We start from the raw sequence: 123,975 nt of genomic DNA on the forward strand, positions 1-123,975 counted from the left end.
TGGGGGAAAGAGGGAGGGGGGATAGCGGGGAGTGAGGAGGGGAGGGAGAAGGGGGGGCAGGAAAAGGGAATAAGGGCAGGAGGGGTAGAGGGAGGTACAAGATGGGACCCCCAGGCTCCCGTTCCTCACCTGGGCCCCTCCGGAGGAGCCCGGTCCGGCCGCTGCCCCCCGCACCGAGCGCTGAACGGGCACAGGAGGCCGGGGCGGCTCCCGGGGTTTAAATCCCCCGGTCCCGCCCCGCGCACCTGAGCGGGCCGGGCCCGGCCCATTTGGAGCCGCTCGCCGCCCCGGGATGCGGCGGGAATCGCCTTGTCCTGGTCCGGCACCAGCTCTCCGTGCCTGCAGGGAGATGGGAACGGCAGCGAGAGTCTCCCATCCCCATGGATGCCCCTCTCCCTGAAAGCTCTCGCACTGACCCAGCGTGTTTTCCACCTCCCTTGTCCCAGACAGGGAAACACTGGCTGCTCTCTGCTCCTCCTCACAGGAGCAAGGGAAAGGCTCCTGTGCTATTCCCAAAAACAGAACCCCTGGAAGTGCCCTGGGAGCCCAGTCTGGTCCTTCCAGTGGCTGGGGGTCACCCAGAGGGTCTTTACCAGCATAAAGTGAAAATGACATCCTGGTCCAGTGCATTTCCAGCAGGATTGGGCACTCCTGGCCATGGTGACCAGTCCATGGAAGTTGGACCGGTGACAATCCAGGGGGATTTGAAGTTGGATTCTTGCAGATTTCATTGTGCAGAAGCTCCAATTCTTTTTGGCACCTCTTGTTTAAATGTTTTCCTGCTGGAAGAGGTCAATTAGTCTTTTGAATGGCCAGATTGCCAAAGGCAGTTGGGAAAACCAAGCAGCATTCCCTGCACATCTCCATCACTTCCACTTCCACCTGCAGGGAGTGGCTGAAGGACAGGAGCCAGCCCAGGACAGGCTCAGAGATGAGGCTTCTAGCCCAAACCATTCCAGGATGATTCCACCATCTCTCCCTGCATTAATTTTGTGTTGTTTCCTCTCAAATTTAGACGATTTGTTAAAGGAAAATAAAATCTAAAATTATTGCAGGAATAAAAAGGGGAGTTGTAAAACATACAAGAATCACTCCCATGTCCATCAAATAATTTTTAAATTGGAAGCTTACTCCCTCATCTCCGTGCTTGTTTTGCTTTCCTGGAAATCCTTATGATCCTACAGTTTCTAGGTGTATTTCCCTCCCCAAAAAGGGATGGAAACATCCTGATGCATTAGGGAGAGGATTTTTTTGTTATTCCAAGGAACGACAAGCAGAGAGATGGCCTTGGACACTAGGGATGAACACCCTCAGCATTCCCTCTCTCCAAACCCTGCGCAGATGGGGCTGGGAATGCCGGAAGGAGCCGGGTGTGCCTCTAATTGCAGAGTGTGCCTTTAATCCCGGCCTAAGCCAGCTCAGCCTGTGAGCCTGTCCCAGCATGGGGACAGGCCAGGACAGGTCTGTGCACATCCCAGCACCCGGGTGCCTCAGTCCCCAGCCTGCCCCACACCCTCCAGGCCGCTGTCCGGTCACTCCAGACCATTGCAGCAGGGTCTCTCCCTCCTCTCCCACTGCCAGCAGTGACGGGGTCCCGTGGCTCATCGGAGCTGAGCAGCTCCCTGCAGGTGGCGGCGAGATGTGACCTACTTGTCACTGGAATCACGCCCCTGCTCAGAGAGCCCTGAGCTCTTCTGACAGCTGGAGCCAGCTGACCCTGGCCGTGTCCTGGGAGAGAGCAGAACCAGGGAAGCTGAGGCAGGTCTGGCATCCCAGAGCAGCGGCAGGGAGAAGGGAGCTGGGTGGGAAGCACTGGGTAAGGGGCAGGAGGAAGGTGTGTCCTTTCCACTTGGCCCTGGTGCTATTCCCTTGGGAGTTTTTAACTTCCAGAGTTGGGTTTCTGTTTGCCTGTGCACCTGGGAATCGCAGGTGAGGGCTCTGGTGTGTGGGCAGGGCTTCGTGTGGGTTCCAGGGCTGTGGATGGAGAGAGGGACACGGTAACCCTTCTCCTGCCTGAGCTAAGCATGGAGAGAGAGAGGATCAGCAGGAATAGGGACAGCACTGAGATGACTCCAGCTCTGGGCTGTGTCACTCCTTTTTCCTTGCTCTGCTGCGATTTCATCACAAGATACCTTTTTTCTGCCCTTCTTTTTCTCGAGCAAATAACACCAAGTGCAGCATTCTGTGGATTAATGGATCCCTCAGGCTCCAAGCCTGTCCTTTGGGGAGGCAGGTCCAGCTTTGGAGCCCTGTCCTGTGCCACAAGCAGTGTGACAGCAGCCTGCGGCCCCATTCCCTGGGGAGTGTCCTGCCTCCTGCCTGTGTGACCCCTGGCTGTGCCTGTGGCAGGTGCAGGAAGCAGGGTCTGCCTGCCTGGGCAGCATTTGGCGAGGGCAAAGGGCCTGCGAGTGGTGCTGCTGCATTAGCCAGGGCCTGCCTGCTGTGCAAAGCCTTATTAGAGAGCAAAAAGGGCTTTATTTCAGGCTGGAAGTCATCGAGCCTGTTCAGGCAGATGTTTATTTCCTCTGCTCCCTGGAATGATGTCATTGTGGCCAGTAAAGTTCTGTGCTTCCCCAAAGCTGGGCAAACTGCTCTGGTACTTTCTCAGGCTCCCCGGGCAGCACTCTATAAAATACAGGCAGTGTACAACTGGTTTCACAAGGAATTTCTGTTTAGCCTACTCATTAAAGTGCTCCAAAGGGAATCTGAGGTGTTTGTATTCCATGATTCTTGAGAACCAGTCCCTGTTTATGCTGGCAGGTTTCCAAATAAGGAGAAAAAAAAAAGGATACTTCTGGGTCAAATTCTTGCTCTTAAGCTTTTATACTCCTTACCTCTTGGATGAGTCCTGTGCTCTGACATCAATCCTCCCAGAGAGCACCAACCAGAGCCCTTCTGGCCTCTGGGATCTGAGGTGACATGGAAGGATCACCTGTTTATTTTTTTAATACCTCTGACCTAAGAGTTACTTTAACCCTCACCGTTTTTCCTGCTGCAGGGAAGAATGCTGGAATTAGGGGTTTCTTGGACACTACATTTGCTGCTTTCTGCTGGAAAGCAGGTAATCTTATTCCAGCTAGGGAAACATGCAAGTTAAACTTTTTAACTTCACAAAAATGTCTGAGCCTAAGAAGGGGAAATGAATGGCTCTGTATCCCTAAAATTAGATTTATGTACACCAAAACCAATTTAAGATGCTTCAATTGCAACAGCCTTTTCCTCTTTAAATCCTTTTTTCCTACTGTTAGAGGAACAGAACAAATAACAGCACCTGTGTATTTTAAAATTATGTTGTTAATAAAATCCTGGTACATTTACATAAATGACAACATTAATGTACAATTAAACAAAGCATTGTAATATTACAGCAACAAAAGAGGACCTACATATTTGTACAGATAGCTGGAGCAGCTACTTGAAAATACTTTCCAAAATAAAGCCTTCTGTGGCATTTCTCAGTGATAATTTTGACCCCCCTGTATGGCTTTCTGTAATAAATAGGGTTATTGGAGCTGGTGATGTTCAGCAGATGTGTACCTAAAGCACAAAGGGAGTGTGCCCTGACCAACCTGTCAGCTGACTAAAAATCCTTATCCATGCATGCAATTTGCCTCTGTGTAAATCCTTTAGGAACAAGGCCATGTCAGATTTTGATGGATTTGCTGGGAGATGCTGGTGGTTCCTTCTCCTTCCCTTTATCTAAACTGTGTCTGTGCTGGGCTTTGGAGCCTGGGTCCAGCTGAGCCTCCTCCTTCCACTGTGTTTAGATACAATGGGAATAAATTGTTGAATTTCTAATGAGGAATAAATAGTTCTCCACTGAAAACTTGGTCTCCTCTTGTTCACCCGTCTACAACAAATGGAAGTGTCCTGGCAAATGATTTTTGGTGGGTGCTTAGCACAGCTCAGTGGGAATAGCTAGAGGTCTTTCCTCAATCCCAACCAGCTCCAGAGAGAGAGCAAACCACTGAGCTGGATGTTCTTTGGAGGCCAGGGGAGGCTTTTATTGCTTTTATTGCAACTGGGCAGTTTTTCAGCCTATTGCCAGCTCCTGCTACACCTGAGCCTTCTACAAAGTGTCTTTTGTGAGGTCAGGTCTCACAGGCAATGTTCAGAAACAGGTTTTTAAGGTGAAAAACGTGACTGACACTATCAGACCTTGACAGCAAAAGGGTAGACAGTCTTTTTCTTTCTCCTCAAAACAGATCCAGATTAACCACTGGCACAGTGAAACTGTATTTCAAAACACTCAAACCCCCAACTCTCCCCTCCCCTCCCTGCCCCAGCTCAGCTTCTCATAGTAGGCTTAAAGAGTGAGTAATTTCAGTGTTAGTATTAGTTTCTACTCAGCTTTGAACATAAAACCTCTCTCTCAAGGTGCAAACAGTTTTGGGGAAGTTTCTGTCGGTCTGTTGTGATGCACAGACGCTGGTACTACTGAGGGCAAGTATTTGTGTGCAGACAGATGGCTCGTGGGATGGGCTTTAGGATCAGGAAACTCCTTCTAGGCAGCCTTTTTACAGGGAAAACATCTGTGTGGATGAACCTAAGCCCATGTATTAGTGCTGGGCTTAGCTCAATTGCCTCCTTCTCCACAGCCCGGCGCCGTGCTCGTGGAAAGGGCAGCGCCCATGGCTGGGGCTCTCCCTGCACCCCAGCTGGTGTCTGGGCCGTGGCAGTGTGGTTGGTGTGACAGTGTTGTTCCTGTGGCAGCAGCAGCAGCAGCACAGAGAAGGCAGCTGCCCTCCCTGGGCACAGGGGGTGCCCGTTCAGGCTCCAGGGCACTCTCAGGAAGGTGCAGAGGGCAGCCAGCCCCAGGGCAGCGCGGTTTGCCAGCGGGACTGGGGCTGCCTCACACCCTGGAGGTGACGTACACCGAGTGCAGGCGCCCGGCCAGCGCTGCCTGCAGGTCCCTCAGAGGGTCCAGGCCCTGCACTTTGCTGTTCCTGCTGTAGATGAGCTGCTTGAACGAGTCCTGCTCCAGCAGGGAGCTCATGTGCTTGAGGAAGAAGCCCTCGCAGAAAGAGGCCAGTTCTGGTGCATTGTGAATCTGAGAAAGACAGCAGCATTATTAACCCCTTCTGTACATCACAGACCTAAATGACATCCCTGAGCCTCTCATTCCTAATGCTCTTCTCCTTTTTGTCTCTTGGAAAATTAAAAGACAGGAGTAACAGTGGAAAAGCACTGAAGGCAGGACTTTGATCATTTCTCTTGGTGCTTTTTGCAGGGGGGCATCCAGGCTTTTTTAATTCCTTCCCCTGCTGGCCTGCTGTTGGCAGAGCTGCTGGCCTGCACTCCAGCCCCTTCCCTTCCTGCAGCAGAGCAGCTGGCTGATGAGGTGGCCAAGGTACCTGTTTGGCTGAGCCACAGCACACAACAACGCTGCTGTGCTGGCAGATGGCGAGCAGGGCTCGGGGCAATCAGGACACGGGTCACAGGACGGGAGCCTCATCCCTCCAAGGAGGGGCTGAACACAGGAGAACAGGGATGCTGCACTCCTGAACCACCACGAGGTGATTTCTGCCTGGGATCTGGCTCCTTTTGCTTCAGGATCAGTAACAAGAACAATGAAACTCAAATTCAATATTAAGAAGCTCTGTGCACACACAGCCTCTTCCTGGGAATTCTGTGCAAATAATAATTTAAGGAAAAGTACACAATGGCCAGTAGGGAATGCTGTTTCCCCTTTTTACCACTGCACACTGTTAAATTTTAGGTCTGAAAGAAACCAGCCCAATGTGAGAGAAATTGAAAAGCATCAATGGGACACTACACACAGAGTGGGAAAAAAATCATTACCAGCCCTCTGTGCAGTTTTCTCCTTGTCTTTAAGGGATCTGATCCCGCAAAATTCCAGGAAGAGCAGAGCATTTCTCTGATTTATGTTATTTGCTACAGAGGTGTGTATCTGTCACACAACAGACTTTATGTTCCTTTTGGAGCTGAAAAGAATATTCTCTAGCAGCAGGGGTGCCAGGAAAGGGTTCACTCTGTAGTTGCTGTGGTGTGATCAATTGCCCCTGCTGCTCTCAGGATTTGAATCCCTCGGGATTTGCTGATGTTGCTGTATCAGCCTGTTAAGACAGCTTTCCCCTGCTCTGCAGGGATCCCCCATCCATTTCATCCATGATTGCTCCAGACAAGAAAACACACCGGGGCTGTGCAGGACTTTCCAGCCTGGAGCTGGGAACCATCTCCCTCGTGTTGTGGCTGGGAGGGGTCACCTGCAGGGAGGGTGCCCACCTGGGGTTTTTAGTTACCACCAGCAGCACACAGGCTGCTCACTGGGGTTCTCAAACCAGGGGGGTTGGATCTACCTTTGCATATTTATAGATGTTGACAGAGTTGTCCATGCTGATGGTCTGGGCACAGAGGATTTCACAGTGTCTCTGGAGGCCGTCCAGCTGGAACAGGCTGGCAGCCGACAGCAGCTACGGGGACAAGAGAGAGGCTATTTGAGATCATGAGGCTTGAAAGGCCTGGGGAAGGCAAACAGGACGGGTGATTTCCTCTCTGAAGAGTCTCTGACTCGCTGTTTTAATGGCCAAGTCCTCATCAAACAGCAAAAAGGCCGCTCCATGCTGAAGTGTCAGACTGACACGTTTCCCCTCTTAGCAAAAGCTCCTCCCACAAGCATATTTGCTCTCCTTTCTGTCAGCACTACACAGAAACACCAAGCAGCGATGTTTTGAAACTTTAAAGCTCATTTCCAAGCATTGAATATGCTCCTGGACTGAATGGGAGCCTGCTGTTAGCTCCTGGATTTTGCCTTTCAACTCTGTTTTATGCCCCAGCGCACTTGGCAAGACTTGGAAGAAAAAGCTCTCTCACCTCTAAGATATCAGTGGTGGGAATTTCCATGGATTCTGTCCCTCCATAGTATAAATACTGCATCAGCATCTGGAATGGGAAGAAGGCCAGGCATGAAGTTATCAGGGCAGTCACAAGGGGCTGTTGATGGCTGTGGTCCCCTTCCTGAGCAGACGGGAATCGTGTCCTGTGCCGGCTCTCACCTCCACTGGTGGCTTTTTTCTCACTCTGTAGCGTAGCAAATCTGCCACTTTCTAACAGTCCTTTTTTCTCTTGGGCCCTGAAAAGGGCCCTGCTGGGGACTTTGGGCTGAGGGTGACAGTGTGTCTCTGAGCAACACTGCCGTCCTTGTCTGGGATCCAGGCTGCCGAAGCCGGGCAGGCCGGTCACGCGCCGAGTGCCAGTGGGCCCAGCGTGAGCATCCCGGGGACCTCCCAGCCACTCACCTCCCCTGCTGGGCTTCTAATCAGCTTCCAGCCCCTCTCCGGGCCTGGAGGAAAAGGCATTAATTGTCTGCAGGGAGAGCAAGAGGCAGCTCCTGCTCTTTGATCTGCATGTGCCACCCCCAGCCCAGGCAGTGTCAGGGGAGGGAATGGATCTGGTGTTGGATCACAGAAGTGTCCTGGGTGCTGTGTGGGGCTTGCAAGCTCTGCTTGCCATTCCTAACAGGGCTGGGAACTAAACAAGGCTGCTCCTTGTGAGATTGCCTTATTTGTTTAACAGAGTTACATGCAGAGCCCTGAGCAGGACCCACATCTCTGGTGGCTCAGCATCCTCCACCCTACCTGAACCCGCCTCTCCTTAACCCCTCTGACTGTATTTGCCATCAAATTGTCAAATACTGCACTGTTTCAATTCTTTCTGATTTGTCTCTCTCCCTCCACTGAAGCACAAGTTTATCTTTAGAAACCTTTTGATGTACAAATGCTGTTAAGGAAGCTTGTTTCAATACTCAGTTACATTTTCTTCTCTGTTGTGGCTTGAAGCTGCAAAATTTGGATGTCACCTGTCCAACACAAAACTTGTACAGCCCCTTACAAGCAGAACAAAGATGTTCTCATGGTCAACTTATTTCCCTCTAGTGAGATAACAGCACTGCTGACCAACAGACCAGGCCTGTTTGCTTATAAAAAGAGAAAAAAAAAAGCCTCAACCCTTTAGTGAAACAGCTACATGACTTATTCTGCACTTCACATCTCCCTGTTCCTCCACTAAATATGGAAATGTCATAAAAGCAAAGCAAAATTCTCAGTTCTGAGCTTTCTTAACAGGGACACCACTGATTTCTTATAATCTGATTTGAATTAATATGAAGCCTGGCAACACACCTGCTGTAAATAAGTTACTTTTTGCTTAGCAAAGCATAAAAATGGTGGTGTAAAAAGTATGATAATGGTGTGTTAAAAGTATAGAACTACTTTTCAGTAGAAGATTAGTTTCTCCTGCTTTATGGAGGAGTCAGCTGCCTAGGAATACAATAAGAATATAGACTGGAAGAGTCTGTTTTAAGGCTGGAACTTTGGAAAAAGGGTATTTCAGAAAACTCCTTAAATTCAGATCTGCTCAAAGGTACTCCATTTCCACGTGTAATATTATCTAATTATGGCATTACTTATTATCTACTTATGATATTACTACTTGAGTTTGTCTTACCTTCCAAGTAGTTGAGAAGATGAAAAAGAATAAAGAAAGAGTTGGATTAAGTCCCATACCTTGAAAATGTTGTATTTCATATCACTGATTTCTACAGTCTTGCTGCCATGGCCGTCGTGCTCTGTTTTATTGGTCATTAGTGTCTTGAACCTGGGAATGGTTTTAAACAGATTTAATTGAGAAGATCTGATTTAACTGTATTAGTGTGCCACACACTCATCACAAACAGCAAGGGCAAAACAAAGATCCCTCCTTGTTCTTTGCAAGCTGAAAATCAGAACATTTCCTTTAATTTAATGATGATTAGTTCAGGGACAATTTAAAACTGTAAATTGCCTGGATCTGATCTAATCCCACCTTATGACAGGTGGAAAACCCTGTTTCTATGCCAAGAACAGAGAAAGAAACTGCAAACTGAAAGTGCACCAGGCCAGCGTGAGATTCCAGGAAAGCTGGAGCAAGTGCAGCTCTCCCTGCAAACTCCGGGAGAAGGAATGGGAAGGCAGGGAATGGCTGGATATGTGCACTCCATCTACCATACATGATTTCAGGGATAATCATGGCTGGATTCATTATGTCCCTGGTTAGTGACTCACCTGTTAGATGCAGTAACCAGCAGGACTTTGTGTGCATAAAAGAGCTTTCCTTCCACTAAGAAAGTTACATCAGACATTTCTTTATTGTTCAGAAAGTGAGGATCTGTTGGGCAAAGCGACAAAAAAAAAAGGTGACACTTTTTTTTTATACTGTGCATGCTTTTCAGAAAAGAAATCCAAACAAACAAATAAAAAAGCCCCAAGCCAGCAGCAATCACAAGAAGCTCACTGCTGAGATGAGCACCTTACCCAGCCGAGCTGGCAGAGTCTTCCGGATCTCGGGAATGCTGGGAATGGGGCTGCTGCCATAGCAGTGGGTGAAGATGGATGCCAGCTGCTGGTTGATGGACTCATTCTGTGAGGAGGATGGAACAGGGATCAGCAGGGTCCAAATGTAAGGGCTCACCTGGGGCTTGCAGCAACTGCACCCTACAGGAGTTACCTCCCCACAGCTTTAAATTAAGGCAGAATTGCAATATCTATGGAGTTATGGAGGTACAAAGAGCTGCAGAGCTTCCCCCAGGTGTGCGTTTGAGGACTGTCTGGGGGCTGTTTATGAATTGAGATAAATGCTTCCAGGGCCATTTCCATGCCATAACTCCAAGGGACTTTGCCCAGCCATTCCCCTGTGCCTGTTGTGGCCAACAATGACGAAACCCCAGAACACTCAGCTCTGGTAGTCATAAAGCTCTGACTTACTTTGCTGGTTTTGAGGATGTCAAACATGAGCTGCAGCCCCTCAGTGACCAGCTCCTCGTTGTAGTCCTCCTCTTTGATGGTGACAAACTCCCTCAGCAGGGTCTGCACCACGGAGTAGCGGGACTGGGAGAAGGTTGTCCGTAGGGACTCGATCCACACATGGAGCTTCCAGGGCACTCCTGCAGCCACAGGAAAAAGGGACAGTGAAAAATGATTTCCTGAAGTGCCTGTGAGGAGATTATCCTGCTCCTATTACTAACACTTGGCAGCACTGAAGTAGCTCTATCTACATCCTAACAGCAGATAGATTTTTATCTTGATATTAAAGGTGACTGAACTGGGTCACTGACAGATTAAGTGACAAAGGATTGGTACCAGGATCATAAATTGGAAATTTCTGCTGATTTTTAAGGATCAGAGACTCCCTGTTTTGTTCTGAGCTTCATGGTTAGTCAGAACCACAGGACAAATTTGAAGTGAAGTTTTAAGAATACATAATGCCACACAACTGTGGTGTGAGGTCTTTTCTCCCAGTTACACACAAGCTTCAAAGCTTTTCTCTCTCCTACCTTGAGATCAGTTTTGTTCCTTCACCTTAAACCATTGATAAAGAGTGAATTTTAGACATAAGTATCTGACAGGGAGAGATGCCCCTTCCTTGATACATGTGAACACAGGATTCAGCCAAGGGTGAGGGACATCCCAGAGCAGCAGGAATTTGAAAAAAAACCCCACTTATGAGGAGCCTTAAACACTTTTAAAATTTAGATTAAACAGCTTTGCAGTTGTTGCTCTTCTAAGTGAGAGGGGCAGAAAAGGAAGGTTTTTATGCCTCATGTGCACAATGCTGAGAAGGAAGGGCTCACCCAGGGCCCTGAGCTCCATGGTGATGTCCACGTAGCCGTGCTCGGCGCTGTAGTACATGGCCTCCTGCAGGGCCTTCATCCGCGTCTTGCACAGCCGCACCTGCCCCTCGCTGGAGCTGCCCTGGCTGGAGGTGTCACTCTCCACCCCCTCAGCCAGGATCTCCTCCAGGGACAGCACATCCCCCTTGGCCTGCTGGGGCTGGCTCAGGAGCTTGCGCAGGACGTTCCTGAGCAGGGACGAGAGGTTTCGCTTACCGACAAAGGAAATTTCAACAACTCAGACAGGACCGTGGGGATTTGGGATTAGGGATCCGGCTCAGTAATTTCCTTCCCAAAGACAGCTGGCACTGTGGAGCAGCATGGAAACCACTTGTCCTTCCCTACCCCACATGCTAGAAACTGGTGCCCCTCAGCAAAGGCAGAAACATGGCCTGCACTCCTCACATGGGGGGTTTGTTTGGAATTTCACACGGCAGTTGCAAGAAACAGACTTTCTTGTTTGTGTCTTGTTTGGGGAGTTTGCATCATGGGTGTCCCTCAGCCAGCTGGGGACAGCTGCTCCAGACATTCCCCAGCCCAGCAGGGCCACCCAGCACTCCCTGTGCTGCTGCACTGCCACCAGCCTCTGCTCCCCCTGCACCCACACCACTCCCTGGGGCTAAATCCAGCTTATTTAAGGACACAGCTTTAGCATCACCCCATCCTATCCTATGGCAGAACAAGCCTTGGATCTCACTGATGTTTTTTCTGGGAACACAGAGGTTTCTGGAGGATCTTGCAAGTAATGTCTTATTTCTGAACAACCACCCTGAAAACAGGGTTGGAGAGCCCAGGCTGGCTGGTTTAATGATTCACCTCTTGGCTGGCCACCCAAAAACCAGAGATGCAGACACCCAGGCTCTGCTGTAAGTTCTTCTTGCCACCTCAACCTGATTAGATTCCATCTCAGAACATGAACCAGGATCTCACAACCCTGATCTCATAACCTATCCTTAGGTGGGACTTGGTCTGCTGATGTGGGGCTTAAAACCAGCTCACTCTCAGTGCTGCAGAGCCAGACCAGCAAGTGTAAGGACAAGAAACAGGACAAGATCTTTGCTCTTTGTTGTCAGGAGAGTATTAACCCCGCCTGCTGAACTGCACAGGCAGGGGTTTGGGTCACAAAGTCACACAGGACACACAGCAACACCTAGAGTGCAAAAAAGCCGTGTTGTGAGCAGGAGCAGAGCACTACCTGTGGCCGTGTGCCGCCGAGTGGCTGAAGCAGTTCATGTCCTCGTGGAGTGACGATGACATCCCATTGACCTCCAGCATGCTCAGCAGTGGGTCAGCACCCCTGCTGAGCAGCAGGCTGACCAGTTCATAATTCCCTGGGGAAAAAGGACAGGAACATCAGCATGGTCCCTGTGTGGAAGTACAAAACACTGGGAGGACTGGCCACAGGCAGGACTCCCTGGCTCCATTCCCATTAGAGGGAGTAAGGAGTGGTGGCAGGACATCCAGCACTGGGTGTCACTGGGAGAGGAAGAGGCCTTTTTTATCCTTTCCATAAAGCTTGGAACAGAACAAGCCAGCCACTCCTCTTCATAAAAGCACAAAGATAACAGAGAAAGAAACAAAAGGAAAAAAACTAAAACCACTTTGAGGTGAGAAGTGTTGACAAACAAGGCCAGCACAGACTCGTTCTCAGAATGCTCAGCTCCTGACAGCCCACTAGAAGAAATGCAGAATTTTTACCTGCATTTAATAAACTAATAAACCAAATTTCTTTATATAACAGTCATTTTTCCCCAGGCTGAATGGAAACTTGTTAATTTTTCACATCTGGGTGTTGCTTAGGCCCACAGACATGCCCAGACTAGACAGCTTATGTTCCTTGACAGTGCTCTGTGAAGGAGTTGGTGCCATCAGCTCTGCTGTGGGGGCTCTGGGGAGGAGTCAATGAATGGGACAAGTTGGAAAACAGATACTTGGGGCCCATCAGGCTGGTGGCAGGGAGAGATGGAGAGTGCTGAGGCCACAGGGAGCTCACCTGCAGCTGAGGCCAGCTGGAGCGGGGTCTCAGCATAGTTGTCCTCCCCAGTATTCACGGCAGAGCCCTCCACGTGGGCACCAGCATCCAGGAGCAGCTGCAAGGGCACAGGAAAGACAGGGAGTTGGGAAAAGGGCAATTCAGGAGGACCAAGCAGCCAGGGCTGGGTGTCAGAAAGGAGAACCACTGGGTTCAGAGTGAGGAGGGCCCGTCTGGAGAGCACCGCCTCCTTTTTAATCTCCTTTATGGTCGTGGCTGTGCAATTGGAATCTCCAGCTCCAAAGGGCTCTGCAATCAGAGCAGGAAGTCCATCCTAGCTCCATGCTGTGCACAGGAAGCAGGGTTCCCCCAGGGAATTACCAGGCTGGTCATACCTCTGGAGCCTGTGTAGGGAGGCCAGGCAGCTGCAGGGACTGTCACACAGAACCTGCTTTCACTGAGCTGCTGTGAGGGAAAGAGCCCCCTCCCAGGTGAAGGGGAGAAGGTGCCAGGGTGATGGGGATGTTTTATGGCCAGGTGGGGCTGGCAGAAGGCTCTGGAGCACCCAGAGCAGGGCTGGCAGGGAGGATCAGCCCTGTGTGTGTGTATCCATCAGGATATTCCATGCTTCCATGATTGTGGGCACTGCAGTACACAACAGGAGCTTTGATTCACTTGGCTTCATCTCCTGGGAGAATCAAACTCATATCTCACACATAAATTAAGGCTGTCCAACCTCTGGAATACCAAAGGCTGCCTGGGCAGTTTGCCAGGTGGAATCTAATCTTTATAATTATGTACAAATGTACACAAACAAAAGATGAGTGTGTGCAGCCTCCATTTACTTACATCTTTTTTTTTTTTTTTATTTTATTCCTTCCCTTTGAGCAGAAGGTAAATTAAATTCAACAGCAATTGATTGTCTGCTGTGATCAGTTTTTCATTCCCCTGGAAGTCTGGGTAGCATTTCTGGGGCTCCATCCCATCCTGCTGCCCCCTGTGATAATTCCACAGAGAAAGGAGCAGGGAGGATGCCACAGGCTCAAATCCCCCAACAGCTCAAGTCTTGTTCATGCAGTTCTCAAGGATTATGAAAGAAGTTACAGATGATTTGCTGCCATTAGAGCAGACATCAGCATACACTGGATTTTTGCATGTAAATTTATAAACCAATTAATATCTACTGTTATAAAGCTCCTGATCAAACAGCCAACCTGCAACCACTCCACGTGAAGCACTAGTTTATTTAAAACTAAAGAAATTTTGTGCAGCATTGTTTTGGGAGCAGTGAGCTTTGGAGCAACACTGAAACCAAAGAAAAATACAGAAACATGCTGTGCTTTGTTATCAAGGCCTTGCTAGGAATTATGTCACCAATATTCATTCTCCTTGTTTTAAAGAGCAGCAGGTTTTTTCACTGGTGTTTAGGAGGCTCAGGAAGGCTGGGAGCAAGGCATTTCAGTGCCCTGTGCCTGCTGGAAGGATTGCAGGCTGGAATCTTACCTGCACCACGGAGATGTGCTCGTGCAGCACGGCGAAGGTGAGCGCAGTCCAGTGCCGGCTGTCGGGATGCACCGAGGGGTATCGTGGAGAGGCACTGGGCACCTGGAGCAGGGAAGCAGCACTCATTACCCACTGCAGCCTGCCTGCCTTCCTCCCCTGCCTTCTACACAACCAGCCTCTTCCTCTGTGAGTGACTGGCCCAGGTAACGGGGACTTGGGCCACTTAGAGAACACTGTGACCACCACTCGCTCTGCCCCATCCCCTGGGACCTTTCATGGGCTCACTGGTTTTTCCCTGTGGCAGCTCCTTCCCTCGCCCTCCCCTGCCCATTAGACTTGCCAGTGCCAATCCTAACTGGAGCCACTGAGTGCTCCAAGAGGTCTGGAAGGTTTTCTCCCCCCTCCCAAATCCCTGAAGTGACGGTTTCTGGGAGAAATGCCTTGCTTGAAGCTTCCAGGACTGAAGCCTTCAGTTGCTAGGAGAGATTTCAGAACTCCTGTTAGTTTACAGCTGGATAGTTATGGGGAGAGGGTTACTCACTGGTATATCTAAATTTGCTCCAGCATCTATAAGCATTTGGACCATGGCTTCATCTCCAGCAGCACAGGCGTACATGAGGGGGGTCATACCCTTCAGAAAGGAAACAAAAAATAACAACAAAAACAAAGTTATCTTTCTATCCCTACCAACAGTGACACTGTCATGGACACAGCCAGTTTGAATCTTAACCTACAGAGTCTGTGTAGGGACAGCATTCATGTATTTATAAAGCATTTCTGATTTCTGTGCAGAGTGGGTACAACTGATACTGGAAAATGACCTGGACAAAACATCACTGGACAAGGCTGAAAGAACACAAAAAGGATCACTGAAAATTCTAGCCCTGTATTGTCCACAACCCTCCAGCTTTCCCAAGGCTGCCAACAAAAAAATCCCATTTCTTGGCTCATTTGTAGCCAAATTAACTGAAGGCAGAAAGCAACACAAAAATACAGACGATGAATTTATTTGGCAACTTCTCCCCATTGCTAAAATCCTATTTGCCTCAATATTTCAGCATTTCAATCCCATAAATCTCCCTCCCTCTACTTAACCAGCAAACCATGACGGCTCAGAGATGAATGATGAGAAAAATGAGCCTTACTTATGGAGCTCATTCCTGAAGTAGCCAAGGACAGAAAGGAAATGGCCTGGTAAAATCCATTCCTGCTCACATCTCACAGCTTTCCTGCCCCCTCCTCTTAATTATTGCAGGCATTTGAATTTTTTACAGGCAGCATCTCTGCAGCTCAGTGTGCAATAACAGAGCTTCATCCTTAATGGGAGCTGCACTGTAAAATGGAATTACATCTCTCACACAGGAGCTCTCCTCTTGACTCTGCAAAGGTTTCTTTTCAAAGCAGCCACAACTCCCAGTTTCCTGCTTTGGGGCACTTCCATTGGTGAGGATATTTCTGGGTGAGATATTCTGGCTTTCGTGGGGCTTGGGAGGCTCCATGCTCATTATAGACAAATAAACTGAGAATTCAAAATGCAGGTCTGCAGGCACAAACCCAAGTTAGGGCTCTAAAACTTGTATAGACTTAACACTGTCCTTTTTAATTTTTAATGTTAGTTTTGCACTTCCTGCTTGCTCCTTGCAAAGGGAAGAAGAGATTGTTCTCCTAAACATCTCCAATCCCTTGAAATCAGAGTGCTTGGTCCCCATCAGAACTGAATACAGGGTCCTGCTCCAAACTCACATTTCTGAGGGGATGTTCTGAGTTCTTTTCCACAGATTTCCATGTACACAGATGGGCAAGTGGGTCTGAACATCCTGGACACGCTCACACCCTGGGAGTGGTCCAAATCCCAACCTGGATCTAAAACCTTTGTATTAAATTATCCCGCAGCTCTGTCATACCCAAGTCAGTTTTCCCAAGTTTGGGCATCTGGCTTTGTCTTACTCTTTTCCAAAAGGAGCAAAACAAGCTGGTGGCAAAGTCCAGCTTTGGTTTCCTGTTCCAGCTATGGCAGAGCTCATTCCCTGAACTTGGATTTAACTCTGCCTGGGGTGGGCAATGCCGTGCAGGCACTTGCTTGGACACAAAGCTGAGTTGCTCCAGAGTCAAGTGGAGAATTTCCAAGCAACAATGTCTCCAGAGGGGGCCTATCCTGCCCTTTTTGTTGGTGTCAAAACACTCTCTGAGGGCCAAAGACGACAGAGCTGCCCCTCTCACAGCAAGGCTGGCAAGAGGATCCCACCCACAGGATGAGACATCAGTGAGTGACAGCAGAAACTCCTCAGACTTCCCAAGGAGCTGCACACAGGAGTCTCTGTGCTGACAAAAGCCAGACAGCTCCCAGTTTGCTGTCTGTGTCAGAGGTAGGGGACATCCTGCAGCAAGAAGTGACAGTCCTGGCACCAGTGTCTGAGGTGTTGGAGCACAGTGGCTCACAATCCAAATCACAAAATAATCTTTGAGAGATTGAGTGGCCTCTGGGCTACAGGAACTGCAAAAGCTTATTTAAAAAAAAAAAAAAGGAGGTGGGAAACCTTTACAATATAAATCTGCCACCTCAGTCACTTTACTGAAGTGAGTATCTATGATGAGATACCCACCCCAGTGACCACAAAGCTCCTGGTACTGGATTTGTAAATAAGGCAACTACACACCCAGATATGTCCAGATATGAATTGTGTATACATTCACACTTCCCTTAAAACTGCAGGAAGGTGGGAAGTGCTATGGAAGATGTGCCAGGTTCAGAGCTGGGTCTGAAATGTTACTGCAGTAAAATGCTGGCAGTGAGAAAACCTCTCTACCTGAACATAAACCCTTCCCACTGCTCAATATCCTCTTGTTCCAGAGATGTGACAGCTCATTCTCCTCGCTGTGACAGCTGTAACGAGTGTTTATTTAGGAGAGGTGGCTTTTTCCCCCCTTTTTTTAAATTAAAAGCTAATTCCATGCATTGAATGATATCCCAGAGGACAGACTCTGCTGTTACTTGATGGGACTGACAGCATGAGCAGAAGCAGCCAGAGACTCCCAGGACTATCAAATCCCTGTGGTTCAGTGTAGCTGAGCAGGGAACAGTTAAAAATGGATAAACAGACACATCAGCACGATGGACTATGAGCAAATCTAACACTGACTGACACCAGGCCACTGGGGTGGGGTTCTCAGCGCTGTGTGTTGTATTCCAAACTGCTCTGAGCTCGAAAGCCATGAGACAAAAACACCTTTTGGTCACTCCTCACTAACCCAGCCGGGATTTGGGCTGCTGAGCCAGAGGAGAGTGTCACTGGAAAAGAAACCACTTTGCTTTGACATCCTCTCAGCACGGATCAGACTTTCCATTCACTGCCCCTGTGTTAACCTGCCTGCCATCAGTGCCTGAGACAGCCCATCCAAAGAAGAACAGACATTCCAGCTGATAAACAATCCACTCCAGGCTCTAATGGTTTTTTTTTTTTTTTTTTTTTTGTGGAGGGGTGGCATGAGGGTGGGGTGGGGAAGTATTTTTCTGTGTTTTAAGGGATGCATTTTCAGTCTAAACCACAAGCCAAAATTAGAAAACCCTGGGAGAGGCAACAAACACGACCTGGTATTGATTTGCCATGTGGAAAGGAAGGAGGGAGCTGCTGATGCAGGGGGTTCTGGGGGGGTGAGGGTTTGTTCTGTGGCACACCTGATCATCCATGGTGTTCACCCCGTCGGGGCCCAGTGCATCAATGGCCTGGTTGATCAGATCCGTCCTCCCACAGTTCAGCATGCGGAAGCCCAGATCCTGCTGGAATTTCTCAGTAGCAGCTTTAGCATCCAGTCTCCTGAAGGAGCTGAAGCAGCATTCAGGTCTGTGAAAGACAAAAGAATTCCTGGATAGTGCCCACACCATTAAAAAATATATGGATCCTTAGTCTTTTCTGGGCAAAAGAAAACCAAAAATTTTTTAAAGTATGAAATCAAAATCCAGTTTAGGCAGGGGAACACCCTCAATGCTTTTCCAGCAACTCAACTGAAGGAAGTGCTTTAACATTTCTGTGAGGATCTACTAAATCCTTATCCTTTAGATGACTATCAGGACAACTTTTATGTCATCTGGAAGGAGCCCAGGGATTACTGTAAATCCTCTGACTGTCTGCTCAGACTCTTCTGAATTCCAGACCTGGAAGTGTGTCTCCTTCACTGAAGGATCACTTCCCAACTGGAGGCTGGCACTGGGAGCTCAGCCCTTTGATGTTATTTCGGGGTGAATGCCTTCCACAGTGCCCTCCTGGTTTCCAGCACAGGCTCTTGAGCAAACTCTCAGTGAGTGAGATATAAGCCTGCCAAGTTCCTCTGATAAATGAGATGCTTTCAGCACAGCCATCCTCCTCTGGAGAGCCTGGACAGCCTGCCAGAGGAACAGGCCACTCATAATCTCACACAGAAGATTCAGGATGAATCTCTCATAAAATCCTACCATAATCTTGTTCTAACTGGTATCACAGTCTACCATGTTACCCAGAATAAGATGTAATTACTTTATATAATAGTAAGAAGAAAGACAAAAAAAAGAACTACGTAAAAAAAAAAGTGAAATAAAATGACTCCACTTGAACTCCAGTGAACTTCAGAAAAACAAAGGTTTTTGAAGGGATGGAACTTGCCTTTGCACATTGTTCCTATCCCACAGCAAGTCGGGAATAAATAAATAAATAAATAAACAAACAAACAAATAAATAAATAAATAAATAAATAAATAAGCAATTAAACAAACAAACCAGTTTCAAGACCTTCTTTCCCCCTGAACATGCTGGATACAAAATGACTGCTTTAAAGGATCAAATAATGCAATCTGGAATTAAGTTTGGGGTTTTTTTGCTAGTTTAGATCTTTCATTCAAGCTATCTTATAAAGCAAAGAATAATCTTGTCATTAAGTCTGAGGCACAGAAAAACCCTGAACCCAAATACTTGCATTTCGTATTTAATTTTCAGAAAGACAAAAGAATCTTTCAGCCCCAGCTGCATAGTTTGGCCAAAGTTCCTTCATCTTGGGAAGTCCCAAAAGGTTAAATGCGTATCGCCTGTGCAGCACAGAGAGATCTGGCTTCTGGGAAACATAGTGGAAGCATGACCCTGAGATCAGCTCCGTGGTTAGAGCATGGTGCTAATTCTTAAGAGTTGGACTTGATGATCCTTGTGGGTCCCTTCCAGCCAGGAATATTCTGTGCCTGAGCACTGGCAGCTCCCACCTGTGTGCACCTGGGGCTGCAGCATTTCCAGCACTGGAGGGACTGATAAGAGACTAAGTGAGCTGAGCTACAGCCCACAGAGGGGGCTTTATGAGTTTGTCACCTCTTCTGGAGCAGCAAGAGGTTTTGTTGTTTAATATTGTCCATTTTTGTGCTGGTGATTGGCCAGCACTGAACCCACCACACTAACTGGAGCGTTGGCCGGGAAATCTCAAAATGGCGAGCCAAAACCACTACAGGAAAGTTTTAAGAAGCTCCAAGGACCAGAGGAGCTTCCCAAAGTTCAGCCCACGTACTTGAGCTGGCGTGGCTCGCAGTCCAGCCCCGGGAGGAGCAGCCTGGCCGTCTGCCTGATGTCGTCGCTGTCCACGGTCAGGCTGCGGCGGTGCTCGGCGTAGGTGATGGCCACGCGCATCCACTCCATCAGCGGCGGCAGCAGCATGAAGGGGCTGTGAAGGGAGGGCAGAAATCCATGAGGGAACAAGGGCTGGGGCTGCAGGACACTTTGTGGGTTCCTGGGTGTGCAAGGAGGAGCCTGGCACGGATAAATCCCACCTGAGGAAGGAAACTGGACTGGAGGTCATGGCTGTAGGAATGAGCCGCTCAGCCTCGGTCACCTGAGCAGTTCATGTAATAGCTGTGTCTGTTATTCTAAATAATCCATAGGCACAGGATTATTTATTATTTTACACTCCTCCGCTAGGAACACTACAAATATCCTTGACTGTTTGCAACTTCAAATCTTGCTAAATTCAGTCCTGTCTCCATTAATCTTTACATTACCTCTATCCCTGCGGCTTTCTGCATTATGCCTTTCTTATGCAGAGCTCAGTTATGCCCACCTGACCCTCAGTTTTACCCCCTTGAGCCTCCAGACCACAGAACTGGTGGAACAATGAGGTTTTACTCAATATGAAGGGCTACAAGGCAATAAAGGAATATAAATAAGATAATAACAGCAGCATCAGCTTGTGATTAGCCCCCTTTACTCCTGCTGTAAGAATGAACACAGCACTGAGGTCATACATTAATGTATATTAACCATAATGCTCTCATACACAACACATCTCATCTACCCTCTCAATATACAGCCAGACTGATCTATTTTGCTTGATTTTTTTCCCCAAGGATACCTGCCACCCCAGTGGAAGGCTTGGAACTGCCAGCTATAATGAAAACACCTCTCCCATTCCCAGAAACGACTTCATTAACGCTGTGGAAAAAGAAGGGAAAAAAAAAAGTCTGTTCCATTTAACCATTCAAAAGAAAAGAACTGAGGAGAGAAAGGATCAATTCCTTTACAACGTTCAGAGACAAAAATATATATATGAGGCAATATGAACTGATTGGGCATTAATGAAAGCAGCTGAAGCCATGAAAGGCATTTTCAAAGCTGTGCCTGTGTACATGTGTGAGGGCAGGAAGAGGGAGCTGCACCAATCCCGTTAGAAACCATTTATTCATAATGGGATTTACAAGCACAACTCCCTTTATCGCGACTTTGAACACCCTCCAGGCTGGAATAACTCCACTCGGTAAAAATGTGCTGTTCCCATTATTCCCAGTTGCAAGGTGCACCCTGAAACGCTGCCACTATCACACCCACTATTTTTCACTCTTCTGCTCCTCTTCCTTTTCTTCTAAGTTGTGAAACAGCTTCTACAAAATCAGAGCTGTTTTAAGCACCGGATCCTGGATTGCCCAGGGCCAGGGTGTTTCTAACAGGACATGGACGTTCTCCTGTTATCAGTTTCACTTTTCTGCCAAAGAATCAGAATATCACAGTTGCTGATGTTGCTACAATCACCACTTTGAAAATCACTCATCAGCTCATCCTTCCCAAGACTTTCTGAAAGGGATGGGATGAATCATTCCAGCTCATCCAATTCAGAGCTGATTGACCTCCTCAAGGGAAGAGCAGGAAGTGTCCACAGGCATTTGGGAGATGCCTTTAAGCGAATTCTCTGCTCCAGAGAATTTCAACTCTTATCCGGCCTGGAAAAGAGCTATTCACACTTTTTGAATGCAGGTACTTAAGAGAGGAGCCAAAATAATTATTTATCTTTTCTATGTATTCTGCAGAGCCTCTAGCATGGAATTCAAAGTCCACAGAGGTGGTGAGGGCAGAGAGGTAGGCCAGGGAGGCTAAAAGCACCAAAACTAAATACAGAATTAAATTATATTTAGATTGGGAACGCTCAGGAGCACTGGAAAAGCTCATCTTACAGGAGATTCCATCTGCCACCTTTTGTGGTAAACAAAGATTTAGGCCATATCCAGCTTCCCTGACACTCCCATGGTGGGAACACTGCTGGGCAGGAACCCTGATCAAACCCTGGTGACTGACTCAAGGCCCTGGGCAGCCAGAACCTGTGGTCAGCCAGCAGCAAATGCCACGGAGTCTGCACCAGAAATAACACCTATCCTGAAGGAATTTCCACTCTGCAAAAAATCCACATGTGCCAGGGTTATAAATGGCTTCCACACAAGCAGACCTTGGATGTGGAAAACTTGCTTTAGGAGGAATAGCAAGAAGAAAGATTTTTTTTTTCCCCTTCTGTTTCTTTTTTTAATCTCAACAGATTTTTTTCCAAAGGCTTTAAAAGTGACAGCTCAGACTGCCTGGTTCTCCTTGTGTCCAAAGGGGAGCAGACACTGGAATGCAAAAAGCAGTGTCAGGAAGGATGTTCTCATCCTGCTGTCCTGATTTTCCAAACCCCACTGCTGGCATTGCTGTGCAAATTGGATAAATCATTCTTTATTATTCATTATTCTATCGAGGGTCACTATAATGGCTTCAATTTTGCTGAAAAAACTTTGTTTCTCTGCAAAATTTCTAGCTTGAGGATGGGCTTCTTACTCTTTCCCCCTGCTTTTATCCAATTATTTCCTTTCTCCCAACTTGGCCACGCTCTGGGAACAGCTTTATCTTCCTTTGCTCACTGACACTCCACCAGATAAGAAGCATTATCCCAGGATTGAAGCAGAAAGAAGAGGTGCAGTTCAGCTGAAGGAAACACCAACACTGGCTCACGTCGCACTAAGAAAATAAATGAAATTACTCATTTCCTAGAAAATAAAATGCTGTTCTCAACCCTGTGGCCCTTAACCTGGGCATCCATCTGCCCCCAAGGAATCACTGATCATTTCACAGTCTGCAGCAGGGGAAGGGGGGAAACCTTAGTGGAAAATTAACTGGGAGATGCTGCAAGCTAAAGAATTAATTTCTGTCTCTGCGCTCCTGCCTGTGCCATGCTCTGCCTGGTGCCATTTTCCTCTGGTCTTCCTGACATTTAGAAGCATTTGGCAGCTCATTAAATTCCACACATGAAGTGATCCAGCCTTGGGAAGCTGTCATATTCCAGCAGCAGCTCCCTGGGGACGCAGACCCTCAGTTTTCTTAGAAGCACAATGCCACCATGGCTTCTTCCAGTTTTTTTTGCCATGAAATTGTTTTGGAGTGATGCCAGTGTGAACTGGGACTGTGCACAGGATTGGGAAGTGGAATAGGAACTTCTCCTCTTCTGTACACCTTGTGAAGGATCACACTGATGCCTGATACTGCCATGGGCTGTCAATATTCACACTCATAAGTTCTCTGAAATTCTCTCCATCTGGAATTGGACAGCCACTCCCGAGGGGATCACCTTGGAGCTGGGTGAGAGCGCTCTGAGAAAGAACAGATTTTATTATGGGCTTTCCCCCTTCCTTTGAGCTAAACCACATTGTTTTATTTAGACATAGCTGAGGAGGCCAAGCAGCATTTGGCAGAGAATTTACAGCAAGTTTTAGGATAACTTTTTCCTGGAAAAGGTACTTTCATTAGAATGGCTCTGGACATGACTGGCATGTGGAGAGCACATGCAGCAGCATCTCCAGGAGAAGCTGTGGGATCACAGACTTTCAGGGATACCCATCACAAAGAAATCTTTCCCAAAGTGGGCTCTTCTGGGGATTTCTAGGAGCACTGGGATCAAGATATTTTGGCAAAGGGAAGTTAATCGTATGCAAAAAGGAGAGCACTCCAGAGGAGTTAGAAAATCACAGCATCTTTCCTGTGCTTTGAGCACCTGCTAACTCAGGTGAAGACAGTGGGGTTTCCCACAAAAACAGCCATTCTATCACATTCCTTCCCCCTGGCTGTGCCCCCAGGAGGACCCAGTGACAAGACTGCTGAAAAATCAGAATGGTTTGGGGTGAAAAAACTCATCTTGTTCCAAGCCCCCTGCCATGGGCAGAGACACCTTCCACTAGCCCAGGCTGCTCAGAGCCCCTTCCAACCTGGAGGGAAAAAGGAGGAATAAAATATTTTCCCTGCTGCCCCACCTCTTCTCTGCCATTTTTCATTGCCTTCTGCTCTGCTACAGCAAAACAAAGCAGGAGCCAACAGTGACAGCAACAGCAAAAAAGAAAAACCTTGTTCTTCTAAACAAGGCTCTCCTTCTTCTAAAGTGGGAAAGAAAGTCCTGTCCTAAAGGAAGCAGGTGGGAATGGCAAAATTCACCTCCCTCCTGGCAGCCTGAGCAGGGCCTGAGCCACACAGGCACAGTCTCCATCCTGCCTGTGTCCAGGCCTTCTAAATGGTCTGAGTGAACTAAAGCACGTGGAAATCTCACAGTATTTATGGTCAGAGTGGGTAGCCCATGGTAACCCCCCATATTTGACTTACAGGGACTATACAGAGGCTCCCGTGGAGAAGAATCCCAAATCTTTAAAGATCTGTGTGGGGTTTTGCAAGGGACTAAAAAATAAAAAGGAAAGGTTTTCAGTGCAGTGAGCTAATGTTTGAATTTATTGCTGGAATCTAATTCTATGGCTCAAAGTCACTCAGATGGAAAAATCCCAAGGATGGCAACAGAGTCAAAAAGAAATTAGAGTGAAGTCTCATTACTTGGAGAAGGGAAAAGATTCTGAGGCAAGACAGAGTATCCAAAACTCAAACCATGGCACACTGATGTGGAAAATAGTGGCATATTTACAATTTGGATTCTCAAACACTAAAACCCCTCTTCAAGCAGCAGGGAGGAAAAAAATCTATCTTAGAGTATGTAATTATATGTGAATAAAATAACAGAGATGTTGATTTAGAAGAAACACAAAATTGTTGCTCCAAAATACAACCAGCTTCAGACAGGAGCTATTCCTCATAGATTCAAAAGTATTTTACAAAATTTCAAGAGCTTCCCACATTTACAGGAGAAAAAAACAGGAATTACCATGCTGGGCCCTATTCAAGCATCATCTCAACATGTGCAAGATCTTTCAAGCCACACAGTCCAGGATCCTTACAGAAAAGGAAGAAGAAATTTAACCACATCCAAATGACCCCAAAAAGTGTTCTTCTGACTTCCCTTAAAACAATGACTGGCTCACATCTCAGAAGATAAGAGTTCTCAAATTTTAGTGGATCATTATCAAGTTACTAAGGCCTTGGCTTGGCTATGCCATGAGTTTAGAGAGTTATCCTGCAGTCAGACACTAATGGAATGAAAGCCATCTGGTTACTATTATATTTATTGGGATCCTTTCTCCACTGAATCTGCCTTCAGAGTTTCCTCTTTATATAGAGAATATAAAATGGTACAAGAGTAGTTTAAATCTAGAACTGGCAGCTCTGATCCTTCTTCCCACAGACAGATATAAGACGTTTTCCATCCTTTGCAAACCACACTCAAAAATAAGGTGCAGCATCAGACAGGTTTTACTTCATGTTGCTACAAATCAAAGGAAAAATTAAATTTGAGTTCACTAAAAAAAATAACATGAAGTAATCATTGGGAACTCACTATGAAACTTAAAAAGAGCTCTCAAGTCTATGGTTTATTTATTGTAATCACATTTTACAAACTTTACTTTACCAACAGGGAAAAGATTTCATTTTCAGGCTGGAAACAAGCACTGGTGCTGCTCTGGAATGTGCCATGTGTCTCATTAGAAAAACATATTTGCAACATCTGCAAAGCTGAGGCAGGAGGAAGGTTTCTAGAGAGGCAGAAAATAATGAAAACCAACTTCAAATGTACACAGTTGTTGTTAAGAGGCAGATAAATATACATGATAGTTTAACCATGACAATATGGTCACAGTTATGGGGTCAAGATGTGACAGATTTCCATCTGTCCCCCAGCCCCACACAGAGCTGTTGGAGCCCTAATGGACACGGAGGAAACGCAGAGGAAGGAAAACCACCAATCCTGCTCCTGCTGCTGCTCCCAACTCCTCAGTGCCCTAAAGCTCTTCATTAGGTGAAAACTACAGCAAACAATTTGGGGGATGAACTATTCTTCCATGTGTCTGGACCTAATTGCAGTCCTGACCTCAGTTAACATGGAGTGAGTCCAGTGGAGGCCATGGAGACGCTCCAAGGTCTGGAACACCCCATCTCTGCAGCCATCCTGGGAGGGCTGGCATTGCTCAGCCTGGATGAGAGAAGGCTCCAGGGAGACCTCAGGGAGCACCTAAAGGGGCTCCTGGAGACCTGGAGAGGGACTTGGGACCTGACAGGACAAGAGGGCCTGGACTGACAGGACAAGAGGGAATGGCTTTCCACTGCCAGAGGGCAGGGACAGATGGGATATGGGGAAGGAATTCTTCCCTGTGAGGGTGGGGAGGCCCTGGAAGAGATTCCCAGAGAAGCTGTGGCTGTCCCATCCCTGGAGGTGTCAGAGGCCAGGTTGGACAGGGCTTGGAGCAACCTGGGATAGTGGGAGGTGTCCCTGCCCACGGCAGTGAGGTGGGACAAGATCACTTTTAAGGCCCCTTTTAACCCAAACCATCCCATTATCCTGATTCCATGATTATTCCAACAGGGGCTCTGGCCAGGCCATCTACATCAGACCCAAGCCTTTCCCAACTCTTACAAAAAAGTGTCTGCCCTGGTTTGCAAGCACAAAACACTTTCCAGACAAGATCCAACCAGTGCAACACGTGGAGTCCTGGTGGCCAGGACCCACCCTGAGGAATCTGACCCAGGAAAACCTTGCCATGCCCAACAATTCCAGCAGCAAAGGAAAAAACTGGTACATTTTGGAGCAGGACAGGAGCACAATTTACATGCATTAAAGGAATGAGCCTGTAGCAGCACGTTAGGTGATAGTCAGAGATAAACACAGGCAGAGAGCCAGAGTGGGGTGTCTGCTATTCTTGGATCAGCCTTGATCCTGTGGGCAGAAACACCAAGCAGTAACTCCTACGGTGCATTCCAGCAGCTACACTGGCAAACTAACAAAAACAAAACAAAACCAAACCAAAAACAAAACAAAAAAATATCCCATGCTATCTGCAAGCATATTTACCAGGGGTCAGCTGGTTCTTCACTACCCACAGCCCAGACTCCTCCTTCCCCAATTTTTTTTTTGCCCATTACACATAATTCCCAACAGCAGGAGCAGGATTGAGACAGCAGCCCTTTTAGTTATGACTTCAATCTGATTTGCCAGTGTGCATATGTTAAAAGCATATGCTGGCTCTGGAGCCAAACCCAGTGTGCCAGATTCAATCACTGAACTGGTTTTCAGGGCCCACTTGTAAAATCCTGACACGGAGCGTTGCCACGCTCATGAAAACTGCCCGGAGCTCCCCAGTTAAAGCTGGGAGAGCAAAGAGCCAGGAAGAGAAATGGTTTTTTTCTGCAGTTCTGGAATACTGAGAGCTGTTCAATTAATTATAGCTGGAAAAGTTTGTTCCATTAAACAAAGACAATTCTTACCGAAGCAAAGGGGTTTTCACAATAAACAGGAAAAGCTTTCCCATTTACATCCCAGCACAAGCCAAAACCTAATTAGTGTTTCAAATAAGACATTTTAAAACAGAGAATATTGGTATCTAGAGGCAAAACATTTCAAGGTTAAAAAGATGATTCTAAGATGTTTCTTTCCCTTTCTAAGGACTAAGAAAAAGTTGATGAAACTCCTGTTTTTCTATAGACTTGACTGATGTGGCACTCCTGTGCCATGTCACACTCCTGTGAGCAGGGACACTGTGTGTCATCAGTCACCCCACTGCTGATGTCAGTGCTTTCTTAATGAAAATCCAAGAAATCTTTTGCCTTTTCACTTTCCTAGAATCTGAGATGTTCCAGGAATTAATTTAGCATGAAGGCACTAAGAACACCCTGACACATGCAAGTTTGCAGCTCTCTTAGGTGAAATAATGCAATGTGTGCTCTAAAATCAGGTATCCACTCCACCCAATAATGTAATTTAAGAGTCCATTTGCTTAAATAAAGGGTATTCAAAGCCCAGGGGGTGTAGCATTTGTGAATGAATGGACAGCACTTTTCTAATAGTGCCATGTAAGACACAAAATCTGCCATTAATCAAAGTTCAGAAGGAGAAGTAACATCACTGATCAAATAGATGCTAGTGTGGCATTTTGGAAACATTTTAATTATTATTTTTCAGGAAGACATCACTCTGCCCTAATGGCAAACTGCTCAATGAACACATTTCACCTAAATCTTGAAGGAGCTTCTGCTCTGCTCCACAGTTCTTGTCTTAAAACACTGAAGAGTTACTGTGCAGAATGAAGAGAAAATTTCAGTGGTGAATGAATTTGTTTCTGCTTTTTACTGGAAAGCATAGAGTTCCATGTTTGCATTTTGCCTTAAAAACCTAAATAAATAGTGCCATGTAAAGTTACAGATATGAGAAATGCAAGCAACAGAAGTGTCCTGAATTTAAAGAAAACAACTGTTGCAACGAAGTCTTTCTATGCCAGAGAAGAAATCATCTCGTTCTCCCATTTTGTGTTTAAGACTGTGAAATCTCCTAATTTCAAACTCTTTTTATGGTTCTACCTCTGGGATTTTTATGATCCTATCAATGGGCATCATCACTGAACCTAAACAGCACTGGGAATGGCAGACACAACAGCTTAACTCTGGGATTCTGGTAGGTGGACTTAATTGGCCAAGCTCAAATTCTTTCAGTTTTCAAATATCCTAAATTTAGAGCATGCATGCACTACATTTCAACATTTGGAGCTTCTCAGCAGATGCCACAAATTCCAGCTATTAAGTCTGCTTTTAGTGCCAGCAGTGCTGCTGAGCAGCCTCTTGCTTTGCCTGCTATAGTGTATGAACTTCTACTGAATCTCAAATGAGAGTAGTTAAAATTATTCAAACCTCAATATATGGATGCAGGAGATCTTTCAACAGGTCACAGCTTGGCCTAACCAAGAGCAATGCTGACAGGACACATGGAAAAAAAGCTCTTACCCTGACACTGTCTGGATGCTGTGGCCAAATACTAGCACAAACAGGAGGTCAGAGGCATAACCAATGCCCTCCCACAAAGCAACTTGTCAAGTTACCAGAGTTTTATATCTATTTCTCATGGACTGTGAACTACAGAGTTGCAGATTTTATGCCCAGATGGCAAATGCCTGAGTAAGACACCAGCAATATTTGTTTACACCCCGACACCTGCAGCATAGGGAGATGAAAAAACCCAATTGTCACTCAAGTCTCCGTATCGAGTTATCAGCTACCCCCTCTCTCTCTCTCTAAAAAGCCACATTTAAATAGTCTCATATTAATAGATTAGATAAACATTCTATTAGGGATGAAATAATGAAGTTTTTTTATGCTCAGATAAAACCTGTTCTTGCAACAGGCCCAGCCTGGTTCATGCTGACCATGGCAGAGGGAGCAGCTCTGGGCTTCCTACAGGAACACAGAGGAATTTCAAGCTCCAGCTGCTCTCTCAGCTAATGATCAGCATAAAAAACCAATAATTTTTGTTTCTAATGCCAAATTGCAAGAGTTTTTTTTCCTTTTCAGCCCCATTAAAATGCTGCTGCCAAAAAGCAAACCTCAAACCACAGAAGCACCAATGACTGATATGATAAAAATGACAAAGCTGAACATGAGCCTATTCGGGCACCATTGCACTCAACGTGCACAATTATTCTTTTTCAGCTTGTTGAGGAAAATATCAGCATTCTAAAATTCTGCTCTACACTTGAGTACCTGTTGCTTTAATAAACTGTCCTCTCAGCATCCAATGCTCTGCATTTCAAGCACAAAGAAAGAGTAATCAATGAAATGTTTACAACACATGGCACACACCTTTCTTCCCAGGGTTTCTACCTCAAAAGAACCATGAAGGAGCAAAATTATTTGAGAAACAAACTGGCTTTCATTCTATTTTCTTTGCAGCAGGTACCTCTGAGCCCTGACTGTGAATGAAGCTGTACAGAGCCCAAATTTTGTCACTATGCTGGGACAAACTGTGCTCTCAGATAAAGCCACTTATCTTTAGGTATCTTGAGTGTCTGAGCACAGACAGTTTAGCAGCCCAAAAGTAGCCCCAAAGTGTGTTAATTAAACTATTGTAACTTCTTGTACAAGGAAGAATGGGATGCCCAGATGGAAAGTCACTTAAAGCACATATGTTTCTGTGATATTCCACTGCACCAGCTCTTCAGAGAGATCCTTCCTGAAGAATTTGGCAGCCCCAACAGGGAACTGAGCACTGGCTACCTGGCACAGTGCAGGGCTGACAGAGGGAACTCTTAATCACCCAGTCTGGCTGCTGGGAGCAGGATAATTACAAGCAGCTAAGTTCTGAGCAGGTTATGTTAGCCCTGTTATAATTCCATGCTAACATGCTCCTATTCCTCTCAGACCATCTTCTGGAGCTGCATCACAAACAACTCATCCTTTCCCACTGAAAATGTCCCCAGTTCTGCAGCACCTGTCCAAGAAGAGCCCCCTGTTTCTCCAGAAGGATCTTTTCCATTTCTGAACAAAGCCAAAGGGGTGAGGAATTGTTAACTGAATTCCTTCCAGCAGCAGCAGAGAGTTTTCCAGCAAGCCTAGGAATAAAACCTTCCAGCTTGTGCCTGCCTCTTCTGTTCTCTAGACATTATGGTAGACTTTCCAATCCCTGGAAGGGAGACCTGCAGGTAACAAACTCTCCAGTGGAACTCGAGTTGCCAGTGGTTTGACTCCAGGCTGGAAATGCCCCTTCCAGCAGCATCACCAGCAAAGCACAGCTTGGTCCCTCCTCTCTCAGCAAACATGTTAGACCAGCACCCATGGGATCAACACCAGGTGCTTCAGCCCCAGAAGAGTCTAAACCCAGGGCTGAATCAGCTCAGACATGCAGCTCATTTGAATAGGATTTGTCTTGCAGAGCAGAGGTGCTTTTTGAAACATTCACTTCAGCAGCTGCTGTAAAAACCATGTGATTAAAATGGTGCAGGGCAGCACAGGGATGGGATGGGGAAGTGCAAACTGCCTTGGAAAAGGAAAGCCAGCAGAGACTCACCAACCTAGGTTACCCCAGGGAAAGCTTAGGTCTAATCTCCATAAGGTCAAACAGAGAACGATAGCTGCTATTATCACAAATTACACCCAGAAATATTTATTCTGCAGCGGAGCTTGGCTCTTAGCAATGTGTTACAAAGATGTCAGGAACAATAACAGCAAAACCCCCAACAACCTGCCAGCCCTGGCTGCTGCACAGCAAAGGCTCAGGATTGTATTTATTTAGTGTGGCCTTTGTTAAAAAGCACCAGATAAGTCCTTCCTCAGGAAACAGGCAAGTTCTGCAAGGGAAGGGCTGCAATTTAGTCCAATAGGAAACAATATTAACTTCAATTGGCAACAGCAATTACTGAAAAAGGAGAAACTTGTTGGCTTGTTACCATCACCGCTCTTTGCAACGTGCACAGAACTTTTCATCCCCAGAATTACTGATGTTTCATTGTATTAGTTACAAGAGCACTGTGCTGCTGTCAGGAGGCTGTCCTTAAGGAAAGACGGACACAGGAAAGACAGAAACCTGCAAGGGTCAAGCAGAGAGGTGCAGACTCTCAGTCAGTCCTCTATTATTCCCATAGGCACTATCTAAAAGGTGGGAAAAGAAGCCAGAAGACCTTGCCTCATTCCTGTGTTTCTGTAATGCTCTAACAGCTTTGTTTTAGGTCTCCCTGGATTATTTTCCTTTCACTCTTGATGCTGGTTTGCTGCTCATCACAAGGAGCAAACAACAAACAATGCACAACCCAGGCTGCCCACAGGCACTGGAGATTCCTGGGTGCACCAGCCCCAAGATTCCAGGCAGCTGAGTTGCCAGGCTCTCATCTTCTTACACCTTCTTTTTTATCTGAGCAGATGGGAACTCGAGAGCAGGAGCCAAGAGCTCAACGTGGGCATCTCTGCCTTAGTTACAGTAATTACTGGAGCTGTAATTGCAGGGTGGTAACACACACAAACACACACACACACACACACAGTGCCTCTTGTCTCTTCACTGCTGAACAGCACAGCCAGAGATCATCTCTCCACTTCTCAACGCTTTTACATCAGGGACTTTCACCAGAAGTGGCCTTGCTCAGTGACGGCCTTTGTGGGGATTTCCACCCAGCACTGGGGTAAAACCACTGGAAGAGCAGAAAATTGTGGTTTTCAAACAAAGATTGTGTAACTGACAGGACAAAGATGTCAGACACCTCCAGGCAGGTGGTGAGGATCAACCACTGCCTGCTGAAGAACCAGTTCCAGGGAACAAGGTATTGATTCCTGTTAAGTGGGAAATCACCAAGTGAAGCGATGTTAAACAGCTCTGAGGGCAAACACCAAAATTAGAACTACAGCAGCACAGGACAGCTGGGGTTGGAGGCACTTCTGGAGTACATTCAGTCCAAAGCCCTTGCTCAAAACCAGGATCAGCTGAGCACACTGCCCAGGACCACATGAAACGGGTGATTTTTCAGGTGTCCTGTCCCATCTGTACCATGACATTTGAGATTTCTCAAAACATGAAAAACAGCAGCCAGCCAAGTCTCAAGACAGCCCAAAAACCTGACCTTTCCCCCACAGCTTCACACAAGGCCTTTATCATCAAACTTCTGTTTCACTGTACTCTCTTTTGTACCTGTAATATTTCCCCTGTCTCTCCATGCAGTCTGCTCTGTGCTGCTCCAGTTCATACACAGGGAGAGTCTCCTCCTCCCACTTTTGCAGAGAAATTAAATAATCTGTGTTTGTATCACACCCCTGCTCTGAAACAGAAAGATCAGAAGATGCAGGGGCTCCTTTGGAAGCACTACAATAACACTCCAAACTGCTCACAGCCAGCAACGTGAAAGAAAGGCTGGTCTGTCCCAGGTGTGAGATATGTAGAGGTGGAAAAAAACCCCAAAAACTGAGCAGTGCATGTTTATACAAACAACATAAAAGAGAGGGGGTAAAGTATCTAATTGAGAGTAGAGTGCACTGCCAGCTTCAGCAGTTGCACTTGAATGGATTCGATCCTCAGGCTTTGCAATTAATTCCCTTCACCACTGCCAAGGTCATCTCTCACATTCCAGTTCTGCAATCTTTGAACTATAAAGAAATGAACAATTTTTTTAAAAGACAGCTCAAAATACCTCAATAGCTTAAAAATACAGCTTAAAAATACCTCAATAGGTGATGCCAGGCACAGGCAGGAATATTCCAGGAATGGAAGCATAACTGGGGTCTGTCACCTACTGACTTTAGCCAGACTTGTTTTAATTCCTTTCCATTTAATATTCCATAAACACTTCATCCTGTGTCTCTCTGCAGCCTTTCAGTTAAAATACCAGGAGCACATATGCAGGAGTCCCACTTCCTTGGGCTCTGACTCTGTCAAAATGTCATTTTTTTTTTATTTTGATCTAGAAGTTACTGCTGAATATGTGCTGAGATGTCTCATAAACAGCAGGAAAGTGAAAATTGTGCAATATATTCAATGTTTTGAACTATTTAGTGTGGACTCAGCAAACAAATGATCCAGCCTAAGGTCAGGAACAGCACTGCCACTGAACAGTTAATTTCAGTCAATAGATACATGTGGGTTGCAGCTTACTGGCCTCTGAAATAGGGTTATTCATGTCATCTCCTTGTGAATGAGCACCTCAAAATCACAATTAAGGCTGACATTAACGGGTCAAAGTCTGAAAAATGCATGGTAGCAACCTCTCTCCCTGTGTTGGTGAAGGAAGTTGATCTTATCTGTTTATAACCTTTTTATTCTACTAATAAATCTAGCAGACTAAGCTTTCATGGATAGCAAATAGCTTTTTTTTTCCCTTTAAAGAGGAGGCACATTTATATGTGCCCTTTGCACAAGCAATGCCCTAATGACACAGTTCACTGTAAGGCTTCCTTCTCTTTCCCTATATTTAATCACTATATTCCTATCGAAACAGCTCTGGGGGAAAGAATAAAATCAATGGACTGTGGCATGGGGATGGGACTGGAATGTGTGGACACATCTTTCTGTTGACTTCAGGGATACTCTGAGTGGATTTAAGTACTGTCAAATTCTGCAGGATCACAGCATTTTGCTCTCTCAAGGCAAATGACTGGATCAGGGTCTGCTTTTATTATTCCTGTCCACCTATCTTTGAGTAGTGAGGCAGCTGCAGACAGAATGGAAAGATACTCAGAGCTCTCAGACAAGAGACCCCAGAACTTGTTTTATTGCAGACCTTTTCAAAGGAACTAAGTGTATCAAGTTCTGCTCCTGATACTGCATGGAAACAATAGGGTATGGCTGTAAAATAAAAGAATTCAGACATAAATACATTAAAGTGGAATTAGGAAAGACTAGGCCACAGATAAATCTAAAAGACAGGCAATGATGTAGCTATGGCACTTAATAAAATTCCATAAACCTGCAGTTAAAAGGAGCAGAGGGGGAAAAAGCCTCATGACAGATCAGTGAGAGTCTGGAAAGATCCATCTGGAGAAGAGATTTGTCCTGCAAAGCCTCAACCAGCTCTGAAAGCAGGGATTCCTCCCGGTGATGTTGAGGATGCAGCTCAAGCAAACCCAGGTCTCAGCAGCAGGCTCTGCAGGTTATTCCTGATTTTCCTTCCTTTCCTGCCAGCTGGATGCCCATGCTATGCCAAGCAAGACTTTTTGGAGACAATTCCCACTAATAACTGGGCTATTAATATTCTCTTTAATCTGAATGAGAATCTTTGCATAAATGTGATCCATGTGACCGAATCACTCCTGTCTCAAGCAATTCCAGAAGGAACATTTAGTCGTGGCAGGCATTTTTTGAACACAGGAAAAGAACCCAGTGAGCCATGAGGGAAGGAGCTGCAGGCTCTAATTACTTCTAATGAGGCACCTAGAAATCATTGGGTAAAAAGGAACTAGGTAAGATCAAAGTCATATGTTTTTAAAACATGGAATTTAGGAAATATGATGAGACCTAGGATCACTAGGGATTAAAAGCCAGCCATGCCATAGGGGCTCTTTATTTGCATTGGCCCCTGCAAAATCAATCAATCAGTCAATCAATCAATCAGTCAATCAATCAATCCTGCTTGGGCAGGATTTTGACACTCTACCAGGAAGAATTAATTTAGACCCAACTCTGGTTTCTGTTCTAGCCAAAGTATGTCTAGATCACACACATGACAAAAACTATCAAGTGTTCCAGCCAATGATGATTTAAATCAATAGTTCAGATGTTGGAAAAATAGAGTATTTAAGCAAAGAGCACTGAAAACCAGCATGAAAGGGCTGCAATCTTTGCTTTTGTAGCATTGATTCATCTTCCTTCAGAATCAGATGCAATTTTCACCCTTTCCCAATAAATAACTTTGCTGGGAATACTCCACAGAGAAATCCCAAGAAGGCAGCTCAGCTCCTTCCTCCAGCAGCCTTCCTGAAGGACTTTCTGTGACAAGGGAGAAACTGAGTGAGGCCAGGTTTGTTTGCAAGCAGCAAATCTGGAGCCTGCACATGGCAAACACCACAGAGCTTTCTCTTTTCTTAAGAGGTGGCCCCTGGGCTTCTTCCAGTTTTCCAGCTTAAGAGCTGTGAATTTCCTTTAAATTGACAAGCCCCAAAATTTCACTGCTGGCAGCTGACAAATCCTCCATCGGCTCTGGAATTTCCCCGGCGTTTTGCTGGATTTCCACTGACAAGCTCAAGATGGGTACAGTCTGTGGGCTTCTGCAGATGTAAATTGTTTTATACTCCCTGATGTCTGGGATAAAATAATGCACCAGCAAACTCAGACAACATGTAAAACTTGGCACTGCTGCAGCATGGACAGCTTGGAAAGGTCTGACACGGCTGGATCAACAGGCACTGATGGACAAGCCTGGAATGAGCTCCACAGTGTTCTACAGACCAACAGTACCAACAACAGACAAAAATGTAGAGGGTTTTTTTAATAGGGCAGCTGGAAGGGGAAGCAGCCCAGCCTACCCAAACCCACAGATAATCAGCTACACAAGGAAGCAGGATCCAACTTTTTTTGCCTGTTCTTAGGTATTAGATCATGCTGACTTTCCAACAATAAGTGCTGCAGGCAGATGATAACCAAAAAGAGACAGGATGAGGGCAGTCAGTGGTGTCTATTCCCAACTTTAAGGTTGGACCACTATGCTGGCCAAGTAATTAGCCCAGGGCAGAGCAGTCCATTCAGCAGTAAAATGAGCCTAAATATTGACCTCGGTTTGGGCTCTGTGGGAGCTGACAAATACTCCCCAAGATAAGCATCACTGCGAGAGCATTCCTGCCTTGACACACCATTAAAAATAAAACAAAAGCTTTATATCCCACTTGGGGAAAAGTGAAAAAGGAGAAAGGAACTTCGTTTACCTTTGAATGGCTCTTCTCAAGTCACAGTATCCCAAACAATCCCAGCAAACATGCTCAGGGACATGAGCTCACACTGCAAGAGTGCTCCCAAGCTCAGTCTGCCTGACATAAGCAATGGGAGAAATCCCAGAGCAGGAACAGAGTTGAAGAAAGCAGAAATGCCACGTGCCTGGTCCAAAACCACATAGTTTGACCCCTAACACAACACAGACTAGGATCTCAGAGAAAATAAAAGTACCTTATTGCCCAGCAGAGGCCTTTTTTGCAGCAGCAGCACAGACAGAACTCTGCTGACACGGAAAAGCTCCGAGCCTCCGGGCACTCAGGTGTATCCTCACTGAGCTAGTGCTCACCTCAGGGTCTAATTCCCTTGCCAAAATATTGCACAAGTGGCACTCTGTGTTTGCAAAACACTTCCTCAGGTGTCCTGTTCGACCCCAAACAGCAGATGGTTTACTGTCTGTGCAGCAAACGAGGTCATTCTGGGGTTCTAAGTAGGCCATGGCTTGGTTGCACAGTGAGCAGCTGCATTCAGTTTGGAAATGCTTCATGTTTTGCCCGAGATACTTGAGTGCTTTCTAATTCTGCCTCCTCTTCTCCTCCTGCTTCAACACCTTCACCTGAAGGTGCCAGAAGCAAACATCCCCAACCCACAAACTCTGCAGAGTTTCAGCCTATTGGGTATCCCAAAGCAGCCACATACTCCAGAGCTGTATAGGTGACTCCATCCACCACACTGCTGCAGCCCTCTCCACCTTCCTCACCTCAGGTCTTTCGCCAAGGTGTTTAGCATGGATAAAAACCCACTTGTGTGGGTTGAAACTGGCTCTGTTCACCAGGGTGCCTCAAATCTGCAAGTGTGTCTGTTTTCATACCCTCTGCAGTTTGCTGCAGGGTAAGTGCAGAAGCTCAGCCAGGCTTTTAAAAGCCCTTCACTGCACGTGACAGCCTCCATTAGGCATGGTTTCAGAACTGAATCCTAGACTTGCCTTCATGCTGCAGTGAAGATCTTCCAGATCCTACAGTGTTATGATTTTCACAGCATTCTGCATGGCAGTGTGACACACAGAAAGCCAAACTGCACAGCGGACTGTCAGGTCTGTGGATGAGCTACTGCAGCTCCTTCCACTGAATCACCGTGTCTCATGGATCTTCCCCAAAACCAGGCCTTACCAAGCCTGCAGGTCTAACAGCCACCCCTCTCTGCTGAATTTCAGATCAATAGATGCACAGATTTAGGCAGGAGTGTGGGGACTGAAGCACAAGCAAAGACAGAACAGGTCAGCGTTACTCTCCCTGCTCGTGACCGGGATTTTTCCAGCAGAAAGCGAGCTGGGGCTGCAGAGCACAGGCCACGTGTGTTCCACAAAGTGTATTCCAGAAATTGAGCACACACACACACACAAAAGAGCAGTGCCCAGTTTGCAGCTGATTTAGCACAGCTCAGGGAAGAATAAAAGAACTGGGCTGCACAGCCTTGCCAAGTCACATTAGGTGAATCAGTGCCCTCGTCTCTCACGCCACGAGTCCGGCACCTCGCACGCAGCCTCGGCTGCCTCTCTCCTCCTCAGCCAGGAGAGAGCAAAGCACCTCCTCTGCAAAGTGCTGCCAGCAGGATTCACCCCCTGCCTCTGCTAGATATGTGCCCAGAGCTCAGGACAGCGAGACACAAACACATCCTGCAGCAAACTGAACGTAGGGTTGGATGGGCAGTATTAATTTCATTTCCAGCTTCCATAAATTTTCAAAGCCAGTACTTTAAGAGCCCAGGTTGTTTTCTTTTTTTTTCTTCATGTCAGTTTTTGCTCTATTTTAATATATCCTCTTTAATTTCCTTTACAGCTAAGTACTGGTCAGAAAAAATGGCAGAAATTTCCCTTACCCCAGCTGTTATAGGATCTAGTGCGGATTTCAAAACAGAACAGAGCTGCAGCCTCCAGAAAAACGCCGGTGAACCATGTGAAGAGCATTGTTTGGGAGCAATTGGAGAGATAACTGCTCTCCTGATTTAACTCATATATTATCCCCAGTGTACAAAACAAGTAGCTACAGTAACATCATTGCACTGAGAGCACTGAAAAGAATACAAACCAGAAAGCCTAATCTACATTTCTGATACGAGCTGTTCAGCAGCCTCAGCTGTACCACTGTGGGAACCAGTGGCACAACTTGACACAATCTGGCCTCATGAAAACTTTTTTTTTGCACAGTGTGCAAAATAAACGGCCTTGCACTATGTAGGGGTAACCTAGATTAAGGTTAGTGAGCACAAAAAACTGAACCAGCAGCCGGCTGAGGTGTGCAGCCATGCTTCTCTCTACTCCTATTTTATTCAACTTAATTCCTCCTGATTCTTCATATCTGTACATCTCTTCCTTCTCTTTGTAGAGTTCTGCTCTTTTTGAAAAGATTTCAGGGGAGGATCAAACAGAAAGGCAACCTTTTTTTACTTCTGTAATTAATTATTTGTGTGTTACTAGGATTTCATACAGATTTCAGAAGCTGGGCTGAGTACAGTAAAGCCCAAGGTGGGAAGAAGAAACCATGTTATTTACAAAACTGCAGAGATGTTCTCCTCTCCCTGCTCACCTGTCCAAGAAGCATTTTGCTTTTCTGTTTTATGAGTATGGCCTCAGCACATCAATACACTGGGAAACTTCCCAATCACAGGCTGCTTTTGGGAAGGGCCAGGATAGAGCCTTCCCTCAGCCTGATGTCCAGCAGGCCAAAAAGACATCTAAAAAGCAAGCTAGAATAAATAATGGATAACCAAAAAACAGAACTTCCCATTTAAGATTTCTGAAATGAACAGAAACTTGGATGTGCATTTGGAAGTGGGGAAACAAGTCTGGAGTGGCCTGGCTGTCCCTACAGAATGCAACTGGGGAGCAGGAGCTGCCTGACCTGTCCAGGAACTCAGCTCTGAGGGCTCCTCAGCTCTCCTGTGCCACCAGCCTGTCAGGCAGCCTGCCAAGGGGCTGTGCAGGAAGGAAACCAGGGAGGCTTCCAAGAGCAAAAACATCCCGCTGGAAAATTTCTGACTGCTCTAATAATGGCCCTACTTTGAGAGTTGGTCATGGAGCTGGCAGAAGGCAGGGAGACCCACTGCCTTCCCTGGTTAGCTCCTGGCTTCCTGCAGAAATTTCTTTCTACTCCAGACACACAGCACCAACTGAAGTAACCCTCAAGTAGGATGTTCATAAATCCCCTGTTCATAAATCCCCTGAACCCTCCCCACAGCAAACGCCGTGGCTTTTCCCCAGAACGATGACAATTGTTAATTGGCATCATTCAGGAGGTAACATTTTCTTTGGGAAGGCCTCTCCTGCTTTAGGCAACCACATGTACTTTTGGCAAGGTCTCCAGACAAGCCCTGTTGGCAGCACACTGCCTTGTGCCTCGCTCGGAAAGACCGCACGAAAAACCAGCTCACTTTCCAGCTCCCATTCCAAGGCTTCACAAACTTGGCAGGGCTGACAAGCTAATGTGGCCTGGCTGCAGGAATAAGTGATGCCTCCTAGGTAGCATCCCACAAACCTGCCCTGGAAATTCAGCAGAAGGAGCCCTTTCAGCCTGCTCCGTGCCCGCTCCCAGCTCACCGACCTACCGCTCATTGCTCAGCGTCATCCTCGGAGGGTCCAGGTTGGGATTCTCCATGGACTCCATCTGGGGGCAGCGTAGGAAGTAGTAGAGGGTGTGGAGGGCATCAGGGGACCAGGAGATGGGCTGCTGCTGCCGGGTTTGCCTCACAGGGCTCATGCCGGGCCGGATGGTGTTCAGGCACTGCATGTGGTGCATGGCTCGCGAGACCAAATCGCCTGCGCGCACACACAGGGAGAAAACACAAAATCATTTCTTTATTAGGCACCCACAGTGCTTTTAATCATGCTTCTTGAACAAATCAAAGCTCTCACAGCTCAGAGGAATGTTTGCTGTGTGCACAGAACCTCCTCCATGAAGGCAGAGGGTGTCCTGTCCTTCAGGCTGCCGCATTTCTTTCAAATACCAAGTTATCAGTTAGAAAACATGAAGTGCAACACCTCTCAGTTAGCACACATTCTTTACAGTGAGTTGGCTGGTTTACTGCTGGTGTTCTCCTCTTTCCACCCCCAAATAGCAAAATTTTTTGCCAGCCTACAAAAACTACTGATGTCTTTGTAAAATGCTCTCTGCCCAACCTGGCAGTGACAGTCTCACAAGGCAAAGTCAGTAGCACCAATACTTCACTCTCCTTTTTTTAGGAAGTTGCTCCCATTTCTTCCAACTGGGTCATGCTGTTCTACCCTCCTGTCCAGGCACTTGAGACAAATTAGTGACATTATGTTCAAAACAGAAACCCCTTTTTGAGGGGTCTGCTGCTCCCATTCTCACCCCAGCTGCAGGTTTCTCCAGAACAGCCAGGACCTGACTCTCTTAATAAAAAGCCAATCTTTATCATGCTGGCTGTCTCAAGCTGTGCCAGAAATCTATCCCTCAGCATTATAAGAAATTCAGTCCAGAGGTCTCTGGGCTTCTCATTCCTCTTGGTTTTTGAACTAGAGCCAACTGCCTCTGTGTCGGAGCACGGTGGACCTGAGGAGGCCTCGACTAAGGTGATCTGGATCATACAGTTGCACTCAGAATTTTAGGACTGCAGGTTTTTAAAAAGCTCCCAGAGCAATGACCCCAAAGTTGGTCTTTTTGCAATAAGCTTGCTTTAGGCACAACCCTGTTTAATCTCCTTGTGTTGTGGTACATTACAAACTCCAAAAAGCTTTAAAAGCTTCATCTTTGAGTAGTGTGACTACCAAACAGTGAGCTGAATTATTACTATACTTAGCTAGGATCTGTTTTTTCCTTGGGAGAATCTCTGCTGCTTTATGCTTCACAGTCCCCTCAAACTCTCACAGGAAACATTGCTCTATTGTGTCCAAAAGTTACAATACTGGGAAAGGATGGAACCAAAATAGTCACCCCATCACAAAGCTGGCTCCTGGGAAAGCAACCTGAGTTTAGTGTTGCCACATATGCATTAGCAACACCTCCCTCTGAAATTCTTAGGAAGTTATTATTTGTTCATTTATATCTAAAAGCAATACACTAAATTTGTTAGTCAGAAGCCCTGGGGTTCTACTGTTATACAGGAGAAAGCCCACAAAGCTACTGTACGTCTAAACACGACATTTTTAGTGGTTCAGACCAACGGGGTATTAAAAATCTCAGCTTGTAGTCTAAAGCCCTGCCACTCCTTTGTTGTACAGCACATTCAGCTTTAAGGACCCACTTCAGAATAATAAAAAAATCCTTCTAACAACTCTGCCTTTCCACTTCAGTAGCTCCAGGATCCGCACGTTTTACGAGAGCATCACGGATCCTCCAGCACTGGTGCTAACACAGAAGTCTGCACAGTTTATAGCAGAAATGCATCTGGAATTCAAATTTTCAGCTCAGAATAACGTTCCTTCTCCTTTGCACACTCACTCTATTTTTCTGGCAATGGGCAGCAACGTTTTTTAAAAAAAAAAGGCAACTGTATCAGGGGAGCCATTCACTGGATGTACTGACCAAGTTGGCCAGGCAGGGATGGGGGAAGAGGGAAAGAGGAAGCTGTATTCAATCCCACCCCCTTGCTACAAATGTTCTCTTGTGTTCCAGGATAAATAGAGGTGTGTTGAAGGAATTTGAAAACCTCAAACTAAGGCAGGTTGCAAAATAAATGGTGAAACACACAAACTCCTTACTGGCCCTGGCATTCATTAGCATTCAGATGGTGCAGGCTAAGAAAGTGATGCCAGCAGAAACGTTGCAAGGGGGAAAGTAGACCAGGAAAACACAAATCATTTTTGTTTACTTTAAAGGGGCTTTGTGAGTACTCTAGGAATGGAACATTTCATTTGGTCAGCTTTAAAAAAAAAAAAGGGGATTGAACAAGTTTTTGTTACCAGAGTGCTCTCAGATTTTCTTTTTCCTAAGCTTTTTGGTTTTTAAGTAACCAAAAACTTTTCCTTGAATATCCCAGACATGTCCACTGCAGAAACACTAACCAAGAGAACCCTCTTTGCTGTCTTTGGGAGGTTTGCTGTGCTTCACAAATGCACAGGAGAGCCTCCAGAGGCATCTGGGAAAGAGCATCCAATTTCAGCTGGCAGTAACATCTCTACCAAAAAAAAAAGAAGCACATCTCACACCTCTCCAGGTGAATGAGACATTAAACAGACTAATGAAACCAGCTGATTTTCATAAACAGCACCACCAGACGATTACATCTCACCCAATGCTGCTCACGCTGCCAACAGTGGCACTGCTCCTGCTGCCCCTCAGCAGTGGAGGAGGAGGGATGGGCTCTTGTGCCCTGCTGCAAGAGCCCCACGGTGGATTAGAGGATTCCATCCCAGACTTACTCAGTTCCGAGATGCTCCCAACGCAGGTGGCCAGCAGGGACTGCTCCAGGGTCCGCAGCTCCAGCTGCGCGTAGGCGTCGGCCCGGCCGTCGCTGCACACCGAGCCGTCGTGGTAGGGGCTGAAGTAGGCAGGGAGGGACAGCACACCTGGGACAGAGCACACAGCACACCTCTTACAAATCAGCCCACACTTCGTGTGGAAAAGCAAATCCCTCCAGGAGGGATACAGAACTCACACCTTTCTCCGGGAATTTTTGAACGGTTCAAAGGAAATCAAACAGCGCTGTGAACATTGCTGGAATGGCTGAAACGGGCTCCAGGGAGTAAGGCTGGATGTTTCTACAGCCTTTAAGAGCTGGAAACAAATTGCAGTCGAGATAAAACTACATGAAAAGCTTTGGTTAAGTCTCTACTCTTGTTTATACAACAACAGGGCCGCGCACACACGGCTTGCTGCTGAACAGCTGTATGCAGATCCCCAGATAGAAAGGCCTGATCTGGAGAGATGTGGAATATAGCCTGAAGTCCACCTCATCCCTGCAACCCTGCAAACAAAACCAGGGGCTGTGCCAGCCCTTTGAACCTGCCATGCAGTTTCAGGTGCTCAGACTGTGGTTTCTGCATGTGCACGCCTCTGGATGTGCCCAGCAGTTCTGAGGCTGCCTGAATTTTCGTCTCTGTAAATGACCCCATGCGAGAGAGAGAGAGAGAGAGAGAGAGAGATTAGGAAGGTAATTACACTGCACACACGTGTTTACCACACACATCTCCTCTCCATCAAATGCACAGGAACTGATTGGCACAGAGAAAAGGGGGAATGTGACCTCTGGAGTGGATGTGAGGCAGGGAGCGTGACAGGCTGGGCTCGGAGAGTGACCTGCCCTGTCAAGGGGCACCCTGGGGTAGATCTGGTGCCACTGCATCCACAGGGCAGGTGGACTCCAAAAAGCCACCTGCAGTCACTCAGCCATTGTTCCTGTGTCCTCCCTACTGCCCCATTTTTAATTACAGATCCATCCCACAATTCCAGCAGCACCTCCTGGCCCATATTTTCCCGGATTCCAGACAAGGGCACTCAGAGCAGCCACGACTGCCTGTGCTCTTAGCCTGCTGCATCCTGTATTTCTGCTTTTTAACTTTGATCCCTAGCAATAGAGTTCAGCTTGGACCCACGTTTCCTTCCGCCCTCACCTCCCGACCCTGGCTCAGGCTGGGATGTGGAGATCCTTTACTCCTGTGGCAGTGACCTCCTGTCACATAGGTGCTGGGTATTGTTGCCCAACAAAACCCTGCAACTCATTGTGCAAGACCTTTTGTTTCTTTGTCTCGATGTTCTCTTTTGAGATTTTATGCTGGATTGATCTCTCCTACCCTTTTCACATCCTCTTTGCATCCTGCTTTGTGGCAAAGCCAAGGGCTGTATCAAAAACTTCCTGGACATGATGAGAATAAGGGAATGATTTATCCTGTTGTGCTTCTTCACTGTACATCACTGTTGGTTAATGGAGAATGCTCTGCCAATGCCCTCTTAACCTGAATAATTAGGAAGTTAAGGCTTTAAGAGCTACCAGAAGCCATGCATGCAAACTAGGAGAGCTTTGCTTTAAATACACTATACAGAGCCTAAGCCACTTCCTTTTCCATGCCAAAGCTATGAAAGGATGTTTGAGAGACATATGGATTGAATTTATGGCAGAGGGAGAATGAAAACAGCCTGGTTTGTCAAAACTTTCAAATAGAGGCACATAATTCGACAGAGGCAAAAACAGAAACTGGCAGCTCCACTGCTGAGCCCGGCAGAGGGAAAGGAGTGGGGCACATCTCTGCCAGCCCCTTTCAGTTGGTTGTGTTTTCTAACAAGGAATTAAAGATTTGCAGAACGCTTTGGCTCGCAAAAGGCAACAACATTTTCTCAGTTTTTCAGTTCACAGTTTGCCAGGTGATGCTTGGAAACAGGGAGGATTTATTTACCTTTGGAAAAATGACTCATCCAAGATAGCTATGGACAAGATTAATGCTGTCACCTGCCTTGGCACAGCTGAGGAACATCCTTTAGGCACCAGAGAGGAATGAGGAACTCACCAAGACTTTGGCCATGTGCCAAAGCCCAGTGATGCCACCCTGGGATCGGAGAGGGGGATGAATGACACACAGATTCCCAAGGCTCCCCCCATCTGGCAGGTCTCCGCAGGTACAAGCAGGCCTGGGAATGAGGACACTGCTCCCAACACTGATTTTGGGACAGTGGGAAGCAAACAGAAATGTACCGCACAACTATTCTATCTTGCAGCACCCTAACCCTGGGTTTCCCCTCTGATCCACTCCCAGTAACTCTGTAGAGCTGGAAAAGCATCATTGCTGCTCTTCAGATCAGAAATTCAGGCACAAGGACATCTGCAGTCAAGCTTTGCCTAGTGATGTTTTAAGTAGGAACAGGACTTAATCTTTAATACCAATTAAAAACCCCATTTTTTGATAACAGGCAAGTACCTTGTGCTGATTATTTGTATCCCAAACTATGGTTCTTGCTCTCCTACTTCCCAAATAATGGAATTTTCAGTCAACAGGTGTTAATATGGTATAAACCATGGGCAGTTTCTGTCTGGCATTCACATTGCTGCATTTTCATATTAGTGGCAACACTGGTTTTAATAATGACTAGCAAGATAAGCAAAACTGCAACTGAAATAAATCAATCTATGTCAGAACACTCTCAGTTTGATATTCACCTTTATTTCCTGACTTTCCAAACTGTGTTTTTCCCACAAAACAATGCAGAACAATACATAATTACTGCGCAGGAATGAACCACTTGGGCAGCATGTTTAATTAAGATTTTAAGTACAGGATCCAGGCCCTGGTGGAGCTAAGGAGAGACTAAATTCTAAGTGTGAGTAAGCCACACTAAGTGTGGCTTAGCTCAAACCTCAGGAGCAGCAAGAGCTCACAAGTCACCTCTGGAATGGCCTGATTCTCAATTAAAGCATGGCTGGCTAACAATTTTTTCCTGATCTTTCCACAGCTTTTGAAACAGCAGCTGGAAATAAAGCCATATTTATTCTGCCTCAGTTAAATATGAGACCTGTTCACAAGCACTTGCTGCCAACGCTCTTAAAAGGCAGTCACGACTGGGTGAAATTCCAGTTAAGCAGTTCCTTAAACTCAAATTATTCTGCTTGCCTAAAGAGTTTGAAATTGTTGTCCGTAATCTGATGCTTTTTAATAGCAACTGAAAATGTTTCCAGTCTGAGCAAGATCCAGGGAAAAGTCTGTTCACACTCCTGGACATCTTTCTGCTTTAAGAGGTGCAGCAGCTCTGCGGAGAGCTTTGGCTGCAACGTGAGGGCTCCCCCGAGCAGGGCTGGGCAAAGCTCTTGTGTGGTTTCCAGCACGTGCTGGAACACCTCTGCTTTGGAGACAGGCTGGGAGAGTTGGGAATGTTCAACCTGGAGAGGTGAAGGGTCCAGGGAGGACCTAGGGGATGCAAGAGAGCTGGAGAGGGGTTTTGGACAAGGGCATGGAGCGACAGCATAAAGGGGAATGGCTTTGAACTGAAGAAGGGTGCGTTTAGAGGGGATGTCGGGAAGGAATTTTTTGCTATAAGGGTGGGAAGGCCCTGGCACAGTTTCCCAGAGAAACTGTGGCTGTCCCACCCCCGGGAATGTTCAAAGCCAGGTTTGACAGGATTTGGAGCAACCTGGTCTAAGGCAAGGTGTTCCGGCCCATGGCAAGGGGCTTGGAACTATTTGGAACTAAATTATCTCTAAAAGTGCTTTCTAAGCCAAACCACTGCCTGATTCTATGACTCCCCAGGCTGGGCAGTCAATCCAGTTCCTCAAGCAGGACAATTCTTGTAAGGAACCCCAGGTCCATCTCTGAATGTCCTCATAATTCAGAGGCTGGCATCAAATTCTGTTCTTTTGCTCTCAAGATACAGGCAAATGCAGACCTTTCCCTGAATTTTGCTCTGAGATTGGAATGTTTGACTTTTCAGCTACCCACGGCCCCTTCACAGCTCAAACCATTTGTACGCCACGGTTATGCTAAGGGACTTGCCATCATTTTTACCTTGTTGTAATGGTTTTCTCTGGGCTTTCTCCAGTCTGGACCCTTGATGTTGGCAGACAGCTTCCTAGAGATTAACTCATCAGCCATTTGATGGCTTTCAAACACTTCTATGATGTCTAGAGGTTAAGATGGGGCCACTCACAAGTGGCAAAGGGCCAAGGAGTCTTGGCTGGAAAGCACTTGAATTCTGCTGTCTGGGATTCCTCATGGAAATTGCCCAGGGTACTGATTTCCTTATTTCAGAAATGCACTGGCTCTGCTCATGACAGATTAGGCAAAGGATCAGGAATATAATTAGGACAGGGATATACACCACAAACTACTGACACGGAAAAACTGCTTTTTTTAAAAATAAACCTAGCAAAATGCATTGGACAATACAATGTGCTATTTATACCTAAACACTTCCATAAAACAAATCAGAACAGTAGGAAAAAAAGCACCTATTTGGCCAAACCAACCAGAAAGCCCTTGGAAAATTCAAAATCATCTCTATACATTATAAATTGCTGCTAAAAGTCCCATGTGTGAAACAAGGAGTGCTGTGAGTATGCCTGAAAAATGCACTAGGAAATCGAGCAGGAATCCCTACAGCAGCGTGCTTTTGCAATGTTTGGCTTGGGATAAATTCTGCAAGAAACATTCCGGGGGGTGGGAATGATGGCTGATCCCTGTGAAGTGAAATTCTGGAAGGCCCAAGTTTTGAAGGCGGACAGTGATGACCTCACTGTGCTGGAGTTGCCAAATCCCACCGATTCCAAGGGAGCCTGGGGAAAGCTCAGCCAAGTGCAAGTGCAGTTCCCACGTTGGAACGTGGCCATGACATCGGGACGGCTGTCACCTTGCACAAAGTCCTGCCATTCCTCATGGCCAGGAGCATTCAAGGCTCTCCTTGTTCTCCCTTCCTCGTTCTCCCACACCACACAATGCCCTGCAGTTCCCTCTTGCCAATCAGTTCCCAGTGTGGAGCACCAGCAGGAATTAATGCCAGTTCCTGGAGTTCTGTTTTCTCCTTGCTGACCTACCGCGGCTAGCAAAGCTCAACCCCTCTTTATTTTATGAAATGAGTTGGGATCATTTTGACAGAACATAAACAAATCCCTCCACAAAACAGCAACCAAAGTGTTCCTGATGGAGCTCCCTCAACATCTAAACACATCAGGCTCTATAATCAGCTGCAGCCATGTTATAGATGGTGAGAGAGGCTTGTGATCAGGGAACAATGCACCTAATTGCTCATATATAGGAAAAGAGTGTGGCTTCTGCTAGAAAGCAGGCAGGCATCTCTCCCAGTTTGTCAGCAGTAAGAAAAATCAAACACAGTTTCCTATATCTGCATCCACATTAAACAGTAATTCTGTAATTGGAAACAGGAGGAGAAGCAGAGGAGGGAGAAGCTGCAAGTGGAGGAGATTTTAAAATTTTCTGCACGTGCTACGCTGGATCTCTCCATCAAAGAGCTGATGTCCTAAGGGGACACTTCTGGACATCTCAGAGTCACACAGCCCTCAGTCTTGGTCCTACTGCTCAAATAGACAACATTCTCTCCAAATTAACAAAAAACAGTTTTCCTGGACTTCAGGAATGTTATCAGAGAATGAGTTGCCTTCGTGCTCACAGTCTTCCTATAGCTCAGTGTCTACAGGCATTGCTCAAGTAAAGTACCAAAATAACCCAGGAGAGACTTATAAAGCACTCTCAAAATTCACCACTCTTTCCTCCTGGGGTGCAGGTCACTGCAGAACTGGAAGTCTAAAAAGCAGGGAAACCCACAGAGCATACAGCCAGGGAAGGGGCAGGAGCCTGTGGACCATCACTAAAAATGCCTCCCTAGTCCTGGGAAACTCCCTGTGCCTGTCTTCATCCCACACATTTTGCTAGGAACATGGTGGAATTGGACAAAGGTAGGAAGGATCTGTATTCCATTTGAATCCAGCTGTGATATATGGGCTTGCAAATGACTATAAAAGTAGGAGAAAGGCCTTGGTTTAATACCGAGTCAGAATTTACTGAGTCACTAATCCCACTTCCATATCCCTGTGGTCTTCTGGACAACCACTAACCTGGCCTGGCCCCAAGCACTTAATTGAACATAAGCACAAGGGAACATACCCTGGGCTTGCATTGTCATAACTGCCAAAAAACAGCACAATGACTGTCCTCATTCCCATTTCTGAGACGGAGAAACGCGGGCAAAAGGAAGAGAAGCAACCGCAAAACTCCTGCACCAGAACCAGCACTTGGCAAAGCCCAAACCTCCCAGTTCAAATTCTCAGTGTGACAAACTGGGCAGCACAGAGCCATTGCTCCCTGTTCAAAATTCCCAGTTCAAATTCTCAGTGTGACAAACTGGGCAGCACAGAGCCATTGCTCCCTGTTCAAAATTCCCAGTTCAAATTCTCAGTGTGACAAACTGGCCAGCACAGAGCCCTTGCTCCCACAACCCGGATGCAGAGTCTGGAAATAAATGGAATAACTATGTGGCTTTAAGTCTAGGTTTGTAGAATTATGCTTCCTGTTTTATATGTCCTAATAAAAGGCCTTTGGGGATATAATCTGTAAATATAAACTGTAAATGCTTCCTACTATTATTACTTCCTACAACTACTTCTGAAGAGGAGTATGTGTGCCCAGATGTCAACAAGTACATCCCTAAAACTCGGTTGATCCTTTTGGAATTTTGTACATGTTATTTTCCAGTCATTGGCTCTTCTATGCAGGGCCCAAGGGCAGGCAAAGACCTGCACTAAACTGTAATATCAGTATTAAAAAAATACACCAGTTATCAATAAATCCGTGTTTCCATGGATTCTTATTTTCAGGGTCCAATAAGGCACACTAAAGAGGAAATCCCATACTGGGTTAGAAATATCAATGAAAAAACAAAGTTTTATGAGGAGTGGTATAAATAGATTATGAACACTGTGAAAGAAATAGAAAACCAGAATCCTGTGCCAAAAAATTACTGTGGTCCAAGAAGCTGAAGTCTTAGAATTCCCTGCTTGTGTAAACCCCGACCAGTTTGAATAATCTCAGAGTCTCAGTCTGCTTATCTGGAAAATGAGGATATTGCTTCATTCCTGGTAAGGGTGGCGTGACAGCAGCAGTGTTCTTGCTTCATTTCTCATCCTCAACTTACTCCTTCACGCTGCTCAACATTTAGCAGTGTCCCCATTTCCCATATGTGTCAGTAGCACATTTTTTGCCCCTTACCAACAAGCCCTTTTTTCATTTACAAAGCCCTTTTTACCTTCAATAAGGCTCCCCAAGATGCAGCTACTTCTGAGATGAAAGTACAGATATTATGACAATATTTAATTGCACCTCAGTGGAGCTTATGACATCAGAAGAGAAGCTTTACCCAACTCTGAGAGGGTTAAGGAAAGCAAAATTATTTTAGCCCTGTAGAGATGTGAATGTGGACACAATACTGGACATTTGTTCTGACAAACAGAACAGATGTACCATAAGAAATTATAAAGAAACAACATATATATATATATATATATATATATATATATAGTTATGCAAGCTAAAAACAATAAGCTTTGTTTTTGAAACGGAGAGAGGTATGACTGGTAAGCAGTGGTAAGAGTCCTTTAGTGGCACTGCTGTGGGGATCAGAAGGCTTAGGAAGAAGAGGGTTCTGTCTCCATTCCCCTGGAATTCTTCAGAAGTCTCCAATTTAGGTGCTTTTACAGTAAAACCAGCTTCATTTGGTGTAAGCAGTGGGACTGCAGCAACTGCAGGCACCAGCTCGAGCCCTCATACCCTCCACAATACCCTCTTCTAATCCATTCCTTATTGTTCACTGTCCTTCCTGTAATCTGGCCTTTGAATCATGCCCAGTTCCCCAGATGTGCTCTGAGTAAGCTCTTTGTACATCCCATAATGACCTCTCTTTACTTGCCTTCAATTCTTCTATTTATACATCCCATGATCTGTATGCTTGCCAAACAAAGAGGATAGTAAATTTATATCCTCAGCCACTCCCAGTTCCTTTTCTTAGGGAATGTCATGACAGAGACTCTGACCAGGGAAGTACTCCAGAATAATCCAGTGCAATCCCTTCTAACGTATTCCAGAGCAATTTTTGGGAAGAAATTACCCCTGCATGGCTGCTTCTTCATACAGGTGAGTCCTTGGCCTGATAAAATCTACCCTCCTTAGCCTCTCCTGGCTGTTGCAAGCCATTAAAATCAGATTTCAGAAACCATGGTCACTTAATAATAAACATCAAGACTACAATTACATCAGTTAATGACCTAAAATATCAGAGTGTCGTAAGAGCTGATTACTCTCAGTTTATTTTTAAAAAGCCACGAGGAAATAGGAGCTCAGAAGTAACCAACTCACTGCTCCTAAAGGAATTTTTTAGGCAACTCAGGGCCTGTCTCCTTCAGCTGTCAGTAACAGCAGCTTAGGTTTTGTCTGGGTGAAATATGCATCTGTCACTCAATATGAAATTGAAATTTTATCTAAGAGAAACACAGTGCAGCGCCGAGCCCGTGAAGTCTGACCTCAGGAGGGCAAGGCTTGGAGGCTCCCCAGGATGAGCACATTCCCACCCTGCCTGCAGACAAAAATGATTCAGCTTTGGAGTCACCGGCCAGACGGCACAAAACCTGGGGCGGGTGCATGGTGAGCAGTTCAGGAGAAAAGAGCCAGCACCACTGTAGATTCGATACCTCCAGTTTAACCTTCAGTATTATTTCAGCACAGCAGCGTTTACGTGCATGAGTAATTCATGAAGCACAAGCTTTGTCATTTTTTACCCCAGCTCTGGCCGCAGCCCATATAAGTGCAAGCTTTTGGGACGAGACAAACACGAAAAGCTTCACCATCCTGATAACAATGTTTGTGTTTGACAAGCAGCATTAGGCAGGGTTTGCTCTCCAAGAGTATTTTGATAGCACTAAAGACCAGCAGCAATTCTAGCCCAGGACAGAAGCTATGCCTCTCGTAATTTTCATTTCCTCAAACAAACACTTGGAAGTATTTGGCAGTTCCCCCCTCAATACAGCTGATTAGTCTCTTACTAATGACAGTATTTTGCAACTTTCTGCTTCCTCACATCAAAGCATCCTGGAGATCTTGTCAACAATGACCAATTGTTTAGACACTCAGAAGTGAAGCTGAGGAATTCCACTTACTCACCAACTGCTCAGCTTTACCCTCAATCTGAAAGATCTGCAATGCTCGAGCCCATTTCTCGCATCGTGTGTGGCACTCAAGGACCATCTCATACCATCCACATTCATGCCTGGCCTCCTTCCATGACGTCTTGCTCTGGTTTCAGCACCTATTTTACTCCCTGCTTCTGCATCTGAATTCCTCTTTCTTGTCCCTCATCACCTCTTCATTGTCATCACACTTGCATTCAGGCTCCAACCTTTTCAAGGCTCCACACCCGTCCCAAAGGAGAGCAGATCCAACATCTATTTTTGAAAGTGCCCTTCAGGGGTGGCAACACTGTAAGAATTTGGCAATATTTGTAAAGCTGGCAGGCAAAAGAAAAAAAAACCAACCAAATCCAACTGTACTACAAGGCTCTGGCCTGTCTCACTATTGCACAAGTGCCAAGTGCATTTCAAAATCTAAGTCTCTTGGTTGTAGCCATTTATAGTTTGTATAAAAAGCATAACTTGTACACTTCCATTAGAGCCCTAAATATAACTGCCCTGAGCAAGTACTCGCTGCTCAAACAGGACCTCTTTGAATTTTGTTTCCAAAAGAATGTTGCTGCCACTATATTATTTACAGACATTTACATTAAGATCTGAATACTTGGTCAGGAAACCACTCTGATTAATGGATCTCCAACATTGTTTTATAACTGAAGAAAACCAGTATTTTTATTTTAAAACAGCAAATTTTTTTGCATAAGCGTAAAAAGCAGCAGTTCTCAGGATGGCCACAGTTCTTTGAAGAATTTGGAAACACAACCACATGTTCTGGATTTTTAACACAACATGTGTGTAGGGGAAAATTAGAATCCTAATCTTGTATTTTATGTTAAAAAATACACTTTGATATCTCTATCACAGCCGTGCAGCAGATCCATAATGGATTCAAGCATTCAGCCCAATTGATTTTGACAGCCTGCTGCTGTCTCAGGGCTTTCCTGCACAGGACTTCCAGTTACCCCATTTCATAGCATGCAATTATTGTCCTGACACTTGGAACACTGTTATTTGTAGAGGTGAAATGAAGGAAAAAAAAAAACAAAACATTTTTCATCATTTCAGGAAAATTATGGAAAAACAAGGAAAATTGCCTCACAGCAGAAGAAAGTGAAACGTAAATGAAAGAACTTTTTAGAGCAAGCTCCTTTAACTGACAAAAACTAAACAGCTGGAAAAAACTTCTTTATTTTAATGAACAATCACAGTGTCACCTTTGTCCATAAAACTTCTATAGTCATTAAGGTACAAAATAAAACCTCTATTTTCTATTTTGTGGGTTCTCTGTTGTTTTAAATTATGATTTTCTCTCTGAGGGCAATGTGGAGCATCTCCACTGCTGCAAGGCAGAGATGCACAGCATGGAAGGACTTGAAAAGCAAAGGTCCATCCCACACAAATAACCCCATCCCACAGAAGTAATCATTTTTTGGATCCAGCTGTTTGTCTGCAACTACTATATCCCAGCAATAGTAATAGCTTTGATTATTGCCAAGGGAAAAAACGTCTTAGAAGGCTTTTTAGATTTGTCATGGAATAAAGCAAAAGGCAGAACCATGGCAGAGGCTCATTTGGGGAGGCTCAGCTGTCTAAGAATGCTTTTTTTGGTTCTTTTCACCAAATTATTGAAGTGACAGCTCAAATAAGAGACTGTTCTGTTAAAAAAGGACAAGCTGGTAAAGGCTAAAACTGGGCTGCCCTGCAGCTCCACTTCTGGGTGGGAACAGACTGGAATAGGAGATAGGGAACATCACTTGGAACTGACACAGAAACTTATTTGGAGTTCAAACTGTACTTCAGAACAATCTTTTCCCCCAAAAGTAATACAATAATAATAACAGGGATGGTAAAGGAGCACACAGAAGACTCAGAGAGGCTGGAAATAGATATATGGAAGAAGGACGGTGAAAAAGTAACAGGAAAAAAACCGCAAACCCTAAACATTCCCTGATGGAAGAAATTAGTGAAAGAATGGGAAACAGTCCTATAAATAAGGCAACATTGGAAATATTTTATTTTTCCTCAAAAATCTTGAGGAACGTGTGACACTCTCTATCCTTTAACCCCCAGGATCATTTCTCTCCCTTTCCCTCATCCCATTCCTTAAGAAGTGGCACAACAAACAAAGGGTGATTGAGCAGAGCTGGACATGCCTTGGCCCTGTGCTGATGGAACTTGATACCCACTGTAGCTGTGTGGGCAAAGTCATCCAGCTTCCAGTACCCCTTCCCTGGCTAATTTCAAGATCACCATAATAAGATAAAAAAAATAAATGTCTCAATTTTTTAACACCCTGCTTTGAAACCTGAAGTTACTTGGGTTTGATTTGGGGTTTTTTGCTGTTTTATAGTTCTTCAGGGGAGAATAATCAGACAAACAGAAAAATGTAACAGTCTCCTCACTACCTATTTTCAAGATGATCTTCACCTTCCTGCCCTGTTCTTTCTAATAAATCACTGATTTACTGTTAGGGCCCTGCAGGCTCGACCATTGCTTCTTCATCTCAGTGGGAGCCAAATGATGATTGAGATGCCAATATATTAGGCTGGCCAGATTCAAAGCAGGGTAAGGAACAAAGCATTTGTGGAGAGTGAAGATAAATGAATATAAATCAAGTGCTAAGCCATTTTCTGTGATGGATTAGCACCTTTCTTTGACCCAATAATGTCAAGGGGTCTCCATGCTGACAGGAACTAATGTGGAAATCTGTGCTGTGCAAAGCCAGGAGGAATCCTGATCTGCAGCTGCACTGCTCCTCTGTTTGCATTTTGCTCTCACTCAGGTGTGAGCAATCCATCTCCTCCATCTCCCCTTGGGAAATGTCACCACAGTGCCCACTAAAACTATCTCTAGAGTATAAAAGATTTCTTCTATTCTGACTTTCTGCCTGTAATCCCATTCTTATCAGTAAACCAGCAGGTCACAGATGGTACCTAGGCAAGGACTGGATGGAAAAGTTTTCTCAGTATCTCACAGAATGGTCTGGGTTGGAAGGAATCATCTCAAGGAATCATCTCATTCCAACCCCCTCCTGTGATCATCTTCCACTGTCCCAGCTTGCTCCAAGCCCTGTCCAATATGACCTGGAAAGATTCCAGGGATGGGGCAGCCACAGCTTCTCTGGGAACCTGTGCCAGGGCCTCAGCACCCTCACAGGGAAGAATTTCTTCCCAGTATCTCATCTAACCCTGTCTTCTGTCAGTGTGAATCCATTCCCCCCTGTCCTGTCACTTTAAGCCCTTGTCTAAAGTCTCTCTCCTTTCTTGTAGCTCCCTCCAGGTACTGGAAGCTGCAATTAGGTCACCCCAAGCCTTCTCCCTGGTATCTGGTGATGTTGCCAAAGTACAAAACTATACAGAGCCAGCAGCAAAAAACACACATTTGGATCAAATCTGGCAACTGCAATTTTGCCAAAAACAGATGTGAGGGAAAAAACATTATTGTACACAGAGAAAACTTCAGTGGGAGTCGAGGCCAAACCTCTCAGTTCTGGCCGTGTGCAGTAGCTGGAGCTGTACTGTATTATATTAAAGAGTGGTTAAAATGCACTGCATCACTGGCTGGTGGCAAAGCTGGAGGGTTTGAGAGCAGGAAACACATCCAAGCCCTGCAGCTATTGCAGCTCCCACCACTGGCATTTTCCAGATGCAAAAGTCGTGTATGACTTGTCCAAACCAAGAAAAGAGAGAGGTTTATCCTGTGTCTGTGACGTGAGCCTGGACACTCGGCTCTGTGGAAACAAGGGTTCTGTGCCTGGGGTGCTCTCCCAGCTCGCTCTGGATCTGGGTGCAGACAGCCTGGGAAGCTCAGATCCCACAGGTGAGTGGCACTCGTTTAACCTGCTGCAGACTGAGTCACCTCTCACCCTCTCTGATGAAAGACCATCGATATTATGTGCTCCAGGCTGGATTCCACCCTCGTGTCACCACATTACCCTGATAAGAGGCAATATCTCAGACACTCAAGGCATTAAAAATCAGCTGAAAGTGCTCTCATTACCACCTACATTGTTTTAAATTTCCAGTGAACTACATCCTAAGTGAGAGCAGCCCTGCTCCTCTTTGTCCCAAGCTTTGTGCTCCTGGCCTCTGCTTTTGTCAATATTCTCCCTCAGCAGGATCAGCTTTGGCTACATCAATTCCTTGCCTCAGTGTAAGCACTGCATAAACACACAAATGCAAGTGCAGGCATAAAAGGGCAGTGGGGAAATGTTTGGGGGCAAAAAAGGATGGGTGAGACTGCAGCACCCCCGATTTAGTTAAAACCGGCACAAAATCACACCACCCTGCCAGTGCCACCACATCTTGTAGGAATAACAGAAACTGCTGAAATGCTCAAAAAATCATAAATTAAATAAAACTTCTTAAATTTAATCTCTTCTGCTTTCAGACAAAATAGTAAAAGACTTACTTTTAGAAGTCAATAGAAAACTTATCCACAGTTTTGGCATTCTGAAGCAAATGGAATTTGCCAAGTGCAAGAAGTTGTTTATAAGAAAAGAAACAGAGAACTGGAAGTGGTTCCAGAAAATTTATTATGACCCACCTGACTGTAGCCAAGAATATTACATCAGCCCAGATAGCCTGAGAACTGAAACAATATTGCTCTCAAATTAGCAACTTGTTGGTACCACAGGCAGGGAGAAATGGTTTTGCAGGAGGTCTGGGTTCTCTCCTCAGCTCTGATGGGCAAGGCTGCTTCTAAACTCACTCCCTGTGACCAGAAACAAAGGATTTCTTCTCTTGATTCCTGAGGTTGGTTGGTTGGGGAAATGGTGTTTGTTTTTACAACATCTTAAGATTCTTAGGGCAGTGAGCATCTCTTAGTAAGGCCTACAGAACTCTCTGTACTCCACATGAGCTTTCTTGGTTCATGCTGAAAGAGGAATGACTACAAGGTAACTCCAGCCCAAAAGCCACAGAGCTCCTGGTGCTGATGGTGAGTTAGAATTAAGTATAGTGCCAGCAATCCAGGGAATTCTGTGGTGCCACGTTCAAAAAAGGAAAGCACAGCACAGGCAAAAAGGGCAGCTGACACTTAAGTAATTCAAAGATCATAATTAGAGAACACCTCTGCAATATTTAGACAATTTCCCTCCAAAATAAAACACAGCACTGAGTAGTTTAGACATGACAGCTCATCCAACAACTTTCTCTTCCTCTCCCACTGCAATCAAAGCCTGAGTGTTCCCCACTGCAGCTGCAGGGTGATTTCTCTCATTTAGTAGCACTGATAAATTACCTATTTTATGAAAGTCTAAGAAGCCAAGACTCATAAACTCTCTGATGGAGCTGGCATGACATCATTAATTCTGAAGCAGCACTATAGATGCCTTTTATCTTGAAGCATCTAAAAGAACTTTCTTATACATTAAACAAGGTGGTTCATCAGCAGTGCTTCCTGGACAGAGCCTTTCCCTTCTCTTTCTCTCCCCTCACACTGGAGCATTCTGAGGAAAAAAGGTCTGAAATGAGGTTCTGCTTCTGAACATTTAGTTCTTACAATGGTGAATCCTCTTTAACAGCTCCAGTAATCTCCTATTAATCTCTCACCACACTCTGGGGCAAAAATATAATCATCTTTAATCCTTTGGGGCTGGGGGAAGTTCCAGGATACAACCCTGAACCAAAAGCACTTAGCGCCTGAGTTAAAGCTTTCAGTACATCATCCCAGGATGAACGGGCTCCCTCCAAGTTATCAGCATATCCTGACTCAAAACCTCCATGAATACCATGGTCAGACCCAGATGGAAAAATGCCACTCAAGCATTGACTCCGGTAAGAACCACATTGCATCCAACCACAGAGAGCTCAGTTCTTACAAGCTTGGTCACATCATCCATAAGGCTCATGTTAGGTCTAGATCATGCCATAGTTCATATTTTATGTGATTTTTTTTATCTATAAAATACATAAACCACATAAGCAAATAGCTAATGAAAAGCAGAACGCAGGAAATTTTACAGGGCAAACAGAGGTCATCTGTTTCAAAGAGGTTATGTTGTCATTTGTGTTTCTGCTGCCAAATGTCTTCTCCACAAATAAAAGAACATTTGTTTCATCAGGTTTCATTCCCAATTTCACTTTCTGTATTTTGTCATGAAAAAGGAAATGCACTTTAGATACATCAGCATTTCTCTTCTCCTCACCACTGAGGAGGAAAATCACGGGGGGCTGGTGGTTATTTGTTTGTTTAGGTTTTTTGTTTGTTTTTATCCACACCTGCCCGAAATCTGAGGCGGGGATTTCAAACTATCACAAAAAGCTGTGAAGGAGGCATTTGGGCCCACTACACAAACACAGTGTTTTGTCAAAATTAGGTTGAGATTTAGGCTTCACTAAAGACATCATCATCACCACTCTTGTTTCAAACATAGTTAAAAAGCTGAGGATTAGGTCTAACTGGAGCCTTTAGGAACTATTTCCATCTCTGCATTTCTTAGGTAGGAAGGAAAAGGTCTCTGAATTTATTTTCATGTAACAGACTGAAAAAACAAACTGACAATTCCTCTTTTCTTCTGAGATGCAATGAATAGACCCAAACCACTCTTTGCAGAACACTGATTTATGGATTTGAATCGCCTTGGCCCTTCCTCCTTTTAAAGCAGTTTGAAGTTTTAAACAATACCTGGTACAAAGCAAAGATCCCTATCACTGTCTTTGTTTTCCAGCAGGAGAAACAGAGGCACAGCCATCAAAGTCCTTGGAAACCCAGTGCCCTGGAAGTCAGGGAAAAGGGTGGGAGAACAGAAGGGGTTATCAATAATTCTTTTCCTGTTTGCACATCTTTGGTGACCACATGGCACCTGGTGCCATGTCCAGGTGAAATCCATCTCCCTCAAGCAGATTTATGAAATATCCTCCATGGAACCTGCCTGACAGCCTAAAAGTTCAAGGCATTTCCATATGGATATGGTTTATTCAGTGTCTTCAGCTGGGAGGTACAACAGAAAAATAAATCATTTCAATGCTAGCCTACATTAGTATTGTTTTGGTTATCCTCTGGCTTGTTTTCTTTATGTGCCCTTTCTCCTGAGAGATAGTGCCAACAAGACATGCACCTCTACCTAAAAGCAATGGAAGAGTCCAGAAGGAATGGGCACATTCACTCTGCCACTCTCCTATTTTCTCTCTTTGTTAAACAAGCACCCCTGTTTTGTTTCACTGCTCCTGTGCACCAGGCTAAAGGCTTCCAAGCTTTTTCCACAACAATATCCAAAGGCCTGTTCCAGCACAGTGTTCTGGATGGTTTTTCCAGTGCACACACATATTCCCCCAGCTGACTTCTTTCATTTCCAAGTTATTGTACCATTAGAATGACAAGATGAGATTTATTGCACGGCAGACGTATCTTAAATAACCCAGAGAGGCGCTGACATTCCCAGCTCTGGATGGGGCCTGTGCAAACCCCTCTCTCCTGCTGGAAGGACAAGCTGAGATCAGATTGATGTGGAGGTTTTCAGCAGGGAATGATTAAAAATTAAAAAAAAAAAAACAACTGGGGGAGGGAAGGTATTTTGAAGAAAAACTTCTCTATTCTCAGAAGAGAAGGACAGCTATTTTTGAGGCAGCATTAAAAACCCTAAGCCTGTGCTGAAATAGAGGTTGGAGTGGGAAAAGCCATTGGAGGCTGGAAAGGCAACAGTAGGTTTAGTACACAGCTCCTGGGACCCAGCAGCAGAAATACTGAACTTATTCCAGTCTGCCACTAAATCATGTGGCTAAGGCATTTCCCTCAGCTTTCTCATCTGTTTAACAGTTACCAACCCTGCTTCCACAGACCCTGCCTCAGAGATGCTGGAAAACGCTCTGAGATGCGAGGAAGGAAGCGGCAGGGCAAGACAAAAGCTCTCAGTCTGCGCAGGGGAAAAGCTCTAAACTGAACACTAAATTCCTGATCCACTGAGAGCAAAGCTGAGCATTAGTCTGCTGCTTTATATAAAACATAATGCTGTATATATCAGCCTGAAAGCAAGGCAACTTCAGAATTCTGGGTTTCCTCCGAAGGATTCTTGGGGGAAAAAAAAAACCTCAACCAACACAGAGCAAGACAACTCTCAGTGAACAAAGCCATGACAAAGTCAGCAGCTGCTTCAAGACAAGTATTAACCTGAAAAACAAGCACTTTCTTGTCTATTACAAGGCAGGTGTTGTTGCCATTACAGATTTCTGATATTTGCAATTAAATCTTTAATTCTCAACCAGTGCAGGGACAAGGCAGAGCTGGGGAAGAACCCAGAAGTTCTGTCCAGATCCACCAAAGGCGCTGCTCGTTGCCTCTGTGTTTGTGGCAACATCTGTGTCCTGATAAAAATACAATTTTTTTTAACATTTCCAAAACAAATTACACAGCAAAGAAGCTGCTTTACAACAAATTATGAGATAAGGCTAAATCTCTCTCTGCTCTCTCCCCAGCCTTTAAAAGCCTGAAGGGAGATGAAAGGCGAGCCAGGGCATGCCAGTGGGAGCAGGCAAATGACTTCAAGATCACCAGTGACACACACAGAAAATTCCCTTTACTGGCACTGTCTGACCAGAGAGGGGGGAAAAATCAATTAAAAAAGAAGATCAATCCCTTGTGGTGAGACTAAAAGACACCCAGCTTCATCAGCCATCTTCACTTTGAGCTTTACACAAAGCTTCACTTTGTTTGAAACTTGGAGCCTTGGAGCAAGGGATGAGCACGAGGCTTGCTCTGTCACAAGGTAGAGCACAGAAGGATGTTGTTGTTGGGGAATTATATCCACCAATTAGGACATTTTACTCCATGCCTTCTTTTCCATGCCTGTGAACTGAGGAATAACACAGGATTTTCTATTCAATATTCAGAGTTTCAATTCTTGATGGGCAAGGCTCATTTCTGCAGTGCAGCTTCTCTCTGAGTTCTGTTTCAGTTTGACACAGAGGCTGCAGAGAGGACAGTTTGCAATAATTCTGCAATGAGTAATGAACCCACAGGGCTTCCATCTGCAGCATGTGATCCATGGAACTTCCCAGAGGAGGAAAAGGCCTTTCCCTGCAGCTCAGCCTGGCTGGACTCTATCAGCAGCTACTCCCAACCCACGTGCTCCAGCATCTCCCTCTTGCATGGAACCAATCCATGCTGAAATTGCACTTATCACCCTCAGCTTTTACTCCTGACTTCAATTGTCATCTTTAAAACAAAGTTATTTCTTCCTTGCAGTTTTCCACATTCCCTGACTGGTTCTGAGCAGCTCCAACTCCATATGACATTAATAACATTGCCCCTGTGAGGACCTGCTGCTCCATTCCCCTTGGGGCTGAACTGCAGACAAGTTTGTGACAGGCAGAGCCAAAAAAAAAAAAAAAAAAAAGCTTATTTCATCACATAAGAGACTGATTTTTACTTTAATTCCAGACCAATCCCTTCCAAAAATAAAAGGCAAGTAAATGGTCAGTTCAGCTTCTCTGCTGCCTTTCCCAAGGTCATGACCAAGGGCTGGCAGGCTCACAGCCAGGCTGTGAAAGGGATGAATTTCCCCTTCCTGATCTCTTAAAAAGTGTAACATCTTGGCTCACTCTCATGCCTCTTTAATCTCTTTGCTGTATTCATATATTCTCCTCAACAACTAGAATGCAATTGCTGTTCCACAGTCTTTTTTTTTCAAAAAACATTCCTTGTTCATTTTATTATTTAACATCATCTGATCCTGCACTCTGGAAGCAGAGTGCTTTTGGAGTGCCCATAAATCACATCACAAACGAGACTGAAATAACTTTATTTATTATTATTGTTCCTGTTATGTTTCACAGCCTATTATTGGAAGCAGCTTATCCTGCCACGTATAAAGTCTAGATGAATTAACAAACAAACAAAAAACCCCAAAAGCAAACAACAGAAGACCCAGGTACCACCTGTAGCTCATACTACTGGAAGTAAGGGCTGAGGAAGTTGCAAGGAGGGAGCTCTTGCTGGAATTTCTACACCGTCACCTTCACTGGAGCATTTTCTGCTTTGTGCTGACCAAGGAAATGCAAATCATCTCCTCCCACAGTATTTCACTAACTAAAGTGTGCAGGTCTGCATGGTTCAGAACCACTATGGCAGAAACCAGAAGTGAAAAAGGTTTTCTGGCACTCTCTCTACATCTTCTGAAAAGTGAACTCTATTAAGACAGTGGTTTCCTTCCAGTTTAAGGCAACAAAAGTCAAACTGGGAGTCTACAATACCAAATTAAAGGACTAAAATAAAGTATTATGGGTAACAAAGAATTGGGGGGAAAAAAATCCTCACACCAAGAAAGCACTTGGTATCTTTGGCGCATTAGATCACAAACTGAAGACTCATGGAAAGGGATGGAAAAGGCTTACTCAACACTCAATTCTCTTGCAGTTTTTGTGGTTTACAAGTGACATTTCTCTGCTTCTCTGTGTTTGTGCTCAAGACAGAGCCCTGCCAACAATGAAGTGGTTTAAATGACTATGCAGAGTTTCACTGGAAACAATAAAATTCCAATGGCAATCCACACTGGGCCTCCAGAATATCTGTGCTTTATCTTAGCTCTGTCCTGGAGGCTCTTAGCAGATGCCTGGATCTGGATCCCCTCACAGGCATCCAGTGGGATACAGCACAGTATAACCAGCAAATCAGCCTCAGAAGTTCCTGTCCCCTTGGGTAAGGACCGCTGTCCATGTCCAAAGCATCTCCAGAAGAGCATCCAGTGCAACGCCACCCTCGGGGCCATGGCTGCACTGGAAGCTCGCCTTGATGGATCCCAGGGGGCTGACTGAAGAGAAGGAGCAGGGACACTCCGTGGTCCTTCCCCACAGGGACACACACCAGCAGCTCAGTCCCCAAGGCAAGAGCCCATGGAAGGCAACCTTCATGTTTAATTCCTGTGAGAAACCACCCTTCCCTGCTGCATGGGAATGACTGAGGGTAAAGCTGTTGCACTTGGAGATGAGAGCAGCCAGGCTTTAGTCACTATTGTCACATCAGCACCTGCCTGGTGGCTTTTGAAGCTGGCACTGTGTAGAGAAGGCTCAGGACTGTGCAGAACCTCCAGGAGGCTTGTATTAACAACTACATTTGGGTTAGTAGCTGAGGAAAAGCGGGAACAGCACAGGGATAGGGTGTAATTGGATCCTGGCTTGGGGAGGAAAGACAAGGCTGTGCTCTGTGTGTAAACACACATGGAGGAAAAGCAAAAGGAAAGCCAAAAAAACCTTGTCAGAGCTGACCACACTTGATTTCCACAGCTGAGGTTTCCAGCCACCGTTTTTTATTACAAAAGAAACAAAATAAATACAAGCAGAGCAGAGGATTGCTGTGAGCACGGTGGGTGTGGGAGCAGGACATGTATGACATAAGTTGGTGGCACAGCAGGGCTGTGAATCATATGGTAATCAGAGAAGTTCCTGCCCAAACAATGCACACAGTGTTGGGCTACAGGTTGTGTAGGCAGCGGCCCTGAGCTCATGGACTGAGAGCTGGAAAAGCCCCCAAAAGAGTCTGAACAGCAAAAAAAAGTGAGAGAACCTGGGCTCTGGAATGGTCACACTTTATCTGTCTCCCCGAACACAAGAACCTCAAATCTACTGAGAAAACTCTGGCTCCTACTTCACCCCACCATCCTTCTCTGTTGAAGACTTGCCTCAGAACTTTGTAATAGTGAGTTAAATAAAGATTTACTCAGATGCTTTTGAGCACCACCAAGCTGTTATTTACTACATTAAAATGCTGAACATCCTGACTACAATTACCGACCCTTTAGTAAAACAGTTTTCTGACTATTTTTCAGCAAGATAGAAAAGGCATCAAGAACTCCTGAGTCAAGCAGAAGGTGCTGAGCCAACCTGGAATCTGGAAAACCAGTACTCAGGAGAAAGACAAAGGCCTGAAAGTCACCTAAAAATAACAATTCAGAGAAGAGAAATGTAGTAACGCAACAAAATGCAAAGAATATGCAAGCTTACCCAGCAAATGCCAGAGCAGGAGACCAAAATAAATCACAGCTGAAGCAAATCTAGTGAAAACCACAGGCATAATAAAAACCAGACAGTAAAACACAACGGAGATGGATCGCTAGCTCCGAGTTTGCTCTGGTAATGTTTCCAGTAAGGCCCAGAAAATTAATCTCATGGTGGAAACGATAAGAACTTCTGAGTTACAGGGCCCTTCTGAGTTACAAGGCTGTACAGATGCATGAAACTGAGAAGGAAACAGTATAGTCTACAATTTCTACAAAGCTGTGTAGTTGCAGTTTCTCTGGAATAACATCTGTGTGCACTGAGGGAAGGTAGGAAGGAAATATGCTCCTTAAAAACACGCTCCACTTCTTCCAAGCAAAACCAGGTACACACTCCAGCTCTGTTAGCCCCACTATAAGGCCAGTGTGATCACAGCCCCCTGGGGCTCCAGGTTCTCTTATTTTATATTCAACAGTCATGGGAGACCTACAGGAAAAGGCGGGTCCAGAAGGCTACAAAAGCAAACAAATCCCAAATTATGCTCTTCACAGCAGCCCTGCCTTTTTCTAGGAGAGGTTGGGGGACAAACTGGAATTGGATCCACTGCACTGACCACACTTTGTCAGGACAAATACTGCCCTGGTTGAGGGATACTCATCTGCCAGGGCTCTAAGGGAACAGGCAGGATCAATTTCTGCTGAGAGCAGTCAATTCTGCTGAACTGAAAAACCCTAATTCCGTAATTCTCTGTACATGCACCCCCCTTCTCCTCTCCTCAGGCCATCTCCATCCACCTTTTTTTACTTATTTCTTCTCCCATGGTTGTCACAGCTGTTTAGCAGGGTTCATCTAAGACAGAAAGCTCTTTCAGACAGAAAATTCAGTGTCCTGCACTGTGAGTCTTTATATATAGAAACAGTGCCCAGAGGTGAGCTTTGGATTTGGGAGAAGGCTTATGATGGGCTAGTTCTGCTTTGAGTGCATAATAGCTCATCATAAAAAGAGAATCACAGAATCATTAGGGTTGCAAAAGACCTCCAAGATCATTAAGATGAAATACCCCTGTGCCCACTGAACCATTCATGAAGCGCCACATCTACTCCTTCACATTCCTTCTCCACTGCAACAATGGAGCACACTGAACTAGTAAACATTCTGCCTAAACTATCCCAAATGGAAGCATGGACATATTTAAGTAGCCCTATTAATTGCCAGACAGCCAATGCTGAGGAGACTCCCATGTGTGTAACAAGGGCACCAGAGATTTCCCCTTTGGATGCTGTGACGCCAGGGACTTGCACAACTTATGGCCAACAATCAGTGTGAGCAAGAGGAGCCTGAGACTCAGACACTGCTCTGGCAGATGAAAGGCTTTGCAAAAAAGCCCAGGCAAGAGCTGAGCTATGCAGGCCACGCCAGTATCTGCAGACATGGTTATTAAAGCTCCAGCAGCCTCCAGATCTCTTACCTTAAAGCAACAACACTGAGAATGTGCCAGGCAATTTGGGAATTGTCACTGGCCAGACAAAACCAGGGTGAGTTAAGGTTGAAAGTGCAACCTTTCCTCTCAACACCAGGAGAATCCCTCACCTCCCGGTTCAGCAACAGGATCCTTCATCCGCTGGGCATTCAGCCAGTGCTGTGCTCCTGGGGCAGGTACTGCCAGGATAATACATCGGGCTTGCTTTTGGTGGCCTGTGTTCATTTCTGCCTCACTTACACATTGAAACTTGGGAAAACCTTGGTGAAACCAAGTGAATTTCCCAGTAAACCATCTGCTCATGCTGCAGAGACTGAGAGTCTGGGTTGGATTCGTGGGAGGAAATGGCGAGAGGCTTGCAAAGCCAGCCTTGCATAACCTCGCTGACATCAAAGGCCTGCCAGGGGTTTAAATCAGATCAAAATTTGACTGTGCAGTATTTGCACTAGAAACAATCAAAACTCAGATATCCTCAGAAGCAATTTTTGATTCGTGCTTACATTTTAACCAACAACTTTTCTCTGCAATTTCAATTTCTTTATTTTTTCTAAAGCAGACCAATTTAAGATAAGATTATTCATATTTAGTAGATCACTTTATAGGTCTTCTAAAGCAACTGCTTAAAATGCCTGAGCCCATGCAGGGAACACCAGAATATTAAACATCTGACATGTTCAGTGAAGCATTTCTATAGAGAATTAAGAATAGATAAGAAGGGTATGAGGAAAGAGGATAAAGTGCAATCAGCAGGAGGGAGGAAAACCCAGCCTACGACTTGCTGGGTTTTTTGAGAGTCAAATAACTGGCCTGAATGAAACCACAAATACCTGTTCACTGTGTTACGTTTTGCATCCTAAATAATACATACACCTCTCCTGTACATTGAAAATAAAACTCACTGGAGCTGTCATGGTTACTGAGCAGATGGAGAGTGTCAGGATTAAGTGACATCCTTAGGTTGCACTCGGAAAACGTGCAGAGGTGTAGCTTGTGAAGGAAACAGTTTTGTATTTTAGCTGCTGTCCCAATTCAAGAAGAGCACGGAGTGCATCTAGAGGATGTTTCAGCATCTGCAGAGGGAGAGAGCCAACCTAACCCAAGCATCACAACAGCTCCCAACCTCTGGATTCACAGGACAGGCTGCATAAGGTACGTAGTGAAAAGAAATTCACAGGATGTGTGTGTAAAGGTAAAGACATATTATTACAAAATAGAAATATATGTACTTTAGTGGAGCTGAAGTGACTGATACCCACAGGATTAAAAGTATAGTTTACTTGGGGTCACTTTCTGCACTGACAGAAGTTCAAAAATGCCTTTGTTCTTAGTCAACTGGCTAAGACAAATTTATTCAGATGGAACAGATACGAACAGCAACAAGGATTAATTACAACATAATTAATTAATGGTAACGTCTGGATTAAATGATACACCAGTGGAAAGATTAAAAAAACCCCTGAAGTGTGATACAGATCCTTGGTAACCAGATCCATTATTACCATTAGCACCCAGAGGCAGCATTGCTGTTTCTCTCTCTGCCATATAAAGTTATAATCAATTATGCAGCACAGCCGTCGACACCTGAGATTCAATTCTCAATTCTGCTCTTCCAGGACAAGACTCCATGAGAGGAGAGAACTTTGGAGACACCTGATACTGTCTCAGCATCTGCTACCTTGGCACAGCGTGTGCTGGAACACAGTGCTCCCCCCTCCTCTGACACAGCAAAGACACAGGAAAAACGGAGGGAGAAGGGTGCATTTAATTTTTAAAAAATGCAGCACTTCAGAGTTGATCACCTGTGTTTTATGGGTAGAACCAGAAAGGCACCAGGAGCTCACAGACTCGTGGCAAACTCTTTGACTGTGCCCTACTTTTAGCACGAGCTTCCTTTTTGGATTGCAAAGTTCCTGGAGTTTGTCAGACAAACGTGAGCAGGTTGTGCTGCACATCACTGACATGAGGCACTCTCTGCAGTGGGAGATGCAGCCTTCACCTCAGACAGTCCCCAAAAGGAGGAATAATAAAAGGGTTGCAAGATTAAACCTGCCCAAACTGATAATGAACTGCAGGTTTGTTTTGAACTGAGTTCACTTTTAAATGGTGTCCCCTCAACCAAGTACTCAGGGGATGGGTTTGGAATCAGGGATGGTTTGAATTGCTGCGTTCTGGATTTCATTATTCCCCTCTGGGCAAGGGGATGCATTTCAGAGCCTGAGCCTTCATTTGGAGAAATCCTGCTATAGCTGGAAAAGCAGGAATCAAACCAACCAGGATGGGATACATATTCTGAGTCAGCATTCAAATTCCTGTTCCACTGCAGCATTTACTGAGTCTGGAAAGGACAAGAGGAAATAAAGAGACAAGAGGCTTTCCTTACACTGCCAGCAGCACACAACCACGTGTGTGCTACAGGAAACAGTCTTGGGCTCCACTTTTCAAAAAGTTTCCTTTCTACATGAAGCAGCTCATTGTATAAAATCACAATTCTATTCCTGTTCATGGTGTATTCTGTGCCTCACCTTCCTACCAGCTGGTGGCTGCAATTGCTGCTATCTCATCTGCTAGGGAGAGGTGAGTGTTTTGCCTTTTGACAGGAGATGTGTTGCTGCAAGTCTGATATATTTAACATTCTTTCTACCTGGTTCATTTACTAACACACAATAATTAGCTTCCAGAAACAATTGGCAGGGCTCAAAGGACTCCTCCACTGAGATTTGTAACCCGAGTTTTGAGTCTGAGCAAACACAAAGGGAAGGGAAAAAAAAGAAGAAAGGCAGAGCGTGTGTTCAAGATGAGACTTGAAGCAAAAGCCTCAGCCCAGTGCTGAACCCCAGGTGATAATAGTGAAGGAATGCACAGAAGCAGAAGGTTAAATCTGCAGCATCAGTGGACTCAAATATGATTGCAATTATGGGGAAGATGTGCTTCTACTCCTCATAGCTCTCCTTTCTCTTGGCTCACACCCAGCAAGAGTCATAGAGGCTTTATGGGCAACTCATATTTGAGACCAAAAATTAATGGAGATACTGACCACACACATAGCGTACATTAAAGTAATTTGATTTAAAGCACAACTATTACTGCTTTTCTTTCTCCAGCTACCTGCCTAACCAAGAAACACTCAGGAGACAGCAATTAGAAAACAACTTGTTGATCCTTAAGGACTAAAAATAAATAGAACCATGTCATAGAATCATAGAATTCTAGAATAGTTTGGCTTGGAAGGAACCTTAAATATCACCATAGTTCCATCCCCTGCCCTGGGTAGAGACACCCTCCACCACACCAGGCTACTCAGAGACCAATCCAGCCTGGTCCTGAACACTTCCAGGTGTAGGGATATGTGTAATTTAAAATAGAAGGGGGGAACTATCTATTTTGGGAGGGGTGAACACAGAAAGAAGATTCATGAGGTGGTGAGACAACCCCCAGGTCATGATTTGTACAGTAAAAGGCCAAACTAAAACAAGAACTCAGGCTCAAAGGGATCACCACTGGGGCAGGTTCAAAGGAGTGATTTCCAAAAGTTCAGGCAAGGACAGATCCTGCTCAGGTAGAGCTGTTAGTGGAGCTTGACTTGGACGACAAAAGCTAAGATGATTCCAAGGTTCAAAGAACAGATTAAGAAGCAAGAAATCTTGGTGTTCCCCCACCTCAGACATGGTTTCATCTTCCACTCCATCACAACTTGCTGAATTGTCAAAACTCCTTCCACACAGCACCTCACACTGAAAACAGCAAATGGCCCTTGAGAAGCAAGAAATTCAGGATCTGGCTTTGTCTTTGTCTGGCACTTCATGTTTTCATTTGTGAAGTAGAGGCAATAAACATCTCTGTTACTTCAAAGCACTGCAGTGCTTTGAGCTCCTCCTCACAGAGAAAACAGTAGGTACAGTTATGATCTGCTATGTGATCATTTCAGAAACAGCACAAGCTTTGCTCTCCCAGATTTACAGCTCCTTTACAGACCATTCATTTTATTTTGTGTTACAACTGAAGGAGCTGCTGACTAACTTTGCTGAATATAGAAATGCTACTGTACTCCTTGGAGTATTCCTTCCTGCATCACTTTCCCCACCCCCAGACATATGTTAGTAGTTAGAATCAGCTTGCTGAAGCTCCAAATTTGACAGAGGAGGGGGGAAAATGGGAATAGGATATGTCTGTTCAGAACAAAACAGGATACCTAAAAAGACTGCCCTTGTCTCTCTAGCTACATACATACACACACACACTTTTCCCCTCTATATGAGATTTTTAGTTAAGGCCAAGGAACTTCTAATCAGCTGAAGCAATAAATATTTCAAATGGCCCTCACTATGTATACCTGTCCCTGAATAAAAATAATGACTGAACAACGCAAGAAGTCAGATTTTGGTAATGCACACACACTGTGCATTCATATGGATCACAAGGAGTTATCCCTTAGAATATCCCAAGCTGGAAGGGACCCACAAGGATCATCCAAGTCCAGGTCCTGGTGAAAACCTCAGCACAGTAACTATTGTAGTTTATACTGTGTCTGATTCATGCAGTGGCATCATCGCTGGAAGGCTGAGCCCTGTATCTGAAGCAGAGCAGTATTTCCCAGCAGAATTTCTGAGGAATAACACACAGAAGTAGTAAATGGAAAGGGACAATGCTAGCAGTGGGTTTGCCAGTGTCCAAAGGACAACAGAAAACGTTTTCGTGCTTCTTACTTCTCTCCTGTCGGAGAGATGAAGAGGGCAGAAGGTAAGGGAGCAAGTAAAGAGCCACTGACCACCCCAAGCCAAGGCCAGGGATGGAGAGAGCTGAGGAGGCAAAGGAGAAGAAAGTGTGGCTGGTGGTGGACATGCCACCCAGGCAGAGAATTCCATCTAGGAAGAGCTCAGTCCAGCTGTCATCTCTGTGCCAGAGGAAAACACCCCAGCGCCCCCAAACCAGCCCTGTGTGTCCGTACCCATCCCCTGGGAGCCATGAGCTGATGGGAAGCGATGCCGCAGTGGTGCCCAGGGTGAGAACTGCTCCTATCCCAGCCCTGCCCCAGCAGCAGAACCCCCAGCAGGGCTGGCACCCTGCCCACAGAGCACTTACTCAGCCAATTCAATTCGTGTTATCGTGGAGTCACAGCACAGAACCCACGGGACAGCCCAGCTGCCCCTCCTTATCGCGGCCTTTCTCCTTGGAGCAGTGTCAGTGACGGGGTGCAGGGCGGCACAGAGAGGATAAGGGAAGCTGGGACAGCCTGGATAAGTCAGGCATTCTGCTCCCACTTCCAGAATTGGGCCTGGGAATAGAATTGTCACCTTGGCTTTAATTTGCTTTCCCCATGGGAAGCAGCAAGGCTGAGGTGAAGGGTTGAACAAACCCAAAACTACTACAGGCTTTTCAAATTTTCAATTTTCGGTTTTTAAGTAACCAGAATTACATCAGTACTCTGGAAGCTTTGTCGTGGCACGTGTATTTTTATTTTGAAAGAATAGAGCAAATACATTCAGCTCCAGCTCACGAGTTCTCCCACATTTAGTGAAGTGCTTGGCAGCACTTAAAATTATAAAAATGCTGCTGTACGTGTTCCTGTGTCAGAGTTACCCAGCACAGGAACAGCAGGGAATTCTTGGAGTTTCAGCAACACTAAATCTTTCTGTTTTCATTCCACCAGGACTGCTTCCTAAAAACCCAGCCATCAACAAGTTAATGCCCCAAAACAGAAGTATCCTAAGAAAATAACCTGAAAAGGTTGAAATCCCACACCCACATCTCCCTGGATTTTAGATCCTCCATCTGAGATGCCCTGAAGTTTCATGTTGTAAATACAATGTCCGGCTAACCACAAATCATGACCACAATGTTAAGAGCTGCTCTGCCATGGCTGAGGCTTGGTCTGGCAGAAAGCTGTAGATAAGCCATGAAATGCTGACATGGGAAAGGGAATGGGACTGAAATTCCATTCCTGGACTATTACAGGTTGGGAACAAAACCCTGGAAGGTTCATCAGCACAGGGAATGGAGCTTGGCAGATCTCATGTGCTTATCACAGATTAAAAAAAAAAAGAATTGTGTTAACCCTTCAGACTTTTTCCCCCCAGAAATTTAAATGCTCCTAGTTAAACAACTCACTTTGGTATTTCCCATGCAATATGATTACAACTTCATAGCTGTCATTTCTCACATGTGGTTTCCAATGTGCTGTTTTGTTTACAAAGGACAATTTGATCCAGCTTTCAGATCAAACCCAGTGTGTGGCAAGTTAAAAGCCGTGACTGTTTAGGTTGACTTCTTCCTTGCTCTACAGAACAGAGCTCAGGATTTGCCTGGTCTAAATAAAGTGCCCAGAATGGTCTGATTTTAGGACTGCAGCTTATTTAGCTGGCAGGAATACTGATTTTTTGCTGATACTGTTTTCTAGAAAAAAGGCTCAGCTGACTGCTGAGCGCTGCAGAGATGCTCATGATAACTGTAAACAAGTTAATCACTGGGAGTGCAGTAATTGCAACAGCACAGCACTAAATATGGGTTAATATACCCTGCTAGGGCTCCAGGATAAATCTGCCTGCAAGGAACTCCAGGGCACCCCAGCTGTCCTTTCTCAAATATTCAGGTCAACTCTATCTGCTGCAGCATAGGAACACCTGGAATCTAAGAGAAACAAAAATATTTAAGAAAGGGAAAAGATGTTCAGAATTAATTGGGAAGTTAGGTGAAGTAGAAAACCTCCAGGAAAATTAGTTTTTCTCTGTAGTTTCTGAAGCTTTTAATAGCTTTTCTTATAATTACAGATCAGAAGGACCCTGGAAGCCTGGGACAGCATTTTTGGGTTTGTGAACTATAGCCCATACATGGAGAATGAGTTAAAGAGCTGTATTCCACTCTTGGGTACTCCAGGGTAGAGAGGAATATCCAGGGCTGTGGCCCTTCAGGACTCACTTCTGAGTCAGTCTAGATCCAGATTACTCTACAGATTTTATGACAGAAAGGGAAAGCTTGCTTGTGAGCTCCTACAGCATCTCTCTGATTTGAGCTCTGGGGCATTACTGATGTATCAATTGTCTCTCTAATTACAGTAATTGGAACAGACAAAACTCACTGGGTTTCATCTTCATCTCAGCTCAGGATTTCTCTTCTATTGAGAAGACTTTTATGTTTCCAACAGTGGGGCTTTCACTGTTGGAAACATAAAAGTCTTGCTTTCCTGCAAGTCTGCTTGACAGAGCAAGACATCCACTGTCAGGAAATCCTTTGGTATTCAACTTGAAGTTCCTTTTGCATCCTCTTTCCTCTGCCAATTACCTCTCCAGAGTGCACTAAGCAAATCCTTCACCATTTACATCTTTCAAATAATATGGCATAATTAACTTCAGGGGAACAGCTTTCACCAAAGTACCTGTACTTATCTCTTTTAATCTTGTGCTATTAATTTAACCCCTCCAGCCAGTCCCTGAGTTGTTTGGGTTGCTCCCCTGTGAGCTCCTGCCAATTTGTGAGCTTTTTTCTGGTGACTCAATTGCATAAAGCTCACAGCAATGCGGTAGGTGTGGTCTGTGCTGAGCCACAGGCAGAGATCTCCACGGTTAAAGTCCATTCTGAACCATGAAGGACAACAGCACATTAAAATATTTTGGAAGTGGAAGCTAATTCCCACATGTCTCTCTGAGAAGGGAAGTGTCTGGCCTGTTCTACACATTAGAAACAACAAAACATTTTACCTCTGGCCACAAAGGGAGAGTCAGTGTGAAAACACTGCCTGAAATTCAGCATTTCACCATTAGTCTTTGACTATAGACCATTTTCATTGGTCCATAAAAGAAACTGAAGGCGCTCCAGAGAAGAAAGTTTCGGAAAGACATGAATTTAGCCCCAGTTGTCCTGTAATTCTGCTCCTGGCTCTCTGGTCATGCATTATTGTATTGGCTCTGCTGCCGAGTACCACTGTGCTTCCCAGGGCCCTGTTTTGATACTTGACTTGCCTCCCTCATTCTCATCCATCTGAAACTGGAGTCTGAACCTCCAGCCCTCTGGAGCCCGATCCCCTTCAGCTTTGAAGCCAAATGTCAAAATACTCAACGTCAAAGCACAAAGCCTGAGAACGCACCACACCTCCGAAAAGCCACAAGTGCCTCTCCAAAACTACAAGTCAAAGATGTAGATTTGTAAAGAGGACTGAACATAAAGCAGTTCAGCGCAGGATCCCTCTATTTGTGGGGGAAAAGCCCCGTAACATTATGAAGTGTTGGCACCATTCAACTCGTGCTTCATACGTTTCAGCAGTGCTGAGCTGTTGTTGGTCTTGACAGACTGAGCAATGCCAAGTCCTCAGGGAGCGCTGCAAGGAAACTGCTGCATGCCTGGCTGGAGAAGGAGCAGCTGTAGACTGAGACCAGAGACTACAGAGAACATGTTTCAGCTTGATTTTTGTTTTTTAAAGCCATTTCTACACCTTCTACAAGCAGCTTGTTTCCCTTGTGCTTTCACTCACACTCTGAGAATGGCTCTTTTTTGTGCCTGGGTTTTTTTTGGGCCACAACTACTTCTGTAATCTTTTTTCCAAAAAGTTTGGCAGAACTTTCTAAAAACAGAACAAATATCACAGATATTTGATCTGTCTCACCATGTTAGTGGCAGCTGCAGATGACTCTGGTGTAGTATACCTTTGATCTGCTAAATAGATGTGCATATCTACATGCTTGATAACTAATTCTATTCAAATCCAGTATCTGGATAACCTGAAGCAGTCCATAAGGCATGTGCGCACTTCACATCCCCTGCCTGTACAAATTTGGGAGCTCACACAAGATTTAAGCCTTCCAAAGCCAGCACTTCTCCAGTGACACTCCCTTCCAAAACTCCTTCAAGGTGGAGAGACACCAAAGTGTGGGACTCACACAGTGCTGACTCTGTTCTCTGAACAGTTTTGCACTGACTGTGGAAAAAGTCTGGACCTTCCTCCAGCACTACTCATGGAAAACTGTAAGAAAAGAAAATAAAGGGGAGAAGGTGCTTGAGAGATCCTACAAGAAAATATCTCCCAGAAAGGCAGACTCTCCTGATGACATAGCATTTCCAACCCAGGCAAAAACAAGACACTTGTACAGACATGTAAATTAGAGCATAAGTGATAAATATTTTCAATTCTGCTTCCTCCCAGGTATTCACTAGGCCTGTACCCAAACAGAGAAGAACTTTTGAGGGGAGATTTCATTTCTCCTGGAACCTAACCTTTCCCTGGGGTCTCTGCTTCACAAACTCAAATACAATACCTCTATTCATTAACCTCTCTAACTTGCTTTCCTTGAGGGGTCCATTCCCTGCTCAGCCCTTTCCTCCAATTCCCCCTCCTCTTCCCTGCACTGTCATTCCATGAGCCATGTTCCTTCCATTCTGTGATCCCGGCAGCACAGATTTGATGTGCTTGGCGTAGAGAGCCGATGTCTGTTTAGATTAAAACCATGTTGTAATTTCCAGGGAAAACATACAAAGCCACGGCTGAGCGTGACGGGAGAAAGCCATTCCCAGTTTTGGAAGCTGCAGGATGTCCCTCCTGGGAGCAGCTCAGCCTCGTGTTTATTACTTTAACCAAAAAGAGGGGAAATGGCTGAGGTTTTGCTGGGCTCCACACTTAGAGAGGCCAGGGCTCATCCCCCCCAGCTATGCCGAGGTGAGCATTTTACACACGCTCTCATTCCTACTTAATGGCTCTTCCATCTTTTCAAATAACCCTCTCCACTCAGGCAAGCATATGATTTATGGGAGCCCAGCAAAAGGAATAGATTACAGGGCCAATGAATGAATCAAACAAACCCAAGAGGGGAGATCATATCATCAGCTGCGTGGAACTCACTTTTTGAAATGGCATTTCTACTACTTAGGTCTTTGTGCATGGTTACACTGAGGTTTCAAAGAGCCAGGATCCAGACAGACACTGAATTGTTTAAAAAAACTCCAAAACTGTGCAATTTTTCAGTGTGGATCTGCCCCCACTGACATCTTTCATCAGTGTTGTCTCCATCCAAATTAGTTGCCACTGATGCAGAAACTTCTGTGACAGCCTCTACAAAACTTGGGACAGAACAACTTCGGGAGCATTTCCCTCTCAAATACACCTATGGCATCAGGCAATCCTAACAGGACACTTCTCTTGGAAAATATCCAGAGCTGTGAAGTTCTATTTGCTCAAACTTCTCCCTTTTAGTCATAATATCAGCCTGAACCTCTAAGCTGGTTTGTACCCTAAGCACAGTCTGGAGAGGTTGGGATACCTGGAGACTCCAGCAAGAACAGCAGACTTTGCCCCACATTTGCATTCCAGCAAGTTTCCATGATAAAAGCTTTGCCTCTCCACCAGCCCAAAGAAGTTCTTTCAATATCACGGCCTAATAGGTTTGTGTCTCAGCAGTAACAAAAATCTCAGCACAAGCACTTTCTCATCCTACTCTTTATTTTCCCAGTAAACCTTTGTGGTTTTTTTCCTACAGCTTATGATCAAGCAAATCATAATTTACACACACACAGAGCTAGTGGTTGCTTTGGATTTGCAAAATCTTATCCTGCATGTTTTGCTTTTATGTGATCAAAATCATAGGTGGACTTGATTCACGTCTAACTTTATTTAAAAATTAAAGACAGTTTTGCCAGAGAGTGGAACTGAGGGTGGTGGTTTAAATATAGTTTAATTTATTCTTATTTTTGAACACTGAATGCATATGGGAGAGAATGGAAATAAGTCTAATTCTATCAATTTACTTATTGAGCTATGCATACAACTTCAGGCCTACTATCAAATTGTTTTTATAACATGAAAAACTGGTTTGTTTTGATTGAAAGTTTCTTCAGCTTTCACATTAAATGCAGGCAAATTAAAAATTTTAATTCATATTGACATTAAAATCTTTGCCTTTTAAGTCTAAAATGTAAATGTTTTAAACTTTCCAAATTTTAATCCTACTTATTAGGCCAATGCTCTGAATTTGATGAATACCCATTTTGAGCTAAAATTAAATTGCACTTTTGGGGAATGAACTATTTGATTAATAATTCCTAGTGTTGCCTCAGTATTTATTTCTTCCCTCCTGCCAAAGGAGGGTCACCAGAGGGAATGAAGAGCTTTAGCTGAGAATTAGTTTAAGATAATTATTCTACATCTTTCAGGCTCTTTCTACATACAGGAGAACAAATATTGTGGAAACAGAAGTTGTTTTGTATGTATAATCTGAGAATATATTTTGCAGAATGAGTGAGTGGGATATTATTTGGATAATGCCTACAGAGCTAAATTCATTAAATAGGATTTTTTATTAGTACTAAGAGAAATACTCTCTTTCAGCAATGCCTTGTGTTCATCATACCTAAATATTTCCCAAGACTCATCTTTTCGCTGCCCAAACACTGAAGTTTTTACTTTACCCAGTCTTGTGAGATTCAGCATTTTGCTATCAATCACATTTACTGCTAGCTGCCAGCACTGAGATGACAAAACCTGCTTCTATTCCTGACTAATATAATTGATTGGACCCTGCTCTGCACTTTATGCCATGTGGAAAAATAAGTGGCAAAGAGTATTTTTCCCCTTTCTTTCTCCACAAAGCCTGACATTTCATTTCATCCGAGCCTTTTATTGGTTCTCACATCTGGATTATATAAATTTAAAGCACAGTTTTCAATATCTCAGATGCTTAAGGTTACCATATTTGACAAATCCTATTCGCCAGGCTGTCAAATTAAATTAACATGGGCAATGGAGGGGGAACAAAAGAATAAAGAGGCTGAGTTTGATTCCCTTGTGTTCTCAAAGTGAGACAAAATTAAACCCTCTGAAGGGGAAGCACCAGCCCTGACAGGCAAACCTGCCAGAGTGGTAACAGGCAATGTGACAGAAATACAGGAATTTTGTTGGCTGGCATCCCAAGGATCAAGTGGCCTTTTTTGTGCCATCAACTCACGTTTTCCAGCAAACACACCAGGTAGGATCCATCTCCAATTCAGTCACAAACTCATTAGTGGGCCATGAAGACTAATTGGTCCCATATACTTTTAGCATCCCAGGGGATGCTGTTCATAGCACTCCTTTAAAGATTCTTCCTCTGCAGCTGCACACACAGAATCTTTTTTATTTTGTGCTCCAGGGTGGGTTTTGGGGGGACACCAACTTCAGCAGCCAATTCCTGTGGGGGACACTCACCAACAGCCAAGAAAAATACACACAAAGCCCAGAAAATTAGTAAGGATAGAAGGAAAAGTCAGGGCATTGCTCTGCTTAATTCCTAACAGATGCTTAAATCTGGTGTAGTGCTGCTCAGACTTCCAGGTGAGACTAACTCAGAACAGCAATCCTGCATGGGACCTTTATCTCCTTACATCCACTAGGAAAAACCTTGGATCCTAGGCTGTGTCAAGATGGCACTTGAAGGTCTCTGCAGGGGGCAAGAGGGAGAATTCTTTCCTCAGAACTACCTGTGCTCTCTGCAATTGCCTCTGCATGTCTGAGATGAACTTGGGTAGCCACACCCCAGAGCTGAAACCTAGAGGTCTCATCTTCACTCTGCTCTTCCCATTTTTGTCCCTGCTGGTTTCCTGCATCCCTCTCAGTTATGGATGGACAGACTCCACACACTCTTCTTCATTCACAGCTATTATGGCATTTCTTCCTACTATCTGCATGGAATTTTGGGGCAAACAACTGTTTAACTAATGCTTAAAGTCTATATAAAATAATTAACTTCAGTAACAACTTCGTATCTTAAATATCTTTGTGTTCACTTTACATACATTACACAGACCCCCTATTGAGCAGCCCCATTACACTGAGCAGGACTCACTTTTTAGGAAATTAAGAAAACCAAATGGCTTTGTTATCATCATTCTTGCCACTGCCGTGCTGCAGGGCAATGATGATTGCTCTTTCCAGCTTCCAATTTTGAATGTGCTTTTGCTTATCTCAACTATCTGCTGACAGCAAACACCAATGTGATCATCTAAATGTACACATTGGTACATTTTTTTTTTAAACCACCACTTTATGGCAAAACCAACGAACTGACAGGCGGTAAAAAAGGAGAGAAAACATATCAGCAGTGATGCTGTTCTGAGGCACAGTAAAGCAAGACACATCTGTCATGAGATAAGGGACCACAAGTGTAAATCTTTTTTGCATGTACATATATGCAAATATATATTTGACAGTGATCATGATGTCAGCGTGGTACCCAGGCTGTCTGGAAATCCTGAGGAGAACTGGCAGCTCTTCCCATGATCAAAACCACCTCTCAGCTGAGCTCACTTAACACTAGAGCCACTCCTTGGGGATATTTTTAGGTTTGTAATAGTGACATGAACTGATGAATCACACTTTCTGTCCTCTCAACTCATCCAGTTTCTGCTTCTACAAATTATCCCTCACACTCCCACTGCCCCCAGAGTTATGTACTACCCCCAGTCATCTGAAACCTCCAAACCAATACTCATTAAAGCAGTTTAGACACCTATTTTCTCCCTAAGAGGATAACAAGGTTCAGACAGCACATGACTGGGGCCTGTGGTTCAAAACTGAACCAGCCATGGGTGAAATCAGAGGCACAGCCTCATCACAGGGACATGGCAGCTCCCAGAAGTTGTTCCATACCAAACATTTACCAAGGGCTTTTTATGGGCAAAAGGCCACACTCCAAGGAAGAGACAAAAACTAAAAGAAAGCTTTATAATCAGATTCTGAGTATTTGCAGCTGTGAGAAGGTAAAAAGAAATTGGTGAAGAAAGATGCTTGAAGGAAGGGGAATAGAACCTGATCAAGTCTTGAGAATAGAAAGAGGATTTAGGGCACATCACTGAGGTCAGTTCAGTGGAAGAGCGCTCAGCTTGCACAAATTAAGTGTGTTTGGAGTCATATGGGGGGAATCCACTGATGAAGGCTCTCAACAGTGGAAAAGTGAGGTTGAAATGGAGGAGGAAGAGAAGCACAGCTAAGTTTGGAGGAGGAGAACCTCAGAAACACAACAGGCACGATAGAAGCGTTAGGAGTGACTCCTGTGACAAAGAGGCTTTTGGACGGTGTTCCCTTTGTGCTTCCTTAGATTCCAAGCTCAACCTAGCACAGGCAACCTTTTGAGGCTGAGGTATCAGATGAGATTCTCCTTTCCCAATGGGAATCTAAAGTTACAAAGTGACTTCAAAAAGAGGCAAGACCCTGCTTATTTCCTTATCAGTGGTTTCTGAAGCAGCTCCTTATCTCTGCAGGAGGGAGTGGCCCTCTGAGCTCAGCAGCCCCTGCCCTGGCTGATACTTCAGATGCCACAGCTGAAGGACCTGGCTGTCGAGTTCTGCTCCACACCTGCCTCAGCAGCCTGCTTTGAACCTTTCCTAATCCGCTTCTGCATCCAGATGCACTGCCCCAAACCCCACAGAGCCCCAGAGCCCGCCTGACAGAGCTGCAGTAAAGCAGCAGGGGAGTTGTTCAGCATTTATTTCTTGGAAGGATTAATTCTATGCAAGAATCAGAGCCATGAACAGAAACCCCTCAGCTGATCGATCAGTGTCCGCGATTGTGGAGGTTGTAAAACTCCAGTGAATGAGGCAGATCACTCAGGACAGACAGAATCACAAGTCCTCCTATGCTCTGCTAGGCTGGATAATGTTACACAAGGCTTCCTGGGAACATTAAACTCCAATATAATGGTCATTATCTGCCCAGATCTGCAGTTCTTTGGGGGGCATTACATTGACTTGGCACAGGAGAATCTCCATCTCCACTACACCCAGAGGAACATAAAATAAGAACAGTAGCACATGGCAACACTCATGCTTGGTTAGAAGATTTAAAAAATGAGATGGTTTAATGGACTATTTATTCTAGAAAAAATATTTTTTCATTAAAATCAGCTTTATCATAGATCACTCACAGAGGAATTCAAAACAATTTGAAAGAGCAAAAGCATAGAAAGCAATATGAATAATCAGCAAGGGACTGACCAACAAAAGAGAATTAGAAAGTTTTGGAACTTCAGAATGACAACATCCTCAACTGCAGGTCCTGGAAATTATTACATTTAAATTTGGCAAATGATGGGGAAAAAAACCCCACAACATCCCAAACCAAGAGCAACCTGCACTCCTACCCCTGAGCATCAATACAGAGTAGGGCCACATGTCACCACAGCTACTCCTGCATGTTCTCTTCCACACAATTATTGGTTCTACTGTCACAGGATCAAAGGGAGAAGGCAAGATTCCTTCTTGGGTGGCTCCAATCCCAAATGCTGCACATATGGCAAAGTACAGCAAATAAAAACCTGATCCCATCACCCTCACTCTGGAATGAAAAGGGTTTTTTCCAAGATCTGCTTTTCGTGGTTTGCTCCAGTCTGAAGGGAAAACCAGAAAAATGCACATTCTGCAGAAAAAAGAAAAAAAAAATTAAACCCTATTTGATAGGGATTGAACCAGGAGGAGGAAGGTCAAAAATGCAGAGGAACAATAGAAAATATTCCAGCTTTTGAAATTATCCACATACCAGCTCTTTATCCTACAGTGCCCAGATATCATGGAAACTAAGTGCAACACTCTCAGGCATTCCCCATTTCTCCTGGACATTTATTATTTAGACATCATTTCTCTTTTATGGCTTCCCTGGAAGGTCGACAGATTTTCTCCCATCACCTCCAAGGCCCAGGTTGGTAATGAAACACCTACCCAACAAAATAATTGCTGCATTATAAGCTATAATGCTTCATTGGAATAGGGGGACATGGAATAGCTCTATCCTTCAGGAAGCGGGGCTTCCAGTCACAACACGAAGAGCTTTCACATTTCTCTCTTTTTTTTTTTTTCCTTCCTGTTCTGTAATATCATGAATTTCTAGCCAGAGGTTATGCTGAAAGAGATCAAAACAACTTTGCCACTTTCTATCCCTTTCACTGAGCAGATCTGCAAAGCAAAAATTAAAAAAATCTAGTAACTCTAAGGAAAAAGACACATTAAGGAAAAATAATTGTATACAATAATAGTAATTTTCTGAATGTAAAACTCAGTACTAGTAAACAATATCTCCAACAGAGGGCCAATCAGAATTATCCATCTGAATTTCCTGCTCTCTTTCCCAGTGTCAGAGCACAGCCTCTGTTCTTGCTTCCAGTGTTGTGACACTAATTTCAATTTTCATTAAAAAGCCCGGAGTTTGGCCTTCAGATTTGCATTTGTTCCTTGTACATTAACAATGAACCATATTAACATGAAAAAGCAGCTTCAGAAAATGCACTTGTGAACCATGAGAGGCTGTTTATTATTGTTACCCCAATTCTGTACCTGAACAAAAGCAGGTAAAGCACAAGGATTTGCACCATGGCCATAAGATATTTTTGCATGCTTTATACAACACACTGGGATTGTACATTTTGCATTTCAGTGCTTGGCTCATATTTGATAGCACAATTTAGATTTTTTTAACCAATTTTTACTACAACATATGTGCTCAAGCCAGTAAACTGAGTGCCTGGCAAAGGAAATTGTGAAGAGCTGGGAAGAGAGGATTTACTGGGAAAGTTGTTCCATGCAAACTCCTGTCTGTGGAACACCTCACCACCACAGGCACAGCTGCAGGACTGGATGGTCCTTGCAAAAAACAGGGAAATGTTTAAGAGAGACAGATGCAAGAACCAGCTACAAAGCAGAGTAACCTGATAAAGCTCTCTTGAGCAGCTACTGTAATAAAGAACCTTGATCTGCAGCACACAAAGCAAAGTGAGTTTCTGGAACAGTCCCCCTAAAAATGTGCAAACATGGGCTGAGTGTGGCTTCACTCCTCTCAATGGGAAGAGCTTCCAAGAGCAGCTGCATCAGGCTGGGTCTGCTCACAGGTCTGGGATAGATCTTACTTGGATATTGCTCTCTTAAAAACAGAAAATTAATTTATTTATTCTACTTTCCCCCGCTGAGGGGTGGGAGAGTGATACAGAGAGCTTGATAACTTCTTACTAAATGCTTTTTGTAGCATTTATTCCCACCATAAACCTGGTCCAGAAAAACCATGATTTCCACTGATTTAGTCTGGTTCTTCAGTGCATCTCTGCCCAGGTTACCTGTAGGGACTACTTCCAGGAATAAAGGGCAACATTCTGCTTTATGAACACCTTGATTTCAAACAGAACTACTCCTGATGTATATCAGAGTGAATGGAAAGGGGATCAGAGCGAGATGGGATCTTGCATACAACTTCTAAGAGAAAAGGAAGCAGTGTGTCCATTTACTCCTTCATGTAGCACCAATCAGGAAGACAAGATTAGTCCACAGGAGATGAGAGGATAAAGCATTTGTTGTCATGCTGGAAATTGCAGTTTCCTGCTGGTTAAGTGTGTCACCAGCTCAAGGGGAAGCACTCACCCAGAACTCTGACCTGGGCTGCAGCTTCCTCCTGCTCCTGACTCAAAGCAAGGTGTTTCAAGACTTGTTCCACACCCTCTGATAAGGCTGCAGGGAAGTTTCATGTTTATCTCATCCTTCTCTAGGAAATACCCATGATGTAACAGCTGCTCAGGACTGCAGGTGATGCATTGGCAAGGGGTGAGTCAGTGGTAAAAAGGACAGGATATTTGCCTGTCAAATTCCACCCATTCCAGTGTTTCCACATGCAGAGCTATCATCACACAGGGCAGCTCACATCCAACAACAAAGAAACCGAGATCTCACCTGGAGGTACCAAATGATGTCTTAAAAAAATCTAAATTATTCTGTAAACTTCAGCTAGGTGTTATCAGAATTTAATCACCGAGGTCACATCACGCCAGTGCTGTCAAAAAGTGAAATCCTGCCTTCTTTTTCCCTTAAGGAGCAGATTCATACCCTCAGCCTTGCAGAGTTTTGTGTCTTAAAATCCAATCCAATAGAAAAATTGCTTTTATAGTTTGGAAAGCAGTTTTCCATTAAGTCAGCAAACTGATCCAGCTTGCCCACAGCCAGAGCTGCCAGAGCAAACACAAACAGAGGGAGCACATGGCTGGCCCAGGGAGAACAGGATCTTGTTTCACTGGCAGCCCAAACTGGGGCTGAACTCCATGTAACACAAACCTGCACCCTGAATTGTCTCTGACTGACTCACAGGACACGGAAGGATCTCTGGACAACTACAAAAGTTGCTGTGCATGAGGCTGATTCCTCTTCTCTTCCATATGGGAACATGGAACAGATGTTAAGGATTTTGCTGCAACAGTTTTCATATGTTAGTGGTGACAGAGGTTGGCACAAAGCTCTGGATAAACAGAGGAACAACAGATCCAGAAAGCAATTGTGAGACTTTCCTGATGAAACCTTGTCCACATGCTATGGACTCAGGAAAAACAAGATTTATCAAACTACCAATTGTTATTATTATTAGGGCTATGCAAGGTCTTAGCAGTTTTCAGTGCGAAGCCAAGGCTCCAGAACAGTCAGGAGCTGCCACTCTATTGCAAATTTGGGGCTTTCTCCAATTCTCAAGCACAAACGTTAAATGAGCAGAAAAATATTCTTTAGAAGAACAACAAAAAAGGCAAAACGTACATATTCTTGTTTTTCATAGGTAAGGACAATTTAAACACTGCAGGCTAAAACCAGAAAACAACCACAACTAAACAACCAAAACCTAACCAAAAGTAAGTTTTTTTTGTTTTGATCTGTATTTAAAAAAAAAACAAACAAACAAACAATAGGCTCCTAACTTTTGAATAGACAGGCCAGGATTTTAGAATAGTGAAGATGCTAAAAGAGCCAAGCCTTGATCCTGCAAATAATAAGAACTCTTTAGCATTCCAGGACTATCATCAATATCAAATTAATATGTAATGTATTTTCTGCTAGAAGGGTCCTTCTGATTTAGTTGAAAGGCTCCAGTAATTTATATTAAGTTTCTTTTATTAGTGTTCTTGTCTTCTGTGGTTAGTATCTTGAATATTTAAAGGATGCCAATTATAAGTATTAAAACTTTTATACCATAATCTATTCATGTCTTCTTTATTATTATTAATTTTGGTATTTGAATCTTATGCCAGCTCTGAGGAGAAAATCTGGAATTTAGGAATTCACATTGTAATTCTACTATTTCTGCCATGCAGGTCTTTACTGCATGTCCCAGAAACTCACCTGGTCAAACAGAACCTGCCCAGCTTGAGTTAGGGGGTAGTTTAAATTCAGGCTGGCCTCTTCAAAACTGAGCAAAAAGGTTAAGCTGATCAAGATGAAGTCCCCAAGCAACACCAACACCAGCACACGCTGAACCAGGGCACTTGGCAAGGGAGGAAAGAATCCCAAATGGCAGCAGATGCTTTTTGTTCAGATGTATAATTCTGCTGCAGAATATTAAAGTTCTTTTTCAAACTCGAGTTTCTAAAGATGAAAAGAACTGTTAAGATTAGAAACAACCCAGTCAATCTGACAAGAGAGTCAGATTTGGGGTCTAATTCTAGAGGACAACATCCTTTAGCACACAGGCACGTTTTACATGGGCTTTTTAAATGGCTTTCACATTTATTTTGCCTCTCCATCACTGACAACACAATACAAAACTGCCTGAACTTAAAATATGCATTTCATTTCCACTACAATGGATTTATCTTTCCAGCAGATGTTGTGTGGAATATCCAGTGATTGCAAGAGGTTTTGATCTAAAGTGATGACTAAAATGTGCACCAATAACCCCCTTTCTTCAGGGAGATTGGTTTTTTGCAAATCTAGTTCCTATAATCTGTGGGACAGCCTTAAAATCCAGGCACCAAGATGAAGTGTCCACAGCACTATATTCTAAAAAAATACTGATTAAAGAATGTTGTTTCTGATCTCTAGGCCAAGACTTCTCAGCAGATCAGGTTTCCTTATTTTGAGGAATGGCTTCTTTGGAAACCTGGAGCAATATTCCTCCCGGAATGCAGGCAGTTGTTTGAAAAGCAGAAGCTGACCTGGATTATCAGTGTCAGGGCAAGAACTTCAGCTGCTTGATGTAATTTTTAGCAATCAGGCCAGGGAAAGTGCAGAGTGTTTGTGACAATAATTGCACAAGCACTCCCCTAAATTGTTGTCTCCTTGGCTTTGGAAATCTCTGCTGCAGGAGTGGAATGTTTGGAAGAATCATGGAGGTATGTGTGTAAGCAAAGCCCACAGTAATATGGTGTCCTATTAATACAATGCCTTACATCCACTGTTCCAAGAGCTTTGGTCAATCCTGTATGCAGGATTGTTATTTCACTCTCCATAATTTTTCTTCCAAACCCGCCAACATATTTTCTTAACCAAGTGATGGTTATTTGACTTCTCTAACTCTCACTCTGGTCTCTACCATGACAGTGTCCAGGAAATGCAGTTTCTGTCCTTCATATATATATATATATAGAGAGAGAGATAGATATATAAAAATTAAAAACAACTTAAAGACTTGAGCAGTTTGCCTCTTCTTGCTAATTTTGAGATTTTCTGAGAGCTTTTAATTGCTTTTGCTGGCAGTGATTTGATGCTTCTATGATAACTTATCTTTGTCCAATGTTTGTTTAACAAGCCTTCTCCAACAGACTGCACATGTGAAGAAATAAATTTTTAAAAAATTGTGAAACAAATTACACTCTTGATTTGCAAGTTCAAACCTACTTAAAAAATCAGACTGAAATCAGCTATAAGCATAGAGAGCACAATTAAATTAACTCCCATCAAAAATTTTACATCTGGATTTCAATTAAGCTCAGAGTTAATTGTTAACTGCCTTAACTCCTGACCCATCAAAGAGTTAAAAAAATAAAAAGGAAAAAAAAAGAGAGATCAGGCTTTGATGCCAGTCTGGAAGTTGCTGAGCTATTAATCAGTGGTTATCAGTTTGCCTTAGATGACTAAAACTCATTAATATAAACGAGAAGCCTGAAAGGATCACATTAGTGTGTTATCAGTTTCATCATTTACAACCCTGGAACAGCTAAAAGAGTTAAGCTATCACACACTGCACTGAAGGATAATTTGGCATCATTAATTTTGTTCTGCCATTTGCCAAACCTAATTGGGAATGATAGGGGCTTGGAAATCTGAATTCACAGCTTTCACCTACATCCCTTTATTTTTTTCTCAGAGTCCTGGCATTTAATGAATGAAAAGCACCAAAACCATTCAAAGGTTTTAATAACTCAAATTTTGGTGAATAAATTTCACATTGCCTTTGATTTCAAAGATATATCCATCATAAAAGAACAGTGCTGTGGCAATTATTTCCAAATTTGTTCATTCTTAAAGGGGCTTTTACACTTTTGGCACACAGGAATGTGATGAAATGGAAACAGTTTCTTCTTTGCTAGTTAAAAATAAAAAAAAAAATTTGTGTATATGACCAATAGTAAGTAAAAAGCACTCTCTCCTGAGCCTCATTCCCACTGCCTTTGAATAAAAGCTCAGTATTTCAATAGTTTGTGAATAAAAAAATAAAAAGTAATGCATAAATGTTAAATATTACTCATCAGATACAACCTACCTGTTATTTCAGACTTGCAAACAGGTAGGTCAGGGAGAGCAATTCTTAACTAAATTCATGTGTGGAAAATGCCTGTTCCTGGTCACTATAATTCAGCTAAAGGTGTAATGAAAGCTAAAAGAAGGAAGGTGTTCCAATGGCAGAGGTGGATAAATGTGCTGGACCAGGATTATGGTTATTGACTTCCACTCCAGATCTACGCTCAGGATAAACTGAATTAGCTCCTCTGTAGCTGCACCCCTTGGATCCGAGAGGCTCCGCTAATTTCAAGGAACCATTCCCAATGAGACAAGAACAAATCATACCTGTGCTTTCTAAAGAGATGTCATTCACTGCACAGAAGGAAAGCATTCATCTTTCACATTTTGGCACTTGCCAGATAATCCCTTTAGCCTTTGGGTTGATGCACTTTATAGAAATTCAAAATAACCATCCACCAGACTTATTTCATAGCACAGCCTTTTATGACGCTCTTCAAAGAGCATTCTTATTCCAAAGAGATAAGGGAGTTCTTTTGTCACATTGACAGAGAGACTTTATTATCCTTTAATGGAAACTTCATCATCTGTGGCAGTTTTGAACCTTAAGGAGGTTGTGCTATTAAGACACAACAGACGTGCTACTTTTAACCATTAAAAGTTAACATTCAAGAAAAGCATTTTCCACTTTCCTTGAAATATTGTGATGCTATACAAGACATTTGCTATTTTCTTGAGTCACAAGAACACCCAAATTACAGTCCTCTTCCCAAAATTTTAGGGTTTTTTTGGTTTTTTTTTAATAAATTGTTTTGAAAGCAACTTTTAAAGACAGGGATAAACAAGGGCTTCTCACAATTCTGTGTCCTGAAATTCCATACCATTAGCTCGCTTCACAAACTGAGAAATAATCCTTTATTGGCTTGCAGAAGGTTAAGTCCATGAAAATATTTCAGAATATTTAAACTAAACCTCTTTTGGTACAACTTGAGGACCTTTCCCCTTGTCCTGTCCCTGTTCCTGGGAGCAGAGCATCTGGCAGCTTGCATCCTCCTGTTGGGGAATTGTGCAGAGCCAGAAGGTCCCCCCTGAGCCCCCTTTTCTCCAGGCTGAGCCCCCCCAGCCACTCCAGACCCTTTCCCAGCTCCATTCCCTTCTCTGGACTCACTCCAGCCCCTCAATGTCCTTCCTGAGTGGAGGGGCCCAGAACTGAGCACAGTGTGATTCCTTTTACATTGGCATGGATTATTCCTCAGGTGAAGAAAGTTCCCATTTTCTCCCTTACACAGAATGCAAGATGTTAAGGAGGAACATATTCTTTCCCAGGAATCCACCAACACTGAAGCTTTGTTAACCACAACTCCTTGGATTTACATAATCCCAGAGTTTGAAAAACGTGAAAAAGCATCCACCACCAGGGTGGTGTTTGTGAAAGCATCTCAGGGGAATAATTTTGCAACCTGCTGTCACTGTGTAAACACACAAGAGTCTTGGGGGAACCTTTTCAAAAACTTGTGGTGCATTTTCACTCTGGCCAAGTAATGCAGCTCGCACCAAACCACCCCAAGGGGGGTTAACAAACATCCTCCATTGTCCTGTTTGATACAAACCCATGCTCAGTAAACAGCAGGTACAGGATGTTCCTTGTAGCACTAGGAACTGCACAAGTAGGAAAGAACACAACCAGTAACCTTCCCACGGTAGCTGTAAGCTCATTTTGCTTCTTTGTTTTCGAAGCGAGGACAAATTTTACGTAACAGATTCTGGAAGACTCACAAAATATTTTATTTTCATTAATACAACTGGCTGAAGGGGAGTTGTTCCCAGACCTTCAGAGCTCTTGCTGTTTGACAAGGAAAAGTTCAACTTCATCTCCCACTGAGTTCCTGGGATTCCTCTGCTCAAAACCTGCATCTTTACATGCAGCAGCTATTAGGGATGCCTTTCCAAGGATGAAAACAAACCTCACCAAACCTGCTTTGAACCCAGTCATGCCTAATAACTACACATGCACTTCAAACCACAGTGCTGCCACCAGGGGTTAATGAAGAGGCTGAGAGAGAAGTGCTAATTACCAGGGTCAGAATGGTATCCACACCCATTATTACTTTATACAGCACAGCAATTCCTTATTTCTACTACTTCCAACGCTGGACACTAACTAGGTGTCTTGAAGGTTTCTTCAAGAATGGAAAAAAAAAAATCAGTGCAAGGTGTCTAGTGCAAGGTGTCCCTGCCCATGGCAGAGGGTTAAAGATGCTCTTTAAGGCCCCTTCCAACCCAAACCATCCTCAGAATCTAGGATGATCTTTTTTGTTTGTTTTTTCTTTCCCCCCTGCACTTGCACAGTAGATTTAACAGGATCCAGACTTCTTGGCCCACATTGCTACAACTCCCATTACTTCAGAGGGTCCAAGTCTCGCAGAAATGGAACAGGCAATATGAAATGTAGGATTAAACCCTGGCCACACCACAGAAGCAAACAGGTTTTGACATACAGAAGGCAAGTAGGGAGCATGTAAGCAGAAAAACGAATAAAAATGGGAAACTGCAAAGCAAGAGTTTCCACGAGAAGCAGACTGTTTCCAACACAGCCAAGCAAGTGGAGTAGTTTAGTACAGGCAAAGCCACTTAGATTTGAGCTAAAACTCCAATTCAATCCAGAGATTAGATTCAGAACCCAAATTTCACTACTGCATTTCTGAGGGGTGTCAGTGACTTCCTGAAGCTCCAGCAGCTCTGCCAAATACATTAGCTCAGCATGGATTCAAGTCAAGAGATGGCATTTCAGAATTGCTCACATGATGTCTCCAATTCTACTCTGATACCATAAATATAAGTCTGTTTGGAGTATAAATCCATTCTGGAACTGTACCTGATGATAAAAGATGACAGCATCTATTTTAAATGCAATTATTATTTGAAAGGTGCTCGTTAGTGCTAAATGATTCCTCTTTGATAGAGCTCAGTACCTGCAGCACAGACTGGTATTGCACTGGAATTCCACACTCCCAGGAGTGAGCAGTTCCCTAAACTGCTAATTAACGTGATAACACCAGGGCTCCTCTCAGATACACTGTAATTGAACTTAGGGTACAGAAAGAACAAGCTCTGCCATCTGTATCTGTGCAGAGGGAAGTGCTTGATTTGGACTGGGATGGGGATTTGTTTGGGATTTGCCTCTCTTTAGCCAAAGGGAACCCTCTCACAGGGGACTGCTTGCTGAGAACTTGAACTCAGAGTGTTTGTGCTGATGGTGCGGCAGCCCCTGGTGTGCTTTGGAAGTCTGTCAAGCTTTGTTTGCAAATTTTCTACATATTTGTAAAAATAATTTGTGCCACTGTTCCCTCCCCCCCTGCCAAGCAGTTCTGAATAATTAAAGCGTTTTTACGAATTTTGTAATTAAAAGACCTCCTGGAGTTACTATAGTAACGGGGCCTTTAGAAATCAATTCAATAAAACAAAAAAATGGGGTTGATTGGTTGGCTTTGATCTTCTCTCTTTGTTCACTGGCATTAAGAATATTCTGAAATATCATATTTTTCTCCCTCTCAACTGCAGAGTTGTTATATTCCAGGATGTACAGTGTGTAAGCTTTAGTAATCATCATGAAGCCATGGCATAAATGGGGATGACTTTCTGGGTGCCCTTTTCTTTCTGGGACCAACCCTGCCAAACACAGAGCAACTCTATCTATTCTGTTTTAAGACAGCCTTATCAAAGGCTTACCACTGCTTATTTTGCATTGAAATCAACACCTGGAAAAACTGTCAACCACGACACTCACTTTAGTGAATATTCCTCCAAAAATACAACCCAGTTCCAGTTACAAGAACAAAACTCAGAGCTGATGAATTTCAAAGCAGGATCTAACTGGATGGTGCAGTTAACTTGTTTTAGTGCAAGTGTTCAGTTTTACTTCCACCAGCACCTGACTCGTCAGGTTCCTGTTTCAGGAGTGTTTCCACTTTGGAAAAAAAATCACTTTAAAGCCATGATGAGATCCTCTTAACAGCTCTGCTCCTTCTACAGAGCCAGATCACTGCTCTTAGGGCACACATCATGCCTTTTGCACTTTTCTGTTCTTTTACTTGAATTTCTAGCCAATTAAGAAAAAAAATCACACCAGAAATTTTCCCTAGGAAAACATTCAACAGGGTGACACACCAATTAAAAGACCACAACAGTCTGGATCTGGGGGCATGAGGAAGAGGATGAGATGCTATTTACCAAGTGCTCTCCTGCTGCAGCTGAACAGAGGTGCTGCTTGCTTTGGGATCCCAACCCCTCCTCAGCACAAACACAGCTCAGTGCAGCTGCACCCATGCTGGAAGGGCAGGATTTGCACTCCAGAGCCTCTCCTGGGAAAGGATGAGCTCAGTTCTCAGAGCCAAGTCTGGCCTCTGTTGCAAGCAGCCTCCTCCAACACTGTTTCAGTTTGCAGTGTTGAAAATGAAACTTTCCCCCATAAGGAACAATTAGCTTTCATTAAGATATTTCTGTTGTTTACTGGGATCTGTTTGGAAAACACTTTCACAAACATCTCATTGCCTTGCAGAAGATGAAATTACAAATCTGAATGTCAAAATCCTACCCACAGATATGGAATGCTCTGCCTTATCTCTGGTGTCACCTCTCTCCTGGGATGCTGGCATGGCCCCACTTGGTCCTCACCCATCAGTCGTGCCCAACTCCAAACCAGCACCATTCCAGGGACTCCCTGCAGTCCCATTTTCCCAACTCTGCTGGAAACTCCCGTTTTCCTTGGAAGAACATTTGGGTACCCAGGTAACCAGGCAGACTGGGGAGGAGGTGGAGAGATCCACACTCAAGTCCTGTCCTGCCTTGTGGTAGGTAGGAACACCAGAAGGTGTTAGACCAGCTCTGCAAGGCACATCAGGATGAATCCACCCCACAGCTTACGCAGAACCAGAGAGACCAACACTTCAAAATTATTTTCCTCCAGAGGAAGAGACATTTTAGAACAAATTTAGCAACAAGGAAATTCAGCTGCACATAAATCAATAACATTTCCAGAGGTTTAACATGACTTATGTAAAAGCTGTTCTTTATGTCTAATTTAGGACTGTTGTTACAAACTTACTCAACCAGATAAATTTATGGTCACACACATTTATGGAACAAGCCTAAATCTCCATACAGAACTTGCTTTTACCTTAAACAACCAATTTTACTGAGTAGCTAATTTTTATTGGTCTGAAGGGCCATTGTTTAAAACAGGTTTCTTTGTAGATAAGAGATAGGAGCCCAGATGCTCATTTCAGATACATGACTGGAGCTCAGATGAACACCAGATCCATTTGGTAAAGTCAGAGCCTAATCTGAAAGCAATAAATCACAACTTTTTGTTTTATATTTAAGTTATGCTTGTGAACTTCCTCAGGCCTTTGGAAATTTCTATTTGTAATTAAAAAAAGAAATCATTCTTGGCTGATTAATGACAGAAGCTGCTTTTATCTGTGCTAAACCAGTTCTTATTTAGTGTAGCACTGAATTGAGTTGCAGTTCTAAAAGAAGTCAAAACAATGGGGGATTGATTATTTTTTGGTGAAGTTTTATAAAATAAGACACTAATGAACTCTCTATACAGCTTCCATAAAGAAAAATGCAGTAGCAGATGCATCCCCCTTCACCTTCAGCATCTACCAGAGGGCTGGAAAAGAAATGACTCCTTCTGGGAAGGGCCAAATGGAAACAGACAGATTTCCCTTTCAACATGGAAAGGAGTTTTGTAACCAAATCATAAGTGATGCACTGAGAGTTGGCTCAATCCAAAGAAGGCAGTTCCCATTCTCACCTTGCTGCAGGAGCATCTCTCTCCAGCAAAATTCCCTGCAAAACCTCTAACCAGAGTAATTCCTTAAAATGAACAGTCAACACTCCACAGCCTAAGGACGGCACAACCTTTTGCTCCCTAAGTCTCAAGCAGACCACCCTCTGAAAACTTCCCAATATCCAAAGGCATTTCAGGAAGACAGCATCCCATTTCTTGTCTGGGGATAGACAGGATGCTGAAGGGGATAGAGTAGGATGCTGAAGATGCTTTGCTGTGTCGTTTCACCCCTCCACTGTCTGTGGGCTGTAAATTCATGTAGTCCTGGGGTTGCTCTGAAAACTCCTGAATTCTGTTGCAGCCTCACAGCACGTTCAGGACACCTCTGCTTCAATTCCTGAAGAACTGGTACAAGTCCTGAACTAACAGCACTTCTGGCCATTAGGCAGCACCACAACATCAACTCAGATTCAAGGATTCTTTCCAGGTTTGCCACTTTTTGGTGTCATCTTAAACAAATCACTTCTATATACATTTCATATTTTCCTTTTTGTTTAAAACTTGCAATACCTTCTGCCTTAATAAGCACTACAAAGCTTATTTAGTACTTGCAAGACGCCAACAAGAAATACTTCATTAAAAAACCCAAGTTATTTATTATAATAGTAAGTTTTATAGGCTTCTTCATTTAAGGCTTGAGCACTTGCAGTGTTTTGTAAGCAGGGTGTGAGGTAGAACCAGCACACAACTTCTTGTGTGTCATCTTCTCCACCTCTACGCTGCCTACAATGCTTGGAAATCTCCACAAACACCCAGAGGACCCACACAGCTTTTCCATATTGCTGAAAGGGGAAGAGAGGCTTTCCTCATGTGCCTGGTATGCCCTAATTCTGCCCAGCTGGAGAATATTTTAAAAAAGAACCATGACAGCCTCTGACGTACCCGGCAGAGTCATCGCCAACCATTCAGAGCCATGCAAACTGAATCCAAAAATAGAAGACTCAGCTTCAGAGAGAGAAAGAGAAAGAGACCTTCCCATCATTTGCAACAAGGAAACTACCTTGGCTTATCAGAAAAGAGAAGTTGCTGGGCTGAGGCAGCGTTTGTCACCAGGCAGATAACGTGGAGGTTGCTGCTGGGGAGCTGCCCCAACATGTTCTGTAATGAGGCTCACAGTGTTCTGCTTTCCTACAGCATGGAAATGTTACCCAAATATGGCTGGCTGTACACAGGGTATTCCTCAGAATATTCCATCATGATACACTGACTTTCAATCTGACAGAATGCCACAGCTGAGCTGAATGGAAATCCCCAGTTATGTGGCTACTCAGATTGTCACTGCTCTTCCTCATGGCTGTCCCAGCCTAGCAGGCTGCAGAGAAAGCATCAGATGAGCAAGCAGCTCAAAGCAGTTGTGGAATTTATTGCAAACATCAGTGATTCTAACTGCAGTAAGGTCTTGCAGTTATTCTCACTGAAGGCTTGATGCTCATGGTATAAAATCACTGCTAAAGATTCCCATCATCAACTGGTGCTGTTCCAAGTGCAACTTGTCCTCTGGAATGTTAAGCTCTAAACTTTCACACCAGGAGAACACAAAACCTCAAAACTTAAACCAGACAAAACATCTAGAATTCAATCCCAACTTTAGGACTGACTTAAAAGATGGTCTTGGACAGTTAATTGAGTTTTCAGTGCCACATCAATATAATGGGTAGGGTGCTGTACTAACTAGCACCAATATTCAACTTAATTTAAGTCAGGCCTTGCTGAAAAAATAAAAAGGTACTCAAAATACAAGAAAAATCTATCCCACACATGTCTTTATTTTCATAAAGGGATCTGCTTTCCTTTTCCTTTTTTCCCCAAAGGGATTAGTTTTTCTTTTCCCACAGAACAACCCCAGCAGTGAAAACAGATCCCATTTTTTAAACCTTGTCATGTTTATTCACCCACAATCTTCCATCCACTGCTACATTCCCTAGAAATAACATGGACAAACCTGGATAGGTTTGCAAGTATTTCCAATATTTCAACTGCATCCAGGCCAATTAACACAAAAGCAGGAATAATATTTGATCCCTCAGGAAAGCAGGGGGACACCCCTAGTCCTCCACTCACCTACATGCTCTTCACAGGATTCTACTACAGAAGTAACTACAGTGTACTACTATTACAGTAAATCCATTCAGTGCTGGGTTCTGTGCTGCTTGGTCATAATTCTCATTCTTGGTCATCCTTCCTTTTTTTTTTTTTTGGGGGGAGGAGAATGAAGGAAGAATTCTGAGCAATTTGTTTTGCAATCTCCACCTCCTGCTTGGTTTCCAAACCACACTATTCACACACAGCTCTTCCACAACCGTATTACTTACGTATCTCTGTCTTCTTCCCACCAGAAAATTGCCTTGGCTTTAAGTGTATGAGGGTTTTTTGTGGGCAGTAAGTGTTAAGTTTAAAGTTAAGCTGCTGTTAATAGACTTACTGGTACCAGTGAAACAGGTTTCTCACAGTGCATCACAACAAGCCTTCCTAATGAAATTGTTTAAAGCACATTGCCAGTTTCTTGGGTTTGTTATTTATGATAAAAATGTAAAGATGAACCCCCTCAAAGTCAGAGCTAAGCTATGTACCCAAATTCATGAGCTGTTGTGATTAAGAGCAGCTGAGCGGCAAAGGAAAAAAAAATTACAACAGAATGAAAGAGAAAAGTGCCAAACCAGATCAAAGAAGTGAGTGAAGAAGCCTGGAAAGACCTATTTAGCTCAGAATCTGAACAGCTTTTTAGACAAATAACAAGAGATCCCACTGCCTTCAGAACACAAGAGACCTTCATCCTAGCACTGCATTTCTGCTATGAGGGTATTTCACAATTATCAGTATTCCCAAGAATGGGAGCAGGGGGGTATTTGCGGCACAGGAGCTTGGGAACCAGTTGGGTGTATATCCACATCTGGGGAGCAATGCTCCTGTACAATTTGTCCCAGCTCTGACCCCAAATCTCTCCAGCTACTCGCTTGTATTTGCACCTCAAATGCTTTAATATCCTGTTAATCTAGTCTCAGATTAATTTATTCTGAGACAAAAGCTATAGAAGAGAACTTTCCTTCCCCTTCTGCAATCCCAAACTCCAGTTCCACTGTCTATGGTTGCGTTTTTGGGAAGGCTTTTTGATATTTGTATTTCTTGTAAAGAAGACCCCAGGTACAACTGCAGTAGGATCAGAAACATGTAAGTGCATGGTGTGCTGGATAAAACTTTACAAATTCCCTCCTAATACTTGGGGAGGGAATTAACCAGCAGCAGGGCTCAGTTCTGCAATGAGCAAAGTTTAATTAATAGCTTTCAGCACAGTGCAGAGGTGGTTGCTCCAGAATCCTGGGACTGGGAGAAGCTCACTCCTGTCTGGATTTACAAGCAGAGTACCTGTACAAACCAGCAGCCCAAACATCCCACCAGCTAAATCCCAGGACAGAGATGACGAGTTACACGGGGAGCTTGCATGGGGTTGTATTGCTTTATAAAAAGGGTTTTACTAGCACACGTTTCAGATGACTTGAGAGCTCAGTAGTGGCTTCCTGAATAATGTGGCTGGCTCAAACTCACACCAATAAAACTTTTACACTGGCCCAAACTGCCACCTAGTATTTTAACATCACACATTATGCAGGGAAGCTGTTTTAGAGAGCTTTAAATGCTCTGTACTTGCTCTACTTCCTCACGTCTCCAGTGATTCCGTAGCTGCCAGGAGCAAATGGCACCCAGCTGCACAGTTAGAGGCACAAATGCAACACTTCCCAGGTCCCTCGAAGGGATCTGGTTATTAAACAAAGATGAGAAGCATTGACAGGCTCTGTCTGGTCAGGAAAAGCCCATTTCTCGCCCTGTGTTTAATATAGGGCTCGCCTGTGACAGATGCACAGCCCGAACCTGATTTCAGGGATGCTCTCCTGAATTAGCAGAGCTGCATCCATCGGGACGCAGGCAAACCTGGCTCTGAGCCACCTCCAGCTTCTGAATCCTCGTGTGTGCGAGGAATCAAAGGGCTGGTCACATCCCCCGAGCGGAATGAATTAGTTCCTGACAAAAGATAACATTTTCCTGGAGAACGCTGCTCCCTGAATGAGAAAGTGTTGAAAGGGGCTGCATTTCTGTAACGTGAGCGCGCGTTTAAGGGTCCCCTCCGGATAATCCACATGTAAATGAGGCAACACTTAGTTGCAAGTATCTCTCGAAACTTAAACTGGCTGCACATTCTGAAAGTTAAGTAAAAACAGAACCACGGGAGAGAACCCCTAATTACCACATAGCGAGGGGACTGATTAAAACCATCAGGGCAGGGATCCTGTGTTTCATTAAATAAATATACCAAGTTGGGCTTTATTGTTATTTTAGCTGATGAAGGAAAAATAAAGTCTACCCTCTGCATGCATGAAATTACCTATATTCAAAGTCTCACTGGCAATAAGGATAGTGCAGAATTTCTCCCCCCCCAATGTTTGTATTTAAGTAGCCCACTACAGTTACTCAGATTAATATGAAATGTTGAAACACAGTTAACCTCGGCATTTTTAGCATCTACACAAAGCCATTTCTTTGGATTTCACATGGCAGAGTGTAACTAATAAATGCAACATTAAAATACAATTTTAATTATTTTTTCAGCTGAAAGCAAGAGAGGAATTACAAAGCATTTTGGTGTAAGGGACAACACCATCACCTCACTCATTCTCTAGCACATGGGGGGCTTATTTTGCTGCTTTCTGGCTACTGCATTAAGTATTCAAAACTGATTGCCAAGAGCTTGAGCAAACAGCTTTGGTGAGGTCATTTCTGGGTAGCAATTTCACAGGGGGTTTACTTCAATTAGAGCAAGACAGACATGAATTTGTGTGCAGTTCCCTCTTGCTACTACCAAACCCAATTTAGTTCTACTGCCTCAGACAGGAGAACACCATTTTCTGGGATATACCAATATTTGCAGTCTATACCTCATTAGTCAGCATTATCTCTGCTGACATTTTCCAGAGTTTTTAATTATGCAAAAAAAAAGAAGTCTCTACTCTTTTTCCATCTTCCATTCCTCTGAGGGAAGCCTGCATCCAGGAATGGCACTGCTGGCTGATGGCATCCAGCCTCTTCAAGGAAGGGTTCGGCACAAGCTCAACTTTTCCACAGGAGAGAAAGTTACAACTCTTATCAGTTATTAGTACTAATTACTTCAAAAGCTCGAGATTTAGGAGCTTTGTTCAAGAGCTGAACAACTTAAGACAGAATAACTTGCAGCGTCACAGTCTCCATCCCCCTCTCTCCCCCAAAGCTTATAACCCTAGAAGCAAAATAAATGAAAGTTGGAAGACAAGCAGTGTGGCTACACTGAAACTTGCCCAGTCGCCAGCGTTGCTATTTTAATTGAAATAGGATCCTCTTCAACTGCTTGCTTTTATGTTATTGGTCTGTAATTTTTGGTGGTGACGTTATGTTTTTAAGGGTTATGTAAAACTACAACATAATCCCATACCTGTTTTCCTGGGCAAGCAGTGTTTAGAGCCACATTTTTTCCAAAGAGATGTTGAATGAGCCTTTGGTTTTTTGTGAAAGCTCCACAATGCAGTGGGTAGAGAAACTAAAATATTTGTTTCTCACTTCTCCAGTTGCACAGAGTGCCTCAATTCTCCAAGTACACGGAGGCAGCATTCATGTAAGTGACTGCAAATTTAGAAAGGGCAGCCAGTGGTGAAGAATTACAAAAGAGAATCTCTTGTAACCTTCTTTCCCATCTTCTGAGCTTAAAATCATCAGGCAGGTTGTGCCTTCAACTCTGGTTGGGGGGACAGGAAAGGAAAGGAGAAAGAAAACAAGCACTGAAACCTGACACCAGATCTTAGGCAGAAGCAGACTCACAGCCAGACTTCAAACCCTTGGTTTTGAAGGTGTCTGGACACTGAAAACACTGATATTCTCACCCACTGCAATACCTGTAACTCAGGTGAGTTTGCAAAAAAACCGTAATACTCAATTGCCACACAGAAGACTTTAAGGATTTTTGTTGGTTTGATTTTGCCGGGTTTTTCAGGGAGTTTTTTGGTGGTTTGGAGATGCAGTGGCTTTTTCATTTTTGTTTCATTTCGGTTTTTTTAAACATCAGAAATAGTTTTGACTGTACCAATGGGTACAAAGGAACTCAAGAACCCCTGCTTGTGGCAGCAAGCATCCCAGTCATTTCCACAGAGAAATGAAGTCATTTCTCTCTGGAAACTCCAAAGGGCTCTCTGAATTTCATGCTCTGACAGAATGAAAATTCTACATTTAAAACTTCTCTTTTTCCACCTCAAAGAGCCTCAACCACATAATTCAGCAGCACTTTCCAACCTGAAAGGCGTCCTGCACTCAAGGTGAGGCAGAGATGAGAGCAAACCACCCAACACAATGTACTGATAATGGTCAGAGAACAGCAGCTGATCCTGAGGTCCAGCTTGCTCAATCCCTTCACCAGCAGCCTCAGCAGGTTTGTGGGGAACACAATTTTAGGCTCCCCACTTCAAGTGGGACATGGATAAACTGCAGAGATGGTCTCTGCCTGGAAATTGTGAGGGTACAGGAGGTGGGCTTGTAGAATCTGGCTTTGAGGACACTAAAGGCCAATTTTAAAAGCACCTACAACTATTTGAAGCATGGCTACAAAATTCTATGGAGTCAAATTCTTCTATAAAGCAGCACATGGGCACTGGCACAAATAGTGACTTAAGAGCCTCATGCTGGACATCAGGAGAAACTTCTTCACTAAAAAAGTGAGCAGATTGCTGAGCAAGGCTGTGGGATCTATCACAGGGGTGTTTCCAAGATTTAGAGATGCAAAGCCATCACTCAGCTGATCTAGTTCTGGCAGGAGTCAAACCAGAAGTGGAAATGGACTGAGCAACCTCCAGGAGCAAATCCTAACCAGCATTTCAGTGACTCTAAGGTGCACTGCAGCTGAGATTTCAGCTTGTGAAGTTTGATTTCTATTCCTCCTCCCACCCTTTCTCAGCTTTAATTAATCAGCTCACAATATTTTCACAATGAATCACAAATACTTGAAAAATCCCCCAAAAAACCACAAATAAATCCCAAAACACATTGAACTGCTAGTCCATGCAACTTCCCTGATGGTGAATGTAACAGAGCACATATCCATGACATTATTGGGAAAAAAAGCCTATGGGATATTTCTACTTGAAACATCTCACTCCTTTATTAAATACTGCTTTTATCTTAGCTTGTCATAAACTGAGGAAGAGAGAGAGGCAAAGGAAGCACATAATTCCCCACCAATAAAAATAAACCTAATAAACGTTCATTCAACGTTTTGAGCAGACCCAAACACTTCAGCAATACTTAAAGCCTTCAACACTGCTGCCTGCACTGTCTGAATGCTGTTACCAAAGAGTGGCTGATGACTTGCATTAGGAAGCTGAGGCCAAAGAATAATGTATCCCAAAGAAGCCAATTGGAAAAAAAAATAATAATCAGTGAACAGCTGTGTGATTGCTGCACAACAGTTGTGGAAAAAAGCAGTGCAGCAGGGTCAGGTTCTGATCCATTACATCACTGGGAATCAAGACAGGCTCTGTTGCAGAAGGAAGCCATTAAAGATGTGAAATAAGCACTAGAGATGTGAAATAAGCTCAGAGTCCAGTCCACAATCTGCAGGACGGGCAGCAGAACACACTCATTAGCATAGGCACATGAATGCCATTATTCAAACAAAATTAATACTACTCTGCTCTCAGCCCCAGCTACTCACTGTGCCAAGCCATGCGTATTTTAAGAGGAGGCACAACTCAGACCCCCAGAGATCTCATTCTGGTTCACCTCATGCTTTACTAACCCTTCTATCCAATTAAGGCTGCCAGTTTTATGAACTCCTATATATTAATGACCACACAAACCTGACTGTACCCTCCCAATAAAATAAAAAATGCTGCTGGAGTACCCTCCTTAAATAAAGGCTGAATAGAAGCTTGGTCCCATGCTTATGATCCCATCTTGGCTTGCAGGAACAGATAATTGTATTATTAGACAGTTAAAGAGCAGGTTTGACCAAATCTACTGATCCCTTCCCCCAGTCTCAAAACTAATCTATGTTTTAATGGTTGATCAATTTACTCCCACTCCTCAAAAAAACCCAACTCTGTAACAAGTTAACGTGATTATAATGTAGTAAGCTCTTCTCATACCATTAGGACTACACAGGGGATATATAAGAATGACATCCCCAAGGAACTTGGAGTTTTAACTACAGAATAAGTCCTGCTGTAAAATAAGCACTGGGATTTTTGAGGGGAGAGGAGATGCAGAAGCTGGTTAATGCACTGAAAGACTTTTAGGAAAGTAAAGTCTTTTGTGTTAGCAAAACTGAACAAAGGGAAGAAGCCACTATCCCAGGACAAAAATTTACACAAGAGGAGAGTTCAGAGCAGTTCTTTGTGCAGGTATTTATACAGCCACTTCCCACTCCTAAAAATGAGTAAAAGCAGAGTCAACACTTAAACAGGAATCTGTTTTGGTTTTACTCCCAATTATAACTATTTGATGCTCTTAACCTATAGATCTGAATAGACAACATATGTCTTAGGATCCCTGGCATTTCAAAATGTACAAGAGATGCAATAAGTTTTTTTAATAATAAATGAAGGTCAAGCTAAGTGATTAATGAGCTCTTTAATGTGTTATGCTGATTTTGTTCCAAAATAAGCAGCTGCTTTATATGACCTGCCTCATTTCAACAGCAAATCACAAAAAAAGTAGAAGAAATCACTCCCACACGAGTCTCCTAAAGCTCGTTCTGTTCATCACAGAACAAGCCCAGAGAATAACCTGCTGTCCCTGAACATCAGAAAAGTGTCCTCAGTTGAACTGTCCACACAACAAATACTACACATTCTTCCAGCTATTCCCTGAGCAAACTCCTCACTAACAGCTGAGAACAAAAAGCAAGGTTAGGAGAGCAGTTGATTATTAATGCAGATCCATATTCAGATCCAGAAGTCAAATTAGAATGTGTCTATCAAGCCCCAATTAAGACGAATCAAATACAACTTCTCTGTCTCTTCTAGAAATCACTCTGGGTGACAAAGTCAGCTGAAGCCAGCCCATGCAAGCTCCATGAATATTTTAAAGAAATATTGTCTTTCCCCCCCAACTGGCTCGAGGGACCTGACAACAAAAGATCTCGTACCTCTAAGCAAAATACAGATTTTAAATACAAGTGACAGTAGCTTCTCACCATTGTGGAGCATCAGAAAGAGCTGTAGCCCACAACAGATTGTTCCAATCAGCCTTACTCAACCACTCGAGCACTCCTTTGTTATGCACTCTCATCAGAGAAATACTTGGCAGTGTTCACATGTAAATCACCAGCAGCTTTTTGGATCACTTCTTTTAATGTAGAATCAGCTCAAACTTTTCAGAATTGGGATGTTTCCCTAGAAAGCTCTTTCAGGAATACAATGCGCTGCTGAGGGCTCAGGCAGATGGCTTGGCTGAGACAGTCTGCCATTTGAACACTGTCTCCCGTCAGATTTAAATAAAATCAAAAAGGAAAAGCAGCAAATCTTTCTGACATTATATTGCACATTAAAAGGCAGCAGTTATTGGAAGATGCAGGGTCATGAAATAAACTGCCTCAGTCGCTGATCCCAGACCCAGGGTTAAACCCTACCGAAGTTTTTAATTTCTAATGGGATTAATTGGTAGCTCCAGTCTCATTCTTGACAAATATATCACCCAGTGCATCTAGCAATATCTGGCAGTGTAGCACACAGACCTCACCTTACTCCTGGTCACAGGTCCATTCTTCCAAGCAGCTGGAGAGTCACTACATACACAAGCCAAACTGGAAAATGCCCGGTGAACAAACCACCCTCTTATATGGCTCCCTTCAGTCAGAATTAAAAACCACACATGGGCCTTGGAGAGAAAGTTTTAAAGCAGGTTTTTACCACAAGAAGTTTGCTGAGCTCTTGTTCTGTCTGTCCAGAATGCCTCCCAAGCATGATGCTCAGTGTGGATTTGCTGGAAATTTTAGTCAAGGAGTATCTCCTTTACTAAAATTAAATTAGGAACTGCTGGAGAAATTATCCTCTCCCCCATCTGTCAAGGCAGCATAAGCTGACCAGTCCTACACTACACTTGAGACACACTAGAAGCTCTGCAGACTGTGCAGTTCATTACACACAGATTATTGTGCTTATCTCTCATAGGCAGATGATAAAACTGTTTGCTCGCCAAAGCAAATCACTCCAGTATTGCCTATTTTAACCTACAGCTCAAGGAAAATGCATTAATAACTCTGACCCTGTGATCTACCCAGGGCTAGAAAGTGACCCAGCCAGCTCCACTAACCAAGCACCTTCTGCATCCCTGTCACTTGATGGGCCATACACACATAGCCTCCCATAGCAACACTGGAGTGCACAGAACCCAGGCCTTGATCCCTGAAAATAGAACTAAACCCCCAAAACGAGACCCTGGAAAGGAGAGGCAGGGGCTCCTCTTCTGCCTCATGTGCCCCAAGCTCCATTTGATTACTCCTTTCTCCTCCACTTTCAGCCCAGCACGACCAATTAAGCGAGGGCTGAATCAGGCCCCTCGTACATCAATGGATCATTTGAAGTTCTGCACGTTACTTTACGCGGAAAAAATTCCAGCTTTTAAAAAAATGAGCGTATAAAACATACCAGGACATTTAAAGCACACGGGCACACACAAGGCAGCTTTGCTTCTCCCTGCCTGGTGAGCAGAACAGATAGCCTGTTCTCTCAAAGTCCCTTTTAACTGCAAACCTTATACAGGCTGTGTGTATTTTGGAGCCTTTCCCATCCTACCATGATTTCCTGTCTGAGTCTGCAGCCCATGGCAACAGCAGAAAATTGGAGTGCGGCCTTTGCAGATGGTGCAAGGCCAAATGCCCCGTGCCAGCTCGGTATCTTCTGCCATAACTTAAGAATTATCTAAGTCTTGGCTGTGTGGCAAGGGTTACCTGCATGCTAATAAATTAAATTCGTTTTCATTTATAAGTTGTGCTTGCCTTAGGGGAGCTCTGGCCTTCTGCAGTGAACGTGAAAAACCACAATCACACAGCCTTGCATATACATCATCACACTATAACAGGAGAATTTTGAGTATTCTGAACTGCTGTGGGGGTACAAGAAAACTCAGAGTTTAATCACTCAATTCCAGCAGGTCACAGGTCACATCAACTGTCTGAAAACAAAGCAAGACAGCCCCCTCCCCAAATTTATAAATGTGTAGCACATACATCATCCCACAAAATAACCTGTGGTGAAAGCTGCATTTCCACATGTCTGCTACAAAAACATGAGCCACAGAATTACACACACAGGGAAGAAGTGCCAGAAACGATTCCAAGGTTGCTATCCACAGAGAAGTGTTGAGCATGAATCTTCCTTGAATGGCTTTAATAGGAGACTCTGCATCTGGCGTTGACCTTAGAGAATGGAGCTGGAGAATGGATACACTTTTCCAAATAATATTAACATCAACAAAATAAGAAGATTAACAAAAACCTACCAGTCACCTACATTGCACTCACCAGCACAGCTACAAAACCTCAGGGCACATATGCTTTAAATCCCCCAATCCAGGTTTTCCATGGAAGAAATGGTCACCAAAGCCAAAGCTTCTCCCACCTCAAGGTGTAAATCCCTTAAGTTTATTACAAAGCACTAAAACAAAACCACCTCAGACAAACATGTGGCCTCAATCCAAGCAATTTTGAACCCAGGCAACTGCTTCAGAAAGGATTCAGTCTTTCCTGCTAAGCAAAAATTGATCAATATCTATTAAAACAAGTGGAAATTATTCCTTAGGCTGCAGCAAGGTTTAACCTCGAGGTAAGCAGCACTTCGTGCATGGACTCTGAGCTTTTTTTCAGCAGCAGGTCATTGACAACAACTCTGAGAAATCTCCTGATCTTATTTCAGGTTTGAGCAAAACTGACATCCATTCAAGCCAAAGTTTCAACATATGCTGACAAAGCATAACAGAAATTTTCATAACACTTCCCGGGAGGGAAGTTTTAAAAGTCTTTATATATTGACAATAGAATGAGATTGTTTATTCAAAACAACAATAAAGATTATGAATTGGTTACTACCATTATAGCTTTTCACCTTCTTCCCTCCTCTAAGTCCAACTGTCCCTACAGTGCAAATATCCACAGACACATTATAAAATTCATATAACAGCTTAAAAGTACCAGAAACCACACTAAGATAGTAATAAAACTGTATCAATGCAGCTCAGGAGACATTTTTATGATCTCTAGACTAAACAAAGTCGCCAGTGCAAGCTGAGCACAAAATAGGGTGGGGGGCTGGAATGAAGATAACATTCAACCAAAGAGCAGAAATTCAATGTGCAATTCAAGAGAACTTATATCCACCCCCTCAGAGGAAATACGTTTCATTATATGTTATCTCTCATATTATTACAACAAACACCCATCCCTAAGGTTTTGGTTAGGCCTGTGGTGTTATCTCAGGAAATTGCACAAAAACTGGGAAAAGAAATAAAAAGGAACCTCACAACCACTTGTAAGAGGAATCAAAGATAAAGATGAGTGAACTGCCAAAAAGCAGCTTGAAACCCTGGGTTTTGCTTTCACCTGACAGGCGTCAGAGCTGCCTGGAGTACTGAGTCATCATTTAAACAAAATAAACAAGAAACTGACTTCTACTAAATTCTAGTAAAACATCAAAAACCCAAATCATCTGAAGAATAAATATGAGGCAAAACTGGCCCAATTCCCTACTTTAACTGTCTGCCAATATTCAACTCTTGTCCTTCAGCTCCAATAGTAGTGTGCTTGGTTCACAAACAATAAAATGTAAATATTAGAAGAAAATCTATTCACTGTCATCTTGGAATTAATAAGGAAAAAATCCAGAGCTATATAGGATCAAAAAATAGATAATTATGCCTCTGCATGCTTATCTTTTTAATGTATAAGTCCCAGCATAAACAGAGTTATATTTTTTCTTTATTCTCCAGGTCCCAGGCAACAGACTCCAGATTGGGATAGAAATTAAAGTGACAGAAGTATCCAGCATGGACTGTGATGTTATAAACACTGAAGAATGGAACAAGCAGATTATGTCTTCTGTAGTGTTCCTTTCCTCTCATCCCCAAAATATCATAAACAACTTTTACTTTGATCTTGCACAGCCCCACAGCAAATTTATCAGTTGTTATAAATCTACATCCACAAACTGAAAAGCTGCTCTGAAATGTTTATTTGGTTTCAGTTCTTGGTCTCTACCCCAGGATTCTACCACAAACACTCTTCATCATCTCAAGCATTTTAATGTCACTACACAAAAATTACAGGAATTGTTCAAGTACATTTTCCCCTCTTTTTGGGGTTTTTTTTTTTTTTTTGGTTTATGTCAAGGCTTTTTAATTTTTGGACAGGGAGAGCCAAATGCAGCCTCATGACAGATTGCTCTGGCACTTTGCTCAATTCAGACTTGAAGCAGGTCAAGTACAACAAGATGTGAACATCAAACAGGTTTTAAGAAAGAGATGGTCCAGGTGTAATAATTAAACAACCAGAACAAGACTGACAAGTGCTCAGGTGTACAAGTGACCTCTGAGTGTCTGGGTCAAAGCCACACCAAGAGTGCCAAACCATCCCTGAGACCCAATTTAATGATGCTCCCAGCTTGCAGCCCAGCACCGCAGGCTCTGCTGAGGGGCAATTTCAGAGAAATGCTTCACATAAAATCACAGCAAAGACCAACCCAAACCATTGCCCCACAGAAGAGCTCCTCAAACAACCAGCAATCACAGCACTAAGGAACAGGTTTTGAGCAGATGAGGAGGAGGAAGTTTACCATTCCAAGGGGTTTTCACCTGCAAGTACCACATAACAAGTAGGTTTTAGAAAACAAGGATTTTATAGGTCAGAATTCCATTTAACTTCAATCCTTAGTGTTCACTCCTGAAGAGCACATCATCCCCTTTCCTCAGAAGTTACTTCCATGCTATTAATTCCATCCCACATGTCCCAAGCTCACAGAAGTGCAGCCACCACCCTGGCAGGCTGCAGGCAGACACCTGAATTAGGGGTTGACAAAGCCACCTCTGCCTTGCCTAGCTCAGCAGGTCACCTGCTGTATATCCCAACCCTTCCCAAGGAGCAGGCTGAGCTCACAGATCCTGCCTGGCTTGTGACCCAGGGCCAAAGGCAAGTCTGGATGTGTTGGGGGTGAAAGGAACAAACCTTTCCTCTTTCTATTGTTGCTTTCTTGGGACAAGTCCTGTGATGCAAACAAGGCAACTCCACTTCAAAGGCTCTCCTCACTCATGTGGTTGAAAGGTCATCCTTCAGGTCCCTTCCAACCTGGTATTCCATAAAAATCCACAACTTGGAACCCTTAAATTGACTCATGCTCTCAACAAGGTCCACCAGTTTTTTACACATATATATACATATTTGTTCTTTGTTTTTTAAATGTAGCTGCTCTTCTGTACAGAAAAGAATCAAGAGCTCTGTTGAAGTACTTTGGGCCCAATTTGTAAAAGAAGAAAGCATGAAGCCACCACTGTCCTGGATGTACTGGTGCCTCAGGCTTGTTTGGATTTATTGGAATGTCATGTTAGGCACTAAGAATCAAAATACCACATAAGTCAATCCCAATAAAACAAGGGAGCACCAGAAATTCAATTGGTTTTACCCTTTTGTTCATCAGCCTGAATTCTCATAGTTCAACATGAGCAAATGGACATTTCCTCCTGCTGTCTACTGGTGGGGCAAAACTTCATCAAGGAAAGAGAGGTTTTCCTTAATGTCCAGCTTGCAAAATCCTGAGTCTCCAACAACAGGAAATGTTTATAAATAAGGACCACATACACAGACTGTAAAGCTCAGCCCTGACCAAATGCAAAGTGAGAGTTCAAATGTAAATGGAGAATTATTTTCATCTTGTTTCCAAACATTCAGGAGAATTAAGACAGCTGAGAGATTAACTGGGCACTGCAGAGTATCCAGTGGGGTTATTGTGTTTACAAGCTTCAGTTTTTCCTCTGTTTAATTCTGCTGGCACAACGGACAAATTGCTCAAGAAAAAGTGAAATGTAAAATGCATTAGCCTTTAAGAAGGGACAACAAGCTAATGTAGTGAAGATCACAGGATTAATACCACTTTTGGCCTTATTCCATTTTCTTGCATTGCTGTAAAATGAGTTTTTTAACAACTTACTTCTAGTTCAGCACCAAGATTTTGGGTTTAAGCTCCCAAGTGCAAGCGGGCACTTTGCAGCTTCAGTTTTCTCTGCAGTTAATTAAGTGTTTGAGTCTTCACCCATCCTCCCCTGCAACTTGGAATTGTTTATTGTAAATAAATGTTTCCAGTACTTTTACTTATGTTTCCTGCAACAGAGGACTTCATAAACTGAAACATTTCCTTTGAGTTGTTGCAGACCCATCCATTACAAAGCAAGCTGGGGAAAGGGACAGAAAAATCAAACAGATGAAGAAAGCTCTAAATGGACCATTAACTAGAGTAATTGAATAATATGATGTATATCAGCAGAGACAAATTATTACAACATGAAAACATTGCAATAACATTACTACCCAAACAAGATTTTTCAGTGTAAAAAGATGTTTCATCTTAACCCCATTAATAGAACAAAATGTATTCAAAATTCACCACTACTCTTTGTTACTACTGCAGTTAGTTTTGGAATAATTCCAAATTAGGGTGGATTAAGATGTCATAACAGCCAAAATATATATATATATATATATATATATATATATATGATATCCATAATCCTATAGATCAGTTATGGAAGTTGATTGACAATCAGCAACCCTCCCTTGATCAGGTGAGCTGCGTTTCAAATCACATAAGAAATTAGATGGGGTACATGAGAAAAAAATCCCACTCTGGTGGCTCAGTTCAGCAAAATCAGCTGCAAGATCTCTACTTTAGTTCCAGTTATTCCAGGATCAGAAGACATGTACATCAAAACCACTGCATTTTATTACTAATAACATGAACATTTAGAGCTCATTCTTCATTTTCTGCTGACACACGCACACAAAAAATTACATCTAACAGCACCTCAGATACTGCACACGTGTTCACTGCTAATCTTTGAGCTAAACCAGCTTTTTTTCACCTGGAAAATCAATTAATCAATGAACCAAAGACCAGAACTCTCTTGTCACTTAGGGATAAAATTCTGTCCTGACCCCAACAATATTAGCTCGGTTGAAACTTTAGCAGTAACAAAAGATTTCAGCCTTGACAAAAGAGGTCACAGAGTTTTCTCTCCAAGAGAAACAACTCCTCTGTTTCACAGGGTTAAGTTGCCAGCAACAATGATTTCACTAAAAATCTAAACATCAGCAGCATTTGCTGGTAGTTACAGACAGAGGGATTTCAGCACTTGCTCTTTAATAATTTTACTGAAAGGACACAAATTTTATTGCCATGAGGCAATATCAGCAATGTGAAGGATTAATTTAAGACAGAATCATTACATCATTCATTTTCCTTTGCTATAACTAAAAATATATATACAGACACACAGTAAAGTGGAAAAAATAGGCAGGTCAGCCTTTCTTGCTCTGTACTTTAACATAAGATGCACAATTAAAAACACAAACATCTGCAGATATGCACCTGGTGGTTTGTTTTCTGTAGGAGAGGAGAGCATGTGTGTACAAGCATTAATATTTAGGCTTAAAGAATTTGTCCCTGTGGGTTTGTGGATAGAAATCCAAGCTCTTAGCTGTGTAGGAGCAGAAGCACACAAGGTGGGCTGGGGGTCCAGAGGTGAATGAAGCCAAAGTTGGAATAGGATCACAGCTACACCCAGCTCACCCAACATGGAAGTGTGTACATAAGTTACCATATTCCTGCCCAGGAATCCTCAAAATTGCTTCAAACTCCTGCTTCAGACAAAGTAACACGGAAGACAGAGTTACTTGATTATTTTTTTCTGAAACAATTTACAAGCCACCTTGTAAATTGTACCTGCTGTAGCACCATATGAATCCTGTATTTCCCCTAAAATTCATTTATTGATTGCAGCTCTTTTCCCCAAAATGCCCCCCCCTTCCACCATGCAGTGCTTTCCTGAAGACTTGTGAAGCTGATAGCTTATTAAAATTGATGAGGCTCTTGATGAGCACACCAGTTTGTTCAGCTCAGATAACAAAAGGACATTCTGCTTATTGAAATGTCATTATTTTTTCCCCCATGCTGCATTTCAATACAGTACCGTGACTATGCAGAAATAAAAAAGTTACTTCAGACCACGCGACAGGTATAAAAAGGAATTTCCATCACAGTGTAGCTCTAAAAAATCCTCTGTTAAAATCAGCTATAATTTTTAACTTGTAGTGTGAAATATAAAAAAACACAGGTTGGTGACAGTAAATGCTAAGCCCATGTTTGATGTTTGGTAAGGTTTGTCAGTATTTAATATTAGAGAGAAGAAAATTCATGCCTTGTTTAATTCTATAGAGTCCAAACCACTCCCTCACACTGTGAGGAATGGTTACACATTTCCCCCCTCAACCCTTCCTAAGAAAAATACCTTAAAACACAAGTAGAATTCTTTCAGACCCTATTTTTCTTCATCCTCAGGTGAGCAAACCACAAGACTCATTTGTGTATTAGTTTGTCCAGGGAGAACGTCAAGTGTTTGGGCTAAGAGGTACATGAAGAAAGAGCATTATCAGGTTAAATTCCAACCCTTCCCCCTCTCCTTTTTTATTTTCCTTTGGCAAAACATCTGTCAACACTTCTATCTCCAGAGCACCAGGATGTGCTGATGCATTAAACAGCACAGCAGGTGGACTGGCAGACAGAGGAGTGCCTGACCATAACCAGAGAGTTCACTACAGCCCAAGTGCTGTAATTAACAGGGCAATGATATCCAAATGTATTTGCAGTGCTGACAGCTCAGAGTCTAAAGAACCATGCACCAAACACAGGCAGATCAAGTAAAAGAATCACATTCCCAAGCTAAGTTCAGATTTCAACTTCTCTCTCCAGCATTTTCAATTAATAGACACTAATATTCCTAATTAGAGTGTCTCAAAATCCCTGTGAAACCACTGGGTGCATTTTCCACCACTGCATATATAGATCTCCACATAAATAAAAATAGAAAATAAAACCTGCATTCCAATTTGCACTTGCTTTACCTTTCATTAGCTACATTTTTCAGTAGCTGTTTATCTTTTTTGCTGCTTTTGTTTCATTTTCTTTCCAGCATTGCATTGGTTTTGCAACACTCCCCCTGAACTCTGCCCAAGAGGACCCTTACCCTTGGGGGCATTAAGAACTCAGGGCCACAGGCTCGGGTCATTCCTCCTCCTTCCAAGGCAGAGCCACCAAGTCCCAAGCACAGAGTCAGAACTCGCACTGAGGGCAGAGAACGGCTCACAGAAGCAGCAAAAAAGTTGATTAAAGAACAGCTTCACAGAAAGGGTAAATAAACAAGCAAGCCACTGATTATTATTTATTTAAAAATAATATTAAAATTCCCCCTTAAGCATTGACGGAATTTTAAACTTTACCCTTCACACAGCAGGTGTTGATTAAAACACATTTGTTGTAATACACAACACTGCTCTTTCAGCCTCCAAAGCTTCAAGTGACTGGACTGTGGTCTTTGATGAGAGATTAGTCACTGAAGAAATACAGGTCTAAACCTCGCTATCATGAGAATTTAGGAAGATTTATGTATTTACTTACTGTTTCTTTGACTCCAAAGCAGCAGGCTGTCCTGATCTAATAATGAAAATGGTATTCAATAGATCATAATGCCAGAAATGTCCATTATGATAATCCCATGCAATCTTCTGCATAGGACAGCGCCATGGATTTCATCCAGGGATTACAATGCTTGACTGGAGCTAGAACTGAACCTCTAAGTGCTTTTTATCTCTGCCATCAAACTCAGGGCTATAAAACAAAACCCAACACACACACACACTCCCCGAGTTTGCAATTTACCAGCGCTCCACTAAATGCTTTTACTAGGAAAGAAACAAAAGTGACAGTAAAGCAAGTTTTTCTGTTCCTTAAACAGGAATAAAACCAGTTATTTCACTGCCAGATCTACTTCAGATTTAAATTAATGTAAAAGACAAGATCATTTGAAAGCACTGTGCAGAATGATGTGAATACTACTCATTTACAATTCCTACAGGGAGAAGAATAGAGAAGTTATTTCAAGCTTTTTTGCATCCATATAAAACCATTTGTGGCCTTCCAACTGCAAGAAAAGCCATTTAGAGGATTCACTGACTTGTGTCAGGTAAAACACTAGTGACAGACTGTCACAGGAAATCACAGGATGCCTTCATGTGAGGTTTTATTCAATTTCCAGACTTAAAAAATGCATTCAATTATTGACAGGATTGATCTGAAAGGCAGGAACAACAAAAGAGGCAACAGAAGCCAATCCTTCTGTGGCCACAGACTGCTTGGCTTTCCACTGTGCAGGAGCGTTATCATAACTGACCATTTGGTGCTCTGAATATTTATAAGCATTTCCCTGCACACTCACCCTTCTTCTTCCCATTCAACACCAGCATCCATTCACTCACTGCAGTTTTTCCAGTGAAATTTCTCTTAAGAAATAGATTAAAGAGAAAAAAAAACAACTGAGTGAGGGTCCAACTCTTCACTTTACACACAGAACCTGTGTGGCAGAGGTACCGAGCAGAGAAGAGCTGAAATTTACATTTCGGTTCGCAGAACCAAAATATTTTACTCCGGGTTCCCTAAAGAAGGAAAAAGGGAAGGGAAACAAGTCCTCTTCTCAGAGCTGGTGGCAAACAAACACTCCCATGAAAAACGAAGAATGACAAGTGTTTTGGCAGACACATCCTCATACCTCTCTAACCACCCAAGCGCTTTTAGTTACAAGTGTAGATGTCTGTGTTTGACCTTGAAACTTTCAGTTATGCCTTGGAGCAGAGCCAAGAGAACATCTAAAAGGCTCTTCACATTTATTTCACAAGTGTTTAGTAATGCTGACCCAACGGGGACAACTCCCTGCAGTCACCTACTCGTGATCTGAACAACAGAATTGCCTGGGTATGGAAAAACTGCAGGAAATCAATGCACCCAGGGAGGAGAAGGTGAGTCAGCCCATCTCTGACAATTTCAAAGGGTTTTTCCCCCTCAAATCAAAACAGCTCCTTTACTTCTCTCGCTATGAGATTCCCTTCTGAAAAGCCCCTTGGTTTTATAGAGTTAAATCACAAACGTATTAAGCATGAAATAGTCGACCGTAACAGAGGCCAGCAAAAGTCATGAAACCGTGGGTGGTACACAAAATACTTTTCTAAACTGGACGTTTCCTTGAATTTTCCATGGGAAAAATACGGTATTCTTCAGTGTGACTATGCAAAACAAACAGTGCAGCTCCTTAACACAACTGTCACGGCTTAAGCCTTCCAAACTGCTCCTCGCTCCCGAAAGAAGATGCCAACATTCCTCTATCTGCTTAAGTGTTCGGAAACTTTGCTTTCCAAACAAATGGCAGCGGTAAGTACCTTAAACACTGTGTTATTCTCATCACTGAGACACCGTCCTACGCTCACACACGCGCCCTTGTTTATGGCAGGAAAGGACACCACAGGTTTCTGCTGAGTTACAAGGAATTCCAAAGTATACAAGTTCAAAGTTTTTACTCATAAAGTGCATTTTACAACCGCAAAGGAAAAAAAAATTAACGTTGTTTTCCCTCTCCAGGCTGTACGTGGTAACAGCATCTTTAAGATGAAACTACCAGATACTCACTGTAAGATAAATTTTGCTTAAAAGAGATATAGGGGTACTTTCTGGACAGCAGCTTGTAAAGCACATTTCATCTTAGGGTTACAGAGAACATATTTACACGCCAGTTAGAGGGGAAATGCTCAAAACAGCAGCTGGTGTAGTCAGATATTTGTTACGACAACAGGGCTTGGGTTCCCACAGCCTTTTATAACCTGGTACCTCTTAAGGACAGAGCAAGAGGATTCTTGCCTGGCAGGACCGTCATGCCTCCTTTACGCACACACAAACCACGAGCAAGATGCAATCCAGATGCAAAGAAAACCCAGAAAAACCCCAAGTCCACAGAGAGTGAGGACTTTTACAGTAAAGCTTGCTAGTACGAAGACAACAGACCGTAAAAGCTGGATCTTACCATTAGCGTTTTTCCCACAGATGAGGTGCTCGTAAGGTTGCAACACTCCCCAAAGTTCCGCATCGTTGTTGATAACCATCTCCAGGATTTCAGCCGAGATCTCCCCTCCAGCGTCGGGGCTCTGACTCGCCAAAACCCTAGCCTTAATCTCTTCCACCAGGTTCTCCATGCAAGCGGTTAGGGAGATGGCCGCGTACTCGTGGATCCTCACCGAGATCCTCGTGTCCACCATCCACCTGAAAAACCTGCCCACCGAGAAGGTGAGGCCGCAGCGGGCGGATTTGCCTTTCCTGAGCCCATCGCCGGCGCTCATGCTGTACAGGGAGAGCGCCTTGACGGTGGCCAGCACGCAGCTCTCGGCCAGGGCCCAGCTCTGGATGAGTTTGATGGCGCTCTGCACCTCGAAGCGGGTGCACTTGGAGTGCATCACGCTGAGCCGCTGAGCCTCCCGCGACACCCGGATCAGGGCGCGCCGCAGCAGCTGCGAGAGCCGCCTGACAGCCTCCTGCGAAAAGCTCCTGCCCTGGCCCTCTCCCTTCCCTTTGCGCAGGATTCTGCCGATGTCCTCATCGGTCCAAGGGTACTCCTCGAGATCCGGCAGCTTAGGGCACTTGGAGAAGATATCTGCGACCTCGGGGTCTTCCGGCAGCACGGTGTTCACGGTGTCCCAGCTGTTATTCCTACTGTTCATGGAGCCCGAGTAGTACCACCAGTTGCCTCTGTGCTGAGAAGAGGTGAAGGCTTGCGAGTTGGACTTGGAAGAAGAGAGACTAAGAGACCTGCAGGAATCCCCTGCCCCATAACCAGAGTCCAAAGTTAAATCCTCCAGGGTCTTCAGAGTCGAGCTGTATATCCCAGCCATAGGAAAGACGGGCTAAGCCAAGAGGCACGACAAGCGCGAAAGGTGAGGCAGGGGCAGATCCCTAGCGAGCCCCGAGCGGCGCGGGAGGATTGGCAGCGCAGCGGGCAGGAGCCCTCCCCGAGGGCCCGGCTACCTCCATCCCGGCGGGAGGCTGCGCTCAGCCATGTCCCGCTCGGGCCGGGGCGGCGGAGGGCGCGGAGGCTGAGGCGGGCCGGGCCGGGACGAGCGCTCGACGGCGGCTCCGGCGCAACTTCTCCGCCGCGGCTCCGCCGCGAGCCCTGCACCGCACCATGCTAATGAGGCGCGCGGAGAGCACCAATCAGCGGCGGCGGGGGTACGGCCCGGCCAATCGCACGCGAGAGGGGCGGGGCGGGAGGCGGGACGAGGGAGGGCGCGGGGAGCGGCCCGTGCAGGCCGTGCGGGGCGGCGGACGGGGGTCGGCGCTCGGCCCGGGGATTGTTCGGGCGGTCCCGGGGCCCGGAGCCCCCCACGACAGCCTTTGAGGCACGGCGGGTCCCCCCAAAGCGGGCTCGGGCCGGGAGCCGCCCGCGCAGCGGAGGAGCCCAGCGCGTCCCGTCCCGCTGGGGTGCGCGGGACGAGCGCGCCCCCGCGCGGCCGTGGCGGGGAGCGGCGGGCAGAGCCGCGGGTCTCGCTGTGCTTCGGGCTCGGGTCCTCAAATCCCTGGAATTTAAATTAAAAACGCGCTTTGCGCGTCTTCCTACAATACGCAGACCCCAAAAGGTCCCAAACGCACTGCTATTTACGGCCCCGATCCAGGAAAAGCGATTAAGCAAGAGTGCATGTCCTTGATAATGCTGCCACTGTGACAAAGTGCGTAAAAACCCCAAACCACAGCTCAAAGGATGACATTTTTATCTGTTCGTTCACACGGATTTTGAATTTTGCTCTCTATTTCTGCCACATACTCGCTGTTTATAGGATATATATGAAAGGGTATGAGTAGAAGCCTAAAGAGCACACACAAAACTTCTCACAAAGGACATTTTCACTTCAAAAAGTACTGTAAGGGCAGATCTTACACAGTCCTTAACTACAGATTGAAAAAAAAATCCCATATTTTCCACAGTAATGTTCCTTACAAGATACAGCTTTCAACACTTGGATTTTCAGAGTTAAGTTCAAAATGACAAATTTTCTTTGCACCACGAGGACAAACTTTTCAGCAGGGCCTGTTGCAATAGGACAAGGGGGATGTTTTTGAACTGACAGAGGGGTGGTTCAGATGATACAGAAAAGAGATTTCCTGCTTCTTAACGACAATGCCTTACAGGACACCCCTTTATCTTTTTGTACTGCAGTATACACATTAGTTAGTGTCAATAAAAATGCATCAAAACTATTAGGCATGAATTAAATACTTGAAAAATCATCTATTTTACTAATGCACCCCTGCTCACAGGATCACACAGCTTCTGTTTAAACTAAAAGACAAAATATTTAACAAGGCATCCTAACTTCCACTAGCTGAACCCCAAAATTGATATTTTTTAAACATAAGATCATCTTTTATCTTTCTTATATTGAAGCCCAACCATAATGCAGCTCTCAGCTTTTTCATAGCTTCTCCCCATGAAATCATGAACACAAATGAAAAGTTGTCTAATAAAACCAGACCTAATTCTCTCAAAGTAATTCAAATTTATTTGGAAATCTTAACACCTCAGCACCTCATTTGTGCTCCACTGTCAGCTCAGAAATTGGTATTTTTACTGCACAACTGATGCTTTGCTCAGGTGTTATTTTACAGATCAAAGCTAACTCTGCTATTTTGGTTTATTTTTTAGGCTATATTTTTAAGAGCTGACAATACAAAACTGACAGTAAACATGGTAAATAGGTCTCTAAATGTGAGACAAGGCAGGACTGATTCAAAAAACCCAGTTTTAAGTCTCATGTGTTCAATCAATACACTTCTTCATAAAAAAATTATCATCTGTCTTCTTACATCTGTATTTATTCCCCAAACTTAGGGTGCCATGGGCTACTGCAGGCCTCTTAAATGAGACTTTTGGTGGGTGACCATGTGGGTGACCTCAAAACCAGGAGGCACCTTATTTTATTCCCTGTTAGTTCCTCCAAGATCATGCACAGAAGACTTGTGTTTTCACAAGGATCACTGAAAGAATGGGAATGGGGCAAAAAAATGCAACAGAGTTGGCCTCTCTCACCAAAAATCCTTCATGCTTTGGTTTGTGATACCACTTTGCAAAAGCTTCCTCTGAAACTCAACCTGTTCTATCTCCTAGAATTCATTTCAATCACAAAAGCAAGGCTAAATTGACACAGAGAATTGCTACACTTGTTGGCAAGTAGGAACTTGATATTATTTAGGAAAAATGCAGCTGTGCAAGCACTCAAAACTTCTGAAAACCACTTCTGTTCCCTCTCTTTATCACACTTCTCCCATGCTCCCACACAGTTTGTTATTCCTGCCATTCCATGTCATTTAACAACACCAAAAATGATCTGGTTTAACAAGCAGTGTCTGCTTTCCCCACTTCCTTCAGCCAGTGTTTTCTCATTGTAGTATTTATTTATAAAAGAAAAACCTTCGCCAGATAAATCCTTCTCTCCTCCTGCTGCAAAGGTATCACCAGCCTTTTCCACAGGGGAAAAAAGCCTTAGAACAGAAGCACCCACAAACGTGGAAAGGATTTTCCTTACTGAAGATTTAAACCCCCAACTCCAAGATGTTGAACCCAATAAAGACATCAAGTCATACATCAAAACACCCATAAAAACAACTCAACATTCCTTGATTTATAAGGCACAATAAATACTCAGCTTTTTTTTTTTTTTTTGCATATGTTTCAAGTGGAGCCATCAGGAATCCCAAGTTATTTTCACACAATAAAAATCAACTTTCCACAGACAGATTTTCTCATAATAATTTTTCTCTAAAATTAGTATTAAAGTAGAAAGCACCAGAAGACTTCCAGGAACATAAACAAAACATGTAACATTGGAAGTTCCATAATAAACAAAACCATGGGATTCTGGAAGCTCCATTTTCCTTTATATAAAGGGCTCAGATATGAGCTTTTCCAGCTCTGATAAACTACAGGGTTTAAAAATTTGAATTTAAAGTACACCAGAATTAATTAGAAATAAAAAGCCTTTGCATTCTCTGATACACCAAAAGCAACTAGATAAATAGGAAACCTATCTAAGAAACAAACACTTGTTTTAAGGAACTACAGCAGTCAAAGCAAATGTAAAATCCCCATAAACTTAATCTCTACCAAAGCCTCCAAGTCAATACTTTCTAAAGTAACCAATACTGAGATTGGCCTGTTACTGTTCAAGCCACAAAGTTCAGTGAATTTCTAGGAAAGAATATTCATATAAATAGTATTGAGCACCATAAACACCCCTTACCTCTAGGTCCCATGTAAGCTTATTTTACTCACTTGAAGAGAAGAAGACTCAAAAATTTCCAACAGGAAAAGAAAAAAAAATAATTAACAACAAAACTAGCCTTCACAGGGCCCTCAAAGAAGCTGCTTGATTGGTGCCACCAACCCCTCAGAGCAGTACTAAGAAGAGAAGAGCCCTTTCCAACCCTTATTTAAAGCACTTGTGGGAGGGAGTGTTAATGAGCCCAAAGGCTCAACAGCTGGCTGGGCTTCCGTGGATGTTGCTGGAAATTTCCTTCTCAAGCTGCTGCTCTGTTTTGAACACGTGCTAATGGCATTTTCCTTGTGCAGCTACTTCATTAAACTGCATTTTATCTGCAGGGTACAGAACTATTTTTGTTAATAAGGAAAGATAGCTGCTGTCTGATAACTGAAAATCAGTGTGAGCCCAGACAGCAGGAGACGTGGGAGAGCAGAGATGAAGTGTGACTAGAGCAGGTGAATCACGTATCAAGTCTAAATTAAATGAAAAAAAAAAGTGTTAAGAGAATTCATTTTGCATCTTTTCAAAGCACCACTGATGGAGAGAAAATGTTCATGTGGTGTGTTTTCTACCATGCAGCAAAATCCCCATCCAGCCCTCAACTTATTGTCTAACTGGAGTTGCTGGTCCAGTACTTGGAGTGACCAAATACTCCCTGCTGACCTCACCATTGCCAGGTTCTTGTATCTTCCCAGCTGGAGAGAAAATTTATTCAATGTGTAATAACTCAAAGTCTCCCCCCATTCATTTTGTGCAAAATGCCCTTTGCCAAGGTTACAATACTTGTCTTTCAGAATGTCTTGATTGGTAATTTAGGTAAATCTACTTGATAGCACTAATTAAAATTTAAAAAGAGAACATAGAATCTCATGAATGTAGAATTTTAGGAATAATACTGTCCCTTGTGTAAACTTTTCAGATGGTTAGAAGTCACTAAAATCAGTGTGTGCTGAACAAATCTTCAGGCTATTAATAATAAATGGACATCTCACCTTCTCCCTGTCTTGGTTTTATTTGTGATTTAGCATAGCCTAAAACTACATTTTGCTATTAACAATTCCTACCAAGAGAAACACTCCTGCTTAACAAATCTTGCCTCATTTTTCCCTACTCTACTATTTAGTCTAATAAAAGACATTTCTTGTCCTTACATAACTTGCCTCGCTTGTATCCTTAGGCTGTCAATTAAAACATAATTTCTATTTAAATAAGATCAGGAACTTAAATTTGCTTAGCATAAGAAATCAGCCCAGATCAGCATTACTGTTATTTATAATGACAGATAAGGCAGAGCTTCTCAAAATTAATACTGTCAAGAAAGAAGGGGTCATGTCTATCATGACTAATAGTGACTGTTAAGCAAGACCATTTAAAAAACTTTAATTGCTGAAGATTTTATATTACAGCCTGCTACTGACACACATTTTCAGGTATGAAAAGCATAAGAAGTACTGAGAATCTATTAAGAATATCTTTTCTACACTCAAGAGCTGCCTTTTGTAGTAGATATGATTGGAGTGATAAGGAACTAGGAGTGTAATCTCCAGGCACAATTATATCAGATGCCCAAAATAAACAAATAAGTGTTTGTTTGTTCTGCTGCTGCTGTACAGAGAACTTCTTCAGAGATCCTTCAAAGCAAACTGGTCAGCTACCAGTCAGGTACAAACTGCTCAGCATCACCTTTATCCTTGGGAAAGGGGTGGAACAAATAAGCCTGGAAAGCATTAAGGACAAAAAGGAGATTTAGAATCACAGAGTTTGGATTGGAAAGGATCTTCCTTCCTTCCACCCCCTGCCATGGGCAGGGACACCTCTCACTAGACCAGGTTGCTCCAAGCCCCAACCTGGCCTTTAAAGCTTTCCAGGGATAGATATTCCACAACATGTCTAGGCAGCCTGTGCCTGTGTGTCAGTACCCTCACAGGGAAGAATAAATTCCCAATACTTGAGGCTGGATGCAGTTGTTTTTCTGGATTGCAAGTGTGTGTTGCTGGGTTTCGTTGAGCTTCTCATCAACCAACACCGCCAAGTCTTTTCCAGGCTGCTCTCAATCCATTCTCCATTGATTTGGGAAGGGGAAATGATTGACCAATCTGTCAGCTTTCCAAGATGATATCAGTGGTATGATGGATGAGGGAAGGGCAGTTGATATTATCTTCACCACAGCAAGGCTTTTGACACTCACTCCTGCAACATCCTCATTGACAAATTGATGAATTTTTTTGCCTGGATAAATGGCTCCTTTCAATCTAAGTGGAAAACAACTTTGGATAAAAAGACTTGTTGGAAAACAAGTTGGATATGAGCTGGGAATACATCCCTGTGGCGATGAAAGGCAGCAGCATCCCAGGAAAAACACTGCCAGCAGGTGGAGGAGGTGATCCTTCCTCTGCTCAGCACTGACGAGACTCAGATGGAGTTGGAGTCCAGCTCTGGGTTTTTCAGTAAAAAAGAGATGCAGACAAACTGGAGTTAGTCCATGAAAGGGACACAAAGTTGATTAAGGGAATGGAGTTTCTGTCATTTGAGAGGCTGAGAAGCTGGGAGTGTTCATTGTGGAGAAGGTGGGACATTATCTCTGTCTATAAATACCCAAAGAATAAAAAAAAAGGAAAAAGACAGGTGGGCTCTTCTTAGTGGTGTCCAGGGAAAGAACAAGGAGCAGTAGGCTCAAACTGAAACACAAAATGTTCCATTTAAACTTTAACCCCCCCACCTTTTCATTGGAACAGGTGAAAGAGGTGAAAACCTGGAACAGGTTTCCCAGGGAGGTTATGGAATAGTCAGAGATATTCAAAACCCATCAGGACACAATCCTGGACAAGCTGCTTTAGCTGACCCTGCTTTGTGATTCCAGAGGTGCCTTCCAACCACCTGAAGGATTCCATGAATTCTGCTCTTTCCACTGCAAAGTGTAGAGGAACCATTTCCAATACAACTCCCCCTTTCCAAAGTCTGTCTACATTTGGAATGATTCTCCTCACAAGCTTTCAGCACTGCTGCTGAATCCTCTGATCTTTAAGCATTCTGGTTCATTTTGTTTTTAATCTCTCTCAATTCAGCACACGTTGCATACATTAAGGCATCTTTAAATCAAACATTTTCTAAGAATGAAAGTATTACTGAAGATGCTTCCCACACTTTTAGGAAAGAGCCTCCCTCCCCAGCAGCTGTTTCACTTACAATGCATTTGTTCCATGGGGTGTTTTTTGAAAAAAAACTTTGAAGCAGGAAAAATAAACTAATCTCAGAAACAACCAATGACATTTTACCTAATTTAAAATGTAATCCTCAACAAGCACTGAACATTTCTGTCCTGAAATTTGGAGTGTATGAAGACAAGAGTTGATATAAAAATGCTTTTTAAAATTTTAAGTGCAACCAGACAACTAAGCAAGTGTTATGGTAGGCTTTATTTGGAAACATTTTGGAACTACAAAAATTATGGATCTATGTTGGATTATTTTGCCCAATAAAATGATTGTGATGACAAAGGGTGGAGAAAACTGTCAGAATAAGACAGATCAGATTAGAAAGCATTACATTCCTGGATAAAAACTTGGTACGGTATCAGACTGTCTCAATCACTATCAGAAATCTTATCAGTGAGGGTTCATGGGGAGAATTATATTTTCCCTGGAATCAGATCAAATGAAGGGAGTAAAAGAGTATTTTCTTCATCACAACGATATTCAAGATGAAGGGTGTACTGAAACTTACTGAGGCCTCTTTGCCCACTCCTCCTCTTCTCATTTCACTCCTACTATTAATTACAATTTTACAGTGCCTGCATTTTCTTCCTAATGCAGAAATCAAACAACCAGAACATTCTGAGAGCCATCAGGCATTACCAAATAGCTGCGGACAATGATGTTGTTCTTCAGCATTTAACAGCTTCTAATTTATAACATCCAGCTATAAAGTTACAGCAGGATAAACTTCCCCAGTCAGCCAGATCCTCAGCTCTGATCTAACACCAGGCCTGCCAAGTCTGTGTATGATAGCTACCGGTGTAAAATAATCTTTCTCTTCGGAGGCACTTGAAATAATCTCAGTTATCTGGTCACGAGATCCTCTGCTATATCATGTCTGTGTGGAAACCTGCTGCAGTCCTGTGTGCCAAAACACACATTTGGAAGAACTTCATGTCAAAATTGCACTTATTTACTACAGCCATTCACTGGCTGTAATATCAGCCTGTCTCATGAGGCACTTGATAGAGCCCATTACGTGTATCAATTGCAGAGGATGTGTGTCATGTTTCCTGAAGCAATGTTCATATCCTCAGCTCTCCTCTATTGGCAAGGGACACAGCATTGACAAGGACATTATCAAGACTCTATCACTGTAATTGCAAAGCCAACAGAAATAATAGCCAAAGAGAATGGAAATAATAGCCAAAGAGAAGGAATTACAGCTAAATGTTGTATTTTTCATAACCCTGAACAGTCAGGAAGTTGCCAGGAAGCCAAATAAACTATTACCCTCTAAGAGTGCTAGGAAGTGGATGCCCCAAAATTTATCAGGCCGCGCTGAGATCAGTGGTTATTTACAATGGCAAACAGCACTGAAAAGAAATGAAGAGAAATTATTGAGAACACTCAAGGTCAAAACCCCGCCTGCCTTGCCTGGGATCATTCAGAACCATCGGACAACAGCTGCAGTGCTTGTTCTGGTACTGAAATACACCAAGTGTAGCACCAGCACTCCTCCATCATCCTCTACAGCGGCTGTGCCTAAATTCTGCTTCCCCCTGGTCGCGCTTAAACCTTTGTTTTCCCAAGGAATCCCGAACTCGGTAGGATCAGCAGCTTTGCCGCGACACGTAAGCCGCTGCCTCCCTCTTGAGGCCGCAGTGCCGCATTCGAACCGCGGCAGGCTGTCCGCCTGCTCCAGGAGGAGCAGAATGCGGGATGCTGAGGGGAGCGATGGAGGCACAGCCGTGGGAACAAGGGCTGCCTGTCGCTCCTCGTGCGGTGGGCGTGTGTGAGAGCCCTGGCGAGGCGCTGCCCGCGTGGCACAGGTGATCCCGTCCCTACGGTTTGACACTGTCACAAGGTCCTTGCCTTACAGAGGGACCGGCATGTGCAGCACCTCGCACACGAGGGTGTCCAGAGGAACATCCCGAATGTGTGGTAGCAAAGCTGCCGACTTTCTAGTTTTAAAACCCGAAATAGAAATCTGCTTTCTTTCCTCATCCTTAGCCTAAAGCCTCTGGAAGGCGGAGGATCCCTTTCTCTCCACTGGCAAGACAGACTCAGCACCGTTGCAGAGATTTTTCCACAAAGGGAACTGAGTGCAGTGTGGTAGTGAAACTTTGCCACTGCTTTTTTCCACTCAACTGAGGAGCAGATCAAAAACTCTGTGAGGCTTCAGGTGCCTCACTTTGAATTGGTATATTATGCTGTAAAGTTCAAACATGTTTGTGGGGGGAAAAAACCCCAACAATGAATCATTATTTCCAGCAACAAAATAATTCCTAAAAAAAAAGTCAAATGTGAGAATAAGGGGGAACCCACAACAAAATATCTTTAATTGCAGTATTCTCTTTTTGCTCAGAACTTCTTACCTTTTTACTTCATGACCTCTATTCTTATTATCTCTGATTTCTCTGGTAAACTCAAGAGTTTTTCACCCTTTCCACTGAACACCAGAAAACTTTGCCTACCTGCAAAGAAACCTACAGTAGAATGCTATAAATGTTTCAGTTTGAGGTATATTTCATATTGTTTAAATACCTCAGAACCAATAGCACATAATTCTAATTTAGTAAATAAATGAGTGCTTGCCCAAAATTAGGCAGAGATTTTAATAGTTATATCTAAAATTTATAAGTCCTATGTGAAAAGTGTGATATAACTCACCTAGCATGACCATTATTAATATTGGCTTTTTTAAAAAGAAAAACAAGTCAGAAACCCAAGCTTTGTACCACCAGTAGGCCACTAAAACAGGAAAGTTTAGGACAGAGGAAAAATCTTTCTCAAAGAATCTGTAAAAGAGTTTCAAAGAAATCTCTTTATTCTGTATAATATTGTAACACTATTCTAGGATTCACTACTGAATTGTATTACCCTTATTAATAATTTTAGAAACCTTTTTCAGTGGGAAGATTTAAACTCAGTATGTTGAAAGCAGGAATTTCCAGCTGGACATTTATTGCCAAGGGAGTGTATTAATTAATGGGAACTTTCTAGGTGAGTATGTTGGTCAGAAAGCCTTCCATAATGCACTGG

At 43.9% G+C, this 123,975-nt stretch overlaps 1 protein-coding gene across 1 annotated transcript; it reads right to left on the minus strand.

Annotated features, from left to right (window-relative positions):
- Positions 1–3,274: 3,274 nt before the first annotated feature.
- Positions 3,275–114,492, minus strand: ABTB2 (ankyrin repeat and BTB domain containing 2). Its single transcript, XM_066551575.1, has 17 exons — positions 113,455–114,492; positions 42,349–42,495; positions 39,576–39,786; positions 19,662–19,814; positions 17,818–17,983; positions 14,683–14,772; positions 14,142–14,243; positions 12,660–12,756; positions 11,862–11,997; positions 10,628–10,854; positions 9,762–9,940; positions 9,312–9,417; positions 9,063–9,165; positions 8,526–8,616; positions 6,835–6,903; positions 6,321–6,434; positions 3,275–5,050 (listed from the first exon to the last, which is right to left on the minus strand). The coding sequence occupies exons 1-17, from the start codon at positions 114,314–114,316 to the stop codon at positions 4,853–4,855; spliced, it is 3,051 nt and encodes a 1,016-aa protein (XP_066407672.1). The 5' UTR covers positions 114,317–114,492; the 3' UTR covers positions 3,275–4,852.
- Positions 114,493–123,975: the final 9,483 nt, after the last annotated feature.

This window comes from Molothrus aeneus, chromosome 6 (genome assembly GCF_037042795.1).
Source record: "Molothrus aeneus isolate 106 chromosome 6, BPBGC_Maene_1.0, whole genome shotgun sequence".
Lineage (NCBI taxonomy): Eukaryota > Metazoa > Chordata > Aves > Passeriformes > Icteridae > Molothrus > Molothrus aeneus.

Coding starts and splice junctions, on each gene's coding strand:
- ABTB2 (XM_066551575.1), bottom strand. CDS start 114,316: ATGGCTGGGATATACAGCTCGACTCTGAAGACCCTGGAGGATTTAACT. Junction 14,773..17,817: donor TGAACACCATGGATGATCAG/GTGTGCCACAGA, acceptor TCCTTTCTGAAG/GGTATGACCCCCCTCATGTA. Junction 6,904..8,525: donor TGAAATACAACATTTTCAAG/GTATGGGACTTA, acceptor TTCCCATTCCAG/ATGCTGATGCAGTATTTATA.